Genomic DNA, 121,761 nt, shown 5'->3' with positions numbered 1-121,761 from the left:
GTTGCTACAGAGCTCCAAACTTCATGTGACCTTCCAATTTTTGTGTTTGATTCTGTCAATTATATATAAACTGTATATAGATTTTTTTTTGTAATAATATTTAAATATTTAACAATGCATTGAAACAACAGTAGCATAGAAAGAAAAAACACCACAAAGAAACAACATAAATACTACACACATTTTTTTTTTTTGATGCTAATCGTTTTTATAATGTATTCTAGCATTTTAGAATGTGAGGTGTATATGTATATATATATATATATATATATATATATATATATATATATATATATATATATATATATATATATATATGTGTGTGTGTGTGTGTGTGTGTGTGTGTGTGTGTGTGTGTGTGTGTGTCCATCCATCAATTTTTCTACCGCTATTTCGGGGTCATATACAGTATATATTAAAAAACATACATTTAAAAAGAACATGAAAACATCCCACATTCTAAAATACATTATAAAAACGATTAGCATCTCAAAGAAAAAAAAAAATCATGTGTGTAATATTTATTTTGTCTCTTTTCTTTTTTTTCTTCTTTCCTTATGCTACTGTTGTTTCAATACATTGTTAAATATTTGAGTATTATTACCAAAATAAGTTGTATGTATTTGTTTTGAAAATATACCCTTTTTTTAATTTCCGGGTTGTTAAATTATTTGCACTTTGAGGACTCGTTACTTGTTTCTCTCGCGAGATCTGACAACAATGCGCGCGAACCAAACACGGCGAGGATAAAGCAAAATGGCGTTTGACGGAGAAGACGTTATTGCAGTCGTCACAACTCAGTGTTCTTAACCTGTGTCCATGTACACATATATGTCGTTTATTAGACTCTATTAAATAGAGTAAATATAGTTAAGAATTGTTTGCATCCGGTTATATTAGTCTGAGCGCACTTTGATGCTACTCGAGCTAGTTTAGCTTGCTAGTTAGCTTAGCTTGTTAGCTGCTAACAAGGAGACGCAGAAGTGATCAAAAATATCGCTAAGCAGAGATCAAGTGTGAGTGTAAAGTGTTGTGATTGTGTGAAAATGTGCGAAAGAACGATAGCAGAGTACGAGGAGGAACTTTGTCCAACAAAAGAGGAGAAGGAGCGACAACATCAAAAACTTCAAGTTGTGTTACACAGAACAAGTTTGTTTACTTCTTACTCTCACATGTTTACTAACATTATATTTATTTTTTGCCACTATTCTTAAATAGATTGTCTATAGGAAGATGAATTGTCATGTGAGTATTGTTTTATGTTGTTCATAAAAACGAGACAGTTTCAGACACACAATATTTATGAGAGGTTGATGTTCCTCTCAGTTTGTAACAATGTGTATCAACATGTTTACATAAAACTCACACCGTTACCGGGGGAATATTCCAGAGAGAAGGTTAAGGGTAAACTCCTGAGTATGTAGAGCTAGAGTTTTACCTCCAAAAATAGAGAGGTAAGACAAAGTCAGAGTCAGTTACCATGGTAACTTACGCTGTAAACCTAACCTGCTAGCTAGCTGGTTTTCTGTAAAAAATAAAAAAAACACACCCAGAGTGTCCAATGTGTAGCAATATTAAAGTTATACATGTGTGTAAAAGCTATACTGACCTGCTATTTCCTTCATATCAGCGTTCGCTGATATGGCCAGCTGCCAAAATGTCTTGACTTGATGATATGTAATACAGCAGGGGTCACCAACCTTTTTGAAACCAAGTGCTAAATGATCACTTCTAAGACAGTCTTGTGAAATCACAATATCCCATTTTAACTAGCTAGCCACTAACATTTTTTAACAAATCATGAATTACTTTGCACCATGTTTGTACAAATAATAACTCATGTAAAATACAAAAGTCGACTCTCAAATTTTTAAATAGATCATGTCACACTTTGAACTGGACACCAAATCTGTTATCTGTTTCTTTGTCAGTTAGTGAAGACCAAGTCTTTAAAGGGGAACATTATCACAATTTCAGAAGGGTTGAAACCATTAAAATCAGTTCCCAGTGGCTTATTTTATTTTTCAAAGTTTTTTTCAAAATTTTACCCATCACGCAATATCCCTAAAAAAAAGCTTCAAAGTGCCTGATTTTAACCATCGTTATATACACCCATCCATTTTCCTGTGACGTCACACAATGATGCCAATACAAACAAACAGCAAGGTATAGCGACATTAGCTCAGATTCAGACTGGGATTTCAGCGGCTTAACACTGTCTGATAAGATCATTACTAACAACTATGAACTAGGTTTACAGCATATGAAATACATTTGGCAACAACATGCACTTTGAGAGTGCAGACAGCCCATTTCAGGCGCGCTAAGAACATATATTTTTCCACGATTTCAGCACTCAGGTTAACCATATCTAAATAGACACAAAATACTGCATTACACAAGACTACCCGAATGTACTCGAATGATTGAAAAAAATAAATGTTTTTAAGCTAAATTATTGGTAAACACAGTTTATGTATAATAATTTACGTAAAACCGCGAGTAATGAAGAAAGTTTTCATCTATTAATATATTCTGTAGACATACCCTCATCCGCTCTCTTTTCCTGAAAGCTGATCTGTCCAGTTTTGGAGTTGATGTCAGCAGGCCAGGAAAGCTAGGGTCGATATTCTTCTCTTGATCATCTTCGGTGGCATAAGGGACGGTGTGAGCCAAGACATCCAGGGGATTTAGCTCGCTCGTCTGCGGGAACAAACTGCCGCCATTGCTTGCCGTGCTACCGAGGTCCGTTGTCCTTGAATAGCTCACACACTCCGGCAGATTCAATGGGGGTCTGGCGGCAGATTTCTTTGACTTTATCGTTGGAAATGCATCTGCTTTGAGTGTCGCAGGATATCCACACATTCTTGCCATCTCTGTCGTAGCATAGCTTTCGTCGGTAAAGTGTGCGGAACAAACGACTGACCATTTCGTCGGCTTTTCCACACCCTCGTATTTTGAACAAATTTCGTCCAATTTCTTGCCACTTTCGCATCTTTGGGCCACTGGTGCAACTTGAATCCGTCCCTGTTCGTGTTGTTACACCCTCCGACAACACACCGACGAAAGTGAGAAAATGGCTTCCCGATGTGACGTCACGTTGTGAAAAAATATATGGTCTTTTTTCTGCAACATCAAGGTATATATTGACGCTTACATAGGTCTGGTGATAATGTTCCCCTTTAAAATATTTTCTTGGATTTTCACATTCTATTTGAGTTTTGTCTCTCTTAGAATTAAAAATGTCGAGCAAAGCGAGACCAGCTTGCTAGTAAATAAATACAATTTAAAAAATAGAGGCAGCTCACTGGTAAGTACTGCTATTTGAGCTATTTTTAGAACAGGCCAGCGGGCTACTCATCTGGTCCTTATGGGCTACCTGGTGCCCGCGGGCACCGCGTTCGTGACCCCTGTAATACAGCAAGAGGAAAATAAATACAGCAGCATAAGCGCCATCTAGTGTTTGGGAGGCACACAGCGTACGGCCACCATTTGAGTTAGAAACAATGCATGTAAGCAGGGACTACAAAATGGACGATACCAATTTTTTTTGCTGTATTTGACTAATTTAGTGGGGCAGCACAGTGGAACAGGGGTTAGTGCATCTGCCTCACAATATGAAGGTTCTGAGGAGTCCTGAGTTCAATCCTGGGCTCGGGATCTTTCTGTGTGGAGTTTGCATGTTCTCTCCGTGACTGCGTGGGTTCCCTCCGGGTACTCCGGGTACTCCGGCTTCCTCCCACCTCCAAAGACATGCACCTGGGGATAGGTTGATTGGCAACACTAAGTTGGCTTGAGTGTGTGAATGTGAGTGTGAATGTTGTCTGTCTATCTGTGTTGGCCCTGCGATGAGGTGGCGACTTGTCCAGGGTGTGAATAAACTCAGACTGCTGCTCGCTGGCAAATTTCACTTCAAAATACACCCCCAAGGATGGGACTTTAGATAATACTGTTACCAAGTTTTAATACTTTATATTTAGCATGTAGGAGTTAAAATGTATTTTGTTTATGTCCTGTAGACCTCCATCAGCTGATTGAACACCAAGAAGAATGTCTCCCTCATCTGCAGGGGGACAGTTTCACTTTAGAGTATCCACAGCCCTCACATTTTAAAGGGGACGAGGAGGATCCACAGCCCTCACATTTTAAAGAGGAAGACGAGGGAGAGTGTCTTCTTGGACAGGAGGGGACTGACCTCATCAAGTTTCCGCTGACTGTTGTCTCTGTGAAGACTGAAGACCATGAAGACAAACCACCTGAGTCCTCACACCTTCATCCCAGTTCAAGTAAGCACAACATTCAGATATCATCTAATACTGTTACGATCCGCTGCCCGGATCAGAGTTTGTTTATGTTTGTGTCACGTGTTTTCAGCACCTTGAGTTTAGTTTGTTTCTGTTGCCATGACGGCAGATTGTACGCACCTGCCTCTGGTTAGTGTTCGGGACGCGCACCTGTTGCCCGGGCGCTAATCAGAGGGCTATTTAGTCTTTGCTCTGGCCTCACTCTGTCTGGCTTCGTAGTTTGTTCTCACACAACTGATGACGACGATTATTTACTGTTTCTTAGCTACTAGTTCTCACGCTAGGCTCTTTTGGTTTGCTAGCTCCCACGCTAGCCCTTTTGTTTATTCATCATATTATTTATATTTAAAATAAATCATTTTTCCTACCTGCAAGCTGTGTCCGAAGCCGTCTGCATCCTTGGGAGAACCACACCCGCATCACGATGCGACCACGTCGTCACAGTACGAAGCCAGCAGAAAACAATTCTCCCGCACTGGCTAACGAGGAGTTGGACGAAGGTACGCTCATGGTGTTGCGAGCGATGGAAGCCGAGACGCTTCGCTATTCGACGGAGGAGAGGTCGAATCTCATGTGGGGACCTGGAGGCTCTCTTATCCCCATCGATTCCCTCTGGTCGGAAGACATCGCCGCTACACCGCAGTACCGTGCGCGCCGTCAAAGACGGAAGCCGGCCAGGAGGTCTTTCCCTCGCCGCCAAGACGCGCCGCTCCTGCAAACTCCTCCCCCGGACCGAAGCAAGCTACATTCAGCCCAAACTCCCCCTCCTCAGATGTTTGGCAACCCCATCGACCACTTCGCCAAAAAGTTCTCCGATTGGGCTGTAAGTCACATGGACAGTTGCAACAGTAATGTCATGTCATTGGCGCCTCCCGAAGAGGTAACTCCGCCCACTTCTGATGACATCAATGAGCAAGATTTTTTTTTTTCCATCTGCTTCTTTCTGTCAGCCAATGCCAAATAACTTTCATTCTAAGATAAGACATTATCAGGACATTTTTATTAAGTGTAAGTCTAGTCAGTCACATTCTGATTTTCAGACTCCACCTCCAGTGACTTTGGTTCCGCCCCCAGTGACTATTGCTCCGCCCACTGCACATATTTTTTCCCCCTGTGCTCCCACCCAATCTCAAGTGGGGGATGATAATAGTCAATTTGGACAATTTGATGAAGAGTATACCCCCCTCCATACCTTCCCCCACCCACCCTTGAAGACAGTTCCAAACCGCAAAGAGCGCGTCTGGTATCCGCGTCTTGAGGGGGGGGCTAGTACTGGGAACTGTGCTAGTGCGGTGGCACAACTTCGGCGTGCTAAGCCGCAACCTCCTGCACGGCCACCGCCACCAGTTTTTCGGCGTGCTAAGCCGCAACCTCCTGCACGGCCACCGCCACCAGTTTTTCGGCGTGCTAAGCCGCAAACCCCTGCACGGCCACCGCCACCAGTCTTTCGGCGTGCTAAACCGCAACCTCCTGCAAGGCCACTGCCACCAGTCTTCCGGCGTGCTAAACCGCAACCTCCTGCACGGCCACCGCCACCAGTCCTTCGTCCTGCTAAGCCACAACCGCCAGCTAGGCCACCTCCAGCTGCACCTCGGCTAGCACCTGTTCCTGCACCTCGGCTGACACACCAAGCTTCGTCTCCTGTACCTCCACCACGCCAAGCTCCACCATGCCAAGTTCCTCGGCTGGTTCCCACACCAGCGCCGGCTCCAAGGCTGGTTCCCACACCAGCGCCGGCTCCAAGGCTGGTTCCCACACCAGCGCCGGCTCCAAGGCTGGTTCCCACACCAGCGCCGGCTCCAAGGCTGGTTCTCACACCAGCACCGGCTCCAAGGCTGGTTCTCACACCAGCGCCGGCTCCAAGGCTGGTTCTCACACCAGCACCGACTCCAAGACCAACCCCTGTCCCGGCTCCAAGGCTGGTTCCCACACCAGCGCCGGCTCCAAGGCTGGTTCCCACACCAGCGCCGGCTCCAAGGCTGGTTACCACACCAGCGCCGGCTCCAAGGCTGGTTCCCACACCAGCGCCGGCTCCAAGGCTAGTTCCCACACCAGCGCCGGCTCCAAGGCTAGTTCCCACACCAGCGCCGGCTCCACGGCTGGTACCCACACCAGCGCCGGCTCCAAGGCTGGTTCCCACACCAGCGCCGGCTCCAAGGCTGGTACCCATACCAGCGCCGGCTCCACGGCTGGTACCCACACCAGCGCCGGCTCCACGGCTGGTACCCACACCAGCGCCGGCTCCACGGCTGGTACCAGAACCTGCACCTGCTCCACGGCTGGTACCAGAACCTGCACCTGCCTCCACGGCGACGACGTCTCCTCCTGCCTCCACGGCGACGTCGGCTCCTCCTGCCTCCACGGCGACGTCGGCTCCTCCTGCCTCCACGGCGACGTCGGCTCCTCCTGCTTCCACGGCGACGTCGGCTCCTCCTGCTTCCACGGCGACGTCGGCTCCTCCTGCTTCCACGGCGACGTCGGCTCCTCCTGTTTCCACGGCGACATCTGCTCTCTCCTTGTCTTCGTCTCAGCGACCTCGAGTGGTCTGGCTGCGCAAGCGGCGCTCTCGGAGGTTTGTTTATGGACGCCAGTGGCGCAAACAGGAGCGACACCCGAGACGTAGTCGTAGAACTCTCCGGCTGCTGAACTTCTGGCGCCACTCACGCCCACCTTCTCGGCAGCCACGAATGTGGCCTTTCCGTGGTCGCCCGCCTCGCCTGCGGCAGCGGCGTTCCACTCGCCGCCGCCACCTGACCCTTCCCCGGTGGATTCGGGGACACGTGGCCTGGCGACCCACCACCAAATCCTCCGTCCACCCTCCCTTGACTCTCGAACTATTTCTTGTTTTTTGGGTTCTAGTTTTATTTAGTGTCAAGGGACATCTGGAATCTGTCCTTTAAGGGGGGGGTACTGTTACGATCCGCTGCCCGGATCAGAGTTTGTTTATGTTTGTGTCACGTGTTTTCAGCACCTTGAGTTTAGTTTGTTTCTGTTGCCATGACGGCAGATTGTACGCACCTGCCTCTGGTTAGTGTTCGGGACGCGCACCTGTTGCCCGGGCGCTAATCAGAGGGCTATTTAGTCTTTGCTCTGGCCTCACTCTGTCTGGCTTCGTAGTTTGTTCTCACACAACTGATGACGACGATTATTTACTGTTTCTTAGCTACTAGTTCTCACGCTAGGCTCTTTTGGTTTGCTAGCTCCCACGCTAGCCCTTTTGTTTATTCATCATATTATTTATATTTAAAATAAATCATTCTTCCTACCTGCAAGCTGTGTCCGAAGCCGTCTGCATCCTTGGGAGAACCACACCCGCATCACGATGCGACCACGTCGTCACAAATACAACGTTTGTAAAAACAGATTTTCATCCAGGGACCACATTTATGATTAAAGACGGAGATATATTTGCTTTTTAACACCACCATTTAAAAATTAATGCTCATCAATCATCAACAATGTAATTGCTGGGGTGTAACCATGTGACCTAGAGGCCGTCCCCCTTACCTCATGTGGTCAATTGAAAGCAAACATTCAATATAGCTACTGTTTATTTACCTTTAGCAGCACACGTCAGTATATTTCAAAGGTTTAGTGGTGAACATTAGAGATGTATACCGAGTACTAGAGATGTCCGATAATGGCTTTTTTGCCGATATTCCGATATTGTCCAACTCTTAATTGCAGATACCGATATCAACCGATTCCGATATATACAATTGTGGAATTAACACATTATTATGCCTAATTTTATTGTGATGCCCCGCTGGATGCATTAAACAATGTAACAAGGTTTTCCAAAATAAGAGAGCAACTTCTACTCAAGTTATGGAAAAAAGTGCCAACATGGCACTGCCATATTTATTATTTAAGTCACAAAGTGCATTATTTTTTTTAACATGCCTCAAAAGAGCAGCTTGGAATTTGGTACACGCTTTCCCTGAGAGAACATTAGGAGGTTGAGGTGGGCGGTGTTAGGGGGGCGGGTTTCTGCGTTTCTAGCGTCCCGGAAGAGTTTGTGCTGCAAGGGGTTCTGGGTATTTGTTCTGTTGTGTTTATGTTGTGTTACGGTACTGATGTTCTCCTGAAATGTGTTTGTCATTCTTGTTTGGTGTGGGTTCACAGTGTGGCGCATATTTGTAACAGTGTTAAAGTTGTTTATACCTGTATGGCTGTTGACCAAGTTTGCCTTGCATTCACTTGTGAGTGTGTCAAAAGCCGTAGATATAGTGTAACTGGGCCGACACGCAAAGGCAGTGCCTTCAAGGTTTATTGGCGCTCTGTACTTCTCCCTACGTCCGTGTACACAGCGGCGTTTTAAAAAGTCAAAAATGTTCCTTTTTTTTAACCGATTTTACATTTTAAAGCATTTATCGACCAATAATATCGGCAGTCTGATATTATCAGACATCCCTACCGAGTACCATTATTTTTTTTTAGTACTGGTTCCTAATTAGGTCGGTCCATGAGGACCGTGAAGATCCTGGACTAACGACACAACTATTGGTATTTTGTGTTCCAGCTGACTGACGTAACTATGACACGTTGCCACATTGAGTTCAGCTGCCGCTGCTACACATTAAAATCACCTTTAAATAATGACAAATAAGGAAGCAACAACAGACAAAAGTTTGTACCACAACAATATTTCCTCCTCAAAGTCACGCACGCTGTTTCAGTTTGAAGTGAACGCGTCACGACCGCGTTTTACCAACTGTCCCCCGAGGCATTAATCCAATATTAAAGGGGAACATTATCACAATTTCAGAATGGTTAAAACCATTAAAAATCAGTTCCCAGTGGCTTATTATATTTTTCGAAGTTTTTTTTCAAAATTTTACCCATGACGCAATATCCCTAAAAAAAGCTTCAAAGTGCCTGATTTTAACCATCGTTATAAACACCCGTCCATTTTCCTGTGACGTCACATAGTGAAGCCAACACAAACAAACATGGCGGAAAGAACAGCAAGCTATAGCGACATTAGCTCGGATTCAGACTCGGATTTCAGCGGTTTAAGCGATTCAACAGATTACGAATGTATTGAAACGGATGGTTGTAGTGTGGAGGCAGGTAGCGAAAACGAAATTGAAGAAGAAACTGAAGCTATTGAGCCATATCGGTTTGAACCGTATGCAAGCGAAACCGACGAAAACGACACAACAACCAGCGACACGGGAGAAAGCGAGGACGAATTTGGCGATCGCCTTCTAACCAACGATTGGTATGTGTTTGTTTGGCATTAAAGGAAAGTAACAACTATGAACTAGGTTTACAGCATATGAAATACATTTGGCAACAACATGCACTTTGAGAGTGCAGACAGCCCAATTTTCATTCTTCTCTTGATCATCTTCGATGGCATAAGGGACGGTGTGAGCCACGACATCCAGGGGGTTTAGCTTGCTCGTCTGCGGGAACAAACTGCCGCCATTGCTTGCCGTGCTACCGAGGACCTTTGTCCCTGAATTGCTCACACACTCCGGCAGATTCTGGCGGCAGATTTGTTTGACTTTATCGTTGGAAATGCATCTGCTTTTGAGTGTCGCAGGATATCCACACATTCTTGCCATCTCTGTCGTAGCATAGCTTTCGTCGGTAAAGTGTGCGGAACAAACTGTTACGATCCGCTGCACGGATCATAGTTTGTTTATGTTTCTCGTCACATATGTTTTCAGCACATTTGATTTTGTTTGTGTTCAGTTGCCATGTCAGCTGATTACTTTCACCTGCCTCTGGTTAGTGTTCGGGACGCGCACCTGTTGCCCGGGCACTAATCAGAGGGCTATTTAGTCTTTGCTCTGGCCTCACTCCGTCTGGCTTCGTAGTTTGTTCTCACACAACTGATGACGACGATTATGTACTGTTTCTTAGCTACTAGTTCTCACGCTAGGCTCTTTTGGTTTGCTAGCTCCCACGCTAGCCCTTTTGTTTATTCATCATATTATTTATATTTATAATAAATAATTTTTCCTACCTGCAAGCTGTGTCCGAAGCCATCTGCATCCTTGGGAGAACCACACCCGCATCACTATGCGACCACGTCGTTTCAGTACGAAGCCAGCAAAAAACAATTCTCCCGCACTGGCTAACGAGGAGTTGGACGAAGGGACGCTCATGGTGTTGCGAGCGATGGAAGCCGAGACGCTTCGCTATTCGGCGGAGGAGAGGTCGAATCTCATGTGGGGACCTGGAGGCTCTCTTATCCCCATCGATTCCCTCTGGTCGGAAGACATCGCCGCTACACCGCAGTACCGTGCGCGCCGTCAAAGACGGAAGCCGGCCAGGAGGTCTTTCCCTCGCCGCCAAGACGCGCCGCTCCTGCAAACTCCTCCCCCGGACCGAAGCAAGCTACATGCAGCTCAAACTCCCCCTCCTCAGATGTTTGGCAACCCCATCGACCACTTCGCCAAAAAATTCTCCGATTGGGCTGTAAGTCACATGGACAGTTGTAACAGTGATGTCATTTCATTGGCGCCTCCCGAAGAGGTAACTCCGCCCACTTCTGATGACATCATTGAACAAGATTTTTTTTTTCCTTCTTCTAATTCTTTCTGTCAGCCAATACCAAATGATTTTCATTCTAAGATAAAACATTATCAGGACATTTTTGCTAAGTGTAAATCTAGTCAGTCACATTCTGATTTTCAAACTCCACCTCCAGTGACTTTGTTTCCGCCCCCAGTGACTATTGCTCCGCCCACTGCACATATTTTTTCCCCCTGTGCTCCCACCCAATCTCAAGTGAGGAGTAATAATAGTCAATTTGGACAATTTAAAGAAGAGTATACCCCCCTTCATACCTCCCCCCACCCACCCTTGAAGACGGTTCCAAACCGCAAAGAGCGCGTCTGGTATCCGCGTCTTGAGGGGGGGGCTAGTACTGGGAACTGTGCTAGTGCGGTGGCACAACTTCGGCGTACTAAGCCGCAACCACCTGCACGGCCACCGCCACCAGTTTTTCGGCGTGCTAAGCCGCAACCTCCTGCACGGCCACCGCCACCAGTTTTTCGGCGTGCTAAGCCGCAACCCCCTGCACGGCCACCGCCACCAGTCTTTCGGCGTGCTAAACCGCAACCTCCTGCAAGGCCACCGCCACCAGTCTTTCGGCGTGCTAAGCCGCAACTTCCTGCAAGGCCACCGCCACCAGTCTTCCGGCGTGCTAAACCGCAACCTCCTGCACGGCCACCGCCACCAGTCCTTCGTCCTGCTAAGCCACAACCGCCAGCTAGGCCACCTCCAGCTGCACCTCGGCTAGCACCTGTTCCTGCACCTCGGCTGACACACCAAGCTTCGTCTCCAGTACCTCCACCACGCCAAGCTCCACCATGCCAAGTTCCTCGGCTGGTTCCCACACCAGCGCCGGCTCCAAGGCTGGTTCTCACACCAGCGCCGGCTCCAAGGCTGGTTCTCACACCAGCGCCGGCTCCAAGGCTGGTTCTCACACCAGCGCCGGCTCCAAGGCTGGTTCTCACACCAGCGCCGGCTCCAAGGCTGGTTCTCACACCAGCGCCGGCTCCAAGGCTGGTTCCCACACCAGCGCCGGCTCCAAGGCTGGTTCCCAAACCAGCGCCGGCTCCAAGGCTGGTTCCCACACCAGCGCCGGCTCCAAGGCTGGTTCCCACACCAGCGCCGGCTCCAAGGCTGGTTCCCACACCAGCGCCGGCTCCAAGGCTGGTTCCCACACCAGCGCCGGCTCCAAGGCTGGTTCCCACACCAGCGCCGGCTCCAAGGCTGGTTCCCACACCAGCGCCGGCTCCAAGGCTGGTTCCCACACCAGCGCCGGCTCCAAGGCTGGTTCCCACACCAGCGCCGGCTCCACGGCTGGTTCCCACACCAGCGCCGGCTCCACGGCTGGTACCCACACCAGCGTCGGCTCCACGGCTGGTACCCACACCAGCGCCGGCTCCACGGCTGGTACCCACACCAGCGCCGGCTCCACGGCTGGTACCAGAACCTGCACCTGCTCCACGGCTGGTACCAGAACCTGCACCTGCTTCCACGGCGACGACGTCTCCTTCTGCCTCCACGGCGACGTCGGCTCCTCCTGCCTCCACGGCGACGTCGGCTCCTCCTGCCTCCACGGCGACGTCGGCTCCTCCTGCCTCCACGGCGACGTCGGCTCCTCCTGTTTCCACGGCGACGTCTGCTCTTTCCTCGTCTTCGTCTCAGCGACCTCGAGTGGTCTGGCTGAGCAAGCGGCGCTCTCGGAGGTTTGTTTATGGACGCCAGTGGCGCAAACAGCAGCGACACCCGAGACGTAGTCGTAGAACTCTCCGGCTGCTGAACTTCTGGCGCCACTCACGCCCACCTTCTCGGCAGCCACGAATGTGGCCTTTCCGTGGTCGCCCGCCTCGCCTGCGGCAGCGGCGTTCCACTCGCCGCCGCCACCTGACTCTTCCCCGGTGGATTCGGGGACACGTGGCCTGGCGACCCACCACCAAATCCTCCCTCCACCCTCCCTTGACTCTCGAACTATTTCTTGTTTTTTGGGTTCTAGTTTTATTTAGTGTCAAGGGACATCTGGAATCTGTCCTTTAAGGGGGGGGTACTGTTACGATCCGCTGCCCGGATCAGAGTTTGTTTATGTTTGTGTCACGTGTTTTCAGCACCTTGAGTTTAGTTTGTTTCTGTTGCCATGACGGCAGATTGTACGCACCTGCCTCTGGTTAGTGTTCGGGACGCGCACCTGTTGCCCGGGCGCTAATCAGAGGGCTATTTAGTCTTTGCTCTGGCCTCACTCTGTCTGGCTTCGTAGTTTGTTCTCACACAACTGATGACGACGATTATTTACTGTTTCTTAGCTACTAGTTCTCACGCTAGGCTCTTTTGGTTTGCTAGCTCCCACGCTAGCCCTTTTGTTTATTCATCATATTATTTATATTTAAAATAAATCATTTTTCCTACCTGCAAGCTGTGTCCGAAGCCGTCTGCATCCTTGGGAGAACCACACCCGCATCACGATGCGACCACGTCGTCACAAATACAACGTTTGTAAAAACAGATTTTCATCCAGGGACCACATTTATGATTAAAGACGGAGATATATTTGCTTTTTAACACCACCATTTAAAAATGAATGCTCATCAATCATCAACAATGTAATTGCTGGGGTGTAACCATGTGACCTAGAGGCCGTCCCCCTTACCTCATGTGGTCAATTGAAAGCAAACATTCAATATAGCTACTGTTTATTTACCTTTAGCAGCACACATGTCAGTATATTTCAAAGGTTTAGTGGTGAACATTAGAGATGTATACCGAGTACTAGAGATGTCCGATAATGGCTTTTTTGCCGATATTCCGATATTGTCCAACTCTTAATTGCAGATACCGATATCAACCGATTCCGATATATACAATTGTGGAATTAACACATTATTATGCCTAATTTTATTGTGATGCCCCGCTGGATGCATTAAACAATGTAACAAGGTTTTCCAAAATAAGAGAGCAACTTCTACTCAAGTTATGGAAAAAAGTGCCAACATGGCACTGCCATATTTATTATTTAAGTCACAAAGTGCATTATTTTTTTTAACATGCCTCAAAAGAGCAGCTTGGAATTTGGTACACGCTTTCCCTGAGAGAACATTAGGAGGTTGAGGTGGGCGGTGTTAGGGGGGGCGGGTTTCTGCGTTTCTAGCGTCCCGGAAGAGTTTGTGCTGCAAGGGGTTCTGGGTATTTGTTCTGTTGTGTTTATGTTGTGTTACGGTACTGATGTTCTCCTGAAATGTGTTTGTCATTCTTGTTTGGTGTGGGTTCACAGTGTGGCGCATATTTGTAACAGTGTTAAAGTTGTTTATACCTGTATAGCTGTTGACCAAGTTTGCCTTGCATTCACTTGTGAGTGTGTCAAAAGCCGTAGATATAGTGTAACTGGGCCGACACGCAAAGGCAGTGCCTTCAAGGTTTATTGGCGCTCTGTACTTCTCCCTACGTCCGTGTACACAGCGGCGTTTTAAAAAGTCAAAAATTTTCCTTTTTTTTAACCGATTTTACATTTTAAAGCATTTATCGACCAATAATATCGGCAGTCTGATATTATCGGACATCCCTACCGAGTACCATTATTTTTTTTAGTACTGGTTCCTAATTAGGTCGGTCCATGAGGACCGTGAAGATCCTGGACTAACGACACAACTATTGGTATTTTGTGTTCCAGCTGACTGACGTAACTATGACACGTTGCCACATTGAGTTCAGCTGCCGCTGCTACACATTAAAATCACCTTTAAATAATGACAATTAAGGAAGCAACAACAGACAAAAGTTTGTACCACAACAATATTTCCTCCTCAAAGTCACGCACGCTGTTTCAGTTTGAAGTGAACGCGTCACGACCGCGTTTTACCAACTGTCCCCCGAGGCATTAATCCAATATTAAAGGGGAACATTATCACAATTTCAGAATGGTTAAAACCATTAAAAAATCAGTTCCCAGTGGCTTGTTATATTTTTCGAAGTTTTTTTTCTAAATTTTACCCATGACACAATATCCCTAAAAAAAAGCTTCAAAGTGCCTGATTTTAACCATCGTTATAAACACCCGTCCATTTTCCTGTGACGTCACATAGTGAAGCCAACTCAAACAAACATGGCGGAAAGAACAGCAAGCTATAGCGACATTAGCTCGGATTCAGACTCGGATTTCAGCGGTTTAAGCGATTCAACAGATTACGAATGTATTGAAACGGATGGTTGTAGTGTGGAGGCAGGTAGCGAAAACGAAATTGAAGAAGAAACTGAAGCTATTGAGCCATATCGGTTTGAACCGTATGCAAGCGAAACCGACGAAAACGACACAACAGCCAGCGACACGGGAGAAAGCGAGGACGAATTTGGCGATCGCCTTCTAACCAACGATTGGTATGTGTTTGTTTGGCATTAAAGGAAACTAACAACTATGAACTAGGTTTACAGCATATGAAATACATTTGGCAACAACATGCACTTTGAGAGTGCAGACAGCCCAATTTTCATTCTTCTCTTGATCATCTTCGATGGCATAAGGGACGGTGTGAGCCACGACATCCAGGGGGTTTAGCTTGCTCGTCTGCGGGAACAAACTGCCGCCATTGCTTGCCGTGCTACCGAGGTCCTTTGTCCCTGAATTGCTCACACACTCCGGCAGATTCTGGCGGCAGATTTGTTTGACTTTATCGTTGGAAATGCATCTGCTTTTGAGTGTCGCAGGATATCCACACATTCTTGCCATCTCTGTCGTAGCATAGCTTTCGTCGGTAAAGTGTGCGGAACAAACGTCCAATTTCTTGCCACTTTCGCATCTTTGGGCCACTGGTGCAACTTGAATCTGTCCCTGTTCGTGTTGTTACACCCTCTGACAACACACCGACGAGGCATGATGTCTCCAAGGTACGGAAAACAGTCGAAAAAAACGGAAAATAACAGAGCTGATTTGACTCGGTGTTTGAGAAAATGGCGGATTGCTTCCCGATGTGACGCCACGTTGTGACGTCATCGCTCCGAGAGCGAATATTAGAAAGGCGTTTAATTCGCCAAAATTCACCCATTTAGAGTTCGGAAATCGGTTAAAAAAATATATGGTCTTTTTTCTGCAACATCAAGGTATATATTGACGCTTACATAGGTCTGGTGATAATGTTCCCTTTTAATCCACTCAGAAACATGAAAAATTAAAAAAAAATACACTAATCCATAAAGTTGCTTTGAAGCAAGATATCACCCGCTGTGACTGACAGGTCTCCGGTTTCCATCTGACGTCACTCTATTGCGCCGCGTTTGTGTCATTAAAAGACATCTTGCTTAAATGTGTTTTAGTTCGTCCTGTCTCTTGACTACAAACTGGACCATTGCGCATTACACTTGCTCACTGAGCCTTTTTATATATATAATACACACACACACACACACACACACACACACACACACACACACACACATCGGTAGCTATTAACAGTCAACATGGTTTCCGGTCCGTCAATCAAATATGTCTGTGTCCAACATAAACACAAATAACAATTCCTTATGTTACAAAATGCACACCCATATAACATGCTAAGTGATTATATTGACTTATATGATATATTTGATATATCATGTAAAAGGTCTGTGGTCGGCACATGAATGCCATACATAAATATTATTACAGCTGTGTGTGTTATTTACAAGAAGATGACATAACTACATTTTACCTTGCACTGCACACATAGTTAAGACTTCAATTAAACAGCTGTTGATAAAAGACTTCCCTATTCTGAGATGTTACAGAACATCATGTTGGGAGGTGTTCAACCTCTTAAGCTAATAGAGATGATCATTAAAATGCCTTTTTTCACGTTTTTATTTCTACAAATTATGTATAGTACCGATAAGAGTATCGATAAATTCTGGTATCGACAAGGAATATCGATTAGGGTATCATATCAATAAATTCTTAACGATTTAAATCCTGACTGAAGATAACAGCTAGATATCTTAAAAAAATAATATGAATGTTTATTTGGATTTAGTTACTTCTCTGCTGTCCAGCAATGTCTCAACACCTACGAGAGATGAATTAATCTACTTTATTAATACTAATTAGCGATGTTTTCTTGATGTTAAACATTGCGGCATACAAGCTACAACAACACACAAATTCATTCTATGTGAAAGTTTCCTTAAGGAAAATATTGATATGTAAATAAGAAGAGTAAATAAATCTTAAACAGGATTTTACAGTTTAAATCCAGATGTCGATGCTCCTCTTAGACCAGGGGTCGGCAACCTTTACCACTCAAAGAGCCATTTTGACCAGTTTCACAAATTAAAGAAAACAATGGGAGCCACAAAACTCTTTTGAAATTTAAAATGAATTAACACTGCATACAAAGTTGTTTTTTTTGCTTTGTGCTATGTATAAACCAGGGGTCTCAGACACGCGGTCCGCACCTTAACAGGAAAATGTAATGTTAGTGCGGCCCGCAAGTTTTATATGAATGGCGCTTGACAGCATCACACTTGCCAGCCCTCCCGATTGTTCCGGGAGACGACCAAATTTTTCATGTGTGGGGGAGCAGGGTTGGGGGGGGGCGGGTTTTGGTGGTAGCTGCGGTGTATAATGTAGCCCGGAAGAGTTAGGGCTGCATGGGATTCTGGGTATTTTTTCTGTTGTGTTTATGTTGTGTTACGGTGCAGATGTTCTCCCGAAATATGTTTGTCATTCTTGTTTGGTGTGGGTTCACAGTGTGGCGCATATTTGTAACAGTGTTAAAGTTGTTTATACGGCCACCGTCAGTGTAACCTGTGTGGCTGTTGACCAAGTATGCCTTGCTGTCACTTATGTGTGCAAGCAGAAGCTGCATACAACATGTGACTGAGCTGGCACGCTGTTCGTACAGGCTGTAGAGGGCGTTAAATGCTGTGCCATCACGGCACGCCCTTATTATTGTTGTTAGGGTGAAAATCGGAGAATATTTGCCCCGGGAGATATCTGGGAGAGGCACTGAAATCCGGAAGTATCCCGGGAAAATCGGGGGGGTCGGTAAGTATGCAGCTGAGCCGCATCAGAGTGGTCAAAGAGCCGCATGCGGCTCTGGAGCAGCGTGTTGCCGACCCCTGTCTTAGACACACGTACTAAAGGTGTTTGTGAAATCCCCTGATGTCTTTTTGGTGCTAAATTTACCACAACATTAGCGCCGCATAAAACATCATGTTGCTATGGTTCAACGTTTCAGGAAAAAAAATACTTTAAAGCCTTATTCAGCTATTTGCTGACGTAAACTAGTCATATTTAGCAAAATTCTACCGCTAATTAATATCGGCTCCAAATATCGGTTAGTGGTCTCCTTGACTACTAATAATTGGTATTGGTATCTAATTTATTTGTAGTAGGTGCTTTTGACTAAATGATCTCATATAAGGCTGAAACGACGCGTCGACGTAGTCGACGTCATCGATTACGTAAATACGTCGACGCCGTTTTTGTGCGTCGACGCGTCGCATACCTTATTTCCTTGAATAGCCTCCGGGGCGCTAATTAATTTAAAACCTCTTCTCACTCCTGCGCTTACCAAAAGCGTGGGGTAAATTTAGGCCTGCGCTTATAAATTTTAAGGATACCATCATGAAAAGCACATTTAATAAAAAAAAAGTTATTATGGTCTTACCTTTACTTATAAATGAGTATTCTGATCAAAGGCATCGATAACTTGTTTATAGAAGTCTTCCTTATCTTTCTTCAGTTTTAAAAGTCTCTCTGTCTCGATGGAGATATTCCTTTAAGTATTACCTCCTGCTTCGATTGAAAGTCCAGTTTAGAAAACTGTTTTATTTTAGATATATAATCCTCCATGTTAAAAGTGCAAGCAAACGATCGCTGCTCACTCTTGTTGCTTGTTGTCTTCTTCTGCAGCACCGGTCTTCTGCAGTACCGGTAGTCGCAAGAAGGATCACTAGCGCCCTCTACCAGCAGGAGGCAGGAGTCATTTAATGACTCATATTTGACACACGCAGCTACGGTATATTAATAAAACATAGCTGCTTACTGTTCTTTTTAGCATATTCAATAGCTTGGACCTTAAATCCTACTGAATAGGTCTTAATCTTCTTCCCTTTATGCGATTTCAAATGATTGAAATCAGCCTCCTCCATTTTGAAAATGATGACTCTTGACGTGACGAGTTTGACCCGGCGGAAGTTCTAAGCATATGCTAATTATTTTGCGAAACGAGTTTGACCCGGCAGTAATTCGAGGCATGCAAATACTATATATCCTGCGCCAATTCAAGGAAATACGCACTTTTTTGTATTGAATGTTTATCTTTATTTTTGCACATTTCAAAGCAAAATAAGCAATACTTTTACTTTTGAAATGCTTATACTATTGCAGAATATTAAGATTTGCACTGGATGTTTACTTTTATATTTGCACATTAAAAAGCAAATAAGCTACTTTTAATTTTGTTAAATGTTAAAAGTTTTAAATGTTTACATTGTTACAGAATATTTTGTCATGTTGTTGTCAATGTTGACTGAGTGGCCATACTTTTTTTTTTGTAAATAAAAGCCATGCCTTTTGAAAAAACTGGCCTACATTTATTTTTTTCATCTTCATTTAAAAAAAAAAAAAAATCGGTAAAAGGAAAAATAATCTATAGATTAATCGAAAAAATAATCTATAGATTAACCGATTAATCGATAGAAAAATAATCGTTAGCTGCAGCCTTAATCTCATAAAAGGATTGATGAAATCATCTTACTTTTTGGGAAGTGAACTAGTGGTGGGTCATGCTACAAATGTGTGTGTAAGCGTACAATTTATTTTAAACTATTTAAGATTTGTAAATGATTTACATTTTTTAAATCACAATTATAATCAGCAGAAAAATATGAAGATTGCGTAACAATATCAACAAAATATTTAAACTATTTCATTATTCTTTCATAGAATTGTTTAAGCTATAAAAAGTCATAACCGACCGGTGTCCAGAGACCTACACCCTGAATTTTTAAACAGAAACGACAGAAAACGGATTTTGCACAAAAAAAAGTGTCGATCTAATATCTAGTATCAGTCATATACTGTAGTACCGTTGGTATCATCAGCATCGATTTATGGACCACACTTGGGAAAGGACAGACAGCAACAGAGCACATCAGTTGTCTCTGATGCTGTAATATTATCATCTCTCTAGATTCTTATTAATCTACTTGGTCATTTACTGTTAGAATACCGGTCTTTTTCTCCAGTTCCACAGTTGGTTTGTTTCCCCTGGGGGGGGGGGTTACCCACATATGCGGTCCTCTCCAAGGTTTCTCATAGTCATTCACATTGACGTCTCACTGGGGTGAGTTTTTCCTTGCCCTTATGTGGGCTCTGTACCGAGGATGTCGTTGTGGCTTGTGCAGCCCTTTGAGACACTTGTGATTTAGGGCTATATAAATAAACATTAATTGATTGATTGATTGATTAAGATCCCCATTACCTGCTGCAGTAGCAGCCAATATTCTTCCGGAGGTCTAACCTTTCACAATGCTTTTATACATGCACAACATTAGGGCAAAAAGGAACACACGCATTCATACATAACAAACAACACCACATTAATTACATACAATCATAATGCTAGTATGGAATCACACAGTAGTCATAAATTACAGTATAGTTTACAAAACAAAATGTACAAAGTATTTGTACACTATCCAGTTAGAAAAAATGATCTAAAATAAAAAATTAATCATTACCCTATTATTGTCTTACTGCTGTTTATTTTTGTCATGTATTGCTCCCGTTATTCCCTGATGTACGGTCTGGTTTTGACATCTTGAATGTCAACGTGGTGACTGATGAGATCCTCAGAGACATTATCAGAACATATGCTGGTGCAGGACAATGGGTCGTGTGACTGGGTACATCTGGACTTTTTTAAAGCATGTGTTTGTCTAACTTGTGTCCTGCAGACGTCTGTGAAGAACATCTCCCTGAGCAGCAAGAGCGGACCTCAAGGATGGAGCGGAATCAGTCACAACCCCCCTATATTAAAAAGGAAAAGGAGGAGCTGCAGTACCCCCACATTGAAGAGGAAGAGGAGTCAAAGCAACCCCACATTAAAGAAGAAGAAGAGGACCCACTGACCCCCCATTTTAAAGAGGAAGCTCTACATTACCCTCACATCAAAGAGGAAGAGGGGGAACACAGCATCAGTCAGGAGGGAGAGCATCTTGAACGTTTGGAGGAGTTCCCAGTGATTGGTGTGATTGTGAAGAGTGAAGATGATGAGGTCAAAGGTGAAAGTGAGGAGAAGAGAGAGGCGGAGCCTCCAAGCAGCAGCTCAACTCAACACATGACAACAGAAGCTGATGGAATACACTGTGGAGGATCACAAGCAGACAAGATCTTAGCTCCACTATCAGATAGTGACGACACAACGTCTCACTCTCCTGACACTGATGATGAAGACTCTGAAGATGATAAGACATGTCACACTGACAACACACACTTGACATGTTCTTACTGTGACAAAACTTTTAAATATCTGAGTGATCTGAAAGTACACATGAGAACACACACTGGAGAAAAACTTTTTTCCTGTTCAGTTTGTGGCAAAGGTTTTACACAAAGTGAAGATTTGAAAAGACACTTGAGAATACACACTGGAGAAAAACCTTTTACCTGTTCAATATGTTGTAAAAGTTTTGCACTAAGTCAATGTTTGAAAAGACACACGAGAACGCACACTGGAGAAAAACCATATTCCTGTTCAAGCTGCAACAAAACGTTTTCTGACCAATCAGCACTTGTAAGACACACAATGATACACACTGGAAAGAAACCTTTTGGGTGTCCAATTTGTGGTAAAGGTTTTGCACTAAAAAAATATTTGAAAAGTCACACAAGAACACACAGTGGAGAAAAAACTTTTACGTGTTCAAATTGCAACAAAAGCTTTTATGAGCGAGCAAAACTTGTAGCACACATGAGAAAACACACTGGAGAAAAACCCTTTTTCTGCTCAATCTGCGGTAATCGTTTTACTCAAAGGCATACTTTGAAAACACACATGAGAATGCACACTGGAGAGAAACCTTTTTCCTGTTCAATCTGTGGTATAGATTTTACTCAAAGACAGCATTTGAAAACACACATGAGAATACACACTGGAGAAAAACCTTTTCCCTGCTCAGAATGCGGTAAAGGTTTTGTACGAAAAAATTGTTTGAAGGAACACATGAGTACGCACACTGGAGAAAAATCGTATTCTTGTTCAATCTGTAGTAAAGGTTTTGGACGAAGTCAGTATTTGAAAAGACACATGCAGAACCATAGTTGAAAGAGTGTTGCGGTGTGTGAACTGTCAAAACTGACTTTCTAATAACACATAACATGTGTGACATTGCTGTTGTCTGTGTAACACAATCTTGTTAATAGGATACTAACATTTATGGATTAGATATATTCGATCAGTGTTTTTTTTATAGTTAAATACAGGCATTATTATGTAAAATTGTGTACTTTGATTTAAAAATGAAAAGAACAATTTGACTGAAAAGGCTAGAGTAAAAAGTACAAAACATGTTCTTCTGGACCACTTCTGGAAGCATATTGTTATTTACTTTATACATCATTTAAGCAGTTGTGTTTTATACAAGATACTTTACTTTTAAATTGAGTGACTTTATGAATCATTTGTTGGGTCTTGATAATCCATTCTATTAATTATCTTTATTACTCTCTTTTGTAATATGAATATTGTTTTGTGATTGTTTTATATGTATGTCCCCAGACCTTTTTGCAATAAACGATGTATGCTTCAACAAAATTTGGGAACAATAAACATAGTTACTTTTTGTGAGTATGTATTTTTTCCATTTAATATTGCAGGCATTTTTGATGTTTTGTTCTTGTGATTTAAAAAAAAAAAAAAAAAATCTGTCTTTATAGCACTCACACTTGTCTCAATGCGCGTTGCATTGAGCTTCATTAGTTGAACATGAACTATGTCACAACCCTCCAGTCTTTTGATCAAATGTGATATTGTAACAATGCAGAATAAAATATTTGTCTTTAAAATCTAAGTACCAACAAAAGAGAGTTTATTTGCAATTTTAATTATACTTAACATATTTTAACGTCAATTGTTTACTTCTCTCCTCCTCTCTGAGCTGCCACCTTACCGTGGTAGAGGAGTTTGCGTGTCCCAATGATCCTAGGAGCTATGTTGTCCGGGGGCTTCCATGCCCCCTGGTAGGGTCTCCCAAGACAAACAGGTCCTAGGTGAGGGATCGGACAAAGAGCAGCTCGAAGACTTCTATGGAAATGCAAGAACCGAGACTCAGATTTCCCTCGCCCGGACGCGGGTCACCGGGGCCAGGCCCGGAGTTGGGGCACGATGGCGAGCGCCTGGTGGCCGGGCCTGTCCCCATGGGGCCCGGCCGGGCACAGCCCGAAGAGGCAACGTGGGTCCACCCTCCAATGGGCTCACCACCCATAGCAGGGGCCATAGAGGTCGGGTGCAATGTGAGCTGGGCGGAAGCCGAAGGCAGGGCACTTGGCGGTCCGATCCTCGGCTACACAAGCTAGCTCTTGGGACGTGGAACGTCACCTCGCTGGGGGGGAAGGAGCCTGAGCTAGTGCGAGAGGTAGAGAAGTTCCGGTTGGATATAGTCGGACTCACCTCAACGCACAGCAAGTGCTCCGGGACCAGTTCTCTCAAGAGGGGCTGGACTCTCTTCCACTCTGGCGTTGCCAGCAGTGAGAGGCGACGGGCTGGGGTGGCAATTCTTGTTTCCCCCCGGCTCAGAGCCTGCACGTTGGAGTTCAACCCGGTGGACGAGAGGGTAGCTTCCCTCCGCCTTCGGGTGGGGGGACGGGTCCTGACTGTTGTTTGCGCTTACGCGCCAAACAGCAGCTCAGAGTACCCACCCTTTTTGGATTCACTCGAGGGAGTACTTGAGGGTGCTCCCCCGGGTGATTCGCTCATTCTACAGGGGGACTTTAACGCTCATATTGGCAACGACAGTGAAACCTGGAGAGGCGTGATTGGGAAGAATGGCCGCCCGGATCTGAACCCAAGTGGTGTTTTGTTATTGGACTTTTGTGCCCGTCACGGATTGTCCATAACGAACACCATGTTCAAGCATAAGGGTGTCCATATGTGCACTTGGCACCAGGACACCCTAGGCCGCAGTTCTATGATCGACTTTGTAGTTGTGTCATCGGATTTGCGGCCTCATGTTTTGGACACTCGGGTGAAGAGAGGGGCGGAGCTTTCTACCGATCACCACTTGGTGGTGAGTTGGCTGCGATGGTGGGGGAGGATGCCGGACAGACCTGGCAGGCCCAAACGCATTGTGAGGGTTTGCTGGGAACGTCTGGCAGAGTCTCCTGTCAGAGAGAGTTTCAATTCCCACCTCCGGAAGAACTTTGAACATGTCACGAGGGAGGTGCTGGACATTGAGTCCGAGTGGACCATGTTCCGCACCTCTATTGTCGAGGCGGCTGATTGGAGCTGTGGCCGCAAGGTAGTTGGTGCCTGTCGTGGCGGTAATCCTAGAACCCGTTGGTGGACACCGGCGGTGAGGGATGAGAAGGAGTCCTATCGGGTTCTTTTGGCTCATGGGACTCCTGAGGCAGCGGACAGGTACCGACAGGCCAAGCGGTGTGCGGCTTCAGCGGTCGCGGAGGCAAAAACTCGGACATGGGAGGAGTTCGGGGAAGCCATGGAAAACGACTTCCGGACGGCTTCGAAGCGATTCTGGACCACCATCCGCCGCCTCAGGAAGGGGAAGCAGTGCACTACCAACACCGTGGATGGTGTTCTGCTGACCTCGACTGCGGAAGTTGTGGATCGGTGGAGGGAATACTTCGAAGACCTCCTCAATCCCACCAACACGTCTTCCTATGAGGAAGCAGTGCCTGGGGAATCTGTGGTGGGCTCTCCTATTTCTGGGGCTGAGGTTGCTGAGGTAGTTAAAAAGCTCCTCGGTGGCAAGGCCCCGGGGGTGGATGAGATCCGCCCGGAGTTCCTTAAGGCTCTGGATGCTGTGGGGCTGTCTTGGTTGACAAGACTCTGCAGCATCGCGTGGACATCGGGGGCAGTACCTTTGGATTGGCAGACTGGGGTGGTGGTTCCTCTCTTTAAAAAGGGGAACCGGAGGGTGTGTTCTAACTATCGTGGGATCACACTCCTCAGCCTTCCCGGTAAGGTCTATTCAGGTGTACTGGAGAGGAGGCTACGCCGGATAGTTGAATCTCGGATTCAGGAGGAACAGTGTGGTTTTCGTCCTGGTCGTGGAACTGTAGACCAGCTCTATACTCTCGGCAGGGTTCTTGAGGGTGCATGGGAGTTTGCCTAACCAGTCTACATGTGCTTTGTGGACTTGGAGAAGGCATTCGACCGTGTCCCTCGGGAAGTCCTGTGGGGAGTGCTCAGAGAATATGGGGTTTCGGACTGTCTGATTGTGGCGGTCCGCTCCCTGTATGATCAGTGTCAGAGCTTGGTTTGCATTGCCGGCAGTAAGTCGGACACGTTTCCGGTGAGGGTTGGACTCCGCCAAGGCTGCCCTTTGTCACCGATTCTGTTCATAACTTTTATGGACAGAATTTCTAGGCGCAGTCAAGGCGTTGAGGGGATTCGGTTTGGTGGCTGCAGGATTAGGTCTCTGCTTTTTGCAGATGATGTGGTCCTGATGGCTTCATCTAGCCAGGATCTTCAGCTCTCACTGGATCGGTTCGCAGCTGAGTGTGAAGCGACTGGGATGAGAATCAGCACCTCCAAGTCCGAGTCCATGGTTCTCGCCCGGAAAAGGGTGGAGTGCCATCTCCGGGTTGGGGAGGAGATCTTGCCCCAAGTGGAGGAGTTCAAGTACCTCGGAGTCTTGTTCACAAGTGAGGGAAGAGTGGATCGTGAGATCGACAGGCGGATCGGTGCGGCGTCTTCAGTAATGCGGACGCTGTATCGATCCGTTGTGGTGAAGAAGGAGCTGAGCCGGAAGGCAAAGCTCTCAATTTACCGGTCGATCTACGTTCCCATCCTCACCTATGGTCATGAGCTTTGGGTTTTGACCGAAAGGACAAGATCACGGGTACAAGCGGCCGAAATGAGTTTCCTCCGCCGGGTGGCGGGGCTCTCCCTTAGAGATAGGGTGAGAAGCTCTGTTATCCGGGGAGAGCTCAAAGTAAAGCCGCTGCTCCTCCACATCGAGAGGAGCCAGATGAGGTGGTTCGGGCATCTAGTCAGGATGCCACCCGAGCGCCTCCCTAGGGAGTTGTTTAGGGCACGTCCGACCGGTAGGAGGCCACGAGGAAGACCCAGGACACGTTGGGAAGACTATGTCTCCCGGCTGGCCTGGGAACGCCTCGGGATCCCCCGGGAGGAGCTGGACGAAGTGGCTGGGGAGAGGGAAGTATGGGCTTCCCTGCTTAGGCTGCTGCCCCCGCGACCCGACCTTGGATAAGCGGAAGAAGATGGATGGATGGATGGATGTTTACTTCTCCGGTGACATTATTCCTCTCATATATAATCCATAATTGCAATGGATTATGTAAATGACGTCTTCTAGCGACTTCTAGGACAGCCAATAGCTGCTTTTACTGTTCTAAAAATGTGAATATTAAATGTAATAATAACACATATATTATAGTAATGCAATAATAAAGTGGTAAGTTTGGAGATGTGCAGTATTGTTTTTATGAATATCCTGAATGTTTTTGATTGATTGAGACTTGTATTAGTAGATTGCACAGTACAGTACATATTCCGTACAATTGACCACTAAATGGTAACACTCGAATGCGTTTTTCAACTTGTTTAAGTCAGGGTCCACATTAATCAATTCATGGTAAAATAGTTTTAATTAGTAGAGAGTGCAAAAATTAGGCAGTAATGATAATAATGGTTGGTTTTAAGCCTCTTTATAATTAATTAATGAAATTAAAAAACATCAAAATGGAGCGTACATCCTCAGTGAGCTGAAGTCCTCCAAGCAGCAGTAAAGATGAGATAAATAACGTGAAGAGGTCAGAGGTCAAATGTTTCTTCAGGTAATACATGGAGCTTCTACTGCCACCCAGCAGCTGTTGGATTAAATGCATACATTTTGTTTTGACGTCCTTAAAGCTGCTTTTCACTTCCTGTCCTGTTTGTGTCCAAGTCTGTAGTGTGGGCCATAGTAAAGAAATAGGCAATTCTGTTAATAGCCTGTGGAGGGCAGCAAAACTCCTACTGGGCTGTTAGAAATTGAAAGGCGAAGAAGAACGAGGAAAAAACAAGATGGCATTTGATGGAGAAAGACTAATTATGGGCATTACAGTTCTGTATTTTTAATCAGTACATACATGTGCACATATATGTCGTTTAATAGAGTAAACATCGTCAATGATTGTTTGTATCTGGATACATTAGTCTGAGCGCCTTTTGACGCTTCTTGTGCTTGCTAGTTAACTTAAGCTAGCTTGTTAGCCATCTTAGTTTTCTAGCTTAGCTTGTTAGCTACTAACGACATTTAGTATTATCAATATATCATGTTCTTGTTACATGATATCTTTTTGTGCTATTTTTGAATTTTAAAAAGGGAACCGTACTTTTTTTTTTAATCATTCACCATGGCGTAAGACAAGAACACATATGTTTTCTTTGCATTCTAAATCGTAAATAAACACTAGCAAAAGTCGCTCTATTCCGCCTATAAAGTGCTCTAAATAATATCCTACAACCTCCATCAACATTTTATATATGCACTGTAAGTATATTTGTATTGTAGTATATATATGTGTGTGTGTATATATATATATATATATATATATATATATATATATATATATGTGTGTGTGTGGGTTTGTGGGTGGGTGGGTGTATATAGGAATATATGTGACAGTTTGACCCCACACTGTCACTGTTTGACCATAAACTTCCTTACAAACCATGCACATTTGTTAGGAAGCTCAACATAGACAAACTACAAACATTCAATCTGAGCCAATGAAAAGCATGTGCTCAAAAAACAAATTGTTACCTGTCACTCACCATGGCTCTGAACAGATGACTAAAAGAGTCAGGGTGGGGTTGATGGCTTTATATCATACTTGCCAACCCTCCCGGATTTTCCGGGAGACTCCCGAAATTCAGCGTCTCTCCCGAAAACCTCCCGGAAGAAATTGTCTCCCGAAAATCTCACGGAATTCAGCCGGAGCTGGAGGCCACGCCCCCTCCAGCTTCGTGCGGACCTGAGTCCAGTGTGCGCACACAAGGAGACGAAGCAGAAGAACGAGACCGTAGTGAAGAGCGCAGGGGAGACACTTCTCCAGGGTCGATGTATGCTCGGGGCAACACCGGCAGTGGGTCTCCACAGCGGACGACTTTAGGGGGAATGATGAGTCCAGCGATTAGTTGCAAATCTTGCTTTATTGATTGCTTGCACACAGCCAATCCAACACAAAACCAACTAGTCCCTCCCCGCACTCACACTACCGCTCCCTCTCTTCTCTCGCCCACACACTCACTGACGTCACTCACCTCACATGCTGTCACCTATTAAAGGGCCACGCACACACATACTCTACTCTCATAACACACAGTACAGTTAGTAGAACAACTGTGTTTTCATTACTGTGTATTTGATAGGTGCCATTGCCCCGGAATTGTATTGCATTGTACTTTCAAGTACAACAATGAGTAGATGAGTGTCATGTGTGTGTATATGTGTAAATAAATGAACACTGAAATTCAAGTATTTCTTTTATTTATATATATAATAAAATAAATAAATAAATATATATATAGCTAGAATTCACTGAAAGTCAAGTATTTCATACATACATATACATATATATATATGAAATACTCGAGTTGGTGAATTCTAGCTGTAAATATACTCCTCCCCTCTTAACCACGCCCCGCCCCACCCCCGACCACGCCCCCCGCCCCCACCCCCGTAATCGGAGGTCTCAAGGTTGGCAAGTATGCTTTATATAGGTGAACACACCTGCAGTCCCTAATTAGGCCAAATTTGGGTAGAACCATGATCTTCAGAAGCTGGGTGTTACAGAAGGACACTGGACATTTGAAAGTTGTGTTGTCTAAGCCTGAATATACTGTGTACAAAAATGACTGCTCTACACATGCAAAAGTACTATGTGAATCATTTTTAGACATGTGATGGTTATTTATGGTGTAATTTACAAAATAACTTTTCTTAATTCCCCCTGTCAAATTGGTACCAGCTAGTGGGCGGGGCTATGGGCCATTTAAGTTGGAAAATGCCATTTTTCTGACAGTCTGCTGTCGGTCACTGCCAGAGGAGGTTCTCTGTCCTGAGCAGGAGTTTCGGTCTCCATGCATCAAACATCTACTGAGGTGATTATTTTGATGATGAGATTATGTTGTGTTGTAACCGGTTAAATGTGTTTTGTTGAATGCTAATTGATTCTGCTAAATCTGTTTTGATTATTTCATTATTTACTTTGACATATTTGATTATTGACATGTGATTATGAATACATGTATTTTGATATAATGAATGATTTATCTTTTGATTATTTGATTATTTCTAATATACTTATTTTGATGAATTATGTAGGCCTATTTAACGCATGCAACTTTGAAATGTATTTAGAATATACATGTACTATCTATAATGACAAAGGAGTAACAGGCCAAAGTTTGCCCCTGTGCCATACTTTGAGCACCCCTTCTGTAGAAGCGGTCTATGGTTACTATAGTCCTAGCGCTGTACTATATTTGTCCATCCTATGGTCACATATGGGAAGCGAGTCAGGTTACGTCAGTACCGGAAGTAGTCAAATCAGCTGTTCGCTTGGCCGGTTTTTCTTGCGTGATGAAGAGTGGATAAACGGGGAAGAAGAATATATTACTGCCTTTGCACACGTCAATGTTTACTTTTGTACATAAATCGACACTAAATCCGTACTTTGAGCAATGTTCAAGGACTCGATTATTTGGCTTGTTAGCTTCCTGTTGCAGTAAAGCGACGATGATGGCAACATGGGCTCAGTGACGAGATGGAAGGACAAAATGGCCAACATCAACTTTAAAGACAAAGTAGAACACAAATGAATATGGAAATGCAAAGGAAACATGACAGGGGTTGAACAAGATGATGAGGAGAGCCCCCAAACCTGCAGTTGTCAAATGCCAAGACTCCGCCTCCTTTGCTGAGCAATTTAATGTCTTCTTCAGTAGGTTCAGCACATCTCTCAGGGGTTCCACCCCTGACCTCACTGGGCCCCCAACATAGATGAGTAGCTCGTGACCTCCAACGCACATAAAGTCTTTGGCCCCGACAAGTTAAGAGCAAGGCTGCACTCAGCTGAGTGGGCCCCTCGCCAAGCTCTTCTATCGGCTCCTGGACTCTGAATGTGTACCTGACTGCTGGAAGGAATCAAAAATCATTCCACTTCCAAAAAAGTCAACACTTGAATGATTTTAAACCGGTTGTTTCTACATGTGTACTAGGTTAATGCAAGGAGAAGGTTGTGTGTGCTCATCTCTCCAGCATGGTGGAAAAGTGGCTGGACCCCTTTCAGTTTGCCTATAAGGCCAGGAGTGGAGTGGAGTGGAAGCTGCATGCTTATTCTCTTTTCAACACTGCTGGACTCAGCACACCCCACACCAGGATTTTATTTATGGACTTTTCATCAGCTTTTAACAGTATCAAAACAAGCATTCACCGATCTCTACATTCAGGCCCTTACCTGGAAAGCCACCTCCATCATTCAGGATCCCACACACCAACTGCACTCATCATTCGAGCTGCCACGGTCAGGCCGTTGCTTTAAAGGGGAACATTATCACAATTTCAAAAGGGTTAAAACCATTAAAAATCAGTTCCCAGTGGCTTATTTTATTTTTCGAAGTTTTTTTCAAAATTTTACCCATCACGCAATATCCCTAAAAAAAGCTTCAAAGTGCCTGATTTTAACCATCGTTATATACACCCGTCCATTTTCCTGTGACGTCACATAGTGATGCCAATACAAACAAACATGGCGGATAGAACAGCAAGCTATAGCGACATTAGCTCGGATTCACTCGAATTTCAGCGGCTTAAGCGATTCAACAGATTACGCATGTATTGAAACGGATGGTTGTAGTGTGGAGGCAGGTAGCGAAAACGAAATTGAAGAAGAAACTGAAGCTATTTTGCCATATCGGTTTGAACCGTATGCAAGCGAAACCGACGGAAACGACACGACAGCCAGCGACACGGGAGAAAGCGAGGACGAATTCGGCGATCGCCTCTTAACCAACGATTGGTATGTGTTTGTTTGGCATTAAAGGAAACTAACAACTATGAACTAGGTTTACAGCATATGAAATACATTTGGCAACAACATGCACTTTGAGAGTGCAGACAGCCCAATTTTCATCAATTAATATATTCCGTAGACATACCCTCATCCACTCTCTATTCCTGAAAGCTGATCTGTCCAGTTTTGGAGTTGATGTCAGCAGGCCAGGGAAGCTAGGGTCGATATTTTTCTCTTGATCATCTTCGGTGGCATAAGGGACGGTAGAAGCGGTGTGAGCCAAGACATCCAGGGGGTTTAGCTTGCTCGTCTGCGGGAACAAACTGCCACCATTGCTTGCCGTGCTACCGAGGTCCTTTGTCCCTGAATTGCTCACACTCGGGCAGATTCAATGGGGGTCTGGCGGCAGATTTCTTTGACTTTATCGTTGGAAATGCATCTGCTTTGATATCCACACATTCTTGCCATCTCTGTCGTAGCATAGCTTTTCTCGGTAAAGTGTGCGGAACAAACGTCCAATTTCTTGCCACTTTCGCATCTTTGGGCCACTGGTGCAACTTGAATCCGTCCCTGTTCGTGTTGTTACACCCTCCGACAACACAGCGACGAGGCATGATGTCTCCAAGGTACGGAAAACAGTCGAAAAAACGGAAAATAACAGAGCTGATTTGACTCGGTGTTTGTAATGTGTTTGAGAAAATGGCAGATTGCTTTCCGATGTGACGTCACTTTGTGACGTCATCGCTCCGAGAGCGAATAATAGAAAGGCGTTTAATTCGCCAAAATTCACCCATTTAGAGTTCCTGGAAAAACATATAAAAAAAACGTCATTACCACGGTAGCCATTACTTTAAACAAAAATAGACTGAACACTGTTGCATAATTTTTAAAATCTTACATGTTGTCTATGTTTTTATTTCTCATCTCTTGTTTTGTCCTGCAAGTTTGTCTTAGATGGAGCCTGTCGAAAATCATTTCTGTTTTGGAACAGACAGTAAAGATTCATAAATCTATCTATCTATCTAGGAGTCATTATAAATAATAATCCAAACTGGAATTTAAAAAAAATCCTATAATGAACAAATATTAAAAACGACTGCAATAATAAAATAGAAAAAATACATACTCACAAATATTCACTACATTTACTGCACCCAACCTACATTGTTTATTGCATAAAGGTCTGAGGACATACATATAAAACAATCACAAAACAATATTCATAGTAATAAAGTAATTAATTAATAGAATGGTTTATCAAGACCCAACAAATTATTCATTAAGTCACACATTTTAAAAGTCAATGATCTTGTATAAAACACAACTGCTCAAATGATGTATAAAGTAAATAATAATATGCTTCCAGAAGTGATCCAGAAGATGTTTCAGATGTGAACCAGTAAATATGAACTAAGAGGGATTTATGTGTACTCAAAAGCAACAGTATGAACAAATTTAAATCTATGGAATCATTTATAATTAAAAATGAAGAATATAAAACACTATTATGAATAAGTACAAAAGTGAATTAAGAACATATTTATACACATTAAATGTTTATTGTGTGCAACATGTTTTGTACTGTTTATTCTCACCTTTTCAGTCAAATTGTTCTCTTCATTATTAAAAAGAAGTACACAATCTTGTATAATAATGCATGTACTGACTGAAATGAAAGCACTCATCTAAAATGTCTAATCTATAAATCAATCATAACAAGATTATGTTACACAACAATGATGTTACACTTGTTATATGTGCTGATGTTTATTTCAAATTTCAAATCCTACAGCTTCATTTGCTGCTGCTGTTCTCACCAGCACACTTGTGTTTCTGACACTGGTACTTATAAGAGAAACGTTCACCACACACACTGCAACTCAACACTTTCTCACCTGTGTGTTCTCTCATGTGTCTGACAAAGTTGGATCGTCCACAAAAGCTTTTGTTGCAGCTTGAACAATAATATGGTTTTTCACCAGTGTGTGTTCTCATGTGTACTTTCAAATTGGTATTTTGTACAAATCCTTTGCCACAGATTGAACAGGTATAAGGTTTTTCTCCGGTGTGTGTTCTCATGTGTACTTTCAAACATTGACTTCGTACAAAATCTTTACAACAGATTGAACAAGAAAAAGGTTTTTCTCCAGTGTGTCTTCTCATGTGTACTTTTAAACGCTGATTTTTTACAAATCCTTTGCCACAGATTGAACAGATAAAAGGTTTTTCACCAGTGTGTGTTCTCATGTGTAGTTTCAAATTGGTACTTTGTACAAATCCTTTGCCACAGATTGAACAGATACAAGGTTTTTCTCCGGTGTGTGTTTTCATGTGTACTTTCAAATATCGTCTTACCGCAAAATCTTTACCACATTCTGAGCAGGAAAAAGGTTTTTCTCCAGTGTGTGTTTCCATGTGTACTTTCAGACGACAATGGTATTTAAAAGTTTTGTCACAGTGAGAACATGTCAAGTGTGTGTTGTCACCGTGAGATGTCTTATCATCTTTAGAGTCTTCATCATCAGTGTCAGGAGAGTGAGACGTTGTGTCGTCACTATCTGATAGTGGAGCTATGAGCTTGTCTGCTTGTGATCCTCCACAGTGGTCTCCATCAGCTTCTGTTGTCATGTGTTGAGTTGAGCTGCTGCTTGGAGGCTCCGCCTCTCTCTTCTCCTCACTTTCACTGTTGACCTCATCATCTTCACTCTTCACAATCACACTAATCACTGGGAACTCCTCCAACCAATCAAGACGCTCTCCCTCTTGACTGATGCTGTGTTCCTCCTCTTCTTCTTTAATGTGGTAGGGCTGTGGCTCCTCCTTCCCCATCTTAAAGCTCCACTCCTGTTGCTCAGGGAGAAGATGTTCTTCACAGTTGTCTGCAGGACACGAGAAGACAAACATGTTTTAGAAACATCCAGCTCTGCTCAGTCACAGAATGCATTCAGAATGTTTACATGTACTTAAGCAAACCAGGTTATTGAATGAACTGCCTTGAATGAACTGCCTTAAAATCTCTGTGGCGGACAAACACGCTGCTTTTTACAACATTATTCACAGGAAAATAAAAACAAGCTACGGAGGGGGAACTTTTTACTAAGGATGGGCCACATGGCCTAAAATGTATTTTGCGAAATTATTTAATATAGAATTACTAATAAAACCATTTGAAAAGGAGCTACAAAGCCTCCTAATTTAGGTGCTGAAATATGCAGTAAAATATTTCATAATTTCCAGAATGATTTCCTCAAAACTATTATTAATCTACTTGCTACTTTATGGTTCTATCTACACTTCCGTTAAAATGTACAAAACACATATTCTTTTGTTTGATACTTTGCATTAGTTTTGGGTGATACTAAAAATGTAGTTACAGGGGCAGTATCACTCATATTAATGCTGGTACTGATATTTCATCTTTATATAAACATCTCTAATATATATATATATATATATATATGTATAGTATATAAAAATAAAAATATAGCTCCGCAAGACCAGAGACAGTTCCTCCCTCTCAGCCAGCCACCCCCCAGCCATAACCTGCCCTCACTGCAGCCGGTCATTCCACGCAAGGATTGGCCTCATCAGCAATCTTCGCACACACAAATCAACGTGAAGTCACCTGGTCATCTTTGAAAACGATGGACGAACATGACATATGTATATGTATATGTATATGTATATATATATATATATATATATATATATATATATATATACAAACCCCGTTTCCATATGAGTTGGGAAATTGTGTTAGCTGTAAATATAAACGGAATACAATGTTTTGCAAATCTTTTCAACCCATATTCAATTGAATGCACTACAAAGACAAGATATTTGATGTTCAAACTCATAAACTTTACCTTTTTTTTGCAAATAATAAGTAACTTAGAAAATTTCATGGCTGCAACACGTGCCAAAGTAGTTGGGAAAGGGCATGTTCACCACTGTGTTACATGGCCTTTCCTTTTAACAACACTCAGTAAACGTTTGGGAACTGAGGAGACACATTTTTTAAGCTTCTCAGGTGGAATTCTTTCCCATTCTTGTTTGATGTACAGTTTAAGTTGTTCAACAGTCCGGGGGTCTCCGTTGTGGTATTTTAGGCTTCATAATGCGCCACACATTTTCAATGGGAGACAGGTCTGGACTACAGGCAGGCCAGTCTAGTACCCGCACTCTTTTATTATGAAGCCACGTTGATGTAACACGTGGCTTGGCATTGTCTTGCTGAAATAAGCAGGGGCGCCCATGGTAACGTTGCTTGGATGGCAACATATGTTGCTCCAAAACCTGTATGTACCATTCAGCATTAATGGCACCTTCACAGATGTGTAAGTTACCCATGTCTTGGGCACTAATACACCCCCATACCATCACAGATGCTGGCTTTTCAACTTTGCGCCTATAACAATCCGGATGGTTCTTTTCCTCTTTGGTCCGGAGGACACGACGTCCACAGTTTCCAAAAACAATTTGAAATGTGGACTCGTCAGACCACAGAACACTTTCCACTTTGTATCAGTCCATCTTAGATGAGCTCAGGCCCAGCGAAGCCGAAGGCGTTTCTGGGTGTTATTGATAAACGGTTTTCGCCTTGCATAGGAGAGTTTTAACTTGCACTTACAGATGTAGCGACCAACTGTAGTTACTGACAGTGGGTTTCTGAAGTGTTCCTGAGCCCATGTGGTAATATCCTTTACACGCTGATGTCGCTTGTTGATGCAGTACAGCCTGAGGGATTGAAGGTCACGGGCTTAGCTGCTTACGTGCAGTTATTTCTCCGGATTCTCTGAACCCTTTGATGATATTACGCACCGTAGATGGTGACATCCTTAAATTCCTTATAATAGCTGGTTGAGAAAGGTTTTTCTTAAACTGTTCAACAATTTGCTCACGCATTTGTTGACAAAGTGGTGACCCTCGCCCCATCCTTGTTTGTGAATGACTGAGCATTTCATGGAATCTACTTTTATACCCAATCATGGCACCCACCTGTTCCCAATTTGCCTGCACACCTGTGGGATGTTCCAAATAAGTGTTTGATGAGCATTCCTCAACTTTATCAGTATTAATTGCCACCTTTCCCAACTTCTTTGTCACGTGTTGCTGGCATCAAATTCTAAAGTTAATGATTATTTGCAAATAAAAAAAATGTTTATCAGTTTGAACATCAAATATGTTGTCTTTGTAGCATATTCAACTGAATATGGGTTGAAAATTATTTGCAAATCATTGTATTCCGTTTATATTTACATCTACCATAATTTCCCAACTCATATGGAAACTGAGTTTGTATATATATATATATATATATATATATATATATATATATATATATAGGAAGTTCAAAGTTAACAAGCTTTGGTCTTATTTTGTTGTTGATGGTTTTTTGACTGTCTTTTGTTTACCTCAAAAAAAAACATTATTAGTTTTTATCAGCCCTTTTCCTGTCCTTGCTATTAATTGGACAACAATTTAACATATTTATTATTTTGAAACAGCCAAGAGAGCAACAGAGTAACAGTCTAAGTCAGAATCAGAATCAGAATCAGAATCAGCTGTATTGTCATTACGCAGAGTAACAAGATTGAGGCCATTCCATACAGTGCGATGTGTGCATGCAAGAAAACGTGTGAAAATGTGTAAATATATAAAAATATAAAAAATATAGAAGTGCAAAGAAAGGTGTGGAAGAGAACAGTGTACACTCTATACTCTCTGTACAATGTACACTCTGTGCAAAATGTACACCCTATACACTCTGTACAAATGTACACCCTATACACTCTGCACAAATGTGACCCTATACACTCTGTACAAATGTACACTCTATACAGTGGGTGAAATGAATCTATACATGAATATCGACATGAAAAAACAGGGTGGTTGGTGGAATGGGTTATTGCACCGAAGAGAAGGCAGTTATGAGGGACAATGGGGCAGACCGTCCAGGGTGGTTATGGCCCTGGGGAAGAAGCTGTTCTTTAGCCTGTTTGTCTTGGTTTTAATGCACCTGTAGCGTTTCCCAAAGGGCAGCAGGTGGAACAGGTCAGAGCCAGGGTGGGTGCTGTCCTTGATGATGGCACTGGCTCTGTTGAGGCAGCGGTAGGTGTCGATGTCCATCAGAGAGGGGAGAGGGCGGCCGATGATCTTCTGAGCCGTCTTGACCACTCTTTGCAGCCTCTCTGTCTGCTGCAGTGCAGCTGCCATATCATACTGTAATACAGTAGGTCAGCAGGCTCTCGATGGACGAGCGGTAGAAGGTCAGCAGCAGGTCAGGCTTCAGGGTGTACTTCCCGAGGACTCTCAGGAAGTGTAGCCGCTGCTGAGCCTTCTTGATGATTGATGTGGTGTTGACTGTCCAGGAAAAGTCGTTAGAGATGTGGACTCCAAGGTACCTAAAAGTGTGGACCCTCTCCACACGCTCGCCGTTGATGTAGAGGGGGGCAGGGTCGGTGCTGCTCCTCCTGAAGTCGACGATGATCTCTCTGGTCTTGCTGGTGTTGAGAGCGAGGTTGTTCTCCGAAGACCAGGCCGTCAGCTTCAGGACCTCCTCCCTGTAGGCAGCCTCGTCACCCCTGGAGATGAGCCCGACCACTGTGGTATCGTCAGCGAACTTGACGGTAAGGTTGTCACTGTGGGCTGGACTGCAGTCATGGGTGTAAAGGCAGTAGAGGAGGGGGATCAGCACACAGCCCTGTGGGGAGCCGATGCTCAGCGTGCGGGAGGATGAGAGGTGGGGGCCAAGTCTCACATTCTGGGGTCGGTCCGTTAGGAAGTCCCTTATCCAGGCGTTTGTGAGAGGGGGGAGGCCAAGAGTGTCCAGTTTTATTGCAGTCTGTCCGGGATTATTGTATTGAAGGCAGAGCTATAATCTACAAAGAGCATCCAGACGTAGCTCTGCTGCTGCTCCAGGTGGTTCAGAGCAGAGTGGAGAGCAACAGCGACGGCGTCCTCTGTGGATCTGTTCGCCCGGTATGCGAACTGGTGGGGGTCGAAGTCTGGAGGGATATGGTCCTTGATGTGCTGGAGAACCAGTCTCTCGAAGCACTTCATGATTACCGGAGTGAGGGCCACTGGTCGGTAATCATTCAGGCTGGTGATGGGAGACTTCTTCGGCACCGGGATTATTGTAGATGACTTCAGGCAGGATGGGATGACTGCCTGAGCCAGGGAGAGGTTGAAGATCCTGGTGAGGGGCAGAGCGAGCTGGTGGGCGCACGCCCTGAGCACCTTTCCAGGTACTCCGTCTGGTCCGGCAGCCTTCCTGGGGTTCACAGCCAGGAGCACTCGTCTGACACTGTGCTCCTGTACAGTGAGTGGAGTGGTGCCCGGTGGCGGCGGGGCAGGGCTGGAGCAGATGAGTGTCGCTGGGGGGTTTCGAAACGGGCAAAGAAACAGTTAAGCTCCTCTGCCAGTGTCGCACTCTGATCCGCAGTTGTCACATCGCAGCCTCTGAAGTTCGTGATGTCATGAATGGCCCGCCACACCTCCCGTTAGTTATTGCTGGACAGATGGGACTCTATGCACCTCCTGTGGTCCGCCTTTGCTTTTTTAATCCCTCTCTTCAGGTTGGCTCTAGCAGCACTGCACAGTGCCCTGTCCCCTGACCTGAAGGCTGCGTCGCGGGCCCTGAGGAGTGTGTGGACCTGGCTGGTCATCCAGGGTTTCTTGTTGGGGTAAACCCGGATGGTTTTTTCCACAGTCACATTCCCGATGCAGAACTGTATGTAGTCCAGCACCGTTCCTGTGGCTGTCTCCAGCTCCTGTTGATGGAAGAGGTCCCAGTCTGTGTGTTGGAAGCAGTCCTGAAATTTGGGGAGTGCATCGTCAGGCCAGGTCATAACAGTCTTTGTGATGGGCCTGGCCTGGCGTCTGATGGGGGTGTAGGTAGGAGAGAGCAGGAGGGAAAGATGGTCTGACTGTCCAAGCTGGGGGAGGGGTGTAGCTCTGTACGCGTGCTTCATGTTGGTATACAGGTGGTCCAGGGTGTTCTTGCCCCTTGTAGAACACTTCACGTGCTGGTAGAACTTAGGGAGTACAGTCTTCAGATTGGCCTTATTAAAATCCCCTGCTATGATATGAACACCGTCGGGGTGGGCCCGCTGCTGTTCGTTGACGGTGTTCAGCAGAAGAGAGAGTGCTGTGTTTACTTTGGCGTCCGGTGGAATATACACAGCCGTGATGATAACAACAGACAGCTCTCTCAGGAGAAAAAAAAGGCCGACATCTAACAGACATGTACTCCACGTCCGGGCAACAGTGCTGTTCAGTGATTGTCCCGTTGTTGCACCAGTTCTCATGCACGTAAATACAGAGCTGCCCCTCCTCTGCTCTTACCGGAGTCCTTAGTTCTGTCCCGGCGGAGCAGAGTGCGGCCGACTAGCTGCATGCTAGCATCGGGTATTTCCGGGTGAAGCCAGGTTTCCGTGATAATCATAGCACAACAGTCCCGAACATAGCAGTTTCCAGCGAGTTGTAACTCCAGGTCGTCCATCTTCTGTACGAGGGATCTGGCATTGGAGAGGAACAGGCTCGGTAGAGGTGGCTTGTGGGGTTGTTTCCTAACCCTGAGCAAGACGCCGGACCTGCGGCCACGCTTCTGCTTCCTCCCCCTCCTCCGTCTGCGCCGTCTCCCAGACCCGACAACAAACCACGGAGAGCCCGGTGCTCTCGCTATGTCGTCTGGGATGTTGTGCTTGTGGTGAAAGTCGCTCGAAACAGATGTCTGGTGCGATTTCCCGATATCCAAGAGTGACTGGCGGGTGTACCGGGTGTACCGGGTGTTTGCAGTACAGGTGGTGCACAAAAGGAAAAAAAACAAGAAGAAAAGAAGGAGGAAAGAGCACTGAAATGGAGAGCCGTAAGCCACTGCGTCCGTGCACAGGGGTCTCAAACTCAATTTACCTGGGGACCACTGGATGCAGAAACTGGGTGAGGCTGGGCAAGAAAAGATTTCTTTAAAACATCTAACATGCACTTTTTAATGAATTCACCTTCTTTGAATGGCTATCCCGCCCTAGGAACATACTTGCCTACCCTCCCGATTTTTCCGGGAGACTCCCGAATTTTAGTGCCCTTCCCAACAATCTCCCGGGGCAACCATTCTCCCGAATTTGTCCCGATTTTCATCCGGACAACAATATTAAGGGCGTGCCGTGATAGCACGGCCTTTAATGTCCTCTACAACCTGTCGTCGCGTCCGCTTTTTCACCATACAAACAGCGTGCCAGCCCATACACATGTTGTATGAGGTTTCTGCAGACACACGTAAGTGACTGCAAGACATACTTGATCAACAGCCATACAGGTCCCACTGAGGGTGGCCGTATAAACAACTTTATCACTGTTACAAATATGCGCCACACTATGAACCCACACCAAACAAGAATGACAAACACATTTCGGGAGAACATCCGCACCGTAAGACAACATAAACACAACAGAACAAATACCCAGAACACCTTGCAGCCCTAACTCTTCCGGGCTTCAATATACACCCCCGCTACCACCAAACCCCGCCCCTCCAACCCCGCCCACCTCAACCGACGCACGGAGGGGAGGGGGGGGGGGGTTGATGTGTGGGGGGAAGGGTTGGGGTGGCGGGGTTTGATGGTAGCTGGGGTGTTTATTGTAGCCCGGAAGAGTTAGGGCTGCATGAGATTCTGGGTATTTGTTCTGTTGCGTTTATGTTATGTTACGGTGCGGATGTTCTCCCGAAATGTGTTTGTCATTCTTGTTTGGTGTGGTTTCATAGTGTGGCGCATATTTGTAACAGTGTTAAACTTGTTTATACGGCCACCCTCAGGGTGACCTGTGTGGCTGTTGATCAAGTATGTCCTGCAGTCACTTATGTGTGTACAGAAGCCAAATACAACATGTGACTGGGCTGGCACGCTGTTCGTACAGGTTGTAGAGGGCGCTAAAGGCGGTGCCATTCACGGCAAGCCCTTAATATTGTTGTTTGGGTGAAAATCGGCAGACATTCGAGATAATTGTTGCCCTGAAATTCGGGAGTCTCCCGGAAAAATCCGGAAGGTTGGCAAGTATGACGCTGTCGGACAAATCGGGAGGGTTGGCAAGTATGACGATGTCAAGCGCCATTCATATAAAACTTGCGGGCCGCACTAACATTAAATTTTCATATTAAGGTGCGGGCCGCAAAATAACGTCTCGCGTGTCTGAGATATATTTTATCGACAATAGAAAAAGGAAAATATTGGATTTATGAACAGCAGACTTCATGTGAAGTTTAGCACTTAATGACAAAGACGTTAAACATTATTCAAGTTTGTCTGCCCGTCTGTGACGTCATCCCCCGTCTGTGACGTCATCGCCATCAGTCAGCAAAACAAAAAATGGCGGATACCTACGGTGGTCGAAAAAGGTTACAACAAATGCAGACACGGCACGACAATATCATAAATTACAACACAACTTTTGTGCTACAGCACAATCGCAAAAGCCACAACACATACAAACGCCACAATACAATAATATAAAGCCACAACACAACTTTAAGCCACAAAAGACGCGACGGACAATACAGAACTAACAGCGGAGCAAGTTATGGCGACGGACCAGATTCCTGACGATAGTATATTAGTATCATTGAAAAAGTAAAAGAAGTTAATTATGACTGAAAAAGTGGTCACACTTCACTTACTTTTCCAACTTTGTTCTTTACCTTTTTCAACTTTCTGTCTCAGGAAGTCGGCGAGTCGCAGAAACTTGCCTGCTGTCACTTCCGTTCTGTCTTTTATTGTCGTCTTCTGGCTTTTAGTTGTTGTGTTATGGCTTTATGTTATTGTGTTGTGGTGTTTGCACTTGTTGCTACTTATCTCTGCTACTGTGTTTGTTTGTTAAAACGAGAACAGTAGCAGGTCAAACCACTGCTCATTTAACCTAAAGAGATTTGGATATCAACTTGTGTTGGCATGAATACTAATTCTAAAAACAACAGCAAAACTAGCAAACAATCTACTGTTAAAATATTGGTGACTTTACTTTTTTTGAAAGTTTCTTGAATGTTGAAAATGTGAGAAAAGGTTTCCTCTCGTTAATTCAAGCTCACATGCTGGTTGTACTTTATTCAAACACAAACCCCGTTTCCATATGAGTTGGGAAATTGTGTTAGATGTAAATACATGTTCACCACTGTGTTACATGGCCTTTCCTTTTCACAACACTCACTAAACGTTTGGGAACTGAGGAGACACATTTTTTAAGCTTCTCAGGTGGAATTATTTCCCATTCTTGCTTGATGTACAGCTTAAGTTGTTCAACACTCCGGGGGTCTCCGTTGTGATATTTTAGGCTTCATAATGCGCCACACATTTTCAATGGGAGACAGGTCTGAACTACAGGCAGGCCAGTCTAGTACCCGCACTCTTTTACTATGAAGCCACGTTGATGTAACACGTGGCTTGGCATTGTCTTGCTGAAATAAGCAGGGGTGTCCATGGTAACGTTGCTTGGATGGCAACATATGTTGCTCTAAAACCTTTATGTACCTTTCAGCATTAATGGCGCCTTCACAGATGTGTAAGTTACCCATGCCTTGGGCACTAATACACCCCCATACCATCACAGATGCTGGCTTTTCAACTTTGCGCCTATAACAATCCAGATGGTTCTTTTCCTCTTTGGTCCGGAGGACACGACGTCTACAGTTTCCAAAAACAATTTGAAATGTGGACTCGTCAGACCACAGAACACTTTTCCACTTTGTATCAGTCCATCTTAGATGAGCTCAGGCCCAGCGAAGCCGAAGGCGTTTCTGGGTGTTGTTGATAAACGGTTTTTGCCTTGCATAGGAGAGTTTTAACTTGCACTTACAGATGTAGCGACCAACTGTAGTTACTGACAGTGGGTTTCTGAACTGTTCCTGAGCCCATGTGGCGATATCCTTTACACACTGATATCGCTTGTTGATGCAGTGCAGCCTGAGGGATCGAAGGTCACGGGCTTAGCTGCTTACGTGCAGTGGTTTCTCCAGAGTCTCTGTACGCTTTGATGATATTACGGACCGTAGATGGTGAAATCCCTAAATTCCTTGCAATAGCTGGTTGAGAAAGGTTTTTCTTAAACTGTTCAACAATTTGCTCACTCATTTGTTGACAAAGTGGTGACCCTCGCTCCATACTTGTTTGTGAATGACTGAGCATTTCATGGAATCTACTTTTATACCCAATCATGGCACCCACCTGTTCCTAATTTGCCTGTTTACCTGTGGGATGTTCCAAGTAAGTGTTTGATGAGCATTCCTCAACTTTATCAGTATTTATTGCTACCTTTCCCAACTTTTTTGTCACGTGTTGTTAGCATCAAATTCTAAAGTTGATGATTATTTGTAAAAAAAAAATTATATGTTTATCAGTTTGAACATCAAATTGGTTGTCTTTGTAGCATATTCAACTGAATATGGGTTGAAAATAATTTGCAAATCATTGTATTTCGTTTATATTTACATCTAACACAATTTCCCAACTCATATGGAAACGGGGTTTGTAAGATGTGACTGCATTGGCCATTAATTGTTCTTTACTTGCTTGTTTGCATTCATCATTAATGTAATCATTAATCATTCCCTTACAAAAAATAACAGCAGTATAGGAAACTCAGTGTATAACCTATCACAAACTTTTACCAACTCAGAGGGGATGCAGCATCAGCTCAGTAGCTAGTTTACCTCTCTGCAAGCAAGGAGCCGTTTGACTAAAAGTAGTTCCTCGATGTTAGCTCGTACAATCACAATCTATTACTTGGTTAATACACAAGTAAATGGAGTATTGTTGGTGATTTTCGGATGTTTTGTTGCGTTATGGGCACAATAGAGGACTCCCATTACCTGTAATGTTAGCCGCCTTGTACTAGCAGTTTTTACTATTTAGCATGCACAGAAAAGAGAATGATCGTGTTAAAAAGCAAGTATATCTCCATCCTGAGAGAGAATGTAGGACCCTGGATGAAAATCTGATTTTACGAACATTGTATTGGATGACATCTGGATGTTGTGCTTACTTGGACTGTGATGAAGGTGTGAGGCCTCAGGTGGTTTGTCTTCATGGTCTGCAGTCTCCACAGAGACAACAGTCTGTGGAAACTTGGTGAGATCAGCCTCATCCTGCCCTGGAAGACACTCTCCCTCATGAGTAACCCAGAGATACTCTTCTTCCTCTTTAATGTGGGGGGGCTGTGGATCCTCCTGCCTCAAAGAGGAGCCCTCCCCGCCCCCGTGCTGCTGAAGGGGACGTTCTTCTTGACGACCGTTCATCTGTTGGACAAGACAACACAAACAAACTTCAGCTCAGATGTGTCAAATATTTTTTAGTCTATCAAATATAATATTTTCCAAGTGGACTGACAGAAGTTGCCGTGATGTTCTTCTACACATGGAATAATCATAATATATTGATTATTATGACAGAAGTTGCCGTGATGTTCTTCTACACATGGAATAATCATAATATATTGATTATTATAAATTGTGTAATTGATCTGGTTTTCTATATTTACAGTAATTATTGATACAAGTTTAGCAGCTTCATGTCTGCATTAAGTCAGTCAACAGTTTCATTGTGCTGCAGCATCAAGTGACGCCAACTCGCTCCTCCCACTACCAACCTACCAGCGAAGCTTGATGTGCACCTCCAAAATAGTCTGACCTCACGTCAATGGTCACAAGGACTGCAGAGCTGTGATTGGTTGGCTTTACTTTTACACGCAATATCCTTTCCTCTTTCTTCCTTCTGCGAAAGCAACATTTTTAAACTTGACAGAAAACAAAGAGAAGTGCAGTGTGCATGTTTAACAAGTGCCAGCTTTTGTGGCCATGCGATAGTATGTTGGTTAAACCTCACTCAAACCTTAAAGGCCTACTGAAATGCGATTTTCTTATTTAAACGGGGATAGCAGGTCCATTCTATGTGTCATACTTGATCATTTCGCGATATTGCCATATTTTTGCTGAAAGGATTTAGTAGAGAACATCGACGATAAAGTTCGAAACTTTTGGTCGCTGATAAAAAAAGCCTTGCCTGTACCGGAAGTAGCAGACGATATGCGCGTGACGTCACAGGTTGTGGAGCTCCTCACATCTGCACATTGTTTACAATCATGGTCACCAGCAGCGAGAGCGATTCGGACCGAGAAAGCGACGATTTCCCCATTCATTTGAGAGAGGATGAAAGATTTGTGGATGAGGAAAGTGAGAGTAAAGAACTAGAGGGCAGTGGGAGCGATTCAGATAGGGAAGATGTTGTGAGAGGCGGGTGGGACCTGATATTCAGCTGGGAATGACTAGAACAGTAAATAAACACAAGACATATATATACTCTATTAGCCACAACACAACCAGGCTTATATTTAATATGCCACAAATTAATCCCGCATAACAAACACCTCCCCATCCCGTTCATACAACCCGCCAATACAACTCAAACACCTGCACAACACACTCAATCCCACAGCCCAAAGTACCGTTCACCTCCCCAAAGTTCAAACAGCACATATATTTCCCCAAAGTTACGTACGTGACATGCACATAGCGGCATGCACGTACGGGCAAGCGATCAAATGTTTGGAAGCCGCAGCTGCATGCGTATTCACGGTACCGCGTCTGCGCATCCAACTCAAAGTCCTCCTGATAAGAGTCTCTGTTGTCCCAGATCTCCACAGGCCAATGGTAAATCTTGACTGTCATCTTTTGGGAATGTGAACAATGAAACACCGGCTGTGTTATCCAGCACAACAGTCAGGGGGTGCATTCTACGGCGGGGGTGCGTTATCCGGCACAACACCTGCCGCAATACACCGCTTCCCACCTACAGCTTTCTTCTTTGCTGTCTCCATTGTTCATTGAACAAATTGCAAAAGATTCACCAACACAGATGTCCAGAATACTGTGGAATTTTGCGATGAAAACAGACGACTTAATAGCTGGCCACCATGCTGTCCCAAAATGTCCTCTACAATCCGTGACGTCACGCGCAGGCGTCATCATACCGAGACGTTTTCAGCAGGATATTTCGCGCAAAATTTAAAATTGCACTTTAGTAAGCTACCCCGGCTGTATTGGCATGTGTTGCAATGTTAAGATTTCATCATTGATGTATAAACTATCAGACTGCGTGGTCGGTAGTAGTGGGTTTCAGTAGGCCTTCAATTTCCATGGTATGTTATCAAGGCAAACAACATATCATTTGTATTCAATGCTAATAAAGTTAGCACCAACACGAAGTAGATTACTGCATCCATCCATCCATCCATTTTCTACCGCGTGTCCTTTTTTAATGTAAGTGTAAAACAGTGTGACTTATTCCAGATTTAAATTACGAGACGTTCGTTCCTTTCCAGTAACACATATTTAATGATGTTAAGCGTGACTGTACTATACAGCAAACAAAACAGTTGAAGTATTAAGTAAGTCAATATAATTCTCATAGAGAACATATCAAATACACTCCTCAAAAAACGCTTGCATTTGCTATATAGGCCTGTTAGCGGGCTAATGCTAGGACGTTAGCTTTGAACAACATATCAGGTAAATAATATAAATAATATAATAATATATATAATTTATATTACCTCATTAGCCGCACGTACAAGAGAGGAGTCAAATATGTTCTTTCAATTGTTACACCAGCAACTCTTAAATGTGACTTTTTGTTCTGTAGCTTGGAGAAGCAAGTGTGCACCATTCACTATTGTCCCAGTGAAACACGTGTTTGGCCAACATTTGTTCCAAGGTTGAGAACACCTCCAAGACGCCACAGGAGGAAGAAAAAACAAGATGGCGTTTGACGGAGAAGACGTTTTTATAGTTTATTGAGCTTAATTACAACGTACATGTACACATGTAGGTCGTTTAATAGAGTAAACATCGTTAATAATTGTTTGTGTCCGGATACATTAGTCTGAGTGCACTTTGACGTGCTAGCCTAGCCTGCTGGTTAGCTTAGCTTGTTAGCTGCTAACAAAGAGACGCGGAAGTTATCGACACAGCAAAGCAGAGATCCAATGTAAGTGTAAAGTGTTATTATTGAGTGAAAATGTCTAAATTACAAATGCTGTGAGTGTTGGTGAATTGGCAACTAACTGCTGCCGTTGAATTAATATTTGTGATGTTAGAAATAAAACCGATAGCAGATTACGAGGAGGAACTTTGTCCAACAAAAGAGGGGAAGGAGAGACAACATTGATTTTTGATTGATTGATTGATTAATACTTTTATTAGTAGATTGCACAGTGAAGTACATATTCCGTACAATTGACCACTAAATGGTAACACCCGAATAAGTTTTTCAACTTGTTTAAGTCGGGGTCCACTTAAATTAATTCATGGTACAAATATATACTATCATCATAATACAGTCATCACACAAGTTAATCATCAGAATATATACATTGAATTATTTACATTATTTACAATCCAGGGGGTGGGATGAGGAGGGTTTGGTTGATAACAGCACTTCAGTCATTGATTGATTGATTAAAAATTGTATTAGTAGATTGCACAGTGAAGTACATATTCCGTACAATTGACCACTAAATGGTAACACCCGAATACATTTTTCAACTTGTTTAAGTCGTGGTCCACTTAAATTGATACATGATACCAGAGGTGGGACCAAGTCATTGTTTTGCAAGTCACAAGTAAGTCTCAAGTCTTTGCCCTCAAGTCCGAGTCAAGTCCCGAGTCAAGACAGGCAAGCCCCGAGTCAAGTCCAAAGTCAAGACTGGAAAGTCTCAAGTCAAGTCCTAAGTCCTGCATTTTGAGTTTCGAGTCCTTTCAAGTCCTTTTAACCACAGACTAATATATTAACACAGATTGTGTATGCTTTTCAAACGCTGTATTTATTTATTAAAACAAGTGCATTTTAAATTGCAGGAAAGAAAATTGTGCTGACATTGCACTTTATAATAGCACTATTAACCAGTCATTTTAAACATTAACTCATTCCTTTACAGAACAAACACATTGAAAAATAAAGTGCAAATGTACTTATTTGTACAAAAGTGTTAACATTGAAAAAACATGACATATACGTGAACATAACAAAAAAGTTGTACTTTTTATATGTCAGAGCCCTATGCTGCATTGCATTTGCAAAAGACCAAATTAGCCAAGAGTCTGTCAGTCATTTGTGCATGATGGGGGCGTAGTATGATGCCACCATGGCTGAAAACTCGCTCCACTGGAGCACTGGAGGCAGGCACTGCCAAGACTCTCATGGCCACTCGGAACAGTGAAGGAAGAGTCTTCATGTTCAATGCCCAGAACAAAAGGGGGGAGAGAGTTGTTTTGGGTTGGTGCACTACTTGTAAGTGTATCTTGTGTTTTTTTATGTTGATTTAATTAAAAAAAAAAAAAAAAAAAATTATTTCTTGTGCGGCCCGATACCAATCGATCCACGGACCAGTACCGGGCCGCGGCCCGGTGGTTGGGGACCACTGAGGTAAACAACCAACAGTATGTCAGAAAGCTAGCTAAAACGGTACACATATTCATAATATAGTATACATTTTAACTGACCTTTATTTTACTATTTTTGTCTTTTTTTAGGTGGCTAAAATACGCGGTGCTGCTGACCGCCGTCTAACGTTACGTGTGATATATTGACTAACGTTACCCTGCTTAAAAAAAATCACTGAACAAAAAGTATGAATAAGGTAGTGAACTGCAACAGATTCCCGTGTTTGCAATAACGTTATAACGTTAGCAGTGAGTTTACAGCCTCACTGATTTAACTACACAGCAAATAAAAGTCACGTTACTTAGCCAATAAACGTTATCTTACATTCAAAACTTACCGTTCTTTGTGCAACTTCAAATGCCGGACGAAGTTGGAAGTTGTTGCCTCTCCATCAGTAATTTTCGAACCGCATGTGTTGCATACTGCAAACCGTTTTGTGTTGACCACCTCGTAATTTTTATACCCAAACAAAATTATTTTAGGTATCATTTTTTGTTCACTGGCGTGTGGTTTGGACATGTCTTCTTCGTTGGTTGTCCTGCAATTTGATTGGATGAATGCTGTGTGATGAAAACAAAGTAGATCTAATTTGATTGGCTGTTGTACTGAGACCACACCAGCTGACACACGCAACGCTGATAGACAAGTACACAATGAAAAATACGGAGCGCTCCCGAATAACTTTTTCATCTTTGGGTTTTGGGGAAAGTAGCAAGTCATGTCAAGTCATGTCAATTCAAAAGGCTCAAGTCCAAGTGAAGTCACAAGTCATTGATGTTAAAGTCTAAGTCGAGTTGCAAGTCTTTTTACATTTTGTCAAGTCGAGTCTAAAGTCATCAAATTCATGACTCGAGTCTGACTCGAGTCCAAGTCATGTGACTCGAGTCCACACCTCTGCATGATACAGATATATATTATCAAATATATACTGTCATCATAATACAGTCATCACACAAGTTCATCATCAGAGTATATACATTGAATTATTTACATTATTTACAATCCGGGGTGTGGGATATAGAGGGTTTGGTTGGTATCAACACTTCAGTCATCAACAATCAGCATCAACAATTGCATCATCAGAGAAATGGATATTGAAACAGTGTAGGACTGACTTGGTAGGATATGCAAAGCAAGTAGTGGACATAGAGAGAGAGATCAGAAAGTATAAGAAAAAGTGTCTACATTTGATTGTTTACATTTGGTTATTTACAATCCGGGGAGGTGGGATGTGGAAGGGGGAGGGTGTTAGTCAAGGGTTGAAGTTGCCTGGAGGTGTTGTTTTAGTGCGGTTTTGAAGAAGGATAGAGATGCACTTGCTTTTACACCTGTTGGGAGCACATTCCATATTGATGTGGCATAGAAGGAGAATGAGTTTAGACCTTTGTTTAATCGGAATCTGGGTTTACCGTGGTTTGTGGAACTCCCCCTGGTGTTGTGGTTATGGCGGTCATTTACGTTAAGGAAGTAGTTCGACAGTACTTCGGTATCAAGGAGGTGTAGCGGATTTTATAGACTAGGCTCAGTGCAAGTTGTTTTACTCTGTCCTCCACCCTGAGCCAGCCCACTTTGGAGAAGTGGGTAGGAGTGAGGTGTGATCTGGGGTGGAGGTCTAAAAGTAATCTGACTAGCTTGTCCTGGGATGTTTGGAGTCTAGATTTGAGGGTTTTGGAGGTGCTAGGGTACTAGGAGGTGCAAGCGTAATCGAAAAAGGGTTGAACGAGAGTTCCCGCTAGAATCTTCAAGGTGCTTTTGTTGACCAGAGATGAGATTCTGTAGAGAAATCTCATTCGTTGGTTGACCTTTCTGATTACTTTGGTTGCCAATTTATCACAGAAAAGATTAGCCTTTAGAATGGAACCTAGGTAGGTGACCTCATCTTTCTGGTGATAACAATGTCACCCACTTTTATAGTGAAGTCACTGACTTTCTTGAGATTGATTTCATAGTCATTCACATCGACGTTCCACTGGGGTGAGTTTTTCCTTGCCCTTATGTGGGCTTTGTACCGAGGATGTCGTTGTGGCTTGTGCAGCCCTTTGAGACACTTGTGATTTAGGGCTATATAAATAAACATTGATTGATTGATTGATTGATTTGGGACCCAAATAGGATGGATTCCGGTTTACCTAAGTGTATGGATAGTTTATTGTCAGCGAGCCAGGTGCAAATACTAAGGAGTTCAACACTGAGGCTTGTTTGCACCTGTGACTTGTCCTTGCCGGATACCAGCAGGCCCGAGTCATCCGCAAACAAAAACAATTCACAGTCGCATGCTGATGACATGTCGTTTACGTATATTAGGAACAGTAAAGGCCCTAATATATTGCCTTGGGGGACTCCACAGCTTACTGATGGGGGCAGGGGGGGGGGACACGGTGCCGTTCGCCCCTACCACCTGTTTCCTCCCCTCCAAGTAAGATTGCATCCAGCTCGATGAGGTTTTATCAAATCTGATTGCTCTGAGCTTATCCAACAGTATAGCGTGGTTTACGGTGTCAAAGGCCTTCTGAAGGTCCAGCATGACCATGCCGCAGTATTTGCCCGCATCCACCTCATGGTTGATGTGGTCGGTCAGATAGAGAAGGCATGTGTCAGTGGAGTGGTTAGTTCTGAAGCCGGATTGGAATTTGTACATGAGTTTATTAGTAGCAAGGTATCTATCGACCTGTTCATAAACAATTTTTTTCCATTACTTTCAAAATGGAACTGAGAATAGAAAAAGGTCGGTAATTACCAGGTTCTAATTTGCTACCTTTTTTAAAAAGGGGGGTTACTCTTGCTATCTTGAAATCCTTGGGTACTTGGCCTTGTTTACTACTGGACGCTGTTTTCAAGAAACTTACAGTTGTGTTACACAGAACAGGTTTGTTTACTTCTTACTCTCACATGTGTACTAACTTTATAATTATTTATTACTACCATTCTTAAATATGTTTTATGTAAGAATGTGGGTGTTTTTGTGAAGATGATGCACGTACGTCGGGTACTTGCAACCACATAGTTGACAGCGTTCTATCAAATTTAGCTACCCGTAAACATGAGTTGATTGAGTTTGATTGATTGAGACTTTTATTAGTAGATTGCATAGTACAGTACATATTCCGTACACTTGACCACTAAATGGTAACACCCAAATACGTTTTTCGACTTGTTTACGTTAATCAATTCATGGTATAAATATATATTATCAGCATAATACAGTCATCACACAAGTTAATCATCAGAGTATATACATTGAATTATTTACATTATTTACAATCCGGGGGGTGGAATGTGGAAGGGGTTGGGGCGGGGGATTTAGGTTTGGTTGATATCAGCACTTCAGTCATCAACAATTATATCATCTGAGAAATGGACATTATCCTAGTCCATTTGTAAAATAAATTGTTTTACTTATATTATAGTCTCCTCACTTTATCCAGACAGTCATTAGGACAAAATACTCTGGGAGGACTTTGCCCTTTAAAAGGGAAAGTCCAAACATATTCACTGTGGCAGGACAGTATCAAGATGAATTCATCGCTCAATTTATTATCAATATATCCTGTTCTTGTTACATGATATCTTTTTGTTCTATTTTATAATTCATAGGGGAACTGCACTTTTTTAATCATTCACAATCCTTATGTAAGGCAACACACAAGTTAAAGATGAAAAACAATTGAGTTTGTTTATTGATATTATCCACAATGATGGGATGTTTATATCTTTCGGCACAAGACATATTCTCTCCGTTTAGCTGATATATTGAGCATAATTCTCACTCCTTGGGTCAAGAATGCTGGGAAGAAATTAGCATCTTGCCGTGTCTTCCTAGTGATGTCTTTGGGTTTAAAATTAATTTGACCAACTTCTCGGTCTATGGCCACAACTTTCGCCAATACAAGCATGAGGCACGATTTATAATCTAGAACAAACTAGTGATGAGATTATGAAAAACAATTGAGGTTGTTTATTGATATTATCCACAATGAAGTTACAGTAATACTAATAAGCATACAAGGGTAAGTACATTAATATACACATGAAGTACACATTGGTGTAAGAATCATGTTAATTACCAAAATATCTAATATATAATATATAAAGCCAATATTATGTATCCTTTGGTGAGCTGACCGTATCGTCACATTCCTAGTTAAAAGCACACCAACCTCATGACATGACACTTCCACGTGATGTACCGTATTTTCCGCACTATAAGGCGCACCTAAAAACCACAATTTTTCTCAAAAGCTGACAGTGCGCCTTATAACCCGGTGCGCTTTATTACGATTCATTTTCATAAAGTTTCGGTCTCGCAACTTCGGTAAACAGCCGCCATCTTTTTTCCCGGTAGAACAGGAAGCGCTTCTTCTTCTACGCAAGCAACCGCCAAGGAAAGCACCCGCCCCCATAGAACAGGAAGCGCTTCACCCGCCCCCGGAAGAAGAAGAAAAAACGCGCGGATATCACCGTACGTTTCATTTCCTGTTTACATCTGTAAAGACCACAAAATGGCTCCTACTACGCGACAAGGATCCGGTTCATAAAAAGACGCAATCTCTCCATCCGCACACGGATTACTACCGTATTTCACAGCAACTGATATTCCTGTGAACTGCACTGTGGAACGGGAGCACGTACGGTGAATATTCGCACCACAGGGAATGAGAAGTCATCCTTCACTGTGGTTCTAGCTTGCCATGCTAACTTCCACCCATGGTGATATTCAAAAGGAAGACCTTGCCAAAAGAGACCTTTCCAGCCGGCGTCATCATAAAAGCTAACTCGAAGGGATGGATGGATGAAGAAAAGATGAGCGAGTGGTTAAGGGAAGTTTACGCGAAGAGGCCGGGTGGCTTTTTTCACACAGCTCCGAAGGCGAACACACCTTCACTAAGACGGGCAGATAGCGCCGGTCGACATACGCCAACATCTGCCAGTGGATCGTAAATGCCTGGGCAGATAGTTTCGGTCACAACTGTGGTCCGAGCTTTCCGGAAGGCAGGATTCACAGAACTGCTGCACAACAACAGCGACACTGAATCCGATGACTTCGACGAGGCGGAGCCGGCCATTTTTGGATCCCACGCTTGCGCAACTTTTCAATTCGGACACCGAAGACGAAGAATTCGAAGGATTTACGAATGAAGAATAACTTCAGAAGGTGAGCGCTATGTTTATTTTGTGTGTTGTGACATTAACGTTCGAGCAACATTATGTTGCTATTTATTGCTCTACACCATTTTGAATTTTACTATGTTTGTGATTGCACATTTGCGTACATTTTGGGACAGAGTTGTTAGAACGCTGGTTTTCAATATATTATTAAAGTTTGACTGAACTATCTGACTGTTTTTTTGACATTCACTTTAGCGCAGCGTAGGCGCGGCTTATAGTCCGGGGCGGCTTATTGGTGGACAAAATTATGAAATATGTAATTCATAGAAGGTGCGGCTAATAATCCGGTGCGCCTTATAGTGCGGAAAATACGGTAGAACATTTTCAACACATATGACCTAAAATCTACATCCTAACATAACAATATATATCATGATATGTAATTTGGTGTACGAGTGATTATCGAAGAATTTCAAAACGGGTTAAATGCTCCTAATTTGGCTGCTGACATATGCAGTAACATATTGTGTCATTTCTAATTGTATTATTTTGTCAAAACAATTATTATTAATCTACTCGTTAATTTGCTGTTAATATCTGGTTACTTTCTGTTGTAACATATTTCTATCTACACTTCTGTTAAAATGTTATAATCACATATTCTTCTGTTGTTTGATACTTTACATACATTTTAGTGATACTACACATTCTGGTATGGATCCAATACCAAGTAGTATAAAGTTAAAGTTTAAGTGCCAATGATTGTCACACACACACCAGGTGTGGCGAAATTATTCTCTGCATTTGACTCATCACCCTTGATCACCCCCAGGGAGGTGAGGGGGGCAGTGGGTAGCCGCGCCCGGGAATCATTTTGGTATTTAACCCCCAATTCCAACCCTTGATGCTGAGTGCCAAGCAGGGAGGTAGTGGGTCCCATTTTTATAGTCTTTGGTATGACTCTGGGCAGTATTCATTTAGTTTTTAATTTTCAATATCATTTTGATCACAGTTATAATCAGACAAAGGATGGATCAAAATCAATTAAATATTTAAATTATTTTCACATATTGGCTTTTATTTAAATTATTTGTGTTTTTGCCCTTAAAGGCCTACTGAAATGCGATTTTCTTATTCAAACGGGGATAGCTGGTCCATTCTATGTGTCATACTTGATCATTTCGCGATATTGCCATATTTTTGCTGAAAGGATTTAGTAGAGAACATCGACGATAAAGTTCGCAACTTTTGGTCGCTGATAAAAAAAAAGCCTTGCCTGTACCGGAAGTAGCAGACGATATGCGCGTGACGTCACAGGTTGTGGAGCTCCTCACATCCGCACATTGTTTACAATCATGGCCACCAGCAGCGAGAGCGATTCGGACCGAGAAAGCGACGATTTCCCCATTAATTTGAGCGAGGATGAAAGATTTGTGGATGAGGAAAGTGAGAGTGAAGGACTAGAGGGCAGTGGGAGCGATTCAGATAGGGAATATGCTGTGAGAGGCGGGTGGGACCTGATATTCAGCTGGGAATGACTAAAACAGTAAATAAACACAAGACATATATATACTCTATTAACCACAACACAACCAGGCTTATATTTAATATGCCACAAATTAATCCCTCATAACAAACACCTCCCCCCTCCCGTCCATATAACCCGCCAATACAACTCAAACACCTGCACAACACACTCAATCCCACAGCCCAAAGTACCGTTCACCTCCCCAAAGTTCATACAGCACATATATTTCCCCAAAGTCCCCAAAGTTACGTACGTGACATGCACGTATAGAGATCAAATGTTTGGAAGCCGCAGTTGCATGCGTACTCACGGTACCGCGTCTACGTTTCCAACTCAAAGTCCTCCTGGTAAGAGTCTCTGTTGTCCCAGTTCTCCACAGGCCAATGGTAAAGCTTGACTGTCATCTTCCGGGAATGTATACAATTAAACACCGGCTGTGTTATCAGGCACACCAGTCAGGGGGTGCATTCTACGGCGGGGGTGCGTTATCCGGCACAACACCTGCCGCAATACACCGCTTCCCACCTACAGATTTCTTCTTTGCTGTCTCCATTGTTCATTGAACAAATTGCAAAAGATTCACCAACACAGATGTCCAGAATACTGTGGAATTTTGCGATGAAAATAGACGACTTAATAGCTGGCCACCATGCTGTCCCAAAATGTCCTCTACAATCCGTGACGTCACGCGCAGACGTCATCATACCGAGACGTTTTCAGCAGGATATTTCGCGCGTAATTTAAAATTGCACTTTAGTAAGCTAACCCGGCCGTATTGGCATGTGTTGCAATGTTAAGATTTCATCATTGAGAACTACCAGACTGCGTGGTCGGTAGTAGTGGGTTTCAGTAGGCCTTTAAAGTCTGTCTGTGTCCTGGGACTTATTTGCTGAGTTTGTAAACCATAACAAATATTACAACATATTTTGTACTTATAACAAATATCAACCTAATTTCGTCCTTTATCCCTAGCCAATATGGACAATAAAATCTTGGCAAAAATCTTAGCCACACGATTATCAAATGTAGTAGGAAAATTAATTCATAATGACCAAACTGGCTTCATGGTAGGTCGACAATCTTCAGACAATACAAGGAAATTGTTCAATGTTATTTACTATGCTAGAAGTCTCCCATATCCCACAGCAGTATGTACTGTTGATGCGGAGAAGGCATTCGACCGCATAAACTGGTCATTTATGTTTTGCACATTACGTAAATTTGGATTTGGAGATAATTTTATACAATGGATTAAGATGCTTTATACAAGGCCCATGGCATCAGTCAAAATCAATAATCATATTTCATAACCTTTTTCGTTAAAAAAGAGGAGTAAAACAGGGATGTCCTGCATCTGGATTATTATTTAATTTGATTATTGAACCCTTAGCTGCAAAAATAAGAAGTGAAAATAATATTCATGGTATAAAAATTGGCTCTCAGTATAATAAGCTATCGATGTATTGTGACGACATAAGGTACAATTAAGAAATTAATTAAACTATTTTATGGAATAATAAATGAACACCACACGAGAAATGCAAATGATGTATGTGTTCGGAAATGGATGATGGACTTAAGCATTTTAGATGAAAGAGACATATCATGGAATGATATTTGGAAAAATGCCAATAAGCCCTTTAGAAGCATTAAGGATAAGATGGCTCAATTTAAGATATTGAACAGATTGTATTTGACATCTTCCCAGCTGTTTAAAATTGGTGTAGTAGATAGCAAGTTATGTATGAAGTGTCGGGTAGCTGAGGGAACTCTTGTTCATTTATTGTGGGAATGTCAGAGAATAAAAGAGTTATGGTTGAAAACAACAAAAGAAGCAATCACATTCCTTAATATAAATATCCAAATGACACTGCAAACTTGTATTCTTGGGGATCTCCATCAATTTAGTAACATGTCATCAAAGAGTAAAAATGATTTTCTTTCAATATGCATAATAACAAAAAGGGTAATATATAAAAAATGGATACCTGTTGATCGTCCAACTCATACTGACTGGTACACACAAGCTATGGAGATGATATCAGCAGAACAAACTGCATTTAGTTTAGATAATAATGAGTCATATATTGGAATATGGGATCCATTATTTAAATTTGTTTCAACTATAAAATGAACCAAAATATGACTTATTATATCTTTGTGAAAATATTGGACACAGTGTGTTGTCAAGCTTATGAGATGTGATGCAAGTGTGACACTATTGTTCATTTCTAATTTTTTTAATTTTTATTAATGTTTTTAATGATAATATCAATGAGGGTTTTTTAATCACTGCTATTTTGAAATTGTTACTAATATTGATGCTGTTGTCGATAATGTTCATTTTTGTTTCACTGCATTTGGATTGTTCCGTGTCATGTTTGTGTGTCCTCAATTGCTCTCAATTGCTCTGTTTATTGTTGTTCTTAAAGGCCTACTGAAACCCACTACTACCGACCACACAGTCTGATAGTTTATATATCAATGATGAAATCTTAACATTGCAACACATGCCAATACGGCCGGGTTAACTTATAAAGTGCAATTTTAAATTTCCTGCGAAACTTCCGGTTGAAAACGTCTAGGTATGATGACGTATGCGCGTGACGTCGATGGTTGAAACGGAAGTATTGGGACGCCATTGTATCCAATACAAAAAGCTCAGTTTTCATCGCAAAATTCCACAGTATTCTGGACATCTGTGTTGGTGAATCGTTTGCAATTTGTTCAATGAACAATGGAGACTGCAAAGAAGAAAGCTGTAGATGCGATCAGTGTATTAGCGTCTGGCTACAGCAACACAACCAGGAGGACTTTGACTTGGATAGCAGACGCGCTATCCGACACTAGCCGCCGACCGCATCGATGATTGGGTGAAGTCCTTCGTCGCTCTGTCGATCGCTGGAACGCAGGTGAGCTTCGGTGTTGATGAGCAGATGAGGGTTGGCGTAGGTGGAGAGCTAATGTTTTTATCATAGCTCTGTCAAGGTCCATAGCTAAGTTAGATTCAATGGCGTCGTTAGCAACAGCATTGTTAAGCTTCGCCAGGCTGGAAAGCATTAACTGTGTAGTTACAGGTCCATGGTTTAATAGTATTGTTGATTTTCTGTCTATCCTTCCAGTCAGGGTTTTATTTCTTTTGTTTCTATCTGCAGTTAAGCCCGATGCTATCACGTTAGCTTCGTAGCTAAAGTGCTTCACCGATGTATTGTCGTGGAGATAAAAGTCACTGTGAATGTCCATTTCGCGTTCTCGACTCTCATTTTCAAAAGGATATAGTATCCGAGGTGGTTTGAAATACAAATCCGTGATCCAGAATAGAAAAAGGAGAGAGTGTGGAATCCAATGAGCCCTTGTACCGAAGTTACGGTCAGAGCGAAAAAAGATGCGTCCTGCACTGCACTCTAATACTTCACTCTCACGTTCCTCATCCACGAATCTTTCATCCTGGCTCAAATGAATGGGGTAATCGTCGCTTTCTCGGTCCCAATCGCTCTCGCTGCTGGTGTAAACAATGGGGAAATGTGAGGAGACTTTCAACTTGTGACGTCACGCTACGTCCGGTACAGGCAAGGCTTTTTTTTTATCAGCGACCAAAAGTTGCGAACTTTATCGTCGTTGTTCTCTACTAAATCCTTTCAGCAAAAATATGGCAATATCGCAAAATGATCAAGTATGACACAGAATGGATCTGCTATCCCCGTTTAAATAAAAAAAATTCATTTCAGTAGGCCTTTAATGTTGCTGAGACGGGTTTGGTTTTGGAATTGGATTGCTTTATTGTGGTATTGGTGTGTATTGTTTTGTTGATTGATTAATAAATTCATAAATAAAATGTAAAAAAAAAAAAAAAAAAAAAACTAATTACTGTAGTATCGACAATATTCGAGTTGTATACTTGGTACTGTTGCTATCAATTTTTGTATTGATCCGCCAATGTTTGTTTAGAGATAATAGTACTAGTATACGGCTCGCGTTTGTTAATGTGCCATTTTTACGGTATTGCAAATTGACGCTGCTTTCAAACCTATTTGAATTGATGTAGACAACGTTTAGCTTGTTGACTTTGGCTAAAATGATAGTTAAATCTATTTTTCACACAACTTCATCTCACTCTTGTTAGCTAGCTAGCGAGGTACAAGCTAACACTCTTAAACCTGGTGTATGTATACTCTCGCGTTGCGTAGCTTGCGTAGGCGACGTGTGCACATGGCGACAAATGAACTACGTTTTGTACAAGGAGGAAATGTTAACCGCTAACCGGAAGCTAGAGCTCTTGAATGTAAACAAAGGTGGGCGGATTAATATAAATATGGACAGTAACGATAAGTATGATATCACTATATGGCCAATATTACAAGGGTTAGATCGATATATTAACAGTAAATTAGCAAGTATATCAATAATAATTTTAAGAAAATGATGGAATGGAAACTGGAACTGGTGTAATATGTTACTGCATATGTCAGCAACTAAATTAAGAGTGTTTGTAACCAGTTTTTTAATGGTTCTATTAGTAATTTTATATGAAATAGTATATCTCAAAATACGATTTAGGCCTTATCGCCAAGAAAAGTCCCCCAATCTGAATTATTTTTCATTTCTTGTGAATAATGTTGTAAATAGTGTTGACAGTTCATACAATAAATTGTTTTTCTAAAGTACATGTAAACGTACTGAATGCATTGTGTGACTGAGCAGAGCTGGATGTTTCTAAAACATGTTTGTCTTCTTGTGTCCTGCAGACGTCAGTGAAGAACATCTTCTCCCTGAGCAACAGGAGTGGCGCTTCAGGATGGATAAGGAGGAGCCACAGCCCTCCCACATTGAGGAAGAAAAGGCGCCACAGACACAGCACATTAAAAAGGAAGAGGAGTACCCACTGACCTTGTATTTTAAAGACGAAATGGAGGCAGAAGAGACCCCGCACAATAAAAAGGAAAATGACCCACTGACCTCCCACTTTAAAGAGGAAGAGGATGAGCCACAGTCCCCCCACATTAAGGAGGAAGAGGAGGAACACAGCATCAGTCAGGAGGGAGAGCATCTTGAATGGTTGGAGGAGTTCCCAGTGATTGGTGTGATTGTGAAGAGTGAAGATGATGAGGTCAAAGGTGAATGTGAGGAGAAGAGAGAGGCGGAGCCTCCAAGCAGCAGCTCAACTCAACACATGACAACAGAAGCTGATGGAGACCACTGTGGAGGATCACAAGCAGACAAGATCTTAGCTCCACTATCAGATAGTGACGACACAACGTCTCACTCTCCTGACACTGATGATGAAGACTCTAAAGATGATAAAACATGTCACACTGACAACACACGCTTGAAATGTTTTCACTGTGACAAAACTTTTAGTTACCGTGGTAATCTAAAAGTACACCTGAGAATACACACTGGAGAAAACCCTTTTTCCTGTTCAGTCTGCGGTAAAAGATTTGGACGGAAAAATGTGTTGAATTTGCACATGAAAACACACACTGGAGAAAAGCCTTTTTCATGTTCAGTATGTGGTAAAGGTTTTGTACAAAGAGGTGATCTGAAAGTACACATGAGAATACACACTGGAGAAAAACCGTTTTCCTGCTCAGAATGTAGTACATGTTTCCAACGAAGTGGTAATTTGATAGTACACATGAGAAAACACACGGGAGAAAAACCTTTTTCATGTTCAGAATGTGGTAAGAGTTTTATAGAAAGTGGTACGTTGAAAACACACATGATAATACACACGAGAGAAAAACCTTTTTCATGTTCAGAGTGTGGTAAAGGTTTTACAAAAAGTCGTGAGTTGGAAGTACACGTGAGAACACACACCGGAGAAAGACCCTTCATGTGCTCATATTGTAGTAAAAGATTCACCCAGAAGACAAATTTGATAAGACACACAAGAATACACACTGGAGAAAAACCTTTTATCTGTTCTGTATGTGGTAAAGGTTTTACACAAAGGGACTCTTTGAAAGCACACACAATAATACACACTAGAGAGAAAGTTTTGAGTTGCAGTGTGTGTGGTGAAAGATTCTCTTCTAAGTACCAGTGTAAGAAACACAAGTGTGCTGGTGAGAACAGCAGCAGCAAATGAAGATAAAGGATTTGAAATAAACTGTCAACTGTCCTTTAAATTAAACAATTTGTTGTGCATTGTTAAATGTTAGGCTCTCCTCTCTGATCTGATTGCAGCTGGGACTGCTGCGCGATGCTACTGTCCACCGGACCGCCTGTAAAAAGGGGCTCATGGCAGCACCCGCTGCTCGTTGTCGACATAAACTGATGCCTTTTTTTAATTTCTCCAAAACATCCCCAAAAAGTGGCTGTTTTTTGCTAGTCACTTTGGGTAGAAAAGGGTTAAAAAGTCTGCAGATTTATCAAGAAAGTCAGTAGAGAGAAAACACTGTCGTGGTTGTGGGATATAATCCCTCACTTTGTAATTCATACATCACATTCACAGCTCAGCAGCCATTGTTTCATCAAACACATCAAATCATTTAATAAATGTAACTTTTCCCTCTATTAGTCTGAAGTCTTTTATTGTCACACCTTTACTCTTTTTTTCACCTCATTGACATTTCTAGAAGTACTTTTGAAATAGTTCATCCTAATGCTGCTGCTGCTCCTGGTACATGTACTTTCATCTTTCCTGCATCAAGATAGCTCAGCTTCACAATGTTTGAATATTGACTGCTCGCTCATATTATTATTATTCTATTCTTTAGCATATTTCAATTTACTCTTTTCTCAAATGAACTGGACAAAAGTGTCTTTGATTGTCACTACTGAGTATATAATTATGTATATAATAACTTCCCATTCTTCATCTTCATTACTGCTTGATGTAGCTCTCATCTTATTTTATCCAGAGATAACTTGACCATAAAAAGATGGCTGCACATCAACAAAGTGTCAATAAACTTAAATAAAACTGGATTTTGTAAAAATGTAAAACACATAATGATGGACGATATTGAAATAAAAAGAGTAAAGGTAATCAAATTTTTGGAGCTATAAATGAAAAACTAAGCTGGAAACTACAAACCCCAAAAACCAGTGAAGTTGGCACATTGTGTAAACCGTAAAAAATTTAAAAAAAATCCAATGATTTGCACATCCTTTTCAATCTAGATGCAATTGAAGAGGGGTTAGTGCATCTGCCTCACAATACGTAGGTCCTGAGTAGTCTTGGGTTCAATCCCGGGCTCGGGATCTTTCTGTGTGGAGTTTGCATGTTCTCCCCGTTACTGCGTGGGTTCCCTCTGGGTACTCCGACTTCCTCCCACCTCCAAAGACATGCACCTGGGGATAGGTTGATTGGCAACACTAAATTGGCCCTAGTGTGTGAATGTGAGTGTGAATGTTGTCTGTCTATCTGTGTTGGCCCTGCGATGAGGTGGCGACTTGTCCAGGGTGTACCCCGCCTTCCGCCCGATTGTAGCTGAGATAGGCTCCAGTGCCCCCCGCGACCCCGAAGGGAATAAGCGGTAGAAAATGGATGGATGGGATATATATATATATATATATATATGTGTGTGTGTGTGTGTGTGTGTGTGTGTATATATATATATATATACACACACATATATATATGTATATATATATATATATATATATATATACATATATATATATATATATATATACATATATATATATATATATATAGGGAATAAGCGGTACAAAATGGATGGATGGATGGGAATTTGATGCCTGCAACATGTTTCAAAAAAGTTGGCACAAGTGGCAAAAAGACTGAGGAATTCTCATGAAACACTTATTTGGAACATCCCACAGGTGAACAGGCTAATTGGGAACAGGTGGGTGCCATGATTGGGTATAAAAGCAGCTTCCATGAAATGCTCAAGGATTGGGCGAGGGTCACCACTTTGTGAACAAATCAACAAGCAAATTGTCCAACAGCTTAAGAACAACATTTCTCAACCAGCCATTGCAAGGAATTTAGGGATTTCACCATCTACGGTCCGTAATATCAAAAGTTTCAGGGAATCTGGAGAAATCACTGCACGTAAGCGATGATTTCACGGACCTTGGATCCCTCAGGTGGTACTGCGTCAGCGTGAAAAGGATATCACCACATGGGCTTAGGAACACTTCCCTAAAATATTCTTAAGCCCCCTAAATAATTTGGTGTTATATATATATATATATATATATATATATATATATATATATATATATATATATATATATATATATATATATATATATATATTTATTTTTATTTTTTTTTTAACAAATACATGCCGACATATTCATTATAAAGTGGCCCGAATATGAGTTTAAATAAGTAATCATATAACCTGTCATTATTCACTCAGTTTCCCCTGACTTCATAGCGTAAGGTAGAGAGCCCCTTTTGTGCGCCGGTATCCAATCCATTCCACTTGTTCATATAGAAAATGCCCACATCACTCAAAATCCAGTCAGCATTTTTTCTGCGATCTTGCTTGCGCTCCTTGCACTTGTAATATAGAAAATGCCCACATCACTCAAATACCAGCCCGCATTTTCTCTGCGACCTTGCTTGCGGAGTTGCGGTCCTGCATGTGTATGAAGCACATTAGCACACAGCACTGCAGATTGCAGAACAAGAACGTGAACGCATGCAAAATGGCCATAAGAAACTTTTTCTAGAAAGTAAGAATTCATCACTGCTTGTAGTAAAATGTATTAGCTCCACTTTACACCAGGTCTGTGTTTGACAAAAAGTTACATTCCCGCTCTAAAACAATGCTGCTACTTAGTTAGCTAGTTAGCATGAAATGCATCATGAAAGTCCTGGTTATTTATAAAGTTAAATGTGCACTCTTTTTTACCATTTGCTATCTTTGGGGTTACTTCCTTCTGGAACATCAGCTGTGTTTCTCACTTTACATACGGAGAACATGTGTAAAGAGAACAGGAGCTGAGCTCATTCACGTATGACTATCATCAGTAGATAATAATAATAATCACTCCACACCCCTGGCCCTGCGATGAGGTGGCGACTTGTCCAGGGTGTACCCCGCCTTCCGCCCGATTGTAGCTGAGATAGGCTCCAGCGCCCCCCGTGACCCCAAAAGGGAATAAGCGGTAGGAAAAATGGATGGATGGACTCCACACCCCCTATTGACCTGTAGGAGTCAGGGCAGAGGAGCACAGAAAGTGAGAGGGGAGAGGCCTCTACTGGAAAGGTGAGGAGGAGAATAATGATACATATAAATAAATATTAAAACTTTTCTTTTTTTTTAATGGCTTATTAATAAGCCATTTGTTTTATTTATTTCTGGGTGGATCATGTTGACTATTGGTCCTCCTATTTGTCAATCATTCTGGTGATAATGCGTGAGAACATATATATATATATATATATATATATATATAAATATATATATATATATATATATATATATATATATATATATATATATATATATATATATATATATATATATATATGTATTATTTATTTACAAACCCCGTTTCCATATGAGTTGGGAAATTGTTATAGATGTAAATATAAACAGAATACAATGATTTGCAAATCATTTTCAACCCATATTCAGTTGAATGCACTACAAAGACAAGATATTTGATGTTCAAACTCATAAACATAATTTTTTTTTTGCAAATAATAATTAACTTAGAATTTCATGGCTGCAACACGTGCCAAAGTAGTTGGGAAAGGGCATGTTCACCACTGTGTTACATGGCCTGTCCTTTTAACAACACTCAGTAAACGTTTGGGAACTGAGGAGACACATTTTTTAAGCTTCTCAGGTGTAATTCTTTCCCATTCTTGCTTGATGTACAGCTTAAGTTGTTCAACAGTCCGGGGGTCTCCGTTGTGGTATTTTAGGCTTCATAATGCGCTGCATATTGTCAATGGGGGACTGGTCTGGACTACAGGCAGGCCAGTCTAGTACCCGCACTCTTTTACTATGAAGCCACGTTGATGTAACACGTGGCTTGGCATTGTCTTGCTGAAATAAGCAGGGGCGTCCATGGTAACGTTGCATGGATGGCAACATATGTTGCTCCAAAACCTGTATGTACCTTTCAGCATTAATGGCGCCTTCACAGATGTGTAAGTTACCCATGTCTTAGGCACTAATACACCCCCATACCATCACAGATGCTGGCTTTTCAACTTTGCGCCTATAAAAATCCAGATGGTTCTTTTTCACTTTGGTCCGGAGGACACGACGTCCACAGTTTCCAAAAACAATTTGAAATGTGGACTCGTCAGACCACAGAACACTTTTCCACTTTGCATCAGTCCATCTTAGATGAGCTCAGGCCCAGCGAAGCCGATGGCGTTTCTGGGTGTTGTTGATAAACGGTTTTCGTCTTGCATAGGAGAGTTTTAACTTGCACTTACAGATGTAGCGACCAACTGTAGTTACTGACAGTGGGTTTCTGAAGTGTTCCTGAGCCCATGTGGTGATATCCTTTACACACTGATGTCGCTTGTTGATGTAGTATAGCCTGAGGGATCGAAGGTCACAGGCTTAGCTGCTTACGTGCAGTGATTTCTCCAGATTCTCTGAACCCTTTGATGATATTACGGACCGTAGATGGTGAAATCCCTAAATTCCTTGCAATAGCTGGTTGAGAAAGGTTTTTCTTAAACTGTTCAACAATTTGCTCACGCATTTGTTGACAAAGTGGTGACCCTTGCCCCATCCTTGTTTGTGGATGACTGAGCATTTCATGGAATCTATTTTTATACCCAATCATGGCACCCACCTGTTCACAATTTGCCTGTTCACCTGTGGGAGGTTCCAAATAAGTGTTTAATGAGTATCCCTCAACTTTATAAGTATTCATTGCCACCTTTCCCAACTTCTTCATGTCTTCGTCACGTGTTGCTGGTATCAAATTCTAAAGTTAATGATTATTTGCAAAAAAAAATGTTTATCAGTTTGAACATCAAATATGTTGTCTTTGTAGCATATTCAACTGAATATGGGTTGAAAATGATTTGCAAATCATTGTATTCCATTTATATTTACATCTAACACAATTTCCCAACTCATATGGAAACGGGGTTTGTAAATAAATAAATGATATATATATATATATATATATATATATATGTCCTTACGTAACATCACCAGAATGATTGACAATTAGGAGGACCAATAGTCAACATGATCCATAACATCCTCTAGTATACCTTTAAGTCTTTCATATATAAATATACTGCGATGAGGTGGCGACTTGTCCAGGGTGTACACCGCCTTCCGCCCGATTGTAGCTGAGATAGGCTCCAGCGCCCCCCGCGACCCCAAAGGGAATAAGCGGTAGCAAATGGATGGATGGATGGATGGATGGATATATAAATATATACATATATATATATATATATATATATATATATATATATATATATATATATATATATATATATATATATATATATATATATATATATATATATACCGTATTGCTATATGAACTATATTATACATTTCCATAGTTTAGTTAGCTGAGGTATATAATGTACAGTGTATTTTGTCAACAACTGTATGTGTGTAACGTATTTCTTGTGCTGAGCGATCATAAAACGGCTGCAAAAGAAGCACTGGCTGAGGCTCGCAGTAATCCCGCCTCCTGCACCCCCGGCGTAGAATGCAACCCCTGACGGGAGTGTTATATCAACTAAAGCCCACACTTAAACTTTCCACGTGCAAGATTGAATCTATTTAAAAAAGTTATTTCATAAGAAGCCAAAAAGTGCAAAAACAATAATGTTCGTGTTGGAGGAGTTGTGAATGACTGCAGGGCCACAACATCACAACTCCTCCAACACGAACATTATTGTTTTTGCACTTTTTGGCTTCTTATTGAATAACTTTTGTAACCTATTTTTATGGGCTTTCCTCTTTGTGATGTTATGTTCCTGTTATGCGCTGTTATACAGTATATGCCTTGAGCTCTTATTTTGAAGGCGCTGAGAGCGGAAGTGATGACACGTTGGAGTGGAGCGGAAGTTTTTGAAAGGTAAATAAAGTGGTCCTCGTGTAAACTGGAGCCTCCGTGTTTGTTATTTTGTAGTTTCATACAGTATAGGCGACATTTATAAACCCTCGGTTACACTTTTTTAAATAGATTCAATCTTGCTTTAATCCAGCACAACAGCGGCGCATGGACTTCATTTATAAGTAAAGGTAAGACCATAATAACGTTTTTTTTTTATTAAATGTGCTTTTTTGTGTGCTTCAGTTTGTATGTGTAAAGTTAAAGTTAAGTTAAAGTACCAATGATTGTCACACACACACTAGGTGTAATGAAATGTGTCCTCTGCATTTGACCCATCCTCTGGGAGGTGAGGGGAGCAGTGGGCAGCAGCGGTGCCGCACACGGGAATAATTGTTGGTGATTTAACCCCCAATTCCAACCCTTGATGCTGAGTGCCAAGCAGGGAAAATGCTGGTATGAGCTTTTAAACATAACCCGTTAACTGTTGCCAATCAAATGGTGAATAAGATACTCTTTAGGGTTCATATGTTTGTAAATCTGACTGTGATGAAGTCAGTGCCTCACCAGCCATCAACCTCACCGCACGTCACTGCTATATAAAGTAATATCCATCTATCCATCCATCCATTTTCTACCGCTTGTCCCTATTGGGGTCACGGGGGGTGCTGGAGCCTATCTCAGCTGCATTCGGGCGGAAGGCGGGGTACACCCTGGACAAGTCGCCATCTCATCGCAGGGCCAACACAGATAGACAGACAACATTCACACTCACATTCACACACTAGGGCCAATTTAGTGTTGCCAATCAACCTATCCCCAGGTGCATGTTTTTAGCGGTGGGTGGAAGCCGGAGTAACCGGAGGGAACCCACGCAGTCACGGGGCGAACATGCAAACTCCACACAGAAAGATCCCGAGCCCGGGATTGAACTCAGGACTACTCAGGACCTTCGTATTGTGAGGCACATGAACTAACCCCTCTACCACCGTGCTGCCATAAAGTAATATACATTAGCCTATTGTTAAAATAATGAAAAAAACATCATTAAATAAATTTGTTTTATTGTATTGTTACATTAATAGCTGTTGTATTATTATAGGACGGCTTGTTAAACATTTCATAGGATTTTCAGAGGGAGGAAAAACCAAGACATTTAATATAAAATGTAAAATGAATAAATACATAAAAAGAAAAAGAAAAAAAATGGTTAAAAGCCATCGTCCGGGGAGCATTTCATTTCGTCCCGTGCATTTATTAAAATAATAATAATAACAATGAATAATTTCTAAGTCTTTGTTAGCCGTTTGTGAAGTTTTGTACTCGTGCACTATGTTCGCTCGCATCCTGTGCATCTCCTGGGGGCTAAGCCCCCTCTGTCCTTAAAAGCTAGTGACGCCCCTGGTCTAGGTCCAGAGTATATAAATTCACCAAAAACGAATGGGCAATAAAGGTGAAGGCAAAAGAGTGAGGAGTGTCCTGACCAGATATCTAGATCCCGAGATTGATTGTTGTAAAATGTTCTTTGTCACATTGTGTACTTTCACGTGTCCAATAAAGATGTTATTAATTTATGATGGTTCAGGTGTGATTCACTACAATAGGGCCCCACAGCACACTGGATTCCAGTTAATTGAAATACCACAACACTGGATATTGTTCATATAAGTTAAATTTAAGAACTTGCACACAAAGCAACACTGGAGGTGACTGACGTGCGCATTTTCCGCGCATGCGTATTAGGTCGCGTTGGGCCGGCTGACGGAGGAGGGCAGGGGGTCTTAAACCACCATTGTATGTGTGTGGACAAGGATAAGGTTAGGTGGGATTTACTCTGGAGTGTAGAAGGGGCCTGAGCATGCGCGGTTTTTGCTTGGTGGTGAGAAAGAATTTGCAATCAATCCCACGTGGGTGCTCGGCATTGTCGGGATCGGCGCCTATGGGCGCAATGTTGAAAAGCCAGCATCTGTGATGGTATGGGGGTGTATTAGTGCCCAAGACATGGGTAACTCACACATCTGTGAAGGCACATACAGGTTTTGGAGCAATATATGTTGCCATCCAAGCAACGTTATCATGAACGCCCCTGCTTATTTCAGCAAGACAATCCCAACCCACGTGTTCCAACAGCATGGCTTCATAGTAAAATAGTGCGGGCACTCGACTGGCCTGCCTATAGTCCAGACCTGTCTCCCATTGAAAATGTGTGGCGCATTACGAAGCTGCACATCAAGCAAGAATGGGAAAGAATTCCACCTGAAAAGCTTCAAAAATAGGTCTCCTCAGTTCCCAAACGTTTACTGAGTGTTGTTAAAAGGAAAGGCCATGTAACCCAGTGGTAAAAATGCCACTTTTTTGCAATGTATTGCTGCCCTTGAATTCTAAGTTAATAAAAATTTGCAAAAAATAATTAAATTTCTCAGTTCAAACATTAAATATCTTGTCTTTGCAATCTATTCAATTGAATATAAGTTGAAAAGGATTTGCAAATCATTGCATTCTGTTTTCGTTTACGAACTGCACAACTTCAATGGTTTTGGGTTTTGTATATATAAATCATATAAAAAAAAACTTTAAAGAAATGACTATAATACTAAGTAGAATAAAATACATACCGGTACTCACAAATATTAACTACATTTATTGTTCCCAACTTTTGAAGCATACATTGTTTATTGCATAAAGGTCTGAGGACATACATATAAACCAATCACAAAACAATATTCATATTACAAAAGAGAGTAATAAAGATAATTACCGGTAATAGAATGGATTATCAAGACCCAACAAATGATTCATAAAGTCACACATTTCAAAAGTAAATGATTTTTTACAAAACACCACTGCTCAAATGATGTATAAAGTAAATAATAATATGCTTCCAAAAGTGAACCAGAAGTTGTTTCAGATGTGAACCAGTAAATGTGAACTTAGAGGGATTTATGTGTACTTAAAAGCAAAAGTATAATCACATGTAAAACTAATATGTATATCATATAAATAAGTTCATCTATGGAATCATTTACAATTAGAAACTTAAAATATGTAACACTATTACTTCAAAGACCTGTATAAAACCAAAGTTTAAAATCAGGAATTTCGATATAAACAAATTATTGTATGTAAGATATGTTTTGTACTGTTTACTCTCAAGTTTTCAGTCAAATTGTTCTATTTATCGAATAAAAGCACACAATATTACATAATGCTTGTACTAGACTAAAAAACACTAATCTAAAATATGTAAATTTTATAAATGGTAGAATCATATTAACAAGATTGTGTTACACACAACAATGATATCACACATGTTATATGTGCTTAAGTTGTTAGAAAGTCAATATTCAAGTTTTGACAGTTCACACACTGCAACTAAACACTCTCACCTGTGTCTCATCAGGTGTCTTTTCAAAAAGACTTCATCCAAAACCTTTACAACAGACTGAACAGGTAAAGGGGTTTTATCTAGTGTGTATTCTCATGTGAACTTTCAGGACTTGTTTTTGTCTAAAATCTCTACCACATTCAGAGCAGGAAAACGGTTTTTCTCCAGTGTGTATTGTCATGTGCTCTTTCAAACCATTACTGTGTGTAAAACCTTTACCACACTCAGAGCAGGAAACATGTTTTTCTACAGTGTATATTCCCATGTGTCTTTTCAAATGATGCTTTTGAGTAAAACCTTTACCGCAGACTGAGCAGGAAAAAGGTTTTTCTCCGGTGTGTGTTCTCACGTGTATTTTAAGACAAGTAGAGCGTTTAAAAGTTTTGTCACAGTGAGAACATGTCAAGTGTGTGTTGTCAGTGTGACATGTCTTATCATCTTTAGAATCTTCATCATCAGTGTCAGGAGAGTGAGACGTTGTGTCGTCACTATCTGATAGTGGAGCTAAGATCTTGTCTGCTTGTGATCCTCCACCATCAGCTTCTGTTGTCATGTGTTGAGTTGAGCTGCTGCTTGGAGGCTCCGCCTCTCTCTTCACAATCACACCAGTCACTGGCATCTTGGTGACATCAACCTCCTTCAGTCCTTCAAGATGCTCTCCCTCCTGACCGATGCTGTGTTCCTCCTCTTCCTCTTTAATGTTAGGGGTCAGTGGGTCCTTCTCTTCCTCTTTAATGTTAGGGGTCAGTGGGTCCTTCTCTTCCTCTTTAAAATGGGGTATCAGTGGTTCCTTCTCTTCCTCTTTGATGTAAGGGGTCTGTGGGTCCTCCTCTTCCTCTTTGATGTAAGGGGTCCGTGGGTCCTCCTCTTCCTCTTTAAAATGGGGTGTCAGTGGGTACTCCTCTTCCTTCTCAACGTGGGAGGACTGTGGCTCCTCCGTCACCATCCTGAAGCTCCACTCCTTTTGCTCAGGGAGAAGATGTTCTTCACAGACGTTTGCAAGACAACAAGACAAACACACGTTTTAGAAACATCCAGCTCTGCTCAGTCACACGATGCATTCAGTACGTATACATGTACTTAGGAAAAACATGTGCAGTAAAATACTACGTCATTCCCAGTATTGTTTTTTCAAAGAAAGTAACCAGATATTAACAGTAAATAAACAGTTACATTAATAATAATGGCTTCGAAAAAATAATACAATTGGAAATGACACAATATGTTACTGCATATGTCAGCAGTCAAATTAGGAGCCTTTATAACCCGGTTTGAAATTCTTCTATTATCATTCATATACCAAATGATATATCGTGATATATATTGTTATGCTCGGATATAGATTTTAGAGTCATATCACAAAAGTTGGTTTACCGAGTAATTTCGTTTGGCCCACCAGATATATTTATTTTTTACATTCTTCTTTTGAGATGTGTGTGTATGTTGAAAATGTTGTAGTACTGTTCTACATCACGTGGAAGTGTCATGTCATGATTGGTGTGCTTTTAACTAGGGGTGTGACGATACGGTCAGCTCACCAAAGGATACACGATACTGGCTTTAGAAGAACAAGACAATATTTTGGTGGTTAACATGATTCTTACACGTATGTGTACTTCATGTGTATATAATATACTTTCCCTTGTGTGCTTATTAGTATTACTGTAACTTCATTGTGGATAATATCAATAAGCAACCTCAATTGTTTTTTTTTTCATCTTTAATTTGACGGACTGTTTACTTAACTGACCAATTAAAAGGAAACTGCACTGTTTTTGAATGTTGCCTATCATTCACAATCTTTATGTAATACGAGAACACATATGTTTTTCTTTTTTATGCATTCTAACTAATAAATAAACGTGAGCAAAAATCAGTTAACAATGGAGTCAATTAAAGCTACTCTATTTGGCCAACAAAGTCCTCAATATAACCATCCAAAAACTGCCAACAATATTCCGTTTATATTTTGTGCCCTGAATCAATCAATCAATCAATCTTTATTTATATAGCCCTAAATCACAAGTGTCTCAAAGGGCTGCACAAGCCACAACGACATCCTCGGTACAAAGCCCACATACGGGCAAGGAAAAACTCACCCCAGTGGGACGTCGATGTGAATGACTATGAGAAACCTTGGAGAGGACCGCATATGTGGGTAACCCCCCCCCTCTAGGGGAGACCGAAAGCAATGGATGTCGAGTGGGTCTGACATAATATTGTGAGAGTCCAGTCCATAGTGGATCCAACATAATAGTAAGAGTCCAGTCCATAGTGGGGCCAGCAGGACACCATCCCGAGCGGAGACGGGTCAGCAGCGTAGAGATGTTCCCAGCCGATGCACAGGCGAGCGGTCCACCCCGGGTCCCGACTCTGGACAGCCAGCACTTCATCCATGGCCACCGGACCTGTGCCCCCCCCCCCTCAAGGAAAAGGGGAGCAGAGGAGAAAAGAAAAGAAACGGCAGATCAACTGGTCCAACAGGGGGGCTATTTAAAGGCTAGAGTATACAAATGAGTTTTAAGATGGGACTTAAATGCTTCTACTGAGGTAGCATCTCTAATTGTTACCGGGAGGGCATTCCATAGTACTGGAGCCCGAATAGAAAACGCTCTATAGCCCGCAGACTTTTTTTGGGCTCTGGGAATCACTAATAAGCCGGAGTTCTTTGAACGCAGATTTCTTGCCGGGACATATGGTACAATACAATCGACAAGATAGGACGGAGCTAGACCGTGTAGTATTTTATACGTAAGTAGTAAAACCTTAAAGTCACTTCTTAAGTGCACAGGAAGCCAGTGCAGGTGAGCCAGTATAGGCGTAATATGATCAAACTTTCTTGTTCTTGTCAAAAGTCTAGCAGCCGCATTTTGTACCAACTGTAATTTTTTAATGCTAGACATAGGGAGACCCGAAAATAATACGTTACAGTAGTCGAGACGAGACGTAACGAACGCATGAATAATGATCTCAGCGTCGCTAGTGGATAAAATAGAACGAATTTTAGCGATATTACGGAGATGAAAGAAGGCCGTTTTAGTAACACTCTTAATGTGTGATTCAAACGAGAGAGTTGGGTCGAAGATAATACCCAGATTCTTTACTGATTCGCCTTGTGTAATTGTTTGGTTGTCAAATGTTAAGGTGGTATTATTAAATAAATGTCGGTGTTTAGCAGGACCGATAATCAGCATTTCCGTTTTCTTGGCGTTGAGTTGCAAGAAGTTAGCGGACATCCAATGTTTAATTTCATTAAGACACGCCTCCAGCTGACTACAATCCGGCGTGTTGGTCAGCCTTAGGGGCATGTAGAGTTGGGTGTCATCAGCATAGCAATGAAAGCTAACACCGTATTTGCGTATGATGTCGCCTAGCGGCAGCATGTAAATACTAAAGAGTGCAGGGCCAAGAACCGAACCCTGAGGAACTCCGCACGTTACCTTAACATAGTCAGAGGTCACATTATTATGGGAGACGCATTGCATCCTGTCAGTAAGATAAGAGTTAAACCACGACAAGGCTAAGTCTGACATACCAATACGTGTTTTGATACGCTCTAATAAAATATTATGATCGACGGTATCGAAAGCAGCGCTAAGATCAAGAAGCAGCAACATAGATGACGCATCAGAATCCATCGTCAGCAGTAGATCATTAGTCATTTTTGCGAGGGCTGTCTCCGTAGAGTGATTTGCCCTGAAACCGGATTGAAAAGGTTCACAGAGATTGTTAGACACTAAGTGTTCATTTAGCTGCTGTGCGACAATTTTTTCGAGGATTTTCGAAATAAAGGGAAGGTGGGACACCGGTCGGTAGTTTACCATGAGGTCAGGATCAAGGTTAGGTCTTTTGAGCAGAGGATGAATAACCGCTTTCTTGAATGCTAGGGGAACAGTGCCAGAGGAAAGTGATAAGTTTATAATATTTAGCACTGATGGACCTAATAATACAAAAAGCTCCTTGATAAGTTTCCCAGGAAGTGGGTCAAGTAAACATGTTGTTTGTTTTATCCCACTTACACGCTGTAATAGTTCCTCTAATGTTATTTCATCAAAAAGAGAGAGACTATTTTGTATTGCAGTATCCGTCGTAGATACAGTTGTATCTGTGTTCATAGAACCCAGTTGTAGCTGGGATGCGTTGTCTTTAATCTCCTTTTTAATGAGTTCAATTTTCTTATTAAAGAAATTCATAAAGTCATCTGCCGAGTGGGTGGAGCTATTGGGAGGAGTCCCTTGTTGGGTTAGCGATGCTACTGTACTAAACAAAAATTTAGGGTCGTTTTTGTTGAGGCGGATGAGATTTGAGTAATATTTAGCTTTAGCTAAGGTAAGCATGCGTTTATACGATATTAAACTATCACTCCATGCTTGATGGAAAACCTCAAGCTTGGTCACGCGCCATTTGCGTTCCAACTTTCTACATGATAATTTATGAGCTCTGGTTTCCTCTGTAAACCATGGGGTGCGCCTTTTAGGGGCCCTTTTTTGTTTTAGCGGTGCTATACTATCAATGGTTTTGCGCAGGGCATTGTCAAAGTTGTTAGTGAGGTTATCAATAGAGCCGACATAATTTGGGAATGGTGCCATTACCGAAGGCAGTAGGTCAGCAAGAGTCATCGTTGTGGCGGCATTAATGTTGCGGCTGCTATAGCAGTTATTATTATTATTAGTTTGTTGACAATGAGTCAGAACTTCGAATTTTATAAGGTAATGATCGGACATTACTTTAGTATACGGGAGTACCATAACTTTGGAGGTGGTGACACCCCTGACCAGCACTAGATCTATCGTATTGCCGTTGCGATGCGTAGGTTCATTTATTATTTGTGTAAGACCACAGCTATCAATTATAGTCTGGAGCGCCACGCACTGAGGGTCCGATGGGGTATTCATATGGATATTAAAGTCCCCCATTATGATTATATTGTCTGCGTGCGTCACTAGATCAGCAACGAACTCTGAGAATTCATTAATAAAGTCCGAGTAGGGCCCTGGGGGGCGGTAGATAACAGCCATATCGAGAGGCAGCGGTGCGACAGACCTCATAGTAAGCACCTCAAACGATTTGTATTTATTATTTAGGTTAGGGGTAAGGTTAAAGTTTTCATTGTATATTAATGCGACCCCCCCACCCCTTTTAAGGGGACGGGCAATATGCGCATTCGTATAGTTAGGAGGAGATGCCTCATTTAGCGCAAAAAATTCGTCTGGTTTGAGCCAGGTTTCGCTAAGACCAATGACGTTAAGATTGTTGTCTCTAATGACCTCATTAACTAATAACGTTTTGGGAGACAGTGATCTTATGTTTAAAAAGCCCATATTATAAGTATTGGGCTGTTTTGACGAGTTTTTGTTTAAATTATCCGTAGTAGAAATATTAATAATGTTGCGTTTATTATACGTAGTGCACTTTAAATAGTTTCGACCATATCTAGGAATTGATACGACGGGAATTTTCAGATTGTTTGCTTGATGCTGCGATCGACTGAACGCATCATGATTTGCCACCTCAGTAGAATGCATATCTACCCCGGACACATTCACAACAGAAAACACATTATGTGAGTTGTGTGTTATTCTAAGAAAATTGCTATGCGTACAGGAATTATCCAGCCTGGCGCTGGCTAGTTCTAGCTTAACTGACTCCTCACCCGGACTAGCAGGCTCTGTAATTGCCTGTGACCGGGCTTGCTCTAGTGTAGTTAGTCAAATGTGACTTAAACAGTAGTCTATATTCTTAGACAGGATGATGGCGCCTTCCTGGTTAGGGTGAAGGCCGTCCCTCATCAGCAAGCCTGGTTTGCCCCAGAAAGAGGGCCAATTATCAATAAACGTTAGTCCCTGTTGTCTACAGAAGCTAGCCAGCCACTTGTTAAGCGAGACTAATCTGCTATATCTCTCATCATTGCCTCTCGCAGGCAGGGGGCCAGAGACAATTACTCGATGCCTGGACATCTTTCTAGCGAGATCACAAGTCCTGGCTATGTTTCTCTTTGTAATCTCTGACTGTCTCATTCTAGTGTCATTGGAGCCAACGTGTACAACTATATTCTCATAACTAGTGGTGCGATTAGCCTGTCGTACGTGTTTACTAGGCCTGTTGCGAGTTAGCTCCCTAAGATTAGCCTCTATGTCAGGTGCTCGGGCCCCCGGGATGCACTTAATTGTGGCTGGTTTGCTAAGCTTTATGTTTCGGGTGATGGAGTCCCCTATGACTAAGGTGTGGTGCCCGGTAGACTGGGGTGTAGGACTAGCTAAAGAGCTAAATCTATTATGCGTCTCAACCGGTACACCGTAGCTTGTAGGCCGCTTAGGACTACTACATGCTGGGCTAGTTAGCTCGCTACAGCTAACGCTAGCAGATGTGTCCGCAACATCTAAAGTTACGAGATTACTCTGCTCTAACTGGCGGACACGGCCCTCTAGCAGAGCCAGCCTCTCCGTGAGTAAGGTGCAAGACGCGCAGGAAGCCATACTCACGGTGTTTTCTGTCACCGAGTGAAGTTCCTGCTGTCTTCCGAGAAGTCCTGGTCACGGTGTGCAGGAGTAGACTCCTTCTGACCGGCGCCCGGCGACGCCTTTCTCCGCGCTAGCTTCGTTAGCTTAGCAGCTAGCTGCTAGCTAGCTGCGGGAGGGGTGGAGAGACAGAGATCGGGTGATTTGCAAGTTAAATAGTACTACTAAATATGTTGAGAAAGTAATAAAGAAAGCTGCAGAACAATTTAAAAGCACACAAATAGAACGATACTTAGCTTTTTCGAAACAGCGAGCAGTCAGCGAGCAGTCACGCACGAATATTAACCAAGTATTAGCGATATTGCTATTATAAGTGCTAACGTTAAGGACCTACTTTTAGCAGCACATTGATCACAGAAGTAACAAGCTTATGCTGCTATATTTACATACTGAGCTGCTTTCTCATCTGTAAAATGGTGAAAGCTAATTCTAGATTATAAATCATGTCTCTCTCATGTAGTAGAAGGTTGTGGACATAAACCGAGAAGTTGGTCAATTTTGACCTGGAGATGGCTAGAAAGACGCGAAAATACGCTCTTTTGCATCCTTTTTTTAACCTTTGCGAGGATTAATTCTTCATCTTAAAGAGAAGATATGAACATCCCAACAGTCGGCATCCCAGTGAGAACAGACGTTGTACAGTGAGTGATTGTTTTATTATGTTTGTTGTCTCTCAAGAAGTCTGCCGTGTTAATTTAGTAGAAAAAGGCAAATGCTGTGATGTGTCCATGAAATTAATATGCCGCTGTATGCTTACGAGCGAAATACGTAAATATGATGTTATCATGAAAGTGCCTGTTATTAGATTACACATATACTTAGTGCGTATTTAAAATGTTGATGGAGGTTTTAGAATGTTATTTAGAGCACTAGCGTTTATTTACGAGTTACGATGTTGCATAAAATAAATAAAAACATATGTGTTCTTGTCTTACATAGGGACTGTGAATAATTCCAAAAAAGTGCAGGTCCCTTTTAAATTAGAAAACAGGAAAAAAGATATCATGTAATAAGAAAAGGATATATTGATAATAATAAAATGCTTCATTATGCAAATGTGATGAATTCATCTTGATACTGTCCTGCCTCAGTGAATATGTTCGGGCGTTCCCTTTTTATTAAAGGGCAAAGTCCTCCCAGGATCTTTTGTCCTAATTACTGTCTGGATAAAGTGAAGAGACTATAATATAAGTAAAACTATTTATTTTACAAATGGACTATGATAAGTAACTCATTTTCACAGGTAGCTAAATTCGACAGAACGCCGGCAACCACGTGGTTGCAAGTACCAGACGCACGTGCATCATTTATTGATTGATTGAAACTTGTATTAGTAGAATGCACAGTTCAGTACATATTCCGTACAATTGACCACTAAATGGTAACACCCGAATAAGTTTTTCAACTTACACGTTAATCAATCCATGGTACAAATATATACTATCATCATAATACAGTCATCACACAAGTTAATAATCAGAGTATATACATTGAATTATTGACATGATTTAAAATCCGGGGGGTGGAATGAGGAGAGTTTGGTTGATAACAGCACTTCAGTCATCAACAATTGCATCATCAGAGAAAGGGGCATTGAAACAGTGGACGTCTGACTTGGTAGGATATGTACAGCGAGCAGAGAACATAGTGAGTTCAAATAGCATAAGAACAAGTATATACATTAGAAATACATTTGATGATTTACATTTGGTTATTTACAATCCGAGGAGGTATGATGAGGAAGGGAGGGTGTTAGTTTAGGGTTGAAGTTGCCTGGAGGTGTTGTTTTAGTGCGGTTTGAAGGAGGATAGAGATGCACTTTCTTTTACACCTGTTGGGAGTGCATTTCATATTGATGTGGCATAGAAGGAGAATGAGTTTAGGCCTTTGTTAGATTGGAATCTGGGTTTAACGTGGTTTGTGGAACTCCCCATGGTGTTGTGGTTATGGCGGCCATTTACGTTAAGGAAGTAGTTTGACATGTACTTCGGTATCAAGGAGGTGTAGCGGATTTTATAGACTAGGCTCAGTGCAAGTTGTTATACTCTGTCCTCCACCCTGAGCCAGCCCACTTTGGAGAAGTGGGTAGGAGTGAGGTGTGATCTGGGGTGGAAGTCTAGAAGTAATCTGACTAGCTTGTTCTGGGATGTTTGGAATCTAGATTTGAGGGTTTTGGAGGTGCTAGGGTACCAGGAGGTGCATGAGTAATCGAAAAAGGGTTGAACGAGAGTTCCCGCTAGAATCCTCGTGGTGCTTTTGTTGACCAGAGAGGAGATTCTATAGAGAAATCTTGTTCGTTGGTTGACCTTTTTGATTACCTTGGTTGCCATTTTATCACAGGAAAGATTAGCCTCTAGAATGGAACCTAGGTAGGTGACCTCATCTTTCCTGGTGATAACAATGTCACCCACTTTTATAGTGAAGTCACCGACTTTCTTAAGGTTGATGTGGGACCCAAACAGGATGGATTCCGTTTTACCCAAGTGTATGGATAGCTTGTTGTCAGCGAGCCAGGTGCAAGTTCTATAGAGTTCAGCACTGAGGATTTTCTCCACCTGTGACTTGTCCTTGTCTGATACCAGCAAGGCCGAATCATCCGCAAACAATAACAATTCACAGTCGCATGCTGATGACATGTCGTTTATGTATATTAGGAACAGTAAAGGCCCTAATATACTGCCTTGGGGGACTCCACAGCTCACTGAGAGGGGGGACGGGACACGGTGCCGTTCACCTCAACCACCTGTTCCCTCCCCTCCAAGTAAGATTGCATCCAGCTCGATGAGGTTTTGTTAAATCCGATTGCTCTGAGTGCATTTCATATTGATGTGGCATAGAAGGAGAATGAGTTTAGGCCTTTGTTAGATCGGAATCTGGGTTTAACGTGGTTAGTGGAGCTCCCCCTGGTGTTGTGGTTATGGCGGTCATTTACGTTAAGGAAGTAGTTTGACATGTACTTCGGTATCAAGGAGGTGTAGCGGATTTTATAGACTAGGCTCAGTGCAAGTTGTTTTACTCTGTCCTCTACCCTGAGCCAGCCCACTTTGGAGAAGTGGGTAGGAGTGAGGTGTGATCTGGGGTGGAGGTCTAGAAGTAATCTGACTCACTTGTTCTGGGATGTTTGGAGTTTAGATTTGAGGGTTTTGGAGGTACTATGGTACCAGGAGGTGCAAGTGTAATCGAAAAAGGGTTGAACGAGAGTTCCCGCTAGAATCCCCATGGTGCTTTTGTTGACTAGGTAGGTGACCTCATCTTTCCTGGTGATAACAATGTCACCCACTTTTATAGTGAAGTCACTGACTTTCTTGAGATTGATTTGGGACCCAAATAGGATGGATTCCGTTTTACCTGATAGTTTATTGTCAGCGAGCCAGGTGCAAATACTAAGGAGTTCAGCACTGAGGATTTGTTCCACCTGTGACTGTCATCCTCATAAGAACACCCACATTCTTACATTCAACATATTTAATAATGGTGCTAATAATTAAATATAAAGTTAGTACACATGTGATAGTAAGAAGTAAACAAACCTGTTCTGTGTAACACAACTTGATGTTTTTGATGTTGTCGCTCCTTCTCCTCCTTTGTTGGACAAAGTTCCTCCTCGTCCTCTGCCATCGTTCTTTCGCACATTTTCACCCAATCACAACACTTTACACTCACACTTGATCTCTGCTTAGCGATGTGTTGATCACTAGTTATGTGTTCTTAATTCCGCGCAAAGTTGTACGAATATGTCGCATCTTTGTTAGCAGCTAACATGCTAAGCTAGCAAACTAAGTAGCCATCTTAGTTCGCACGAGAAGCGTCAAAAGACGCTCAGACTAATGTATCCGGATACAAACAATCATTGAAGATGTGTACTCTATCAAACGACATACATGTGCACATGTATGTACTGATTAAAAATACAGAACTATAATGCCCATGTTTAGGTCTTCTCTATCAAACGCCATCTTGCTTCCTCTTCTCCTTCTTCTTCTTCATTTTATGGCGGGTCGCAAGTTATACGTGCATACCGCCATCTACTGTACTGGAGTGTATATAAAAAAATAAAAATAAAAATAAAAAAAATAAAAATAAAAATAAAAAATAAAAAATAAAAAATAAAAAATAAAAAATAAAAAATAAAAATAAAAAATAAAAAATAAAAAATAAAAAATAAAAATAAATAAATAATAATTAAAAAAAAAAAAAAAAAATATATATATATATATATATATATATATATATATATATATAAAATAAAACCTACACTATAAGTATTAAACCTGTGATCTTAAGCTATCCCATTAGAGCCTTGCTACATTCTTTATTGTTTTCCCCCTTCCCTAAAATTGCCTTTAAACTCCATCCTCTACCAAGACTGTACAATTTGTCCCTTAGTGTCTTCCTCTACAACCTGTAGCCTACGTCCTACACTCCATCAGCACATGCTGCACATTTTCAACAACCCCACATAGCTCACATGTATCTGTTGCCACTTTGCCTAATAAGTATAATGTTGCCCTCAGTCCAGTGTGTCCTAACCTAAGTCGAGTATAAACCACCTCTTCTCTCCTACACTTTCCTCTATATTCTTCTTCTTTAATAGGTTGTTGGATGTTGTATAAGTGTCTGCCTTTCCTCCCAGAATCCTACAGTTTTTTCCAGGATTCCCTAATGACTAATCAGTGATTTTGCCTCCCCTCTTTCAACTGGGATTTTAATTAACTTATTGTCCGCCATTTTGAGCGCTCTTTTGGCTATGTCATCTGCTCTTTCGTTGCCCCATATTCCAATGTGCGCCGGGATCCAACAGAATTCTCACACAAGACCAGTCCTCTGAATTAAAAAAAGTAATACATGCACTTCTAACAACAAATCATCTCTCCAAGTCTGTTTTGCAGTTAGACTTTCTATAGTTGCAGCAGAGTCTGAGCAAATGACTGTTCTCAGCGGTTTTATTTCCTCTATCCATTGTAGTGCTAGTATGATCGCCGCTGTGAATACTGACAGGTTATTAGTGATTATTTTACAGAGTGACACCTCAACTTCTGGAATATATACTCCTGCTCCAACCTTCCCTGACATCGGCTCCTTTGATCCGTCTGTATAAATATTCAGAAAACCATAGAATCGTGTGTTACATACATTTCGACCATGGGCACATTATCATATTCATTGCACCCTTTCCTTCTCTCTATTAATTCAATGTCTACCCTTGGTCGAGGTAGAATCCAAGGGGGACATCTCCTCACACTGAAACCGGGCTGTACTCCACTTTGTTTAAACTGAGCTGAGCTGCTGCACTTTCAATAGTCAATCCAAAACCTGTACACTTTGGTTTTTGTCTGTATTCTCAGCAGTCCACCATAAAAAAATGTTGTTTGTTGTTCCACCCCAGAACCCTTTAGTTGTGTCCAGTACACCAAAACACAGTTTGTTTCTTCTTCAATTTAGAGGTAGCTCATTTGCTTCAATAAAGATAGCATTTGTGGGACTTGTTTTAACTGCACCAATACTAATTCAGATTGCTCTGTATTGTATTATATTTTTCCCAACATTGTCTTAGCGGCTGCTCCATAAACAATACGCACATAGTCCATACATGCCCTAATCAGTGCCCTATAAATGCCCAACAACGACTGTTTATCTGCTCCCCAGTTGTAGCTTGAGACTGACCTCATGAGATTCAGTACCTTCTTGCACTTTGTCTCGATTTTTTTGATATGTGTCTTCCAGAGACATCTTTCATCAAACCACAGGATAGGATAGAATTGGATAGGTCTTTATTGTCATTGCACAAGTACAACAAAACTTTTTTTTCAGCACAAACCCGTTCAAGATTAGACAAACAAACAGTGTACAGAGTTACAGAACAGGAACGCTGATAGGTCGCCACAAGGCGCTCCGTAAAAGATGGGGAAAAAGGTAAAACGTTGGGGAATGATGAGTAAAACAATACAATCTAAACTGGGCTCCTATGGGGTCCCTGTCTGGAGTGGGAAAAAAACCTCCATGGCAAAGCACATATACATATTACAACATACATCTCGAGATATCTAGCAACAGAGGGAAGGGAGTGAGGGGTCATGGTGGTAGGCCGCAGCTCTCAGGCGCTGCCCATCCTTTCATCATCATCAGAGGGGGGGGGGGGGGGGGGGGGGTTACCCACATATGCGGTCCTCTCCAAGGTTTCTCATAGTCATTCACATCGACGTCCCACTGGGGTGAGTTTTTCCTTGCCCGTGTGTGGGCTTTGTGCCGAGGATGTCGTTGTGGCTTGTGCAGCCCTTTGAGACACTTGTGATTTAGGGCTATACAAATAAAGATTGATTGAGATTGATTGATTGATCACCTCTGTGGGATTTGCATCGAGGGCGTTGGATTGGGGGAGGTGGGGTATGTATGTGTGTGCCGTATATTTTTGTGGATGCATGTGTGTGTGTAAGCCTGCAGTGTGCCTCTGTTCCGCGGCCTTGATGTCGTGCAGTCGCTAGTCCAAAGTCAACAACAGGTGTGTGTCCATGAGAGACAAGAAGGGAGTTTGTTGTGTCTTCGCTGCACTGTTCTTCAGGAGAGTCTCGAAGCCAGGGAAACAATCCAAGTTAGAATGTTTTGTATACGAGTAGGGATGATACTCGAAACCGATTTTCCCGGTTGTTCGATAAGAAAAGAACCGAGTCCTCGGACTCGAATCCCTTTTTGAGAACTGGTACCCGTTTTCGAGACCACTATAGTAAAGAAAAAGTTGGTTCTTTATTCGAATCCCTCAAGAAATGACGTTACGTAGCTCAGTCATTAGGCGCAGATAGCGAAAGCAGGAAAAAATGGACCGGAAAAAGTGCTCCAAGGTGTAATTGTCAGAGTTTGTGTGTGACGAACCCCAAGATGCAGAGAAGGCGGAAGGCATTGTATGAGAAAACATGATTTAATTAAACACTAAGGCAAAACAACAAACGAAAGGGTAACAACAAAAGGCGCGCACAAGGCGGAGAACAAACTTGGTTATGAACTAAAATAGCACAGAGGCTAACTTTGGACACGAAACAAAAACACTTACTGTGACACGAAGGAACTAGGACATGAGCAGAGTGAAACAAAAGTAGACAGAGCTACAACGACAAGTGTTAAGACAGGTAGTAATGACAATGATCCAGCACTGACTGGAGGGGAAGGCAGGTTTAAATAGCAGCTGGCTGATTGACACCAGGTGTGGCCAGGTGCCAATCAGCCACAGCTGAGGGGAAGCAGCACTCAGGGAGACAATCAGGAATAGAAGACAAAATAAAAAGCGCTGACAGAAAACTAAGACAAACGCAGAGGAAAAACTAAAACACAGTCAAACTGTCAGGGACAACCCTGACAGTAATAAAGTTAAAAGCAAAAGGTATAATCCAATGAATAACTTTACTGAGAGATTTGAGCAAGGTACAAACACATGACGAACACTTTTACGACCAACCAGAAACATAGCAACCAGGCCAGCAACGCACCTCCTTTACGGCAGCTGTCGCAACGTTCTTAAAGCAACCGCAGCACATACATATATACACAACATATATGACACGATCTCCCTTTTTTAACTTTTGTTTTTCTTTCCTTGTAAACAAAACAAAATCACACTGTATATGTGTTGTCTGTCTAATTATAAATAATGCAGACGAGGCGTGTTGGCTTGGCTGAGTTCTTGACGTTTACTTTCACAGCGTGCTCATAACCTCATTCTTAGCTGCCGGGTGACGATGCAACAACACTTTTCGGGGCTACCGCGCATGCTCGTCACTCCCGTTGCATGCTGGGTAGGGTAGTTGTTATATTCCCTAGCTCATAACATCTTTCCCCCATGAAGAAATACTGTTAACTCAATAAAGTGTATTTCTTTTTTTAGCTTTAACTTTTCATTTTTTAGCATTGTAATAACATTTGCAAATAACTTTTCTCTTCATAGAATTTTCTTTCAATAAAGAAATAAAGTGCAAAAATGTCAAAGCATCATAACAAACAGTTTTGTCAAATAGCAGCAGAAGTGCACTTTTTGGAGAGCTGTATTATTTTCAGTTTTGTGCCCAAGGGACTGATTTTATTTAACACTATATTATTATTTATACACCTATAGTGATCACAGAGACAGGTTGTTTTTGTGTTACTGTATATATTTGTTTTTCTGAAAAATCCCAACTAATATACTTTGGGTAATAGTCAATATTTATTTATTTTATTTTATTTTTTTAGGGGGGGTAACAGTCAATATTTATTTATTTATTAGATTAAATTGTTTTCTTATATAATAAAAGGGAGCTTTTGTTAAACCAAATATTGTGTGTTTTTTCCATATACAACAACCTATCTGGACTCGATAAGAGAATCGATAAGGAATAGGTTCAATAAGAGGATTCGATAATAGGCTCGAACTCGATAATTTCTTATCAAACATCATCCCTATATACGAGTGAAAATAACATTTGCTTTTCACTCTAAATTGTCTATGACTGGTCTTCAAACCTGCGGGGCAGACAGTCCGATGTGATCTAAAATCACAAGTGTCCACAGTTCTTCCCGCATACTCCAATCATTTGTGGCAGCTTTGGGGTACTTTGAAGACTGCCAGCAACTTCCAATTTGTCGACAAACCAGAGCAACGATTACTCCAATCATCAGATGTCCTGTTGTCATAATTCCGAATAGGTAGATATCTTCACGTCCTCGACTGAAAAGGGTCGCCAGGCACGCGGCACTCCTTCTCCTCCCAAGAGTCCGCCGAGTGTCCAGCAACAACCGCTCCGTCACGACAAGCAGGTTCCCCTAAACCCAAGATCTTGTCAATTTTGTTGAGGCCAGTTAAATAGTTCCAATGTTGATTTGGAGAGCAGTGCAAAAAGAGGCAACAAAAAAGTTAAGACAAGACAAGACAAGACAAAGAAGCAAGCAGGAGAGATAAGGGAGAGGAAAGGGGAGCGTCCGCCCTCGATGAGTGCCAGAGAGAAGTCCAAGATATTTCAATTATTTAACTCTCTTAATGTTTTGTCCATATATCATCAGGTTGACGTCACAGATCTTGCGTTTCTTTGTAATAATCATGAAGCATGTCTTGCATACAGACATTTTAAAACCCCACTTATATGACCAGTCTTCAACTTTATCAATTGCATCCTGTATAGATCTGACAATTTGTCTGACATTTACACCTAGTTTCCATATGGCCCCATCATCTGCATATAGTGATGATCCAATATCTCTGCCCACGTTCACAAAGATGTCATTTATCAATATATTAAACAGTATTGGACTAATTGAGCTACCTTGTGGGATTCCATTTGAAATGCTGTACTCCTCTGAGGTGTTCTCTCCCACTTTGACTCAAAATGTTCGACTGGAAAGGAAAGCCAGTATCCAGTTATTTAATCTCCCCTTTATGCCCATCTTTTCTAGTTTAATAAGAAGACCTTCTCTCCACATTGAGTCGTATGCTTTTTCTCTATGTCAAAATAAACTATTACCATTGCTTGTTTATTGTTAACTGCCTTCTCTGCTTCATTTCGTTCCGCACTCCATCCAGCTGTATAATCACTCGCCATACAGCAATAGATGATATCTGCCTATTACCTGACATGTCAGCTACTTCTCTTTGTCTTTAATGTCTATTTTCTATTTTCTGCTGGATCTACTCTCTATTTTATGCCGCTGCTGTCACATATACTGTAATATTATACATGGTCATTGGTATATATTGTATATATGTTATAGACATAATATAATATATCTGTATCAGTGACGTGCAGTCACTAGAGGCAGGTGAGGCAGGGCCTCACCTGCCATCATGGAAAGAAAAAAATGTAAAAAGAAAAAAAATTAATTAAATTGTTATATGTATCCAGTGATTATACTATAAAGTTATTTTCCATTTAACTTCACCAGTTTTAGATTATTTTTATTCAAAATCGCTGAATTTTCACATTTGCCGTTCAAATACTGAGAAGAGACGGTGCGGTGAACAGCAGCCAGTTGAGGCACGTCACTCAGTGCCGCAACATGGATTGCGCAATGACTCGGCTAACTGCTGGCCTGCTGTGCAGTGAGACTTTATTGCTATATGAATTATATTATACATTTCCATAGTTTAGTTAGCTGAGGTATATAATGTACAGTGTATTTTGTCAACAACTGTATGTGTGTAACGTATTTCTTGTGCTGAGCGATCATAAAACGGCTGCAAAAGACGCACTGGCTGAGGCTCCAGTAATCCCGCCTCCTGCACCCCCGCCGTAGAATTGTTATATCAACTAAAGCCCACACTTAAACTTTCCACGTGCAAGATTGAATCTATTTAAAAAAGTTATTTCATTAGAAGCCAAAAAGTGCAAAAACAATAATGTTCGTGTTGGGGTAGTTGTGAATGACTGCAGGGCCACAACATTATGTACACCTGCAGACTGCAGGTGTATCTAATTCACAACTCCTCCAACACGAACATTATTGTTTTTGCACTTTTTGGCTTCTTATTAAATAACTTTTGTAACCTATTTTCATGGGCTTTCCTCTTTGTGGTGTTAAGTTCCTGTTATGCGCTGTTATACAGTATATGCCTTGAGCTCTTATTTTGAAGGCGCTAAGAGCGGAAATGATGACACGGAGTGGAGCGGAGGTTTTTGAAAGAAGGTAAATAAAGTGGTCCTCGTGTAAACTGGAGCCTCCGTGTTTGTTATTTTGTAGTTTCATACAGTATAGGCGACATTTATAAACCCTCGGTTACACTTTTTTAAATAGATTCAATCTTGCACGTGGAAAGTTTAAGTGAGGGCTTTAGTTGCAGCATGGACTTCATTTATAAGTAAAGGTAAGACCATAATAACGTGTTTTTTTATTAAATGTGCTTTTTTGTGTGCTACAGTTTGTATGTGTAAAGTTAAAGTTAAGTTAAAGTACCAATGATTGTCACACACACACTAGGTGTAATGAAATTTGTCGTCTGCATTTGACCCATCCCCTTGTTCACCCCCTGGGAGGTGAGGGGAGCAGTGGGCAGCAGCGGCGCCGCGCCCGGGAATCATTTTTGGTGATTTAACCCCCAATTCCAACCCTTGATGCTGAGTGCCAAGCAGGGAAGAATGCTGGTATGAGCTTTTAAACATAACCCGTTAACTGCTGCCAATCAAATGGTGAATAAGATACTCTTTAGGGTTCATATGTTTGTAAATCTGACTGTGATGAAGTCAGTGCCTCACCAGCCATGAACCTCACCGCACGCCACTGATCTGTATACATAATATACTGTACACATATTATGTATATATTCGTATATATGTTATATTTTATATCGCTATATTTAGTCTATTTATACCTGCATTGTCCTTTCCATCCTTACACTTTCCATCATTGTAACTGAGCTACTGTGTTGAACAATTTCCTTTGTGGATCATTAAAGTTTGTCTAAGTCTAAGTCTAAGTCTTACTAACTTTAATAAGAGCATCTGTTGTTGACCTTCCTTTTCTAAAGCCACTTTGATAAGGGTCAAGCAATCCTTTCTGTTCTAGATAATATGACAACATGTTTACAATTACTTTTTCCATCCATTTGGCTAGATGAGAAGTTAGTGCTATTGGCCGATCATTTCCCGCATCCGCTGTGTCTTTGCCTGGCTTACTGAATGGTACTCAGTGGCCTAGTGGTTAGAGTGTCCGCCCTGAGATCGGTAGGTTGTGAGTTCAAACCCCGGCCGAGTCATACCAAAGACTATAAAAATGGGACCCATTACCTCCCTGCTTGGCACTCAGCATCAAGGGTTGGAATTGGGGGTTAAATCACCAAAATGATTCCCGGGCGCGGCCACCGCTGCTGCCCACTGCTCCCCTCACCTCCCAGGGGGTGATCAAGGGTGATGGGTCAAATGCAGAGAATAATCTCGCCACACCTAGTGTGTGTGTGACAATCATTGGTACACTTTTAACTCAATCTTTTAACTTTAAAATCAGGGCACTTTTCCAACTGGCTGGCATTTCTCCTTCACTCCCTATCTTATGAAAGAAGTTAAGTACAACAATCATTGTTTCTACAGGGAGCTGTTTAAACATGGCATAACATAAGTGATCTTTTCCTGGTGCTGAAAACCCCATTTTCGTGGTAGTCTTTTTTAAGTTGATGTATAGTAAAATCCATGTCGGGTGGAGTTCCCTTGCTAGGCTTTTTCTGGACTACTTCTGGATTATTTCTTAGTATTTCCTCTTTGTGCTGCTTGTGGGATGGGTCCAAATGACCACCGCAATGTATATCTGCAAACTTCTTCCCAAGTAAGTCCGCCTCTTCTTTATTTGTGACAGCGCAGTAATTTCCATGAACAAGTAGCGGTATTTTCACACTTTGCGTCTTCCCGATCATTTTCCTAACCATTGTCCACACTTCTCTTAGTTGCATCTCCACACTGATATGTGAGCAAAATTGTCTCCACACATTCCTCTTTGCATTTTCAATTATTTTCCGTGCTGTTGCTCTCTTTCTTTGATATTCTATTAAAGGCCTACTGGAACCCACTACTACCGACCACGCAGTCTGATAGTTTATACATCAATGATGAAATCTTAACATTGCAACACATGCCAATACGTTGGTACTTTAGCTTACTAAAGTGCAATTTTAAATTTCGCGCGGAATATCCTGCTGAAAACATCTCGGTATGATGACGTCAGCGCGTGACGTCACGGATTGTGGAGGACATTTTGGGACAGCATGGTGGCAAGCTATTAAGTCGTCTGTTTTCATCGCAAAATTCCACAGTATTCTGGACATCTGTGTTGGTGAATCTTTTGCAATTTGTTCAATGAACAATGGAGACAGAAAAGAAGAAAGCTGTAGGTGGGAAGCGGTGTATTGAGGCCGACTGCAGCAACACAAACACAGCCGGTGTTTCATTGTTTACATTCCGGGAAGATGACAGTCAAGCTTTACCATTGGCCTGTGGAGAACTGGGACAACAGAGACTCTTAGCAGGAGGACTTTGAGTTGGATGCGCAGACGCGGTACCGTGAGTACGCATGCAGATGCGGCTTCCAAACATTTGATCGCTTGCCCGTACGTGCGTGCCGCTATGTGTATGCTGTTGTTATTAGGTTCGATTTTGTATCCTATCAGAATTCAGCTAGCTTATGTTGCCATGCCATACGAAATCTGCCCGGGGCCTTCAGAATCAACAATGCGGGCGTCCGTGCATTATAAGTGAACGGGCACATACAGTTGATAGATAATTGCAATAGCCAATCAGATCACGAGTTGTTGTCAATAAATGTCACGTTGAACGTGACATTTACGCGTCCTGTGATTGGAATATCACCGGGACCGTTAATGGATTAATTTGAGAACACATACAGTTGATAGACAGTTGTGATAGCCAATCAGATCACAAGTAGTTGACAGTAGCCTATCTAGGTAGCCTGATGTTAACGAGACTGTAATTGGATACTCACTTGTCATTCCAAAGTGAGTATCCATTCACAAGTTTCAATTTGGCAGGAACAGGAAGTCTTGCGTTGCAGCCTTCACCGATTTGCAAGGCCATTTTCAAGAAGGATATTTAAAGAGAAAAATACATCTTTGAGATGATGTCGGCCAACCCCGCAAGCTAGCTCAGCTGTCCTGGCGAAGAAATGGGGAAATGTCCGCCATTTCCAAGGGGTAGCACTGGCTTATACGGATCGAATGGGTACTACAAATTGTGAGTTCAAATTTGTATTTCTTTAGTTTTTCACGTTTAATTTGATTTTTGCAATTTTAATTTTGACAGTACCACATAAGATATGTTTTAATTGCTGGTGCGGGTTTTTTGATTTTTAAATGCATCTTAAAACTCATTTGTATACTCTAGCCTTTAAATAGCCCCCCTTTTAGACCAGTTGATCTGCCGTTTCTTTTCTTTTCTCCTCTGCTCCCCTCTTCCTGTGGAGGGGGTGGGGGGCACAGGTCCGGTGGCCATGGATGAAGTGCTGGCTGTCCAGAGTCGAGACCCGGGGTGGACCGCTCGCCTGTGCATCGGCTGGGAACATCTCCGCGCTGCTGACCCGTCTCCGCTCGGGATGGTGTCCTGCTGGCCCCACTATGGACTGGACTCTTACTATTATGTTGGATCCACTATGGACTGGACTCTCACAATATTATGTCAGACCCACTCGACATCCATTGCATTCGGTCTCCTCTAGAGGGGTGGGGGGGTTACCCATATATGCGGTCCTCTCCAAGGTTTCTCATAGTCATTCACATCGACGTCCCACTGGGGTGAGTTTTTCCTTGCCCTTATGTGGGCTTTGTACCGAGGATGTCGTTGTGGCTTGTGCAGCCCTTTGAGACACTTGTGATTTAGGGCTATATAAATAAACATTGATTGATTGATTGATTGAATGCGCCAGAAAACAACCCATTTTGTACACTGTTGAGGTGATTCAATGCACAGTAGTGCGTAAATGTGTTCCTTTATAGTATTTCTCCAGCAATGGTCATGTGGTGACATCAATTATGGTATTTTGAGAATTAATTATTGAAGTCGGACATCACTGAAGGCCTAGGTGGGAAACGCACGGCCCGCCACTGCTGAAACCATTTTCTTTTTTGTATGCCAATGTATCTTTTACAAATGTTAAACAGCTACCACCATGTTGATTATGTTTCCTGCCACATCTAATAGACGAGTACCCTGCCATTACAAAGTCCACCTGAGGTTTAAGTCATGTTTCTTGTATGTAAACATCAGGAGCTACTTCCATCTCTGATACCATTTTCTTAAGCTCTTGTCCATTAGCAATTAAACTTCTGGCATTCCATTGTAACACAAGAAACACCATCATTATTTCACTCAACCTGCAACACATCATCTTGCCTGAGAGGATTCAGCATCTCTTGTATAATTTCTGCTTTCACGTCTTTACGCCTATAACAGGGGTCGGCAACCTTTACCACTCAAAGAGCCATTTTGACCCGTTTCACACATTAAAGAAAACAATGGGAGCCACAAAACTCTTTTAAAATTTAAAATGAAATAAACACTGCATACAAAGTTTTTTTTTTTGCTTTGTGCTATGTATAAACCAGGGGTCTCAGACACGCGGCCCGCACCTTAATATGAAAATTGAATGTTAGTGCGGCCCGCGAGTTTTATATGAATGGCGCTTGACAGCGTCATACTTGCCAACACTCCCGATTCTTCCCGGCAGACTCCCGAATTTCGTGGCAACTATTCTCTCGAATGCCTGCTGATTTTCACCCAAACAACAATAATAAGGGCGTGCCGTGATGGCACTGCCTTTAGCGCCCTCTACAACATGTACCAACAGCGTGCCAGCCCAGATACATGTCATATGAGGCTTCTGCAAACACACATGAGTGACTGCAAGGCATACTTGGTCAACAGCCATACAGGTCACACTGAGGGTGGCCGTATAAACAACTTTAACACTCTTACTAATATGCGCCACACTGTGAACCCACACCAAACAAGAATGACAAAAATACATTTCGGGAGAACATCCGCCCACCTCTGTGCGTCGGTTGAGGTGGGCGGGGTTTGGTGGTGTATAATGTAGCCCGGAAGAGTTAGTGCTGCAAGGGGTTCTGGGTATTTGTTCTGTTGTATTTATGTTGTGTTACGGTGCGGATGTTCTCCCGAAATGTGTTTGTCATTCTTGTTTGGTGTGAGTTCACAGTGTGGTGCATATTAGTAAGAGTGTTAAAGTTGTTTATACGGCCACCCTCAGTGTGACCTGTATGGCTGTTGACCAAGAATGCCTTGCATTCACTTGTGTGAGTGAAAAGCCGTAGATATTTTGTGATTGGGCCGGCACGCAGATAGTATGGTGAAAAAGCGGACGTGACGACAGGTTGTAGAGGATGCTAAAGGCAGTGCCATCAGGGCACACCCTCAATATTGTTGTCCGGGTGAAAATCGGAGAATGTTTGCCCCGGGAGATGCACTGAAATCCGGAAGTCTCCCGGAAAAGTATGCAGCTGAGCCGCATCAGAGTGATCAAAGAGCCGCATGCGGCTCCGGAGCCGCGGGTTGCAGACCCCTGGCCTATAACAATGCGCCTATGGTTCTTTTCCTCTTTGTTCCGGAGGACGCCACGTCCAAAGTTTCCAAAAACAATTTGAAATGTGGACTCGTCAGACCACGGAACACTTTTACACTTTGCATCAGTCCATCATAGATGAGCTCGGACCCAGCGAAGCTGGCGGCGTTTCAGGGCGTTGTTGATAAATGGCTTTCGCTTTGCATAGTAGAGTTTTAACTTGCACTTACAGATGTAGCGACTAACTGTAGTTACTTACAGTGGTTTTCTGAAGTGTTCCTGAGCCCATGTGGTGATATCCTTTACACACTGATGTCGCTTTTTGATGCAGTACCGCCTGAGGGATGGAAGGTCACGGGCATTTAATGTTGGTTTTCAGCCTTGCTGCTTACGTGCAGTGATTTCTCCAGATCCTCGGTAGCTTTTGATGATATTACGGACCGTAGATGGTGAAATCCCTAAATTCCTTGCAATAGCTGGTTGAAAAATGTTGTTCTTAAACACTTTGCTCAGGCATTTGTTCACAAAGTGGTGACCCTCGCCCATCCTTGTTTGTGAATGACTGAGCATTTCATGGAAGCTGCTTTTATACCCAACCATGGCACCCATCTGTTCCCAATTAGCCTGTGGGATGTTCCAAATAAGTGTTTGATGAGCATTCCTCAACTTTCTCAGTCTTTTTTGCCACTTGTGCCAGCTTTTTTGAAACTTGTTACAGGCATCAAATTCCAAATGAGCTAATATTTACAAATAATAACAAAGTTTTCCAGTTCAAACATTAAGTATCTTGTCTTTGCAGTGTATTCAATTGAATATACCGTATTTCCTTGATTTTCCGCCGGGTATATAGTATGCGCCTGCCTAGAATTACCGCCGGGTCAAACTCGTTTCGCAAAATAATTAGTGCATGCTTAGCATTACCGCCATGTCAGAATTACCGCTGGGTCAAACTCGTTTCGCAAAATATTTAGCATATGCCTAGAATTTCCGCCGGGTCAAACTCGTCACGTCACGAGTGACACTTCACCTGTCATCATTTTCAAAATGGAGGAGGCTGATTTCAATCATTTAAAATTGCATAAAGGGAAGAAGATAATAAAGAGCTATTCAGTAGGATTTAAGGTCCAAGCTATTGACTATCTTAAAAAGAACAGTAAGAAGCAATGCTTTATTAATGTAGTAGCTGCGTGTGTCAAATATGAGTCATTAAATGACTCCCGCCTCCTGGTGGTAAAGGGCGCTAGTGATCCTTCTTGCGACTACTCGGCTGCAGAAGAAGTGACAACAAGCAGCAACAATTAGCAGCGATCGTTTATTTTTTCCTCTCGCTTGCACTTTTAACATGGAGGATTACATATCTAAAATAAAACAGTTTTCTAAACTGGACTTTCAATCAAAGCAGGAGGTAATAATTAAAGGAAGATCTCCATCAAGACAGAGAGACTTTTAAAACTGAAGAAAGATAAGGAAGACTTCTATAAACAAGTTATCGATGATTTTGTTCAGAAGGAGCTGCGCATGGACTTCATTTATAAGTAAAGGTAAGACCATAATAACGTTTTTTTATTAAATGTGCTTTTCATGATGGTATCCTTACATCACACTCAAATTTATAAGCGCAGGCCTACATTTACCGCATGCCTTTGGTAAGCGCCGGAGTGAGAAGAGGTTTTAAAATAATTAGCGCATGCTTACATTTACCGCATGCCTTTGGTAAGCGCCGGAGTGAGTAGAGGTTTTAAATTAATTACCGCCCCGGCGCTAATTCAAGGAAATACGGTAGGTTGAAAAGGATTTGCAAATCATTGTATTCTGTTTTTATTTACGATTTACACAACTTGCCAACTTCACTGGTTTTGGGGTTTGTTTTTGGATCGCCATCCAGTTGCGTGTTTGGAACAAAGCATGGATCTCCTCATGGACCGCAACTACCGTAGTTCTGGACTCGTTTCTCCCTCATCCCTCACTCCAAGCATGCGTTTCGTCCATGTGAAGACCTGATAAGTCTGAAAGAGAAAGAGATGAAAAGGCGGACCAAGTCTTGTTTGCTGAGGCATTTGGAGGAGTTGGTGAGACACACAAAACAGTTGAGTAGAAAATGTGTACCACAAGTACAACGCAGACTTAGACACCCTGGAAATAGGATAGGATAGGATAGGATAGGATAGGTCTTCATTGTCATTGCAACAAGTACAACTAAACTATGTTTTCAGCACAAACCCGTTCAAGATTAGACAAACAAACAGTGTACAGGGTTACAGAACAGTAACGCTAAAAGGTGGGGAAAAAGGTAAAACGCTGGGGAAGAAGCTGAGTAAAAAAATACAATCTATACTGGGCTTCTAAGGAGGCCTAGTCTGGAGTGGGAAAAAACCTCCATGCCATGCACACATAAACATGTTACATTTAATCACAACAACGCACAACAAATGGGGGGGGGGGAGTTGGGCCCCTGGAGGTCGACTGCTGCTATGAAGCGCTGCCAGCCGTCCATCACCCCGAAGAGAAATTATTTGTAGACAAATGTAATTTTATTGTCAAAATTACATCAGGAATTTGTTTTTAACATTTTACTTTAATGTGTCATTTATCAGCACAACACTTGGTAACGGTTTTATCTAAAGTTCTTACATAATGTATTTTAAATATAATATTTAGTTTCACCTAAAGTTCTTTCAGAACTGATGAGCTAATTATGGCTATAATATTTAGTTTTATCTAAAGGTCTTTCAGGATGTAATTTGGAGTGACATTTTCCAGCAAGGCCACCAGTCAGAGTCTCCTCACTCATTTTTGTACTGACATATTATTGATCTGATGACGCTCAAGCGGCTGTCCTATCCAAACGTGTTTCTCGAAACAACAGCGGGAACAACAACATGTAACAATATATCAACTCTTTATTGATCAAACAGCACAAATGTTGTCCTCCAACATAACTCAAATCTACTTCCTGTTCCTGTCTACAGCACTAACCTTTCTGGGTAATGTAGTATATAAACATTTACGTCCTAGTAGAGATGTCCGATAATGGCTTTTTTGCCAATATCCGATATTGTCCAACTCTTAATTTCCGATACCGATATCAACCGATACCGATATACAGTTAATACAGTTGTGGAATTAACACATTATTATGCCTAATTTTGTTGTGATGCCCCGCTGGATGCATTAAACACTATAACAAGGTTTTCCAAAATAAGAGAACAACTTCAACTCAGGTTATGGAAAAAAGTGCCAACATGGCATTGCCCTATTTATTATTGAAGTCACAAAGTGCATTATTTTTTTTAACATGCCTCAAAACAGCAGCTTGGAATTTGGGAGATGCCTCACCACCCTATCCTGGCATCATTACATTGTTTATCATTAGGGAGATTGGTTTGTCATACTGAGAGCCCTGCTGGCACCAGCAACAAATTACATTTTCAAAACCCGCTCCGGTCTCAGGTCAATGAGTTCATCATTCAGACAATCGCCGCAAATTGTGCATGGCCTTGCTACTTCTCCCACATTTTGGCCAATCAAATTAGTCTCAGTGCGACGCTCAAGCTGCTGTCCTATCCAAGCGTGTTTCTTGTGTAGACAGAGCAAAAACAACCACATGTAACAATATATCAACTCTTTATTGATCAAACAGCACAAATGTTGTCCTCCAACATAACTCAAACCCACTTCCTGTTCCTGTCTAGAGCACTAACCTTCCTGGGTAATGTAGTATATAAATATTTACTTCCTAGTTTACATGTATTTATTTAACATTTATTTATCCGGGGTAAAACAATTTAGAACACATTTACATTTACAATGCTGATCTAGGAAAGGGGCAGCATTTACATGTTAGAGATGTTGAAGTGTGATGATAATCTCTCATGGTCTGTCATTTACCAAACAAAAATTAAAGCTGTAGATCGCTAACAGTTCTAAAATGCTCTTAGCATGCAAGGGTAAATGTGTTGGAACATAAAAGTCAGAAGCAATTTGTCAAGTTTGTAACACACAGAACAATGACAAAACATCCTGCGTCTTCATTTGCTGCTGCTCTTCGCACCCGTACACTTGTGTGTCTTACACTGCTACTTATTAGGGAATTTTTCTTCACAAACACTGCAACTAAATGGATTCTCTTGAGTGAGTGTGTGCGTGTGCGTGTGTTTTCATGTGTCTTTTCAAAGTTAAACTGTCTATGAAACCTTTAAAGCCGACTGAGCTGATAAAAGGATTTTCACCAGTGTGCTTTCTGCTCTGCATTATCAATAATGCCTTCTAGGTGAATGGTTTGTCTACAGTGTACTTTTAAGAGTCTTACTTTGTATTAAACCTTTACTACAGACTGGACAGGAAAATGTTTTTTTTTTATCCAGTGTGCATTCTTATATGTCTTTTCAGATGACTATTTTGTGCAAAACCTTTACCACAGACTGAACAGGAATATGGTTTTTCACCAGTGTGCATTCTTGTGTGTAATTTCAGAGCACTTTTTCCCGCAAAACTTTTACCACAGTCTGTGCAGGGAAAGGGTTTTTCTCCAGTGTGGATTTGTGTGTGTCTTTTCAGACCACCTTTTCCCGCAAAACTTTTGCCACAGTCTGTGCAGGTAAAGGGTTTTTCACCAGTGTGCATTCTTGTATGTAATTTCAGAACACTTTTCCCCCCAAAACTTTTACCACAGTCTGTGCAGGAAAAGGGTTTTTCTCCTGTGTGGATTTTTGTGTGTCTTTTCAGATCACCTTTTCCCGCAAAACTTTTGCCACAGTCTGCGCAGGAAAAGGGTTTTTCTCCATTGTGGATATTTGTGTGTCTTTTCAGATCACTTTGTCCCACAAAACTTTTGCCACAGTCTGTGCAGGAAAAGGGGTTTTCTCCAGGGTGGATTCTTGTGTGTCTTTTCAGATCACCTTTTTTTGCAAAATCTTTACCACAGACTGAACAAGAAAATGTATTTTCTCTAGTGTGCACTCCTACGTGTCTTTTCAGATGAATATTTTGTGCAAAACCTTTACCACAGACTGAACAGAAAAAGGGTTTTTCTCCAGTGTGTGTTCTCCTGTGTACTCTCAGATTACTACGCCAATTAAAAGTTTTGTTACAGTGAGAACATGTAAAGCGTGTGTTGTCAGTGTGACATGTCTTATCATCTTCAGAATCTTCTTCATCATCAGTGTCAGGAGAGTGAGACGTTGTGTCGTCACTATCTGATAGTGGAGCTAAGATCTTGTCTGCTTGTGATCCTCCACAGTGGTCTCCATCAGCTTCTGTTGTCATGTGTTGAGTTGAGCTGCTGCTTGGAGGCTCCGCCTCTCTCTTTACCATACTGGTGCAGTGGCTCATTCTCTTCTTTTTTAATGTGGGGGGGCTGTGGCACCTCTTCCTTTTTGAGGACTGTGGCGCCCAATATTCCTCAATGTGAGGGGATTGTGACTCAACTTTAATTTGAGGGGTATGTGGCTCTTCTCTTTTATAATGAGGGGATTGTTGCTCTTCCTCTACAAATTGAGGAGGCTGTGGATACTCATCTTCCTCCTTAATTTGGGGGGACTTTGGCACTTCAACTTCCTCAATGTGAGGGGACTGTGACTCATTTGCTTTAATTTGGGTTGACTTTGGCTCCTCTTCTTCTGTTTTAAAGTGAGGGGGCTGTTGCTCTTCCGCTACAGATTGAGGAGACTGTGGCTCCTCATCTTCTGTTTTGAGGTGAGAATGTTGTTGCTTCTCTTCCTCTATATATTGGGGGGGCTGTTCCTCTTCCTTTTTAATTTGGGGGGACGGTGGTGCCTTGCTTTCTTTAAATGGAGGCCACTGTGGGTCCTTCTCCTCTTTAATATGCGGGGGGTATGGCTCCTCCTCTTCAATGTAGGGTGTTTGTGTGGCCTCCGTGAAGGTACACTCCTGCTGCTCAGGGAGATAATTTTCTCCACAGATGTCTGCAGGACACAAATAGACAAAATCATGCTTTAGAAAAATCCAGCTCAGTGAAATCAGAAATTATCCTGCACCAGCATATGTTCTGATGATCTCACCAGTTTCCACATTGACATGCAATATATCATAACCACTCTGCACACCAGGGAGTAACAGAAGCATTACAAGTCATGAAAAACACAAAATGAACTCTGCAGTAAAGCCTTACATACAAGCCTGACAGCTGCTCGAACAGTAAAGGACAAAAAATAATTTATGAAATCCTGTAAGAAATCAAATGTGGGAGAAACAGAAATGACATCCATCCATCCATCCATTTTCTACCGCTTATTCCCTTTGGGGTCGCGGGGGGCGCTGGAGCCTATCTCAGCTACAATCGGGCGGACAGTCAACACAAAAGAAACAGAACATAACTTTTCATAAGAAACTAAAATCAAATAAGGAAAACATACAATAAGAGGGAGATTAATGAGCCACTTATGATTTGTTTGGGTCGAGTTTATTTTGTTTTGGTGAGCTATTGACCACTAGAGACACAACATGGAGTGCTTGGGTGACAGGGAGTCGCACAGTTTTAACCATTTAGAATGCTCAGAATATTAATTTACTGTTGCCTGTTCTCATCATAAATCCCACTTGCATAGTCAATCAGAGGCATTCATTTATTCATCGCCATCGGTACTGCACAGCTAATCCCATGTGTTAGCCTTAAAAAATGATTTAATCAATTATACATATTAGACAATGAGGTGAGTGCATTGATATTAACATTTCAATATTTCTTTTAAGCGTGATATAAAAAACGAATAGATTTGTGCTGTAATCCTTGATGTCGTCGGGGTTTCTCCCAGCTTGCCAATATACTTGTGGTGAGGGTGTAGCTAGGGCGGAAGCCTGTACAGTGCAACTATTTGACTCGCATATGCACCTAAAAATAGATTGTGTGACTAGAAAATATAAAAACTGAGAACTCGTGCGAGTATGGATCTGAACCCTTTTATTTGCATTTTGCTCTTAAAATAAATCCATAAAAGATGCTTCAAACTAGAGTAAGATTTTGGGAGAAAAAATATTGTTGTCAGCAGACCATACATATCTATACATATCAACCCTGTGCGCATCTGCTCAGCGCAGACGTGATCAAGTGTACACAGTATCGCTGCTCTGGTGTCAAGCCTCATTTAGCTGCTGCCAAAACAACTTGCCAGTCATGTCGACTTTATTTCAACAACTAAAGATACGAACTTAATCGGAAGTAAACTCATGTTTTCACTGCTCGATGTTGTGCTCATTTGTGTTGATGATCTTTCAACGTGTAGGGGACGTGCTCTAATGAAATTAATAAATAATACTTTGTTGGCGGTGATGAAAAATACTTTGAATGGCGGTCGCTGTTTAGTTATGCTAAGACGCCGTCTGCGCATACATGCTGCTTCTGACAAGATAGGAAGCAGCTAAAGGAGAACACAAAAACGCCGATTTTCTTAAAAGTGTATATTTTTTTTAGTATTGTGTTATTTTTCCCACCGGAGTCTGCTATGAGTCCTGCTTGAGTGAGTGAAATGCGCCTGGAACTTCCTCCGCCGCAGTGAACCATATGACGTCTTCATATAATTTGAATAAATGATGTATATATTTTCTTTAAAAAGGCTAAAAAAAAGTTGAGCATACATTTGAAAAAAAATCTGTGTCATTAGTTATTTGTATTGACACATGTTTTTTCGTATACTATCATTCTTTTGCTTTATTTTTCAGTTAGCTTTGAATAATAATCGGGACGGCGATTTGTTAATTGAAAGTATAAACAGTATAAACACTTTTTACAGTAAACAAATGGTAAAACAGTACTAAACAATTCCATTAAAAAAAAAATTGGTGTCATTATTAACTTTCTGTCCAAGCTTGTATAATCTACTGCCTTGTTCAATTGTAAAAAATATTCTGTGCCTAAAATTCACATTTCTATCACAATTATCATACTGTAAACATGGTAAGCTAACTTCATTAAAATTAATAGTCCTGTCAATAGCATGGAATTACAATTCAAATGTAGTTTTTTTGTAAGCCTTTCAAAATAATTCAAAATATGAAAAATTAATGAAAATTAATTTAAGCCATCAGACACTTGAAAAGTGGCACATCACATCTCTAATGTAATCATTTTAACTTTTCAACAGAAATAGCACTGCAAAAATATTAAGGGCATACTTCTGTATTTTGGTAGTTATGCTGTCAACATTTAACAAGATTTCTTCAACTTGGACTTGAAAGCATAAATAGTATAAACACTTTTAACAGTATAACAGTACTAAACAATTCCAATAGATAACATTGGTGTCATTACCTTTTTGTGGCTAAAATCCGAAAAACGTTGAAAGTTTTCCACTTGTATCGCTAGCAACGGCATTAGACTTGTGTTTTTTTGTCCCAACGTGGTCTTTTACATCGCTATTTCCTCCGTGTCCGATCGAAAAATCTTGTCTGCACAAGGTGCAATTCGCGTAGTTTTCACCCTTTTTGGAACGAATAATTATTCCCGGATAGGCTTTTGAATATTCTTCACGGAATGACTGCAGTTTTCTTTTCGGTTTAAGACTCGTTTGCGATTTTTCTCCGGCTGATTCCATTATCGTTCTGCAATGTTCCCAGGAACGTAGGCTCATAGACTTATTCGTTTGTCTCGTATTTATTGTAATAAAATGCAATGTAACCACACAACAGCTCCAATGTGCGTCTCCCCTCTTTCCCGGCAAAACTCGAACTAACACTTCCTGTCAACAACGTCACTTCCCTAACTTCCCCGGACGTCCCGCCCCCCAGCCAAAGCCATTGGCTAACACCCCGTAGCTAGCTGCTACATCTCGCTCGTTTGGAAACAATGGCCTCGTGCTTGGCAGCGGTGCTATAAATAGCCTCGCGCATTTAAAAAAAAATTTTTTTTTTAATTAATGAAAAACCATATTTTTTATCACTGCAACCGTAACCCGGAATAGGTTGATGAAAACCGTACTAATTACGGGAAAACCGGAGTAGTTGGCAGGTATGTATACGTATGTGACGTATGACGTGACAGTATGTGACGTGTGTAAGAAGGTGCACTTGCTGTCTGTGAGAGGGAGACACAGGAAAGAGTGAGAAGAGCCTGTCGTGTACTGCCAGCAGCTAAAAGCAACTGCGTGAGAATTCACAGACCTGTGGATGTGTTGAAGGTGTGCTGGAAAATGTGGAACGGAATGTAGGGAGCAGCAGAAAAGTGGAATGAATTATTTAAATCGGTGCGTTGGAAAACACGGACCGGAGTTTTTTTTTAAACTGGATCTGGATCGGCATTTTCCCATGCCTTGCCGATACGCAATTTTTGGCAAATATCGGCAGCCGATCCGATCCAAATATCGGATCGGGACATCCCTAGTCTCCTCATGAGCTAAATTGAACTCTGTCTCTAATTGATTCCTTGCTTCTTGTCTGATTAATAGATGTCAACAGTGTTTGCACCTGACATCTCCTTGGTCCTTCGAGCCGGATCCCAACACGTCTGACGATTCCAGCCTGGTGAGTAAAACCAGAAGACCATGGTACCCACATCTCCCATTGAGGAGCTGCTTTTTCTGGATCTGAGGACTGACGGGGAACCGAGGACAAGAGGAAGTAACGCAGATTTCAGTGAGTACGTTTTGAATTACAAAGGAAAAATAGCGTGTGACTGAGGGTTACGACGCATAGTAGAAGAGAAAAGCATGTAACTGAGGGTTACGACGCATTAGAAAAGCGTGTAACTAAGGGTTACGACGCATAGAAAAAGCGTGTGACTGAGGGTTACGACGCATAGACAAACCCTGTGAATCCTAGGCTCTAACAGGTAAAAAGGCTTAAGAATCAGAAGGACGTCGGAGTCCGCAAAGAATGAAACTTCCGTAAGATTCAACATTGAAAATAAACCTAATTAAGGACATCGTAGTCCACGTAAAAACCGACAATTCTAAAACAGAAGAGGCCATAGAAGGACGTCGGAGTCCGCAAGAACTGAAACTTCCGTAAAACAAGTGTGAAAGGTGTGAACGTGAGAGTGTGTGGGAGTGATCGCCACTAGGCTATCACTCCATACTAAAGTTGTGAGAAGTACCGTAATAGTGGGTTATTGTGGAAGCGTGTAGGCAAGACACCTCCACTTGGGGATAATCCTCCAGCAGAAGCGACGTGTACCACAATAAATATCACCTACTTTGAGGCTTCCGGTAAATTCATGTTTAGAGATCCAGTGATCGAGAAATTTTCAGTAAATCTGGATTTGTTTTTTCTACTGCTTTCCAGTCTTTACATTTTAGCTCGTCTTTTAGACTAACCTTTGGTTTACTTGTCCCTTTTCCCATTTTGAGAATTTTGAGTAATCTGTCGTCCCCTACAGAGCCGAATTTATAAGGATTACTTTTGTCTTTGTTGTAAGATAGTGGTTTCGTATTGACTGTGATTTTAAATTGGACCGTCAGATTGGCACAGTGGTGAAAGCCAGCTTTTTTTTATTTACGTCAGCTGGCCAAGGTTAAAAACCTTCTTTCGAGGCAACAGTTAGAGACAGTAATCCATGCCTTTATCACATCTCGGCTGGATTACTGTAACTCTTTGTATTTTGGAATAAATCAATCCTCCCTCTAACGTCTGCAGCTGGTCAAAAATGCAGCTGCCCGACTTTTAACTAACACAAGAAAAAGAGAGCACATTACTCCTGTTTTAGCCTCCCTCCACTGGCTGCCTGTGTCTTTTAGAGTCCATTTTAAAATTATCTTGCTTGTTTTTAAATCCTTACATGGTCTTGCCCCACCGTACCTCTCTGAGCTGCTCCACCTCTATGCGCCCACCCGGTCCCTCAGGTCAGCTGATCAGCTGATCCTGGAGGTACCCAAAACAAAGCGCAAGCTCAGAGGGGACAGAGCTTTCTCTGTTGCGGGTCCCAAAGTCTGGAACGATCTCCCTCTCCATGTGAGACAGGCCCCTTCTTTGGCTATTTTTAAGACCCTTCTTAAAACCCATTTTTATTCACTGGCTTTTAACCCAGCATGAGACTTTGAACTGTTTTTAGCTTTTAACTTTTTGAACTGTTTTTAACTTTTAAACTGTTTTTATTTAACAAACTGTTCTTAGGGTAATTTATATTTGCTTTTAAATGTGTATTTTTATTTCTGTTTTAAACGTTATTTTTTAGTCTGTCCTTTGCCTTCATTTCTTTGTGGTGTACAGCCCTTTGTTTTTCAACTGTGCTTGTCTTTAAAGGGCTTTATAAATAAAGTTGGTATGGTATGGTATGGTAAGTTATGAGAACTTAAGTGAAAAAACAGCAAATAAACCAGAAATAATCATTGAAATAAATGACAAAGAAATCCAATTTCTGTGCGATACCGGAGCATGTAGAATTACATGTATAGAATAAAAACCTAGATTAATAACTATAATAAGACTCAATATGTATAGTATGATTAAGTGATATAAAATAAGTTACATGTTTAGAGGCTGAAGAAGAAAAAGAGAAAAACGGTCTTCGAGTGTGTTCGCCTTATCTATTAGAATGTGCACTTGCGCACACACACAACCTTGTGTGTGTGTGTGTGTGTGTGTGTGTGTGTGTGTGTGTGTGTGTGTGTGTGTGTGTGTGTGTGTGTGTGTGTGTGTGTGTGTGTGTGTGTGTGTGTGTGTGTGAGTGTGAGTGTGTGAGTGTGTGTGTGTGTGTGTGCGTGTGTGTGTGTGTGTGTGTGTGTGTGTGTGGCACATTGGGAGTGGAAGTTTGAAAAATTAATGTATTAAGTTTAAGTTTTAAGTTGTTTAACTTAAAGTGTTGTCTAACATTCTTACGTTAGAATACAGTACCATACATCTGGGTGGTGAGCTACGATAAGATAATGGCATAACATGAAAATAAATAAAGAAGCATGGCAATCTCAACAGCTTTCAGTTAGCTATAGACTTTTGATAATATAATGCGAGTAACTATAACCATTACAACTGTTTGCTTTGAATATTGTTGAATAATAATTACAAATAAAACATATAAAGAATTGGAAGAATGTCTCTTCTGAGTTGTAAAATTACAGTTAATACACTTATAGACAGTTTTTAGTGGGTTTAAAATGTTACTTAAAATTACATGAAGTAATACGTATAACATTTCAATCAATCAATCAATCAATGTTTATTTATATAGCCCTAAATCACAAGTGTCTCAAAGGGCTGCACAAGCCACAACGACATCCTCGGTACAAAGCCCACATAAGGGCAAGGAAAAACTCACCCCAGTGGGACGTCGATGTGAATGACTATGAGAAACCTTGGAGAGGACCGCATCTAAATTAGACAATGTAGCATGCGCACTTCCTCAGTGTGTGCGAGCTGTGGTGGCAACATCTATAGCAGTTGATAGCAGTAGTCAAATTGTACTGCATACTTGCCAACCTTGAGACCTCCGATTTCGGGAGGTGGGGGGGCGGGGGCGTGGTTGGGGGCGTGGCTAAGAGGGGAGGAGTATATTTACAGCTAGAATTCACCAAGTCAAGTATTTCATATATATATATATATATATATATATATATATATATATATATATATATATATATATATATATACACACTGTATATATATATATATATATATATATATATATATATATATATATATATATATATATATATATATATATATATATATATACTGTGTATATATATATATATATATATATATATATCAATCTATGTATCTATCAAGAGGGACAGAGACAGCGCACAGTGCATGTGGATCACATGTTACCATGGCAAGAAAACATGGAGAGACTGCCAGTTATCTAGTCTCCACCAGTTACAGAAAATGTGCCATCAGTACAACTGGACAGTGCTGTTTCAGTTCCATCACCAGGACCATCAGTGAGTCAGACACAAACTAGTCTCATCATTGAACCAGATTCAAGGGCTGCTGAGTTGCCATCATCAGAACCCAGATCACCCACAACAAAAACCCCACCAGTGATCAGCAGGTACCCAGAAAGGTTTCGAGTACCACCAAAAAAACTGAATCTATGAAGACAGTATACAAATCTGTGTTAAAGGTGTACAAATACTGTTTGTATAATAAGCATGTTATTGTTTACAAATGAGGGTTAAGAGTTCAGTACTAAAAAAAAAAAAAGAATGTGGCTTAAGTACCGTTTTTTAAATGAGCTGCTGCATTTTTTTGGTTGGGTTGTTTATTTCTTTTGAGTAATTTCTACAATTCTAAAAGGGGAGGAATGCAATGGAGTGATCTATGTTTGTCTGTTGCCATCTCCTGGTGAATGTTGGCTATAGCGTACTGGGGTTACTTTTTGGTTGGCCAACGATTTACGTGGTGTTGCGCACCTGACGTCAAGTGTGTGAGTCTGTTCTGAAGTCTACAGTAAAGAAACGTACTTCATCCCCTCACCTGTTTATTGCCTCCAACTCAATATATTACAACATTGCTCCATGCAGACCCTCCAGGTGCATGGAGCTGGAGGGGGCGTGGCCTCCAGGTCCGCCTGAATTTCGGGAGATTTTTGGGAGAAAATTTGTCCCAGGAGGTTTTCGGGAGAGGCGCTGAATTTCGGGAGTCTCCCGGAAAATCCGGGAGGGTTGGCAAGTATGTTGTACTGTTCCACCCATTGACCCTAAAAGTGCCTCATGCTGTGTCAGCACTATTACTACAAACTAATCTAACGTTCTTATCACCAGCTAGACACTTATCCTGTATGGCAACGTTACTATCTCAACCACATCTGACAATAAAGAGATGCACAACACCTAATCCAGCAACATTAATTCCTGACTCCAGTGACGGAGAACCACATGACTGTCAACAGTTGGCAGAACAAACATCTAAACCCAGACCTGACTTACAAGACCAACCTCTCACGGAGGGACAAGTATTGTTTGTAGATGGGTCTGCACGAAAAGGGGATGATGGGAAAAATAGAACAGGATGTGCGGTTGTCACAGCAACTAAAGTGTTAAAAGCTCTCAAATTACCTTTTAATTACTCAGCGCAAGCTGCAGAACTAGTAGCACTAACAGAAGCATGTAAATTAATGAAATATCAAAAGGTTACAATACACACAGATAGTCAATATGCATACTCAACAGTGCACACATTTGCACAACACTGGCAAAATAGAGGAATGATAAGGTCAACAGGAAAACCTGTAACACATGGAGAATTATTAAAAGAATTATTAAAAGCAGTACAGTTACCAGCTAAAATAGCAATATGCAAATGTGCGGCACACACAAACGGAACGGACGCAATATCGCGAGGTAATGCGCTTGCGGACAAAACAGCAAAACAAGCAGCAGAACAAGAAATACAAGTTTTTAAACTACAAACTAGCGACATGAATAATATACTAAAAGACATACAACAACAAAACAAAAAACGGAGCCACGTTGAACAAAGAAGACATTTTTGTATGTCCAGACAATAAACCAATCTTACCAAAAAATCTGTATAAGTGGCCAGCAGTATTGAGCCATGGTTGTACTCATGTCTCAACAGGAGGGATGGTGAACCTTATACAGAAGTACTATACTACCTACAGCTTTTATTCTTATTCAAAAAATAATAATTTTGTAGGGCATGCATGACCTGTGCGAGGCCAATTCCCCAAACCACAACACCCGTTCCAACATCTATGCATGGATTTTATTGAACAAAATAGGAGTGAAGAAAAACAGTATTGTCTGGTCATCGTAGATGCATTTTCAAAGTGGGTCGAAATATTTCCTCAAGGAAAAGCAGATGCGCTAACAGTAGCAAAAGCATTATGCAAAGATATAATACCGAGATAGGGTATAACTAAATCTATACAGTGACAATGGACCTCATTTTGCAAATCAATTAATCAAGAATATAGGACCATTATTCCAAATTGATCTCAAAAACCACTGTGCTTATCATCCACAAAGCACAGGACTAGTGGAAAGGAAAAATGTAACAATTAAAAACAGACTAAAGAAATGTATGGAAGAAACAAAACGTCCATGGACACAATGTATAGATTTAGTAAAAATGTACATGAACATTACAAGTACAACAGGACTCACACCATATGAAATAATATTTGGAAGACTTTATCAGCTACCAAATTTCAAAAATCAATGGGAACCTAGTAATGAACCAAACTTAGCAGATTATATGTGCAAGATGCTGGAGAAGCTAAAAGAGACGGAAACTAACGGTAAACCTATTGCGCATCCACAGATAACAGACCTAGTGGAACCAGGAGAATGGGTTCTGATAAGAAGCGTTAAAAGAAAAACATTGGCATTCTCCAAGGTGGGAGGGACCGTACCAGGTACTGTTAACAACCCCGACAGCAGTAAAAGATAGCGGGAAGACCAACCTGGGTACACTTAGTACCGGTACATTGTAAAAAAAGTCATATCTGTTGAATCATCCAATAAGGAAAGGAAGGCAAAGTCTGGTAATAGTGTGGACGCACACGATAACTAGAGTTGAGCCGAACCACTGACTTTGGTAGAGGAGTGAATCAGCAGAAATGACACCCCAATGGCTCAGACGGTCCATAACATATGGGTTAACGATATTGGTACTGGTCGGCCCTGCCCCCCTAATATGGTTCACTTGGGAATCTGAGGAAAATGTAGAACTCAGGAAACAAAATGATACTGCGTCCATAGTAAACCCAAACCACTGGCAGAATCAAGAAGTAAAATACACTCACAGGGGGGGGTCGTATTAGAAGACGGGTAATGGGAGGATTCAGAGTAACCCCATTAGTGGAAAAATGCCAGAAAACCCTTGCCAGAAAAACAGTAATGGACAAAAGTATTCGGGTTTCTATTTGTGTTATCAAGGGGATATGTTCACCAGCACACTACAAATTCCACTGTCACAATTAGAAATACAGTTACAAGGGGATTGAGTGGCAAAGATATCCATGGTACATAGGAGTGAGCGGATATACTTCTGATTGGGGATGGGTTTCTTATACCACCGACTCGTGGGACACACCCACTTATGGGTGGCAACCAGAGGCAATCAAATGGAAATCCCAATTTAAATTGCCCAAAACAGGCAATAGTCTAGTAATAAAATTCAATACTACAGAGTCTCCGCTCAACTCCACCCCACCTGTTAATAGACATGTTGCCCCTAAATGTTATCCTCTGGCTATTTGTATCTACAAGACTGGTGAAGATCCCTGTGCTGTCATATGACTCTGCCCAAATGTGACCATTAAAGATGGAAGTAAACAATTTAGGAATCATACTGGGAAAACACACACAGGTCTAACAATAGGACCCCTGACCAAAAGCACTCTCAAGGTCCACATTGTCAATGGACCCTTAACAAAGGATAAATGGTTTACTATTACCACAGGAGTATCGGGGCAAAACAATAATTTGTTGCTCATGGCGGAGCAAGCAGGAAAAGACTGGCCAAATTACTGGTGGTACCTCACAGGCCATCCAATACGGGGGAATTGGGATACTCTGGTCAATACATATATTATATTATATTTATTATTCTACTTATTTTTTGTCTGGTTTTGTATCATCCCATGAGGTATATATTACTTTTTGATATGTTTGGATGTATTTGTTTGGTTTGTATGCTTGTGAATCTGGACTATCCATTAAGTAAGACTACTTATTATGTTGAAGGGGGCAGGAAATGTAAGATTTTCTTCATCCTGTTCCTTTTCAAGCAAATATAAAAATATACTTGATTCTGCCAGTGGTTGGGGTTTACTATGGGCGCAGTATCATTTTGTTTCCTGAGTTCTACATTGAGTCCTGCCACCTTCAGAAGTTTTCTAATGACTCTGCGATAGTGGGGTGTATTGAGGATGGTGATAATGAGGAATACAGGTCACTGGTGGAGGACTTTGTCACATGGTGTGGAAAGAACCACCTCCAGCTCAATGTGACGAAGACCAAGGAACTGGTTGTGGACCTGGGAAGGAGGAGGAGTACTCCGGCGACCCTTGTTTCTATCAGGGGGGTCGATGTGGACATGGTTGAGGATTATAAATACCTCGGAGTACACATCCACAACAAGCTGAATGGGTCAAAACACGCTGAGGCACTCTACAAGAAGGGACAGAGCCGCCTCTACTTCCTCAGGAGGCTAGAATCCTTCAACATCTGTACTAAGATGTTGAAGATGTTCTACGAGTCGGTGGTGGCGGGCGCCTTCTTGTACGCCGTGGCCTGCTGGGGCAGCGGGCTGAGAGCGAGGGACGCAAACAGACTGGACAAGTTGGTAGAGAAGGCTAGTAACGTGGTGGGAGTGGAGCTAGACTCTCTGGCGGTGGTGTCAGAGAGGAGAAGTCTAGCAAAACTCCTAACCATTATGGACAACACTTCCCACCCACTACACTCGGACCTTGGGGAGAGAATGAGCACGTTCAGTGGAAGGCTCAGACTCCCAAAATGCAACACGGAACGACACAGGAGGTCCTTCATACCGACAGCCATCAGACTGTATAATGCATATGTTCCTTCTTGACTGCACTTATATGTAGAATATATGTAGAATATATTTATATTATTCATATATTATATATATTATATTATTTATTATTATTATTGTCTATTGTGAGCGAACTGTGGTGCTGAATTTCCCCCAGGGATCAATAAAATACTTTCTATTCCATGGGTGTCAAACTCTGGCCCGCGGGCCAAATTTGGCCCGCCTTGTAATTTCACTTGGCCCTTGAGACGATATCAAATTAACACTAGAGCTGGCCCGCCGCGCGGCGGTAACACCGCATTCACCGCTAATTCCCTCCCGGAATACTGTCAAATTTCAGTGCCCCTCCCAAAAATCATCACGTCCGCTTTTCACCCAGTCCAGCGAATGTTGAATGCAAAGCATACTCGGCCAACAGCGATAAAGGTTACACTGACGGTGCTCGTATAAATAACTTTAAGACTGCTAGAAATATGTGCCACACTGTGAATCCACACCAAACAAGAATGACAAACACATTTCGGGAGAACATCCGCACCGTAACACAACATAAACACAACAACAAAAATACCCAGAATCCCATGCAGCCCTAACTCTTCCGGGCTGCAATATAAGCAAGCCTTGCTTGTTCAATATTCAATGCAAAACTTGTTTGGGTCCCTATTAAAAGGTTAATTTGTTCAACCTTGGCCCGCGGCTTTGTTCAGTTTAAAATTTTGGCCCACTCTGTATTTGAGTTTGACACCCCTGTTCTATTCTATTCTATTCTATAAAATAAATACATACAGCTTTACTGCCCCCTTGTGGTTCTGTGCCGTCACAATTCCCTCCTGTACACATAACAATAAATATACATACATATATATTATAATTAATAATAAATAGTACAGAAGATGTAGATAATGAGTCCACGACACATACTCCGGTGCAACTCAAAGAAGGAGAAGCACGCGGGGTGAGCACAATAACAATGGATGGACCAGTTCGAAGTAGGCTTCTGCGCATGTCCAATTTATCGAGGTCAAAGTCAAGCGACTCCATACTTTTTTAGTAAACTCCGTCAGTTCGTAGTTAGTTTTTACTCTTTAGCGTGAATACTAGTAGATATATTTCTGAATTATTGTTTATTCCGCATCGTGTATATTTTTCAATATGTCAAAGACAATTTGTGCAGTTGTGGGATGTTCTAATAGTACATATCACCTCACAAGATAGAAACAAACAATATGTGACATTCATGAGTGTTATTTTGACTCAGGAAGATGCGTTTATGATCCACCATTTAAACAGTACCCGTTTCCAAAAGATCCAGACATGAAAATAAGATGGATTATGGCCGTTAACAGGAAATTTAAGAACGCTAATAACAAGCGGGTGGACTGAAAGCCTACAAAAGACTCACGGATCTGCAGTAAACAATTCTTGCATGGTAAACCAACGGATGACCACCCTTTGCCATTGTTAGAAATGGAAAAGGGTTAACATTAACGTGAAAAGAAGAAGAACACTGATGTGGCATGGACCTACAGAAACGGCTTCTGTCAACTCAGAAGCGTCAACATCAGCGTCAACTACTGCTGCTGTTTCCATGGACGAAGTTATCCCAGAGACTGGCGAAGTAGAGGATAGTTCTGAATCTACTACACAACAACCCAACCAGGTAGGATAAAACATGACATGGACAGTAGTTTAAATAAACATTGTTGAAATATATTGCTACATTATACAATATTGTTGTGTAAAAATATTCATAAAATGTACATTACGTCATTGTTATCCTGTAATCAGAAATGTTGTAAGTGTCATGGATTATCTACTAATAGGTTGCATCAATTGACAGTTATTTTTTTACTAAAAAGTACCATTTACCAGTTATATTACTCGGCAAATGATTTTAAATGACACATTATTCTTCTTTTTTTCAGTCTCTAAAACTCAACATTGAAGTGGAATCTGTGCAACATGATCATCATCAAAAATATATATTTTTTCAAGAGTCACAAAAATCATTGTAATTTATGCAATACCTGGAGATGGCAATAGGTTTAAAAACTTTAAAATCCTCCTAAATGTTGAACTTTTACACAAACAGAATGAATATTACATGCATTACAACATAAGCACTACACAAGTTGAACATTTAATATGAATTTTTTTCTTCAGATTCGGTTTTCTATTATCCCATATAATTACATACCCAGCAAAACAGGTACAATATGCACTATTGACTTCTTCTCATTAGCAACCCACAGCTTATGGGGAGCACAGTGAACATTCATGGAAGGCATATACTCGGCCTTAAGGATATAAAACTGTCTTTCATTACTGATAGAATTGTGGAACAATTCCTTCATCCAACCTGCAAGGAATAGTCATACATTTAGTATAATGGTGTGTAATATGTTCAACATCATAAGCAGGGGTAAATGTACTGTAATTCTGTTTAAAGTGAAGAACTTTTCAAATTAATGAATTAAATATTTCATAGATTGCATTTACCAATAATTATTCTTTAAGCAGTATGTCAAAAATAAAACAAAACTATGGCAACTATAATTATGTTTAGCTATCGCATCAAAATAAATGATGTACCAAGTATTTTAAATACATGCACAATTGTGTCGGAAACCTATTAGACTAAATATTGCTAAATAAAATTACCAGGTATGTGACTGCTAGATATTGGTGAAAAAAAAACTGTTGTAGCTAAAATACGGTGATCTCACCATATGGTATCCTTAAAATACAGCAGCCACCATTTTGTTATATTACTTCAGCGCATACATCGCACTTCCAACGAGAAAAGGAGAAAGCAATATCTGCATCTTTTAATTTTTCTGAAAATAGATTCCACTGAGTTAGTTAGACAGAAAGTTCCACAACTGTTCACGTTATCCCATGCTTGTGCTACAGCATTCATCTCATTGTGGAACATGTGAATGTTTTAAGTGGAACTAAATGTGATCTCTGAACGGGATACACATTATTTCCAAAGCAGGGCCCCCATCCAAATATACAATACTAGCACATGTCTGATGAAAAACATCATTATTTTGTTATTTTCATTATAAGTGGGCCAAATCGCCTAAATTTGAACATTATCTAATGGAAATGACTGCTGTCTGATAATCACATTAATAACACAATAACAATCATGTGTCTGAGTACACCTATTAATCAAATGTAATCCAACATGTCATGTTGATGTTAATTGGTGAGGTGATTAAAAAATTGAGCACGCTCCACCCAAACAAGGCCACCGGCCTTGACAATATTCCCTCCAGATTCCTCAGGGACTCTGCCACCACCATTACCCCGATCACCACGCACATAATAAACCTCTCAATTACACAAGGCCAAGTACCAAAAGATTTCAAAATAGCAAGAGTAACTCCCCTCTTTAAAAAGGAAGCAAATTAGAACCTGGCAACTACCGACCTGTTTCTATTCTCAGTTCCATTTTGAAAGTAATGGAAAAAAATAGTTTATGAACAGGTCGATAGTTACCTTGCCACAAATAAACTCATGTACAAATTCCAATCCGGCTTCAGAACTAACCACTCCACTGACACATGCCTTCTCTATCTGACCGACCACATCAAACATGAGGTGGACGCGGGCAAATACTGCGGCATGGTCATACTGGACCTTCAGAAGGCCTTTGACACCGTTAACCACACTATACTGTTGGATAAGCTCAGAGCAATCGGATTTGATAAAACCTCATCGAGCTGGATGCAATCTTACTTGGAAGGGAGGAAACAGGTGGTTGAGTTGAATGGCACAGTGTCGTCGTCCCCCCTCTCAGTAAGCTGTGGAGTCCCCCAAGGCAGTATATTAGGGCCTTTACTGTTCCTAATATACATAAACGACATGTCATCAGCATGCGACTGTGAATTGTTCTTGTTTGCGGATGACTCGGCCCTGCTGGTATCCGGCAAGGACAAGTCACAGGTAGAGAAAATCCTCAGTGCTGAACTCTGTACAATTTGCACCTGGCTCGCTGACAACAAGCTATCCATACACTTAGGTAAAACGGAATCCATCCTGTTTGGGTCCCACATCAACCTTAAGAAAGTCAGTGACTTCACTATAAAAGTGGGTGACATTGTTATCGCCAGGAAGGATGAGGTCACCTACCTAGGTTCCATTCTAGAGGCTAATCTTTCCTGTGATAAAATGGCAACCAAGGTAATCAAAAAGGTCAACCAACGAACAAGATTTCTCTATAGAATCTCCTCTCTGGTCAACAAAAGCACCATGAAGATTCTGGCGGGAACTCTCGTTCAACCCTTTTTCGATTACGCATGCACCTCCTGGTACCCTAGCACCTCCAATACCCTCAAATCTAGACTCCAAACATCCCAGAACAAGCTAGTCAGATTACTTCGAGACCTCCACCCCAGATCACACCTCAATCCTACCCACTTCTCCAAAGTGGGCTGGCTCAGGGTGGAGGACAGAGTAAAACAACTTGCACTGAGCCTAGTCTATAAAATCCGCTACACCTCCCCGATACCGAAGTACATGTCAAACTACTTCCTTAACGTAAATGACCGCCATAACCACAACCCCAGGGGGAGTTCCACTAAACACGTTAAACCCAGATTACGATCTAACAAAGGTCTTAACTCATTCTCTTTCTATGCCACATCAATGTGGAATGCACTCCCAACAGGTGTAAAAGAAAGGGCATCTCTATCCTCCTTCAAAACCGCACTAAAAGAACACCTCCAGGCAACTTCAACCCTAAACTAACACCCTCCCTTCCTCATCATACCTCCTCGGATTGTAAATAATCAAATGTAAACAATCAAATGTAGTCACTTTTTCTTATAATTTCTGATCTCCCTCTCTGTGTCCAATACTTGCTGTACATATGTACCAAGTCAGACCTACACTGTTCCAATGTCAATTTCTCTGATGATGGAATTGTTGATGACTGAAGTGTTGATTCCAACCAAACTCAACCTCCCCCCTCCATATCCCACACCCCGGATTGTAAATAATGTAAATAATTCCATTTATATACTGTGATGATTATCTTGTGTGATGACTGTATTATGAAAATAATATATATATGTTGAAAAACAGATATATACTACAAGTTGAAAAACTTATTCGGGTGTTACCATTTAGTGGTCAATTGTACGGAATATGTACTTCACTGTGCAATCTACTAATACAACTTTCAATCAATCAATCAAAAAAAAAAAAGAAATATAAAGTTAGTAAACATGTGAGAGTAAGAAGTAAACAAACATGTCATGTTCATGTTAATAATTAAATATAAAGTTAGTAAACATGTGAGAGTAAAGAGTAAACAAACATGTCATTTTCATGTTAATAATGAAATATAAAGTTAGTAAACATGTGAGAATAAGAAGTAAACAAACATGTCATTTTCATGTTAATAATGAAATATAAAGTTAGAAAACATGTGAGAGTAAGAAGTAAACAAACCTGTTCTGTGTAACACAACTTGATTGAAAACAGCGTCCAGTAGTTGACGTAGTCTGTTGTTCTCCTCATTTGTCCGAGAAAGTTCCTCTTTGTACTCTGCTATCGTTCTTTCGCACATTTTCACACAATCACAACACTTTACACTCACACTTGATCTCTGCTTAGCGATGTGTTTTGATCAAATCCGCGTCTCTTTGCAAGCTAAACTCACGAGCACAACGAGCACGTTAAGCTAACTAGCGCTAAAACAACTAGCAAGCTAAGCGGGCCTAATAATTTACAAAGACGAGTCGAGTTTATCCTGACACGGAGGATGAATAAAGTGTAGTTAGTAGCGATGTGAGGAGATGTGCCGAGGATTAGAAGCGTGTGTGGAGTGAAGGAGGGGACTTTGCTGCAAAGCGCATATCCTCCAAGAGTGCTTCATTTAGGGGCGGGGCCAATAGGTCAGAGTGATGGGCAAGTCATGAACGACCCGTTCAAAATGTATGTTTTCATGGTGCCTACTAGGGCTGCGAATCTTTGGGTGTCCCACGATTCGATTCAATATCGATTCTTGGGGTCACAATTCGATTCAAAATCAATTTTTTTGATTCAACGCGATTCTCGATTCAAAACGATTCTCTATTCATTCAATACATAGGATTTCAGCAGTATCTACCCCAGTCTGCTGACATGCAAGCAGAGTAGTACATTTTTGTAAAAAGCTTTTATAATTGTAAAGGACAATATTTTATCAACTGATTGCAATAAAGTACATTTGTTTTAACTATTAAATGAACCAAAAATATGACTTATTTTATCTTTGTGAAAATATTGGACACAGTGTGTTGTCAAGCTTATGAGATGCGATACAAGTGTACAGGGGCACCGAAAAGGGGGGGTAAAGGAGACGGATTCTAGGGGCCCATGATGGAGGGGGGCACAGAGAGGCCCCTAATGATGATGAAATTATAATACAGAAAAAATAATGACACTGTGTTGGGGGCCCTGTAAAGATTCTTTTCATAGGGCCCAAAATCCCTAGCGGCGCCCCTGCAAGTGTAAGCCACTGCACTCTTAGAAATAAGGGTTCCAAAAGGGTTCTTCTACAAGGGCTGCGGTTCTAACTGGAACCATTTGCTTCTGAAAAACCCTTTCCCGAAGAAAGGGTTTTTCAAGGGTTCTTAGTAACGCTAATGGTTCCAGTAAGAACCATTTTGATCCAGAGAACCCTTTAAAACCCCTTTTCTGAATAATTGGTTTTAAAAGGGTTCTCACTAACATTAAGGGTTCCAGTAAGAACTATTTTGATCCAGAGAACCGTTTTTGGAAGAAAGAGTTCTTCAGGGATTGTTGAAAGCATGGGTAAGATCCTGTGTCACCAGGGACATACTTCCTGATAACATTTGCCAATAATGGTGCAAAATACATTTCCTTGTGACTACTGATACAAATACTTTTCATATTCAATTTTTTTGTTTATTTTAAAGCAAACTCTTCTTCCCCAGATCCTGTTGATCAAACTGTAACATCATTGCCCATCTTGGGATTTGAACACCTGCCACCCAGTCTAAAGTCACTGGCAATAGTGACTGAGCTAACCAGCTGGCTGCCTTCAGTCATCAGGTCCACCACACTAGTCTATTACCTTACACCTTCTGATCAGACATACAAATAATGGCAATGTTCTGTTACCAATTTATTTCCACAACCATTAATTATAAGAAAGCAAGATCTTCATCAGCAAATCTTGTTGACTCAGGCAAAGATTAGCTGTGACTGGGAGGACCATTTTTGAAATCGGCCTTGACAACTGCTGTCTGGCTGGTGATTCCATTTGAGAAATAGCTCAGTGATTTAGGAGCTGGTTCTTGGTGCCAAAGAACCTGGGTTCAAGCCCTAACAAAGGTGGTGATGACAGCTCATGAAAATGCCAGATGGTCTTTGTGAAGCAAACATATACATTTTAGAGTCATGATAGATTAAACATCAGTTATTAACTTATGGAGCAAATCGAATCAATTAAAAAATCAAATTACCAATATCTCCATTCTGTCTAGATGCAATATGTGTATTTTCAGATTTGTGTCTTGATAACTGATATATTTACAGTGGTTTCAAATCTGCATGCACAACAGTGAATGGCTTAATCAATTTGTGAAGCCACTGTTGAATTGTCACTTGCCAATTAGCTCAGCATGATAGACCACAGTCTTTGGTTCTATTGTTGTGGATTTTAGCCTCAACTGGTGCAAAAGGAACATTATAATGTCAACTGTCTTGCCTTCCTGTTCTCCTGTTTGTTGCTCAGAATTGCCTTAATTTGCCAATTTGCCAATTTGCGCAGCAGTTATTATTGTGTTTATTTAGTTTAGTTACACTACTCCCTTCTTCAGGAGGAAATGACACACAGCAAAGAACTAGCAAGGTGGTCCCTGCAGCAAGGATATAACTCCTCTTTCTGGGGCATCTAAGTGAGCTATACGACTCACTGGACAACGGCTTTTGAAAGTTTGTTACAAGTCATGTGATCTAGGGATACAGTTTGAAGTTGTGAGTTCAAGGCCTGGTTGATGCAGAGTGACCATGTTAATGCATACTGAGGTGATGTGTGGATTAGTGACAGACAATTTAAAAAATATTAAACACTTATTTTACAGACAATTTTACTCATGTATTTGTCTCCTCCTCATACTTTTCCATGATCGGCCTCATCCCATGGCTGCTGTACCCTGCTGACTGGCTTAGTCCAGTTGTGAAGCTGCACATAAGTTAATTGATAGACAACGGTGATGTCAGAGGCCAAACCTTAACTGATGCAAAAATCACACTGTAATGCTGACTTTTGGGCTACTACATCAGGGTTTGTTGATGCTGGGAATTGAACCCTGATCTCCCACGGGAAAGGGCAAGGTTTGGTGTGTTGGGCCAGGGAGCTGGCATGATGGTGGCTGTCATGTGTGAGTTAAGAGCTGGTTGCCCCATGGATTGCACCACATGGTCTGGTCTTCCCTGCCTTCAAACCAGGTGTGCCATACCAATAGTGATTACTGTGAACAGAACAGAACAAAGAAGAACAGGAGAGAGAACAGAAGAAACTTCCGAGAATCAAGGTGAGCTAAATATAATATCTTATTTCAGCATGCTTGACCCTAGCTGAGGACTTTTATGGTAAAAGGTGGACTAAGCATTTGTTTCTTGTTATGTTTTGTTCGTTTGCTTATTTGTTTGTTTTCTTGTAGAAAACAAACAAACAAATTGTATTGTGGTCAAACAATACAATACCTGACAAAGCTCTGCTGAGAGCTGCCAAAACAAAATAGGTTACAATATATCTGTACAATTAATCTGAAATCATCCTAAAAAGGTTATCGTAGTTGTTATTTTAATGAAATAATATAGTATAAATTGTCAATGTTAGAAGGAGCTTTAACGTTGTCGGTAGCGGCGTTGCGGTCGCCATCTAGCTCGTCTTTGGAGGGATGGGTGGGCTGGTGAGCACCATGGATCTAATACATCCATGTTGAGCACACACTAATGTGCGGGTAGGAGGAGCAGGGAGACTGGGCTTAAGCTTGGTCTCCAACATAGTGGTAGCAGAAAGATAACACAAGACGAAGGTTACAGAGAGGATGATTCTTCCATATTATATAACTTTTTTAAAAACATGTACACCTCATCTTAATGGTTACCTCTTACTATATTGCTTGTCATTTTTCTTGAATGCATATAGGCTCAGGAGAGTGAAGAATGTAGAGAGGATGAAAGGAGCATTGAAGCTCATATCAATGAAATGTCTACAGAGATGCTTAAGGTACACCCAGATCTGAACTCTTTAAAGGAGAGAATGAGACGAACCTATGCATACCGAAAGACTTTCATGGCAACTGTCAAGGCAGAGGAAATCATCAAAAGGTTTCCCGCACTGAAGCTTCCTAAAATAGTTGGTATCTTCAAGCATTGAATTGACCATATTTAATTGTATGTGTATTATTTCATTCATGATCATCAAGTATTTTGAGATGACACTTTTTATCCCTCCTTACAGCTTCTGTGGGAGATGAAGGAGCAATTCCTTGTAGAAGCTGATCGCAGAATGGTCACAGAGCTGGATCGAATGGCAATGAAGATGGTTCAAAGAGCATCTATGTGTGACCTAAAGGACTGCTGCCAGAGGGCAATCAATGCCTGCCTGGATGATTCAGTAAGACGAGGTATCTAGGCCTATATGTGTATCTATAGGAGCCACAATCTGTATTTCTGAAAACAAAAAATATTACAGAATAATTGTATTTCCTCAGGACTCATTAGGGATGCAGCAATTCTACTGCTGCCTTCCATTTTCAGAGAGGACTCATCCTTTCTATACACTCTACTGGAGGTAAATACCAGAGGTGTGGACTCGAGTCACATGACTTGGACTCGAGTCAGACTCGAGTCATGAATTTGATGACTTTAGACTCGACTTGACAAAATGTAAAAAGGCTTGCAACTCGACTTAGACTTTAACATCAATGACTTGTGACTTCACTTGGACTTGAGCCTTTTGAATTGACATGACTTGACATGACTTGCTACTTTCCCCAAAACCCAAAGATGAAAAAGTTATTCGGGAGCGCTCCGTATTTTTCATTGTGTACTTGTCTATCAGCGTTGCGTGTGTCAGCTGGTGTGGTCTCAGTACAACAGCCAATCAAATTAGATCTACTTTGTTTTCATCACACAGCATTCATCCAATCAAATTGCAGGACAACCAATGAAGAAGACATGTCCAAACCACACGCCAGTGAACAAAAAATGATACCTAAAATAATTTCGTTTGGGTATAAAAATTACGAGGTGGTCAACACAAAACGGTTTGCAATATGCAACACATGCGGTTCGAAAATTACTGATGGAGAGGAAACAACTTCCAACTTCGTCCGGCATTTGAAGTTACACAAAGAACGGTAAGTTTTGAATGTAAGATAACGTTTATTGGCTAAGTAACGTGACTTTTATTTGCTGTGTAGTTAAATCAGTGAGGCTGTAAACTCACTGCTAATGTTATAACGTTATTGCAAACACGGGAATCTGTTGCAGTTCACTACCTTATTCATACTTTTTGTTCAGTGATTTTTTAAGCAGGGTTACGTTAGTCAATATATCACACGTAACGTTAGACGGCGGTCAGCAGCACCGCGTATTTTAGCCACCTAAAAAAAAGACAAAAATAGTAAAATAAAGGTCAGTTAAAATGTATACTATATTATGAATATGTGTACCGTTTTAGCTAGCTTTCTGACATACTGTTGGTTGTTTACCTCAGTGGTCCCCAACCACCGGGCCGCGGCCCGGTACTGGTCCGTGGATCGATTGGTATCGGGCCGCACAAGAATTTTTTTTTAATTTTATTTTATTTATTTTTTTTATTAAATCAACATAAAAAACACAAGATACACTTACAAGTAGTGCACCAACCCAAAAAAACTCTCTCCCCCTTTTGTTCTGGGCATTGAACATGAAGACTCTTCCTTCACTGTTCCGAGTGGCCATGAGAGTCTTGGCAGTGCCTGCCTCCAGTGCTCCAGTGGAGCGAGTTTTCAGCCATGGTGGCATCATACTACGCCCCCATCGTGCACAAATGACTGACAGACTCTTGGCTAATTTGGTCTTTTGCAAATGCAATGCAGCATAGGGCCCTGACATATAAAAAGTACAACTTTTTTGTTATGTTCACGTATATGTCATGTTTTTTCAATGTTAACACTTTTGTACAAATAAGTACATTTGCACTTTATTTTTCAATGTGTTTGTTCTGTAAAGGAATGAGTTAATGTTTAAAATGACTGGTTAATAGTGCTA

At 41.7% G+C, this 121,761-nt stretch overlaps 5 protein-coding genes across 7 annotated transcripts; 2 read left to right on the top strand and 3 right to left on the bottom strand.

Annotated features, from left to right (window-relative positions):
- The first annotated feature begins 735 nt into the window (after window positions 1–735).
- On the top strand, window positions 736–22,776 carry LOC133570274 (uncharacterized). Its single transcript, XM_061923115.2, has 3 exons — window positions 736–1,149; window positions 4,020–4,286; window positions 20,730–22,776. Exons 1-3 carry the CDS (start codon window positions 1,047–1,049, stop codon window positions 22,097–22,099), a joined length of 1,740 nt encoding a protein of 579 aa, XP_061779099.2. The 5' UTR covers window positions 736–1,046; the 3' UTR covers window positions 22,100–22,776.
- Window positions 22,777–29,074: 6,298 nt separating this feature from the next.
- On the top strand, window positions 29,075–61,673 carry LOC133570338 (uncharacterized). Of its 2 annotated transcripts, none has more exons than XM_061923151.2 (2): window positions 29,075–29,122; window positions 59,898–61,673. In XM_061923151.2, exon 2 carries the CDS (start codon window positions 59,948–59,950, stop codon window positions 61,238–61,240), a length of 1,293 nt encoding a protein of 430 aa, XP_061779135.1. In that variant the 5' UTR covers window positions 29,075–29,122; window positions 59,898–59,947; the 3' UTR covers window positions 61,241–61,673. The 2 variants fall into 2 exon arrangements, with proteins under 2 accessions (XP_061779135.1, XP_061779134.1); XM_061923150.2 differs by lacking the exon at window positions 29,075–29,122 and adding an exon at window positions 46,760–47,063.
- On the bottom strand, window positions 32,232–46,831 carry LOC133570203 (uncharacterized). Of its 2 annotated transcripts, XM_061922973.2 has the most exons (4): window positions 46,630–46,831; window positions 44,672–44,792; window positions 44,065–44,317; window positions 32,232–33,914 (listed from the first exon to the last, which is right to left on the bottom strand). In XM_061922973.2, the coding sequence occupies exons 1-4, from the start codon at window positions 46,740–46,742 to the stop codon at window positions 32,830–32,832; spliced, it is 1,572 nt and encodes a 523-aa protein (XP_061778957.2). In that variant the 5' UTR covers window positions 46,743–46,831; the 3' UTR covers window positions 32,232–32,829. The 2 variants fall into 2 exon arrangements, with proteins under 2 accessions (XP_061778957.2, XP_061778960.2); XM_061922976.2 differs by lacking the exon at window positions 44,672–44,792 and having other exon boundaries at window positions 32,235–33,914.
- An 8,102-nt stretch (window positions 61,674–69,775) lies between the features above and the next one.
- On the bottom strand, window positions 69,776–81,016 carry LOC133570453 (uncharacterized). The gene is made up of 2 exons (XM_061923159.2): window positions 80,565–81,016; window positions 69,776–71,500 (listed from the first exon to the last, which is right to left on the bottom strand). The coding sequence occupies exons 1-2, from the start codon at window positions 80,665–80,667 to the stop codon at window positions 70,593–70,595; spliced, it is 1,011 nt and encodes a 336-aa protein (XP_061779143.2). The 5' UTR covers window positions 80,668–81,016; the 3' UTR covers window positions 69,776–70,592.
- Window positions 81,017–96,657: 15,641 nt separating this feature from the next.
- Window positions 96,658–116,373, bottom strand: LOC133570173 (uncharacterized). Its single transcript, XM_061922897.2, has 2 exons — window positions 115,936–116,373; window positions 96,658–98,987 (listed from the first exon to the last, which is right to left on the bottom strand). The coding sequence occupies exons 1-2, from the start codon at window positions 116,051–116,053 to the stop codon at window positions 97,420–97,422; spliced, it is 1,686 nt and encodes a 561-aa protein (XP_061778881.2). The 5' UTR covers window positions 116,054–116,373; the 3' UTR covers window positions 96,658–97,419.
- Window positions 116,374–121,761: the final 5,388 nt, after the last annotated feature.

This window comes from Nerophis lumbriciformis, linkage group LG01, assembly GCF_033978685.3.
Source record: "Nerophis lumbriciformis linkage group LG01, RoL_Nlum_v2.1, whole genome shotgun sequence".
Lineage (NCBI taxonomy): Eukaryota > Metazoa > Chordata > Actinopteri > Syngnathiformes > Syngnathidae > Nerophis > Nerophis lumbriciformis.
Note: the sequence above shows the minus strand (reverse complement) of the source record. Positions and strands in the feature narration are given on the sequence as shown.

Bases quoted from the DNA above. Each gene is read 5' to 3' on its own strand.
- LOC133570453 (XM_061923159.2), bottom strand. From the start codon at position 80,667: ATGTGCGAAAGAACGATGGCAGAGGACGAGGAGGAACTTTGTCCAACA. The intron at 71,501-80,564 runs GTTTGTTTACTT...ACGTCTGTGAAG, and splicing joins AGTTGTGTTACACAGAACAG to AACATCTTCTCCCTGAGCAA.
- LOC133570274 (XM_061923115.2), top strand. From the start codon at position 1,047: ATGTGCGAAAGAACGATAGCAGAGTACGAGGAGGAACTTTGTCCAACA. The intron at 1,150-4,019 runs GTTTGTTTACTT...TATGTCCTGTAG, and splicing joins AGTTGTGTTACACAGAACAA to ACCTCCATCAGCTGATTGAA. The intron at 4,287-20,729 runs GTAAGCACAACA...TGTGTCCTGCAG, and splicing joins ACACCTTCATCCCAGTTCAA to ACGTCTGTGAAGAACATCTC.
- LOC133570203 (XM_061922973.2), bottom strand. From the start codon at position 46,742: ATGGTGCACACTTGCTTCTCCAAGCTACAGAACAAAAAGTCACATTTA. The intron at 44,318-44,671 runs GTAGGTTGGTAG...CTTGTCCAACAG, and splicing joins GTGCACATCAAGCTTCGCTG to ATGAACGGTCGTCAAGAAGA. The intron at 33,915-44,064 runs GTAAGCACAACA...CGTGTCCTGCAG, and splicing joins ACACCTTCATCACAGTCCAA to ACAACTGTGAAGAACATCTT.
- LOC133570338 (XM_061923151.2), top strand. From the start codon at position 59,948: ATGGATAAGGAGGAGCCACAGCCCTCCCACATTGAGGAAGAAAAGGCG.
- LOC133570173 (XM_061922897.2), bottom strand. From the start codon at position 116,053: ATGTGCGAAAGAACGATAGCAGAGTACAAAGAGGAACTTTCTCGGACA. The intron at 98,988-115,935 runs GTTTGTTTACTT...TGTGTCCTGCAG, and splicing joins AGTTGTGTTACACAGAACAG to ACATCTGTGGAGAAAATTAT.